Raw genomic sequence first — 141,752 nt, forward strand, 5'->3', positions numbered from 1 at the left:
AGGTTGGGCGCGACGACTTCGCATTTGTCGAGAACATTCTCGATAATGGGGTGCACTTGACCACAACCCACTCGAGTGCTCAATTGTTCCTGAAAAATATTTCCTAGAAGGCAAGACATATAGCAGAAAATATCGAGTATGTACTCAAAAAACTGCATGGATCTTCTAGTATTATCAGGATATAACGAGCAGATGTAAATATCAGGCATTATGTAAACCGTAAACAAGCATGATTTATACATAAGGAAATAGAGCGAGCCCCCAACGTTAAACCGTAGTCGATTTAACATCGGGGACACTTGCACAATAGATATTGTATAAAAGACATGCTCTAGGTAAACATAATAAATTTTAGATCTGACAATGTTGTATGATCTAAAAATAGACACGACAAATTGTATATAAAATATTGAGTACCTTTGTAGATACATGCCGGATGTATCTACGAAATTAGTAGATTAATTTAAAAAATCAATCTACTAAATACCTTGATTTGCATGCCCGACATACTGTCAATAGAAGATATATGTATGCATGCAATAGACCTGGACGTCAATATCTTGTTGTCTTGGAAGAGCAATGCCACCTGTCGCATGCATACATGTGTCTAGGCATGTGTATGTGACATGGTTAGGCAAGCACGCTTGGTTGACCAATTCCGGCTAGCACACGGCAAGTTGGCGACGCAGCGGCGCCTGTTCTCGGAGAATTTCATGTGGCATGCATCGAGGTATATTGGTTGGTGGGAATCGGCGTCGTGTCCGGCCTGTGCGCAGCCAGCCAATACCTCACACCAATTGATGTCGTGCACAAGGAGGAATTGATATTGGATCGGTTTCGGAAGCTGCCGATACTGAAGATTCTCCACGGCGGCGATGACTTGATGAAGCTTGGTCGATCTCGCCGGATCAAATATTTGACGATGATGGTTCCGATCTTGTTGGACGACATACTCCGGTCGGGTTAGATCTCCCCATAACCGAAGTTATCGAGTAGCTTGTTGTTGGAGAATCCATCTCTTAAACCCATCTCGTCGAAATCCTGAAGCACCAAAGTCCCCTACCTGGCGCGCCACTGCCAACGTTTGATGTCACGATTCCGGTATTTGCATAGTATGGGGATCGTTGGTACTAGGATATACGCGAGACTGAGGTAAAAGAGACGGAGACAGGGATTTTTATACAGGTCCGGGCCCCTGAATTGTCAGGTAATAACCCTACATCCTGTTGGCCGAAGCCGGTATTGCTCTTATTCACCATAAACACACCAGTATAATATTTGGGGTAGCCTATCTAACTGTTGTCGACATGGCGGTCTGAAGGTCTGATTCAAAGTCGACAACAAGGTAGTCTTCCTCCTCGAGTTCGTGCCCGGCGAGATCAAAGATAGCGCTTTCGTCTCTCCTGACAATATCCGGAGACACCATAGGGGACTAGCCGTGCTTATCCCTGAAGTCGATATCCGGCGTTTTGTCTTGGCGTATGTTGGCTTGTATGTTGATCTTGTGTATTAATCTATTGTTCCATGTCCCCTCTCCTCCTAGGGGGTCTTGTATTTATACCCATAGGTGTCCCCTTGTCCAAGTAAAACTAGGGAAACCAATATGGATACAATCCGAGTAGTCCTTGTCGTTTCCATGTAAAACTCTGGTTGTCTTTTCTTATCCGGAACTCCTCCTATATTCACAGGTTGTTTCCGTATAGGACATGGTATGTGGTGGATCCTGCCGAGATTTAGTCAACTACTATTAGGTATGTGGTATCCATAACCCTGACACCGATAAAACTCTCCTTTTATGGGAGTACGTCCCGTGATTCAAAATGTATTGTGTAGAGCAAAATACAATAGATCATACACTTTTTCGCTAACAACTTTTCTCTTGATTACATGCTTGTCTCTTTTATATTTGGATGTTTGTAAAGTTTTATCCTTGTTTCTCTTTATTTCCTGCTTCTCAGTTTGTTTAATTGGGAAGAAATCCTATTACTCTAATAACCACTTAAAAGAAATCGATCCACGTAAAATTGTGAAATCTGTAAATACCATAATTATTGTTCATTAAGAATTAGTTTCATTAGTTTAGCTATGTACACGTGGTTTAGATGTAGAGACAAGTTTTATTACATTTTCTTTTTTCCATTATATTCCATTAATTGATTATGGGACATGGCAACATCGCAAGAGACATCTAAACAGTGTCACAGGAGGTGTAAAAAAAACACCATTGCAGGCAAGGTGCTGCAACTTTTATTTTTGTAAAAAGTAATAGCAACAAATATATGCAATGTCCAACAAATATATAAATTCTATCACAGTGAGTGGCAATCATCTACCGGAGCCATCGTTTTGCTTATTCGCGGAATAAGCGAAACAACATATTTTCAAACGAAAAGTAATTTGTGAATAAAACTTTTATATACGCGTTTTTAGCGATGTACTCCCTCCGTACTCGTAAAAGGAAGTCGTCTAGAACAATGTTTAAGTCAAACCTTGAGAATATAAATCATGAACAACTCTCAAGTTGTTGATTTTGAAAATGTAAAAAATTATATGAATAGATTTGTCTTGAAAGATACTTTCGTAAAAGTATACATATATCACTTTTCAATAAATATTTTTATAGAAATAAGACGTAAAAGTTGTGTTTTAGAGACCGTGTCTCAATCCTAAATGACTTCCTTTATGAGTAGGGAGGGAATAAAAGCAAATTTTGGATGATAAGCATAAACATAAGCGAAAAGATGAGGCCCTACAACTTTGAGATTAAAAGATATGCCTTTTTTTGGCATTTCATCGAGGATTGTCAATGCATGGTTTGCACTAAAGAAAATCAGCAACTACACACATCGAGGGAGGGCGACAACGGCGTCATGAGCACAACAACATAATTTAGGCAGGTCAGTGGGTGACGGCTCCCAATTGACGATCGATTGGGTTGAGTGTGATGTGTTAAGCAACCCAAAAAACAGTTTTAGGATATTAATTTGGATGAACTGTTAATGCTATGGGTTTCACGGATCGGACATGGTTGGTATGGCTTGTCGCCTTGTCCTAATTGTTGAGTCTCGCTGATTGCGGGCGTTGGTGGAAATAAAATCCAATCTTATCGACAACATACAGAGAAAAATAGGATGACGAATACGATGACAGATATGCCAAATATACGCATGCCGAGTTCGGTAAGGAGTCGCATGACGTACGAAAATCTTTGACAAAAACGTCTTCAATTTTTATAATAGTAGAGATTGGTTATATTTTGGTTGTGTATTGTATATAACCCAAAACTATGTATTGTATTATGAACTTCATTTTAGAAATAATTTTAGGGGTTACCTGTCTTTTTTTTCTTTTTTTAAAAAGGCTAAGAAGGCAAGTGTAAAAGTCACCTAAAATCATTTCCGAAATCAAACTTTTAAATTGTAAAATTACTTAACCCTAGGAACAACCAAGTATATAGAAAATTCCTTTGCAAAATTTAAAAGGTAAACTTTAAACTCCATTAGAAGGGTTTTTTTTTTCTTTTTGCAAAAAAGGAAAAAAAGAGAGAGAGAAACGACTGGCATATGTGTATGCCAGAAGAGAGAAGTAGAAGTAACCACCGTCCTTTCTATACACGTCTCCATTTCTTTCCTCTCCTTTTCCTTCCCCTCCAAATGCCAACCCAAACTCCACCCAAGCTGCAGCTAATCAAATCATCCATCAACTACTACTATCTCCCGATTAGAAAAAAAAGAAAGAAATCAGGAAGAAATCGCCCATGGCGAAAGAAAAAAGAATTCTTGTAGAGAAAAAAGGGGGACAAAACCCAGAGGTATCTGACCATCTGAGACCTCCCTCCCCCTCTGTTCTGGATCTGTCTTTGCAGTACAGTATTCATTTTTTTTCCTCCAGCGATTTCTTGGTTGCCAGAGACCTGCAGACACGCGGCACGGAACATCCGCCGCACGTTTTTGTCGCAGATTCGTGTTCTTGATGCTTCCCGGCTGCTGTTCTTGATGGGATGGATGCGGTTCTTGGCGTCTCTGCTGAGTGCTGAGATGTTTTGCAGCTCTTAAGATGATTTTTTTTATCCGATTTGGTTATTTGATTCTCTTATCTTGGTATGGTTTTCAACTTTGAATGTATTCGCCTATTTAGCATAGAACTTCGAATGTATTTGCCTATTTTAGAAGAGAACTGACAGGATTTCTTGATAGATTTTCCTCCACCTGATTGAGGAGTGTAATTTGGACAGTGATGGATCCTTCTGACGGGGAACTCCTAATCTCCTTTTGTCAAGAGGCAATCCTCTGGCAGATGCTGTTCTGATTGATTGTTTGGTCACTCAACAACGCAAATCATGGGCATCTTGTGGCTATCTAGGGTTGGATTTGGGGCTACACCATTTCTTCTTCATAGATCTTTGTTTTCGCAAATCTTGCAATCTCTTTTAGCCTTTTCTGGAGGATGACTATGGTAGAGATTGTTCTAAATTCTTGGTTTGATTTTTCTTGGATTTATTAGTTGATCTTGTGAATTGCATTTCCCCTTCATTCAAGCTTCCCAAAGTTCTACTGGTTGGTTAGTTATTCAGATTTGATTTGATTCTTTTTACTTATCAGCAACTTGGGTTGATTTCAGATGAGAACTACATGGTGGATTGGCTCATGATAGTGCAAATCATTGGCTGAGATGAGGAAAGGCATGTTCATCGACTCCAAGATTGTTCACACCAAATGTCAGGCATCTGAACAAGACAGTCACCCTTAAGAACGAAGTATGAAATCCGAGCCTGTTCTATCCCTTTGTAGTTCCACTTACATTGTTTGATTGGACCCTTGGTATAAAACAAAAGAGCTCATGATTTATTTTGATCTCTGTCATTGGATCTTTTCTTCTATGAATTGCTAATGTTCGATCCTCTATTAACTTTGTGCTGATGAACACTTTCGATATATTTGCACTAAATTCTTGCGTGGGGAAGGAAGTATTTTGAGAAAGCTTGACTTTTCTAAGTTGGTTTTTCTTATTCAGACAGCTTCTTGCTCAACTCAAACGGGATAGTTCTGGTGGAGAAGGTTCAACCTTAATTATGCAGTATTGCTTCAGGTACCCTTTTATTTTTCGTACAAGTTGATCCTTGCTTTTGTTATCACTGCATGAACCATCGGATACTTGTTTCAACTTGTATGAAATGCGTGCATTATGTGAGATAGAAGATCACTATCATCGGTTTTCATAGGAGGGTGGACCTTTTTATATCTTTAATACTTGGAAAGAAGCTTCTTGCTCAAATTACTTAGTATTGTCTTATGCGAAGAAGGTTGCTGAATTGTTCTTTTATTGTCTATTGTATGCCTTATTAGGCTCATGATAACTATTATGATGAGGCAGTCATTCAGTTTTAAGCATGTTAAAGAACATAATGGTGTTTGCGTTACACTCTATTCTTTCTTCTGGTCAGGCTGTGGCACCATGATGTATACTATCAATTCGGATGCTTTAGAATGGGGTTGTTGCTTTGTTAGACCTTGACACTTAACTGCTATCTTTCACCAAGCATTAATTGTTTCTACCAAAAATTAGTTTATTTGGGAGATTCATGACTAGTATTTCCTTTCCGCTTTGTTAGTTGCACTCGTAGGTAAATCCATAAATGTTACATTCCATGTGTCCTATACTCTGTAGTTGTACTTTCTGTAGTTAAGATTGTAGCATTTTTTATGTCTTAAAATTAGGTTTGATTGCATATTTCTTTGTTGTTCCTTAATATTTCCTTATATAGCACAGTATTAACTGAAGGATCACAAATTTGACACCAATAACATATACTCCCTCCGTCCCAAAAAGACTCAATTCTTGGGTTTCCGTGTCCAACGTTTGACCGACCGTCTTATATGAAATTTTTTTATGATTAATATTTTCATTATTGTTAGATGATAAAACATGAATAATACTTTATGCATGACTTATCTTTTTAAATTTTTTTCAAATAAGACGGACGGTCAAACATTAAACACAGAAACTCAGGAATTGAGTTTTTTTAGGACAGAGGAAGTAGTCAGTAGAGTACAGAATAAGCATTTCTATATTGTTTAGCAAAGATAAGGTTGAGGGAAAAAAGGAGTCACATCATTGGTCAAATTTTGAATTTTGAATTGCTTAGGTTCCCTTGATTGGTTGAAAATGCTTTGGATTTCCATGCATTGGAATCAATGTCCTAGAAATGCTTGTATTTTTGGAATGGAGAGAGTAGTTGACATATAATCTTTGTGGTGTCCCTGTCAAAATGTCCTGCTCCAGTTTATTGTTTACTGTTTAGAAAAATGACTTCTTAATAATCTCAGTTTATAGACATTTAATGGTAATTCCATATTTATTTTAAACCTGTTGGATTTCCTTTGCATCTGGAAAAATCCAAGACAAGTTTTGTAGAATTTCATCCAAAATGAGTTTTAAAAAAAATCATGTGCATCGAACTTCAAAAGGCCAACAGCAGTTCTCTGAAATGCTCAAGCCTATTATTGCTTTACGCCTTTACTTGCATCTTGTAGTAGCAATCTATAAGTTCAGCTGGGGTCAGCCTGCAGGTTGAAGACGATATATGAACTAACTGAGGACAAATTTTTGCTGTAGAAATCAGAGACTATAGTCTTCACATTGTTTGCTTGTTCATCATTGTAAGGTATTATGTGCTCAGAGACTACAGTCTTCACATTGTTTGCTAGTTCAGCATCAGCATTGTAACGTATTATGCCTTCTCTCTCCCTCCTATACTGTTATTTTGGGCGAGAATTCTCTACTATTTTCTACATTAGTTATTTTCTATTAGCAGCATTGAACAATAGCCGATGGATTTCATGTCCATTCATGCAAGAGCTCTGATTGTTTCTGTAGAGTAACAACTTGAATACGAATTCAAGTAGTAAATGCACAAGCCAAAGGCATAATATACCCTATATATAATCCCTTATATTATGGGATGGAGGGAGTATGTTAAAATGAAGTCACACGTCTATAGGGAATTGAGTTATTTTTAGTATTTTGTTTGGATTATTTTGTAGATAAAAAATTATTGTTTTCAAGTAAGTGCACCATAAACTTCCAAAGGTTCGCATGACCATGAGAGGGTACCTCGTATTACCAAATATTGTAAATGTTAGTACAATGCACAAATCCTGGAGCAAATTTCTTTTTTGTTGACCAACACGCATGCAAAACATGAGATTATCCATTAACTTAGCAACATAAAAAAGCAGCATCACGAAAGTTAGCTCCACTTCTGGATATTTTACATGGTCAGGATGCTAAGTTTTTCTACAAAACAGCACTTCCATTCTCCAAAATAAAGATACTAGACCTAGAGCTAATTTCAGAATAAATTTCAGTGGTAAGATTTTACAACATGCAGGCTTCTGATGGAATTCTGTCTTCATGTTCCAGCAATTGTTTTACACGGCATCAGCGCCTCCAAGCATGTGGCCACCATCAACAGCCATAGCGTCTGCATAGTTTGCTTGATGCTGGCTCCCAGCATATGGTGCATTCCTTCGCACACGATTGTGCTCATCTGATTTCAACAAAACAGGAAAAGGCTTGTCACATATACATGGCAGAATGTTCATTTGTAATGTTGATATCTCAGTTATCAAGACATTTTTTGCCCTACTAATGCTTATTGCACATGTACGGGATACCATAATTTGTAACCATTTGGCCATAGATGTAAAATGCGGACTGCAAAAAAAACATTGGTGTTGTGGCCGACGATATTTCCGACGAAACGTTCATTGAGTTACAAGGATCCCACCTCCCAGGAAGAAATAAATACAACAAAATATACAAGAAAAGAAGCAATTGGTGTACAACCATGGCAGTTGAAGCTGCTACACCTATTAGGGACTTGGGGGGCAAACTTCCTAAACTAGAAACAGAAATAATTTTTTTCTGCAACATCAGAACGTCCATATCCTTATGTTCAAGGAACAAATAGATTAGTATTTACCACTTTCACCATCAGATGCCTCAGCAAGCCTTGCGATGGCATCAATCAACGATTGCTCTTGCTCCTGCAAACATTGCGTGTTACTTGAAAATGAAAGGCTTAAATAATATGCACAAAAGTTGTGTTTTACCTTCAGCACTTTCTTTGCCTTCTCTACCTCCAGGGGATCTGGATTATTAATACTAAAAACCCTCTCCACCTATGTCAAAAGATAAATCACAATAATGCACACGATGTTTGTGGTTATTAATAACAAAAATATGTTACCAGACTAACCTCTTTTATGAGGCTCTCGGTATGAAGTATATCAATGTCATCAGAACTTCTCTTGCCAACTCCATTTTGTGAGGGTGGAAAATCCTTCCGGGATACATGCTTTGGTAATCCCCTCCCCCTTCCTGTACCTGGTGTTGGACCACCTCGGCTAGATGACTTCTTGCCTCCACTACCTGGAGCACCTCGGACTCCCTGATATATCCCAGGGTCATCACCTTGCCATCTTATATCTTCAGGTCCCATCTGTAATTTAGCAACCCAAGCAATAAGAAAAAGTCCACACAGATGATTTTGATGTACATTACTAATTAGTGCCCTTAAGAACAAAAAGGTGAGATTCATGCTATGAACAAAAAGTGCTCTGAGACAATATTAATCTCACTATGGCGCTTACTACATTCACCAGCAAGAATGATGAAACATGTGCTTAGGCAAGTGATTCAACAGGAAAATATCTAGTCCATCCCATCTTCGGGGAGTACCTTGTGTTCACATACAATGTTAACTGGACGCAGACATGCACTGGAATCCTCAGATTCGCGTGTCTAATTCAGCTTACAAAATTGGAAATGCAAAATACTACATGGTATCCGTGGTTGGAATGTATAATTCCGCAAAAAAAAATGGACACATATGTCCTTGTAACACTGCTCTCATGCATCCTCTTCGAAGAACAATACTACATGCTATCCGTGGTTGGAATGTACTTCCGCAAAAATAAAATGGACACAGATGTCCTTGTAACACTGCTCTCATGCATCCTCTTCGAAGAACAATACAAGTTACCATGAAAATTTTCAAAAAAGAAAAAAAAACTCGATAACATTGACACAAAATCAATCATCACAAAAATTCTAACCTAAATTCATTCTACACAAAGAGAAAAAAAGGTACTCCATTCCAAAATATAAACATTTCTAGTTTGTTTAGCAAAGATTTAGCGAAAATTACTTAAATGCCCTTGCTTGGATTCCCACCCAACCATCTTTCAACTTGTTTAATGGTAGCTGTAATTTGTACTATTCCCTATGTTTACCCCTACACGAGGGGCTTGTTTGGCAGAGAACCAGCTCCAGCTCTCCTGAAGCTGAAGCCCAACCAAATAGTTTCAGCTGCACCCAAAAATGGAGCAGATCAGGCTGAGTGCTCTCACAAAATGAACTAGGGGGGTAGAGAGGGGTTTAGGCTGCTCTGCAACTCCACTCCAGATGCAGTTCTTGGAGTTAAATTTAGGAATTGAAGCCCTGCCAAACAGGCCCGAGGTATTTGCCCAGCTTGGCTAGCTTATCCTCACATCACAGGGCTAAGCAAAGGGCATAAAAGGTCCAAATGCACCCCCAAGTACCCAGTTTCTCATTCGTACAGAATCCTGAGGCTTCCTCACAAATCCAGAATTTTTGCAAGATTTTCACTGGAATTAGTTCGATTCCTGCTGGAATCCTCAAAACTTTCCATTTTGCAAAGGAAGCATGAATAAATCTGGCAGATTCTACTTTTTTTCCCCAAATCCTCAGTACCGAATGTTTGTGACATAACTTTCAAAAGAAATTGATGGACTACAATTTGGCTAGAAAATGAAGTGAAACATTGATGTATATGTAATAATGGGTGAAAGAATTTACTAAGAGAAAAATGTAGTTGTCAATGTTTGCTACAGACAACAAAATATACCCAAAACAAACTGGTACTAGAAACACATGGGCAGAGTATGGATTGGTCTGGAAGATTAGTTGACAATAATATTTTACTTTCACGAGCATGTCAGACAATAATAAGTATAAAAGCTTAACCATTAACCAATAGGCCAGTCCCTTTTGATTATGTTAGTTTTCACGGAGCATGGATGTTGATTCAAGAGTGCTATAGATGTGCATGGTATGATCAAGTTCCTAATTTCTTCTAAACAACAAAAAATGTCTGGTTCAAATCAAAAGGTAAAACAAAATCACGATTTCCTTGCCCCTGACAACTGTTTCAAAATCACGATTTCCAGCAGTACTGACAACCATGAAATCCTAATCTACATCATGCTCATCTCCAAGCATCCCAATAATTCAATAGATTTTTAAATGCAATGTTCCCCTAGAAAACAATGAAAACCTAAAGTGAAGAATTTTCAAATGTTCACAGGAAAAAGGTTGCAAACCTGTTTAAGATCAACCCACTCCCATGATTCATTAGCTGTATTTATGTCATAAGCCAATGCATACAGATCCTGCAATGGAATCCCTTAGAAAAGCCCAAAGGCCTGAATCAACAGAACTGTAGCTATAATGAAGTAAGAACAAACCGTTTCTGGATTATAATCAGTAATAGTTGCTTCGTAAAAACTGTTATCTTCAGGCCACCGGCTCATGACTTTACGATTAATTAATGGATTAATATGCAGTGCTTCGGAAGGTTCAAAAGAAACAAGGCCAACAGGAAAGTTTCTATTCATATGTGGTCCCCTTCCGCTAGGACCAGCTGAAGATGTCATGGCCTTGACTGAAGGGCCCCCTGGCACCTTCTGACCCTGGAAGCACATGAAACTTCATCAAAGAAACCCGATTTCTTTTTTTAAGAAAGAGACATCAGAATTATGTGCTTACTGGTTTGGTCTTTTTGCCTTTAGCTCCTGATGAAGCTCCCTTTTTAGCTGTTGAAGATGATGGTGGTCCTTGTAAAGCCAACTGCTGTGAATGCATAACAGGAGGCGGTGCAGGCAGGGCAGGAAATGATTGCGATGTCTTTTGCCTCTTACGGCCCGAGGTGGTAGGGCTAGGCGCTAGATCATGCATAGGCTGAGCATTATTGGGTAACATTGCTTGAGGCCCTCCTGCTGATCTCCATTCCCTTGATTACAAGGAAGAAAGAAATTCAGAATGTTGAAAACAGAACACACATGAACACTTCTTTATATATTCTACCTTATGCTACGGATAATATCATCACTGTTGACCCGATTTAGTAGTTCCCTGTGGTCTACATCAGATACCCTTAGCTCTTTCCGAAGTTCTGTTATGAGACCTTCTTTCTCCTGGAAATGAGAAACAGCTTTGAGATATAATGTTCAAGATGAATCAGCACAGACCCAAAGATAATAAAACCATAGTTTAATGGTTAACAACCCATGTAATGGCGTCAGACTGGGCTTTAAATGCACGAAGAACCGAGCAATATGCTTCTTGTTCAAGATGATGGATTTGTGTTGCCATATCAGTATGGGCTCTAGTGTATGAACCAGCAGGAACAATAGCTCTTCCATTACCACTGACACGTCCACTGCCTCTAATACCCCTATTGCTTGGATATGGTGGAGGAAGATCATCAGCAGTTCCTGCAGCCAACACGTTTTTGAAAACCCAGCATTTAGGAAAAGTACCATAGCAGCTTTGCAATAGAATTTCCTACATTGCTAGCTGACTAAAGAAAACAGCTCATACTGCTCTTGAAATTAAGAGAAACAGAGAAAATATGTACCAAGAAATAACACAATATACAACTCCAAATGAAAAGCAGCATATTCATCAAAATCCTATAGGTTGATAGACATACTAACTACTATTGTAGGAGAAATATGAGGCATTGATTCCAAAAGGTGAAAACATGTGTTATCTGTGTAACAAATCATACTTTGATACAATTTAAGAATAAATACTATCACAATTCCCACTATCAAGGAACACATGTATTGAAATACATCAGAACTTAAATACTCCTGGATTCGTACAACATCAAAACACTGAAATCAATTCACGACATGTCCAACTAATGGAGAAGTAGAAATTTCCCAAGTCCTCAACAGGAACACTATTTTTTGCAAATGCCAGGACCTACCAAAAGAAGTTTAAAAACAATGTTTTTTTAGCGTGACAGTTGAGCTCATTGCCACAGATGAGTCAGTCAACACGAAAGATCCTTTTGTTCACCAAGAACAGCGAGGTTATTTAAGATGCATAAGAAAATCTCTTACCACTTAAAAACAAAAAACATATTAAGCCAAAAGCAGAAATTGTTTCATATCAAAAGCTCCAAAACAAAACAAAACATGAAATTACACTTCACCAGCATACAGCTAAAGAAACAAAATGAAAAACTTCCAAGCTCAGTAACAGGAGGGTACTCTAGGTATGACATATCCCCTGAACCACAGAAAGTACCACCTTCTAAATTAACTCCCACAGTGAGCTGCCACAAGGCTATGAAAGAAGCTCCAACAAAACAGGTGCCCAACTAAATAATTATTATGCCAACCCAAGGGTAACCAATTGACAATATGCCAATCAAATTCACACCAGAAGGACTCACATTACCAGGCAATTTAAGAAAACCTAACTCCCATGCGAGAAACGGCGCAAATACCCTAAATCCAATCGAATTTACCTGCACAAGCTACACCACAGGTTCTCACTATTCACCTGCACGAACAAACACATCCCAGGGAAACAAATTCAGCTGGAATTCGCCGGAAACCCACTCCCCCCACAACGCCTCAAATCTTTCCACGAAGCTAATTTCACGAGACCCTTTAACCCAAAACCCCCCTACAAGGCAAGCTCAAACCCTAGCTCCCTCCACCCTCGTCGACGCTCGCAGTAAAATGGCGCCCAAGAAAAACCCTAGCAACCACGCGGAACGCACCGCAGCCGCGCGCGAGAACGGACGAGGAAACCCTAGAAAATCCCCCAAACGGGGAGGCCGTAGCCCTTCTCTCTCTCGCTCCCCCCACCCAAATTACTCACCGCTGCTGTCGGATGCCTGGCCGCCGCCGTAGTCCACCGACTGCGGCGGCCCCCCGCCGGGGAGGCGCGCGCGTGCCCCGGCCAGAGCTGCACCTGAAATCAAAACCAAACCACCCCCCTAACCCGGGGGGGGGGGGGGAGGAGAGCACGGGGGATCAGCATAGGCGAAGGCATGGCGCGGCGGAGGGGAGATCCGCGGGAGGGCTAACCTCGGGAGGAAGCGGGCGCGGCAGCGGCGGCGGAATCCGGCGAGATTTGGGGGGGAAGCGAGCTGATCGACGAGGAGAGAGAAGGAGAGAGAAGGGAGGAGGCGCCACGGAGGCGAAGGGTCAAAGGGTGATTGGACCACGGGCGGGTAACCTCACCGCCAATCGGAACGCCTCCCAGCAAAATTCGTTTTCTTTTTTTTTTTAACTAGAAAAAAAAGCCCGTGCGTTGCAACGGGTGCAACAGGTTAAAAGATGTTTTTATCATTGTACATTATACTTCTTCATTGGTTTTGGGCCAAAAATCCATCCCTTTCTTCCTTTTCAGTTCTTGCTCAGGCCGCTATATTTTACCGCTTGGCTGGCCTCTCTTTGGCCTAGCTTATAAGTGCAGCTGTAAACCCAACTTGCACAATCAAATGCAATCTTCAACCTCCGAAAGTCTGTATCGTGCCTGTAGATGCCGAAGGCATCCTACTCATCAAATACAACCGAGTCTTTATCGATCTCTCAGAATTGGCTCGCACGATCAAATGTGATCTTCAACCTTCGGAAGATGGCCTGTAGATTCTAGAGCCATCAGAATTGGTTGAGGGTTTTAAAACGGCTTGGAAAACTCGTTGGCCAGCCATCATCAGCAATTGTTAAATAGAGATTAAATATGACGAAAGTAAATATGACGAATTAAAGCCGACTTGGAACTAAAAATCATGGCAAAAATGATAAGGGAGAAAGGGAGAATCGATTTTTGTAATTAATTGGAGGAGGAAAAAGGCAAATTGATGTGGTGGGGTAGATTGATGTGAGACTATGCTAGGGTTCTGCCCAGTGACAAGAAAAAATAAACCGGGTGGATAAAAAAATCCAGAATCCTTAGCACATGCACAATAGAAAAACCACAGAAAAGATATCGGATTGAAAAAAAAGACGATGAAAAATGAAAAAAAAACGAATTGAAAAAAAATGCAACGATATAAAAAAAAGGGGGGAAAACGGATATAAGATATTTGGATTGAAAAAAAAAGAAAGAAAAAAAAGCGTGTGCAACAGGCAAACGGAAAAAACGGATCTAAAAGTCACGACCAAAAAAGATCGGACGGAAAAAAAACTGGAGAAAAAAACCACGTGTGAAAAAGAAAAACAATCGGACGGAACGCGCGCGAGGGAGAAAAACCAGGCCAGCGACGTACCAAATTTTCTTGAAAAAAACATCTTAAACTTTTATAATAGGTAAAGATAAACTAAGGGCCTTTGATTTGCATGAAAAACGTATGAATTTCGAAGAATTTCAATTTTATATGAAAATATTATATAAAGGTATTTGAAAAATCAAAGTATTTTTAGATCGTACCATATCTTTTAAAATTTCTATTAAATGGATAATCCTATAAAGATTTTAAGCAAACTTAACCAGAGCTCTAACCTCTTGAAAAATTTTCTTGAGTCTATCCATCTCATTCGATTTCTGTGTTTTTTCTAAAATCCAATCAAACGGTTATTCTTGTGTGTTTTCTTGTCTTTTACAATAATCTATTTTGCACTTGTATTATCATGTGTTTTTCTATTCATTCATTCATACGATTTAAATGGGCCCTAATGGTACAATAGAATTTAATGCAGGAAGTTGTTCACAATTTTAGAGGAATCCAGTTTGGATTTAGCAAAATCCTGATTTTTGGACCGGGTAAAAAACACAAATCACTCGGTTTTTCGTTAAATTTTTTTAAAAAAAGCGAACTGAATTTTAAATTTTTAACACCGGATTCATCGGTTTTGGTTGTTTATCAACAGATTCGTGGTTCTTAAATTTTTTTTTCTATTTTTTAAAAAATTCACGTGCATCACACTCACTTTTACTTTATAATGTACAGAAGACACAAACACATGTGTGTGCGCTTGAGAGCTGCATGTAAGAAGTTATTATGTGATATTACTGTAACATAGCGAATGTGTATCATCGTGTGCATACTTTTAGATAATATATTTTTTATTTCTTATGGATGAAGATAAAAAATTTCGAGGCACGCTTTTTCAAACTGCTAAACTGTGTGTTTCGTGCGAAAACTTTTTATATGAAAGTTGCTCTAAAATATCATATTAATCTATTTTTCAAGTTTGTAATAATTAAAATTCAATCAATCATACGTTAATACCACCTCGTTTTGTGTAAAAAACTTAACTTTATTTTCAGGAGAAAAGAACACCACTGAAGGTTGCAACCTGCAACTCGGTTGAGCTGGCTAGGGGCTGCACACCTTGTGCAATTGTAGTTTTGGTTGTGTAGTTACGGTAGAGGTGGTATGCAACTGTAACCGTAAGTTATATATCTCTCACAACTCCATCATTGGGACTTTTAAAGTTTTATTTGAATTTCGTAAGATGCAGACTAACCGAGAAGAAAATTATGTGTTCTTAAGGATATCGAATTCATTAATACCAATTGCATATGGTACAATCAAAAAAAATTATACATATTTTTACAATTATATGAAAGACGTATAATTACGCATGCTCAAAGAGCTTGAGAGCTCCATCGTTTACTCATCTTCCCACGGCTTATTAGTGAATCAAATGAATTTATTGGTAAAACTTTTATATATATGTTCTTGATGGTTTAAAAGCCTATGTAAAAAAATACGTTAAAAATATCTTAAAATTAAGTTTAAAAATTTAAATTTTAACTTTTTCTTTGGTTGATTAGGGCATCCAATAGGAGCCGGAGACTAACAACTCCATATAGCCTCACTGAAATTTGTTAAAAGTGCACTTACATGTGAGTAATAGTCATAGAAACCATCGCAACAGGATTTGAACAAGTCGAGCCATGCACTCACAACTTCATCACTATATAATCAGTGTGTTCTTAAATTATATAGTTTTTAATATTGTTTGTTACAAATAAACATAGATCTCTTTCCATTGAGCATGTCTTTCAATTTTAAGTAGCATTTGATAATGCTTGCAAGCTACATTTTACATATACACACACATTGATCGTCTTGGCCCTTTTACTTAAATTGCGATATTAGAGGCTGAATAATTAAAACTTCACATCAAACGTTGGTAGTGCAATATTAAAGAATTGCAAGGAGAATTTCCTTAAAAAAGGAAGAAGCATTGGATAAAGGCCATATCAGTGGGACAATAGTCACGCCATCATCTTTTTTTTATTATAAAGAGTATGAATTCAGATGATGTGCAGCTATCAAACAAACAAGCTGTTTGCCGGAGCCCCTCTGTTTCATATTACAAGTCGTTTTAATTTTTTTTCTAGTCATGTATTAAGTTTATAAAAAAAATTAGCAACATCTAAAATATCAAATTACTTTCATTAAATCTAACATTGAATATATTTGATAATATGTTTGTTTTGTATTAAAAATACTACTATATTTTCTATAAATTTGGTCAACCTTAAATAAGTTTGACTAGTAAAAAAATCAAACGAGTTAGTATAATGTTAGCTAGAGGAGTATCAACCAAACGCCCTCCATTTTGCCGGTGCTAACAACTGCATCAGCATAATTAAATAGCACTAACCAAATTGCCGGCCTCCGGCCCCGTGGGATCCTAAGCTGATGAACAAGTTGTTCTGCCTTGTCATGGCTGCTTGCCAAAAAATTCGCCAATTTGGACATAGTACAATTTATATGTTGAAGAACCCCAACATAAAATAGGAGCTTTATGAATTATGATCTCAAAGGTTTCAAAGATGTTTAACTTCAACATTGAACTTCAAACAAAGCTAGCATGCATAACATGAACTAAGATCTAGCACCTTTATTTTGCTCAAAAATGGCAATGGATTTCTGAAAGATAGTATGTGTAGAAGTACAAGAAGCACTTGACTACAAGGGGAAAAAAACTGACTTTGTATTTCTGATATCTGGCAAGTATTGTTCAACTTGACTCATGTTTCAGTAAATATTTGCAAGTTACAACTTACATGTGCCCTAAGTTACAGATCGATGCTTTTGCGATGCAAATTCAGCACCAAAACAATTAATTATACAGAAGCATCACCGAACATACCTACATAGTTACATCAGTTCTGGCATACCTGGGTTGGGCACTTCATCATGCTTCGTCAATACCACCATATATGTACCGACTCATCTTGATCCTAGTCCTCACTAATATATATGATTATGATACATTCGACCATCTTCCCCAACTTTTCTGGCATACAATATCACTGTATCTTCATTGGCAGCAGCACATTAAAACCCGGTCCATCCAGCTGGTTGGTAGGATGAATCTTGCTTTGCTTCTGCCTTCAGAGCATTGAGAGACTGAGAACCATTACCCAAATTTGACATCTTGGAAGACTGGGAACCATTCCCTAAATTTGACATCTTGGAAGGTAGTGCTCGAGAAGGAGCAGCCTTAAAGCTATCTTGACCGAAGGCAAATGGATCAGCACTAGAGCTTGTGTTTGACTGTCCAAGGGAGCTGGCTTTGTTGCTGTTTGATGCCCGCAGAGTGCGAACTGACCTTGGGTGGGCACCTTTCACAGTCACAGCTGCTTGAGCTTTTGGCTCTTCAGGAAAAGCTGACCATGGCTTCGGATCAGGGCTCGGTGTCCCTGGGCTTGATGTAAATAGACCTTGACGGAGTTCTGGAGGAGTACCTTCAATCTTCTCTCTTGGCTGTGACAATACAGTTCTATATTAGTATAACAGCTTCCTGATATAAATAGATCTGATAATACTAATGTGCTATAAGGAGTATATATGATTCTAGCAGTGATGAGTTAAGCAATGTCAAATGAGAAAACTGGTATATCTGAGGACTTCTCATGTTTTAGTCAGTTAACCAGGAGAAATCAAAAGTAGAGCCATTGATGCGGACTACAGTGAAAAGCATAGTTTACACATGTAGGAGTAAAACCATACCGGAGTATCAAGGCTTGTACTTGGTGGGGAGAGTTCAGCCTTCGAATTTTCTTTGAACTCCTTCACTGACTGCGTAGCAGAAGCTGTAGCTAGGGCTTGTTTAAGTTCTTGAATCTCTCTCCTCTGAGAAGAGCAAATACCAGACAGTTTATCAAATTTCAATGCAATTTCTTCCTTCTCTAAGTTTGCTATCTTCAGTTGTTCCTTGAGTAAAGTTACCTCAGCTTCCAGCTGCTGCTCTTTCAGTCTACGAGTTGCATTTAAACTACTTACATTGTTTTGAAAATTCACTTTGAGATTATCGAAGTCTGCCACAAAGGAGTTAAAATTGGTAGCATGTACATTGGTTTTATTTTCTGATTTTGTTTCTTTGGTCTTCTCTAGCCCATATTCTGAGCCATTAGGAGAAAACCTGATTTCAAAATCCCCAGGAGAACTATCAACTGAGGCAGAGAGAGACTGTCGATATGTATTATGCGTTGGAGTGTTATGGTTCTTCGATTGTAATTGCATTAAGCTGACTTGGTGTACGGTCTCTTGATCAAAAGCTGGCCCCTTGTCATCCACAAAAGCCAGTTCTTGGGCATGCTGAGTTGACCAAAACGCACCCATAGAACCCTTACTCTCAGCAGCCTTTGAAAGACCTTGCGACCTCAAATTGGAAGGATCCTCAGAAGAAGTGCTCCTCGTGTTGTCCGTTGATGGTGAAATAGTTGCTCTGCTTGGTGCTGAAAACATGATTTTTTATTATTAAACAAACATAGAAGATGAAATATTCTTTTTCTTGGCAACAAATGAAATGTTCTCAGTGCAAAGTTGTGACCTAGAGATGAAAGAGCTAAGCAACTACTAGAATCCTTCTGCATTTCACTTTATCTAAGTAGATTAAGTTTCACAACACAACATTTCCTACATATCCTAACCCCTCTATATATGCCTAACAGGGACACAGGAAACCAAGTATAGCAAAATTGTTCCGATAGTTTGATAAAACGAAAATAAAAAAATTATGGAAATAACCTTCATCCTCAGTAATATGCGACTCAAAAGCTGATCCAGATGGAGATCCATCAGGTAAGTCCTTTTGAAGTTCCAACGGAAGTAATTCATTGACACGGAACCACACCTACAATGGTAAATGAAATACAATTAGAGAAACAGAAGACCTTTTACATTTCACTTTTACGGAGCATGAACTAATTAAGACTAACCTAAATTCATGGAAGTGAATGGCCAATCAAGCAAAGCCCTTGCCTGTGTAATGTCTGGTCTGACATCTGGAGAAGATTGAAGCATGTCTTTGATCAGACTTGTAATGGGGGAACTGTACTTTGGTAACTCTGGGATACGATAGTTTCCATTGAGTATCTGGAGCTTTGATTCTCCATCAAATGCTGATTTTAAGTAGCAGATTCTATACAGGAGACATCCAAGAGCCTGCAAAGAATAGCAAGTTAAAAAATCATTAATTAGTAATAAGATACAACTACGTATAATATAATTTGTACCATTCAATCAACTTTCAATTAAAAACATAATATTGATGTACAATTAGTACAGAGAGGATTTACCCATATGTCTACTTTCTCACTGATAACCTCTCTCCGATACAAGTCCCACATCTACAATCAGTAAACATGTTAACAAAAGGTAGATAAGAAGAAATTTCTGAAAAAGAGCTCAAAACAGGTATGTCCAATCTGAACCTCGGGAGCTCTATATGCAGGAGTTGTGTGCTTTCGAATATTATCCTCTTCAATACCCATCTCCTCAGGTTTATCAAAGCACTTATGGTTGGTCGATACACTACCAAAGTCACATAGTTTCCAGGCCCCACCACCACCAAGAAGAATATTTTCAGCCTTTAGGTCCCTGCGAAGAGATTATCTTTGCCATGATGTCTCCAAAACGAAAATCGATTTGCAATCTACTACTAGTAACTAGAGCCATGATTTTTCAGTAGTTTCATGATTTGTCAGTGAACTAGATTTGAATCTAACAGAGCAAGCGTAAACCATAATAAACACCAAAAATGTATCGAGGCATAGAATTGTTTAATGGAAACTATCTGCACAGGGAGGTTGGAACATGTCGGGCGCACCTGTGAGCAATAGGTGGTGTTTGGCAGTGCATTGCAAAGACGGCATTGCAAACATCCCGGAAGATGAGAGCCACCTGCTGTTCATCAAAATGGGCGGCGCCTCTACTCTCCAAGGCCGCGACCAGCGATTTCTCGCAGAACTCCATCACCAGCAGCGCCTCCCTTGCACGGCCACCCGTATCGAGCACGGCGTGCGCGACGAGCGCCACCACATTGGGGTGTCCCTTGAGTGACCTCATCACCATGATCTCCTTCCTGACGAGGTCGAGCGACTCCTCATCCTGGATCACCACATGCTTGAGCGCGTACTGCTTCGCCGGGTTTGCGGCGTCCCTGGCGAGGTAGACGCAGGAGAACCCGCCCTCGGCGACGGGTTCCCGGACGTGCACCCGGACATTGCCGACATCTACGGTCCGGCCCTCGAGCCCGGACGGCTGCTCCCTGGGCATGAACTGCTTCAACCTCCACATGATGGTTTGGTTGACTGAATCCCCACCGACAAAACCCGGCCGCCGCCGTTGACGGACAGCCGCCGCAGCAGACTACGGTCCACGGTTGCGAAGCGATCGAATAGCTTGAACTACTACTAAATCACTATTAGCATAAGAAACTAAACTAAGTATAGGATCGAACAAGAAGCAGTAGAGCATCAACCAGGAGGGAGGCGCCTTGGTCGCGCGGTCAAGCTGGACCGAAGCTCGAGACAAGAAAACGTCTCCTCCTCTTCTTCACCCAGATCTGCCCTAGGAAGCTTAGCTCGGCGCCTCCGTTGCCGAGGAGGCAACGAGACGATCGGGGGATTCAAGAGAATGGATGGATCTTGGTCGGGCAAGAAAGCAAGAACCAATCAGCAATCCGTTGGGAGCTACTGTCCCCCGTGGGATCGGGGATCCAGGTAGCCTTACCGCGGGATCTGGGAGGCCGCGGAGGGTGAGGCAGGCAGCAGGCTGCTGCGGCGGCCGGGAGGAGGGGAAAGGTTTTGGTTGCGGCAGCGGCAGGGGCACGGCGGCGGGGAGGTGAGTGGGGTGGTGGGGGAGGGGGGTTGCTTGTCCAGCTCGGCCTCCGCGTGGCTTGGGGAGAGGGAGACTGGACTGTTTCCCATGTTTGTTTCGGTCGGTTTGGTTGCCATCCCATTCCCACGCGACGAGTCGTGAAATGCGTCAGCCAACGGATTGAGACGGGGATGTGAGTGGCCGAGTGGTTTGCCTACCCTTTTTGCACCTACTCAGCGTTGGCTCTTTGAGATATTAGCCAAATAAATACCCGTGGTTGCAGGTTCAAAATAGCAACAAAAAAAAGATATTGTCTCAGTTGAATACTAGTTGAAACAAGATTTTATTATGTAGTTAGTCTACCGAAGCACATAAGTATAACAAAAAGTAAAAGTACTCCGACATCTCGATCCACATATCGGTGGCGGCAGCAGACTCATCACCATTACTATACAGTAGTATAGATTTATACAGTAGTATAGATTTCAGTATATGGTGAAGTACGATAAAACTTGGAATACAAGAGAGAAGGGGTGGTGATAAAGTGAAGAATGTTGGTGGGGTGATGAACAAAATATTTATGTGTGTTCTAGAGCTCTAGGGCCCCTTTGAATCACAGGAATGGAAAAACGGAGGAATAGGAAAAACATAGGATTCTGATAGGAATGTAAAACAGAGGATTGCAAAACACAAGAAAAACGTAGGAATGATCGTTTGATTGGACCACAGGAAAAACACAGGAATTTGAGGAGAGATAAAGACTCAAAGGATTTTTTCCATGAGGTTCTACTTCTTGTTAAAATTTCTCTAAAACTTGTATAGGAAGAGGCATTCCATAGGAATTTCATAGGATTCCATGGGGTTCATTCCTTTGATTCAAAGGGCTTTGTAGGAAAATTTTCTATAGGAATGAAATCCTCTAAAATTCCTATGAATTTTCTTTGAATCAAAGGGGGCCTTAGTCCTTCTGTGAAGGCATTCAAGCAAGCCAGTCCTTGCTATCAATGCAACCTTCTTAACTGAGAAATACAATGGCGCCTTGATGACTGCACTATCGACTGATGCAGAGAGCCGACTTTTACCATTAGCTTTTGCCTTGGTGGAGAAGGAGAACTCGTGAGCTAGTGCTTGTTTATTGAGCTTGTCATACGGGTTGTGATTGGGTGATACACATAAGTTTGTATTATCTTTGATCGTCACCCTGGTACAATGAACGCCATGAGAACACTGATTCTAGGATTGCTAGTTGGTCACCACCGATGGTGCATGAGACATCAAGGTTGTTAGTATTCCGATTCGTATTTTAGTATCTTCCGATGCTATGATCATATCAAACCGAAACGATACCAATCCCACATAATATCCTAATTTTCATAGTATCTCGATCTTACAATTTAGTTTTACATGATCCTACTAAATCTTATGTTGTATTCCGATTCTATGATCCCTATGATCCTATAAAATATTATTTAAAGGAACTTGCTATGCATATGATCTAACTGTCGAACTCACGTCCAACTGAATTTGATCAACGATTGCAATGTGTATGAGCATGCTCTCCTTTGATTGATCTATGGTTGCATGTCTCTAGTTGTATATGAGTTGTACAACTAGGTTGTACGTATAGCAGTACTCTCAAAATAAGGTGGATTGAAAATAATATGAATAAATATGCTCAAATTTACATAAAAACAATTAAATTTATCAAAATCAATATTATGTGTTTAATTTATACAATATATTATATATTTTATATAAAAATATGTAATTTTAAAATCTAATAGTATCTCGATTCTATGATACTACAAATCAAAAAATGATCCTACCTAGTATCGAAATGCTGATAACCTTGTTAGAACAATGCTAATTTTCATAAGGCCAACGCCGATCAGGGTCAAACGAAAGAACTGCAAAGGATATGTCAGATTGATGAGAAGTAGATATTTGAGAGGGATGTCAAGAAACTTAGACTGACGGTAACCGAAATGTCTTGTACATGGCTTGAAGACTTGTTGCCGGACAAAGACAAAGTCTTGTGCATATGATACAAATGGACGCCGATGGGGTTATATGACAACCAACATGGCCGAGTAGTTCAACAGTGTGCTAGTCAGTGTTCGGAAGCTACCAGCGACTGCCGTAGTAGCCTTTATCTTCCTCAAGTGTAATGAGTTCTTTGTGAACAGATATAATAAAGCAATAAAACGCCTTGAGTTAGGGGAAAGATAGTCTGAGAAGGTCGCTAGTGAGATCAAGACGCAAAACACCAAGGCAAATAGGCACACTTCAAATTGCTTTGATGAGCATACTAAGATATGCGAGGTTATTGAGAGGGGTGGTATAACACATGGCGGTGTTAGGTATGGTGCAAGATTGTTTGAAAGTAGAAGGTGAGAGGAACACATGTACTTTCCAAATGTCGTTATTGTACCATATGTCGTGTTCACATCTTCGTTTGTCGAGTCCATGCAGTCGACTCAGAAGCTCCTAATCATAAATTGCACGAGTTCTTATCCCGAGAGGTTGTAAACACATGGGCTAGTCACTTTGAGCCATATAGACTCCACACAGTGGGCACTATATGATGGTTTGCGGATTCAGAATTGGAGGTTAAACTAGGGGGAAGAGAAGATTGAAGCGCTTCAAAAAGGAAATGGACTCGGGCTAGGTAGTTCAAGAAGGACACCTCCTTCTTAAGTTCTCCAAGTAGATGCCGTACTAGTGAAAAATAGGTGCTTGCTATGCTTATTTTGCTATAAAAATTGCACAATATATATACTTCTATAAAAAGATCTAGTTTGCTCACTAGGGGAAGAGGAATAAAAATAACTAGGGGTTGGGGAATAAAAATAAATCAGCATTGTATGATCTTTTCTCTTTCCTAACTAGCTAGATCTACAAATTTGACATGGGAAAAATACATATTTTTCTCTCTCTTCTATCTAGATCTACAAATTTAAAGTAGACAAAATACCAATTTTACATATAAAAGCACCACATTTAACCACTAAGTGATGAGTAGACAACATAGATCAATCATATTTAAAGCATAGAAAAGCATGAGAAGTAAAAAGAAAGATGTATCAACATACGTAGATTAGATCCATCACGACTAAGGGGTAGAATAACTTGTTCTATTGGTAATAGAAGTCATAAATCAACACAACGGTTAATATCACTTCTACTGGTACCATATGCTGAGAGCAAGTTTAATAGTATAGCCAACTATTAGCTTCAAATCATCTATAGTCAATTTAATAGCTAATTCATACAATAGTTACCTATAAGCATATAGTACAATATTAATACCTGGTCCCACCTGTCATACATACATTGTATCTTAGAGTTCGTGTTGCAGCTGGCTACAAATCTGCAGCCCGCTGCCCATCTCTCGTCATTTATCTCCTCGAAATATGTTTATAGCTGTAGCAGGTACAATAGTAGACTATAAGCCAGCTATAAACATATTTTGATGAGATAAAAGAAGAAAGGGAATAGCGACTATAAGACACAATGTATATATGGCATGTGGGACCATGTAATAATAATGCAGTATATGTTTATAGATAATTATCATATGCGTTGGCTATTAAGTTGACTATAAATGATTTGGAGTTAGTAGTTGGGCAACATATCCTAGGCACACAGGCCCTCACGTGTACACACGTGCACACCAACTAAAAAATATCACCAAAAAATCTAGAAAAAATCATACACATACTTTCAATTGTATTACACCTAGGGTTAAAATCTTAACGTCAAATTCATTATATTTTAGCCGTAACAAAAAAAACAAAAAATCTGACAGTTTTAAGATTGCAATTTTGTCGGAATTTTATCTTTTTTGTTATTCTCTATGTAGAATGAATTTGAAGATGCGACTTTGCACGTAGATGTAATACTATTGAAAGTACATGTATGAATTTTCCTAAAATTTTTTGTGATAATTTTTAGTTGATGTATACGGTGTGTACATGCGAGGGCCTGTGTGCATAGGATACACTCCCTAGTAGTTGGCTATACTATTAAACTTGCTCATGGTGCCATTTCGCCCCGCTTTGGGTGAAGTAATGACCTGCCTAGATTGGCAGCTAATAACTGCTTGACCAACTTTTTGCTCAGGATCTTGCTGATTTCTAGGTTGCTGTGTTATATGTACATCTTTATGGTGAAACTGACAGGGAATAATAATACAATGATTTGTGAACTTCCAAAGCTCTGTTCCAAGATTTGCCTCAAAAGATGCAAAAAGCAAAGTCGCCGAATGTCTAGGAAGGGGATCAAGATGGTGCAAGAAAAGTTGCGTAGTAAAATCTGACATATCAGAACAGTTAAGCAGAAGCATATATAGAACATTGCAGGAATGAACAAATTGACAGCAATAGAAAATGTCTCAATTTCAGAAATGTAAATTGATCTGGAAAGATGATTGAGTAACCTGATGGTTCATTAGCTAATTCCTGGGAGAGAAAAAAAAAGTTACATGAACATTCATGGACTAAGAAGAACCCTTAATCCTGAACTTAAAAACCAAGAAAGTGAACAAAAACAAGGACTCTTCAGGGGAGGAAATTAAATTAAAATCCTAGTGATCAGTGATCGATCTCCACCAGCAACCACTGAATTCATGAGCTCTTACAAGTTAAACCATGACTAATTAGCTACTCCCACATGAACAAAATGTGAACAAAAGAATTAATCACTAATCAAAATCAAATTAAACCACCAAAAGAATTAATCTGATCGAGCTGTGCCTACAAGCTCCTGGCTAGCATCTCATGGAACCTCCTGTAGGACTCCTGCTTTTCCAGAATAAACCTCTCATGGCACCTTTCTATGAACTTGTCTGCGAGCCTGTCGATCTCGTTCTTCTCATCCTCCTCCTCCTCACCCTGATCGTCGTCTTCCTCGGCCTCCTGCTCAGGCCAGCTGAGGTAGCCGGTGATCGGCCGCAGCAGCTGCTCCTCCGCGGGGATCATGGTGTTCCACGACGAGTCGTAGTAGGCCAGCTCGGCGTCGAACGGCTCAACGCCGCCGCCGGCGATCTCTGACGGCGGCGGCACGGCGACGGCGGCCGGAAGCAGTAGCTTGAGCTGCATTGTCATCATGGCATCGCCGCCGCTGCCGCGGCACCGTGGTTTCTTGGTGTTCCTCCCCCTCCTCCTCCTGATCTTGTTCCTCAGCCCGGCAATGCTGCCCCGGGCGGCAATGGTGAGGAGCAGCGCCTTTGCGCCGCCGAGAGCGGCGGCGAGGCGGCCGCCGTGCTTGAGGACGAAGGCGTGGAGGAGGTGCTTGATCTTGACGAGCTTGAGCTCACCGGAGTGAGGAGGAGGAAGTAGGTGACCCATGGAGACATGCACCTACTAGCATTGGTGAATTGAGTTTGCTTGTCTAGTGGTTTAGCTTAGCTATAGCTCCTCATATGTATACGTGGCTCTAGCTGGGAAGTGGGCCCCACCGACAAAGGCTCAACTCATTGGTTTAGCAGAAAAGTTTGTTGTCAGTTTCATCAATTCTTGAAGGGGGTAGAGGTAAGTAACTAGTAAGTGCAAGATTTATACTTTTGTTTGAATTTGACAGGGTTTTTGGGACATTTAGAGCTGTTGATTATTGATATCCTTCTGAATTTGTGCTTTTCATTGTTTGATATGGTAATAGGTGATGATCCAATGAGAACATGCAAAATCAACTTACTAGTAATAAGGGATGTGTGATTTGTGTGTCATGCCATCCAGGTGCTGAAACTACCCTGTTCATGAGTTCTCTGATGGTTGTTTCACTTGTTTCTTTTATATTTGAATTAATTTGTAATATAAATCATCAGGTGATAAAAAAAAAGAGAAGATATGCCACTGTATCATTTCCCCCTTGTGAATCTTTTAATTTTCTTTTCCTTGTGTTCCTCACTTCTCAACTGCTTTCACTTTCTACAAAATCTGAAGATTCCGTTCTTCTGAATGAACCAAAGAGTTTACTCACTGCCTTTAACATAAAAAAAAGGAACAAAAGAAGATCACAGGGACAATGGGGTCCCTAATGGATCAACTCACAGCCAATTCCTCTTGACCAACAAACCAGGATTAGATTTGATTGCAAAAAGAAGCAGCCAAATAGTTTCGCTCGTGCAGTGGATTTTGTTATAGACGCGCAGTATGGTTGTATTTTCTTTTTCTGGTCTGTGGTCTTCCAGGACTATAGATTGTATTTTTCTCCTGCTTTATCAATATATGAAACTCGCACTGTATTGTGCAGTTCGTTTAAAAAAAAAGAAGCAGCCAAATGTTAACCTGTTCATGTGTAGATGCTTTGCCATTGTGTTCAACCTGAAACTTCAGGCGTTGCAAGTGTTCTAGTGCAGTCATGCTTGTCTCTTCTGCACAAAAGAAATGAAATCTCCTGTGCGAATTCTGCCAAGGCTACGGGCATGAAGATGATCGTTTCTTTAGAAATTTGTCAAGTTAGGTGTTGCTTGTGAATCTTTGTTTTCCTTGTAGAGGTGCAAGGGGTTGACAAGTGAACCTACTTATAGGCTAATTAAGTGGATTAACCCACATGTTGTCCAATTATATGATCTATAAATGAATTGAGGTTTCGTTCAAAAAAAAATAAATGAATTGAGGTTAACCCACTTACACCATTATCTCCCTGACACTAGCTGCCAGCACACTTCAGGAGTGATGGACAAGGTAATTAAGGATCTGTTTACGAGAGCTTCTAGCAATTGCAGAGAAATTCAGAAAATAAATTAGAAAGTCAGATGTTGGGTTTAACAACTTCTTTAGATTCTCAGAAGCAGACTACTAACCAATAGATTCTCAGTTAAACTCTCTTGAACAGGGCTTTAATCGGCACTATAATAAGAGCTAGATCTACGACCTAACTTTATTGGTAGTTTGGTACCAACCACTAGTGCATAGTAGTGACCACTTCCATACGCATTCTTCATTATTTTTTAGCTTTTCTGAAGGATGTAATACATACATCATAAGAGCTTTATTCCTCTGCAATGTACTGGCCTGGTTTCTTCCTTTTGCAGTCAACAATATTGCACCAAAAGTGGCCAGGCATAGGCTGTGTTTAGATCCTTGGATGAAAAGTTTGAGCGTGTCACATCAGATATACGGACACACATTTAAAGTATTAAATATAGACTAATAACAAAACAAATTACAGATTTTGCCTGTAAACTGCGAGACGAATTTATTAAACCTAATTAATCTGTCATTAGCAAATGTTTACTGTAGCACCACATTATCAAATCATGGAGTAAATAAGGTTAAAAGATTCGTCTCGCAATTTACACGCAATCTGTGCAATTAGTTTTTTGTTTTTTCTATATTTAATACTCCATACATATGTTCAAACATTCGATGTGACAGGATAAAAAGTTTTTGCATGGCCATAGTATATAGAGCAGAAATTGTACTCCCTCCGTTTTAAGTTATAAGACTTTATAGTATTACCCACATTTATATAGATGTTAATGAATCCAGGTACACATGTATGTCTAGATTTATTTACTCTCTCCATTCCAAAATATAAGGCATAACTACCCTTGACCCAAAGAACAAGAAACAATTATTATCACCTCTTTGTTTGAATCAATCCAACTAATACAATACATGCTCCCAATAGAATTAAACATCTTGTGAGTGAATGATTTAAAAAAATAATAATTTAGAAGAGAAGAGATGCTAATTAATTACCATGCATGCATGCACGCCTTATATTATGAAACACCTTTAAAAAGTAGTTGTGCCCTATATTTTGGAATGGAGAGAGTATATAAATGTAGACAATACTATAAAGTCTTATAATATAAAACGGAGGAAGTATCTCATTATGAATTCTTTCTTTCAGAAAAATAATAAGGTCGCCTTTGAGCTTTTCTCTCTTTTTTTCGTTGAGCAAAAACGCCGCCTTCCAGCTTACGCAAGGTAACATTAAATTGTACTAGTTGGAGAATGGAGATGCGCCCACACAGTGGAAGGGTAAAGGAAGTCCGAGGTTCAGGCGAGACGGTGGCTTAAAAAGGTGTCAGAGTATTGAATTGCGTAAAATTTTAGTAAATCATGTCAAATACTCCACAATGTAAATGAGCAATTTTATTAAAGTAAAAAAAAAAGACCATTCCACCGAAAACTTGTAGCAATTCTCTGCTATCTCTTTCTTTACTCATTTGTATGTTCGTCTAAAAATTCTCCATTGTATTCCCCAAGACTGGATTTTTCATCTTTTAGTCATTTAAAAAAAACTTATTCTACAAATAAATTCTTAAAAAAATTTATTCTATAAATAGACCCTTTTTGTAGCGCCAACGTCATTGATATTGTGGTCCAATATGACGGCACCAATAACATTGCCGCCAATCCCCTCGCCCTCAGGTGAAAACTAAGCCACTAATGTGAAAGGGATGGCGTCACATTGACACCGAGGACCTATTCCTATCTGTAATCTCCATGCCAACGATGTTGTCACTAAGGATTTATTTGAAATTTTTTATTACAACTAGGTCCTTTTTTATTACAAGTAGGTCCTTTTTTTTAAAAAATAAAAGTTGGTCCTTGATGCCAACGTCGTTCGCGCTGTCATGTTAGACCACGGCACCAATGATGTGTTGGCGTCACGAAATGATCATTTTCTGAATATGTTTTTTAGGAGTTTATTTGTATAATAAGTTTTCTAAATGAATCAAAATGTGAAAATAGAAAAAAAAAAAGCACATTCTGGAGGTCCTACATCCATGAAAATAATCATTTTCAGAATATGTTTTTTTATGTCTATTTCCGAAGGCATGGACTACCTCACCAGCGTTTTCGACTGGTGACTTAGCTATAAGGCATGATGTAGATAAAATTTACATGGATTTGGATTTGGACGGTATTCATTACAAATCCATGGATTTGGATTTATGATTACGGGCCTGTTTGGTACAGTTCCAACTTCTAAATATAACTTCAGGAGTTGAGTCTGGAGTGGAGTTGTGGAGTTGCCTAAACCCAGCTCCACAACTCTAGTACATTTTGTGAGAGAGCTCTACCCAACTCCACTCCCAGTTTTAGTGAAGCTGAAACTGTTTGGCTGAGCTCCAGCTCCAGGAGGGGTGGAGCTGGAGCTGTGCCAAACAGACCCTACGTTGATAAAATTTAGATGAACCCTTTTTTTTCCGTTTTAGTTGAAATATAAATTTTTAAACCGCTGTAGACTTCAAGATAGCTGTGCCAAACAAGGCATGAAAAGTGAGTAGCCCAATGTGCAAATCTTCGGCTCCCTCCGTCGTAAAATATAACAAATTTTAGCTCTCAGAATTTGTCCTAAAATATAACAACATCTGTACTAACATTTTCTTCCCAACCAATCACAAACCTCCACCATTCACTTTTCCCACCTACCTCCACTACTCATCCAATCACAACTCTCCACCACTCACTTATTCATAATTTCTTAATAACCGTGTCCAACTCTAAAACTTCTTATATTCTTGGACGGAGGGAATAGCTGTTAGTTCATTAAGATTATATGGCGACAAATTTTCAAAATATAGCTAATCTGTAGGATGCAAGTGGGGCGCTTGTTTATCACTAATATTCACTATTATTCTTGTTAACTTTTTTCCTAACAAGCAAAAATAGCATGTTTTTATGTAGGTAGTGAGATTACCCACTATCTGAATTGTTTGAGATAAGCAGTACTACACGTACTAAATTTTTATTAATATTCATCTCAACTGTTTGATTTAGGTATATGGAAGTTATAAAAAATCTAGATGCAATCGTATTACGACACATCAGTGTTAGTATTTTACTAAGGAATCTTATAGCCTTTTCCGTTTGAGATATTCTGAAAATGCTGGGGATCGGGCGTCCGATCCAGTGGAAAAAAAACCAGGCGCCCCTCCCCCACCCCCACGCACGCCTTCGCCTGCCTCCCACGCGTCCCCACCACTTGCGCCCCGTTACAACAAATTACCCACATATTATGGAAACGCTCTATTAAGGGAATCCGTTTCAATTTTTATTCCACCAATAATGTTTCATCAAGTGTACTCGTAATGTTTCGTTATGTATAGATCAAATGTTGCAGTGAATTGAAACATCCTTTCGCTATTTGCTGAAATATTGTTTTATATATGGTGAAATAACACACAATTTTTTTGAAACAATTTGTTTCATATGTTCTAGCAAAATGTTCCATGAAGTGATTTGGTTGTGTTTCAGTTTTTTTAAATGATTGAAACATTTTCAATATAAGAAACAATTCCGATCTACTTGTTGGAACAACACCCAATTTTCTTTTAAAAAAAGTTGAGTGCCCGATTTATAGGCGCCGGAGATTTTCTGAAAGAAAATAAGGCTGCTACAGCTGGAAAAGCACCCGAAATAGCCTTTGTTTCAGCCGGGCCGTAGTCGGATTTAGGCCGGGGATACGGGCCCGTATATAAAGCCCGTACCGCACCCACCACGCACCATCGGCCCAAGAATATTCGGCCTCGATCCGACTCGTCGATCTCCCCGTCACCCTCGGCCTCCCCGACTTCTCCCGCCGCCTCCGCCTGCGCCGATCTCCCCGCCGCCGCATCATCATCGCCGGTGAGCACCCCCCGTGCGCGCCTCCTCCCCCTCCTCCACCTTCTTCTTTCTAGATCCGGATGCCTTTCTCTTCGCCTTAACACCAATTGCGATTTGTTTCCACAATTTTTTTTGGGCCACCAACGCGCGTTAGGTTCCGCATCTGTTTCAGCAATTTCTGTGTGCAATGTGGCAATGTCTGCCCTGCCTGCCGCGCTGAAATTTGCTCGATCGGTTGCTTGTTTGTGGATCGTTTCACCGTAGGTGCTCGCACGGGGTTGATGCAATTTGCGGCCATATTTGCATGAACCATGAGCGCAGGATGCGATCACGCGATTGCGCTCTATTTGGTTTGTTCTGCGCTGTCGCGAATAGCAAGTACATATCAGGACTAGACGCGTTTGATCGGCCAATGGCATCCCATCCTTATTTGTCATGTGGAATTAGATTGTTCTTCATTGGCCCTCATGCTTGATGTTCACATGTAGTTCTCATAGATCATATGCTGTTTCTGTATATTTTTTCCCCTTTTTGTATTCAAGCATCTGAAGTACCATGCTATTCTAAAATAAGCTGGATGATCATCTGCTGGAGCCTATGACATCACTTTTTGTTAGTAGTTTTTTTTTTTAATTTCTGGAGAATTTATCTATTAGTCAATCAACTTACCTTATATGCAAAAGCGCACAAGCCTAACTTTTAATAGAATCAGGCAACATTACAACTAGTATCATTTTGTGTACTAGCTGATTTGTCCGTGCGTTGCCATGAAATCAAAGGTTAGACTGAGATTGGGGATTGAGAGCATTTGAATTAGGGAGCAAGAGTTTCACCCAACATTGTGGGGCCCACATGTCAGTGTGAGGGACCACTACAAACATTTAAAGTAGTATATAAAAGGTCTATAGTTGGTTTATGGCGTCAATCATTTAACAGTTACTTTTAAACGCGGAACTGAAAGATCATTGTACACACCAGCATTACCTGTAAACTTTAAACCATGATTACTGAATTATTGATATGTTCATGTTCTGTGTACTGGAAAGGACCATTTCTGAACAATTTGTGTTTGTGAACACATGGTATGCATGTTGTTATGTGTTTAGGTGCTAGAACTTATATTTATTTCGATGAAATATACACAGCAGTCACACGATCTGACTCAGATAACTGACACGCTGCTCTCAATCGCCTTTTGCTTACTCCCTGAGAACCTTTCATAAGCTTAGTGGTATTCTCAAACCCATAGTATCATATAAAGAAATCGTCATTTAACATATCGTTGAAGGCATTAACATATGTCATTGAATTTGTCCTTGAACCGGATGATTCCTAAAGCCACATTACTGCACAAAAAGTAATACTGAAATCATGTTCTGCAAGTTCATAGTGCTTTTGGTTGTCGTTGTAGTTTTGTAAGATTTATGCTTTGCCAACCTTTTTAATGCATTTTTGGGTGTTTATATGTTGTAATGTCTGTTCATTACTGTATATTTCTTAATTTAATGCTATTCTGACTCCTTGCACCTCTATTGGATTTTTTTGGTCACTTTCTGGTTGATAGGGAACATGGAGTTGTCCAATTTGAGAAATTCGGGACTTGATGAAGTTGTCATGAAAACGGGCCAGGCTGCAGGCATTGGTTTAGCTTCTGGCACTGTGTGGGGTGGGGTGGTTGCTATGCATTTCAATGGACCTCACGTTGGCAGTAATGTCAAGTATCCTGAACTGGTTAGAATTGGCAAGGTCTCTGGAAATTATGCAGCAAGCTTTGCACTTCTTGGAGCTACATATGTAGGCATCGAGCAGTCCCTTGAAAATTGCAGGAAGAAGGACTACATTAATGGTGCTGTAGCTGGTTTTACCGCTGGTGCAACTGTCCTGGGTTTCAGAGGTAAACATATTCAACTTAGTTGAATTTCTATACCTGACTTGAATTGAAAAAAGTTCAAAGTCAGCTGTCCAAACATCCTTATCGAAATTGTTTTATGTTGTTTGATTGAATGTTTCTACAGCCAAATCTAACATGAACAAATGCCTTCCATGTTATCCTTGTAAACTGTATTGATCTTCCCTATCTAGTAGTATGCCACATTTATATGAACTGATATTGGTGCATGTTATGCTGTTTCTACTGTGCTAGTTTCTGATTACGTATTCCTTATAATTTAATTGACACTATCACAACTGGAGCACACATATTTCGTGTGCCCCAGCAGTAGAAATAAGCACACAGCCAAAACTATAGCTTAGAGGAATTTATTTGTACACCCAGTTATTTAGTAATCAGCTCAGAACCTTTATGTATCATGCTGAATTATATCTGTGGTTGTTTTGCACATGCCCAAAACCTAAGATTAAACACAGCAAGAGAAGCGCAATGTCAAAATGCATGATAGAAATGTTGTGAGGTCAGAACTCAGAAGTTACCCATATGATGTAAATTAAACCCAACAAAATTTCATCATGAATCATTAAAGCAATTTTCCTGTTAATACCGATGTAGTTACCGGGCCTTAAGCGTCATAGAACATCATCATCTCTTTCTTTTACCTGTTACTATTCCTTTATTATGATTCTAATTTATGGTCATTGGATCATTTTTGTTCGTGAATGACTATCTTGTGCAATGAATTGGATATATTATTGCCAAATTAACAATTATCAACCTTGTGTGCACAGCGAGGAGTCTCCCAACAGCTGTCCTCTCAGGCTGTGCGATCGCTTTGACTTCTGTACTGCTGGATGTGACTGGGATGAAAACTACTGATGAGGAAGCAAAAACAGGAAAAGCGCATCACTAGTCATGCAATTAAGTAAAAGAGCTGTATCTGCAAGTTTACAAACGCTGTTCAGAGAATTACCTTGCTAATTCCAGAGATGCTAATAGCCGCTTGCATGACAAGAGTAGTTTCTTTTCTATCCTATAATCACACTAAACTAGTTTGTTCATATTACAGACAGTAGGGTATATATACACAATGTAGTGGTCTGTTCTAACCACACTCTTGCAAAGGCACTTTTGGCATTTTTCCGTCTGCATCCGGAAAATTGTGAAGTTCAAAGTGTAAATGGAACTGGTACTCAGTTGCTCAAATAGACAAATACAATCATGCACGAAATGTGCCTCATCATTTTGCACAAGTGGTGGATGTTTACTTTTACCGGTGTTACCCGGAGGATTATGTTGATTGTTGACTGTTGGATCTTGCCCTTTGTGTGGGCTTTTCCAGTTTGTGTTTACTATCTATTAATGGGGATTGGGGATGGATTGTGTTGAGCTGGAAACTGCTAGCTGGTTAATACATTTTGCATGTTCTATTGCATCCTTGAAAGCTATGTGCTTTTTTGCCCGAAACAACTGGAGATTGATCTTGATTCCACAGAGCTCCAATTGACTGTTCCTTGATGCTCATACCATCTTTGTTTTCTTGTATTTTAACCCCCGAAAAAATGATTATGCCATGTTGGCAACCAAGCCAGTGCTGTTCTTCAGTTTTTATGTGAAATTTGAACCAAACAAATCCTGCATGCTGAATTGGGTGCCTCCTTCAGCACAAATGTCCAAGATTTTGTTGACTGTTGTTGGCTCTTGCCTTTTGTGTGAGCTATATTCCAGTTTGTGTAATTGTGTTGCCATCTATTAATGGGGATGTGTTGTGGTGAGCTGGAAAGTGCAAACTGGTTAATACATTTCGCATGTTCTATTGCATCCTTTGAAGGCGATGTGCTTTTTTGTTTTACAGAAACAACTGGAGATTGTTCCTGATTCCAGCCAATTGACTGTGTTCCTTGATGATTATACCACTTCACCTTTGTTTTTTTTTAATTGTAACAAAAAGGAAAATGATTGTCATGTTGACAAGCTATTGCTGTTCTTCAGTTTGAAGTGAAATTTTGGTTCATTCAACCAAACAAACTCTACATGCTGAATTTGGTGGCCCTCCATCAGAAATGGTCAATAGAATCAGCATAAAACAAAAGGCATAGAAAAAGCCATATTCTCTGCCTCCTGGGCCCCACACTCTGCCTCCCTCTCTTCCTTCTCCACCATGGATCCGACGTGGCACAACCACATTGGTCCCTCGGATTTCCCTCCTCTCTTCTTGCAGCAAATCCATTGCTGTGCTGTGCAGCCCTGCTGCTCTCTTCTCCCCCTACTCCAAAAACTTCACAAAATCACCCCAAAAAAGATCCATTCTCGGAGCACAAAAGAATCTTTTGCAAATTTGTATCAAACAAAAATGGCAGTTCTTGGTCTATCCACTGCCTTCTCTCCTCCCAGGTCAGCAAAAAATTCCTCTGCCTTCACTTGTTCTGATTTCTGAACAAGAATTTATCCATCCATGCATCATATAATCTATGAAAAATTCTCATGATTCGTTTGTTCTGAACACGAATTTATCCATCCATTGCATCATATCTAACTATCTGTTTTGTCTTTTTCAGAGGTTCTTGTATAGCTGTGAGGATCAGGCATGGCGCTAGGTCAGCAAGGAGCAACCTGTCCCTGAGGAGGAGGAGCGCCGGCGGCGGCGCCATTGGCGTCCGTGCCGAGGTGAGCTTCGTCGACGGCGACGAGGCGAAGCGGCTGGTGGCGGAGGAGGGGTACACGGTGCTGGACATCCGGGACCGGACGCAGCGCGAGAGGGCGCACATCAAGAACTCAGCGCATGTGCCCCTCTTCGTCGAGAACGACGACGGCGACATTGGTAATACTAATACACCACTGCTCTCTCTCTCTCTCAGTTCAGTTCTAGTTTTTTATTTTTTTTTATTTTAAAAGGCCGAACTATGTAGATTCTGACAAATAAAGCAGTCAGATTAAAGGTTAAATTTACTGTATGATTATTGCACCCAATAGACCAGTACTTCAAAAATATTTCACAAAATGGTTTTATCGCTATTAAGAAGATGTTTATGAAAACTGATGGTCAAAGTTTAATATCATTATGATTGTCACATAAATAAAATGATTGGCACAGTGATAAGAGCCTTTTTTATCGCTATTAAGATGTGACTTCTCTAAAATAAAATACTTCCTTGTTTTCAAATAAAAGCATTTCAAGAATTCAGCCAATCGGATGCTTAGAAGCTCCTGGACATCCTAGAAACTTATTATATTTCAGAACGAAAGTACGTTATAGAACCAACGAAGGTAGTATTATATATGCACTAGAAATTATTATTACAATTTTCTCTTAAAAAATAAATACTTTATGTCGGAATCAATCACAATATATTGATCCATTTTTATTTAGATGACGTTGAGTAAATTTCATAAAAGCCCAAGTATTAGGAAGACACACATAACATAAAACTCTAACCCTAGTTATTGTGGTTTGTTTCAAGGAGTCCCATGTTTTGGGGCAAAAAGTTTCAAAAAAAACCCTATACTTATGTAAAATACATATATTTCATTATTACGTATGATTATTTTTTTTCATAAATTCACATTAGTTAACTCAAATACACATTCCTCTCACCTAGTTTATTTTTTCTTAATTTTTCACTGCAAAAAAACTCAACATAACCCTAATTGATGATGACATAATAATTGGCTAAATATACACATAAATGATCATACCAAGATGATAAGCGATTGTTGAAAAGCAGTTAACGCGTATATGTACTAAGAAATATCTCATATTATTTTATAGTTATTATAGATAAATATATTAGTCAAATAGATGATATAAGCTTATAGTTGGGGTTTTATGAAATATTTTGCCCCAAAACCCGAGGTTTCACGAAACATTACAAAAACTAGGGTTTTGTGTTGCGAATGCTCAAAAACATGGGGTTTTATGAAATTTGCTAAGAAAAAAAAGGGAGTTAGTAGATCCTTAAACTTGCTGGCCATTTTGGTTTTTCTTCTAGGAACTATTATAAAGCGCACGGTACACAGCAACTTCGCCGGCCTGTTCTTCGGGCTACCATTCACCAAACGGAACCTAGAGTTCACCAAGATGGTCAAGGATAAGTTCTCGCCGGAGAGCAAGCTGCTGGTGGTCTGTCAAGAAGGGCTCAGGTTGGTGAACAGTGCAGTAGTCGACTTTTGTCATGCCTTTTCTGTATTAGCAGTTTCTTCAGAACAAACTTTAGGTGTGTTTACTTAAATTCAGTTAGTCTTCATATGGCAACAACAATGCAAATATTTATATTACTATTATAAGACAATAGTGGTGATGATGAATCTGCCACCAGCTCCATCACTAACATGTGCGCCATGAATGTCATGTTTACTCTTTGCATTATACTCTCTAGGCTGCAACTTTTTAAAATTTCTAAACATGGTATTTTTCTTTTTTTAAGATAAAAGATCTTGTTTCAATCAAATAAAAATATTTTTTCCAACTAGTACTTATTTTTGTTATTTTCAATAACCCGTTACAACACACTGGCATTTGGCTTGGAACTTAGGAAAAACATAATGTCACACACCAGTTTCAGCAGTTTATTGGCCTTACCCTTCTTTTAACTATATGTTGAAGGTCCACGGGAGCTGCTGATGTATTGGAGAGAGAAGGCTTCCAAAATCTGGCATGCATCAAATCAGGGCTTCAGACACTGAAGCCAGGTACAACCAATTTAAAATTCTTTATGTAATTAATAGAGTATTAATTGTTCATGCAAAGTGTTCCATATTATGACATAATGGCCGTGTTTAGTTGTTTGGCCAAATTTTTTTTGGCATATACATACACACATTTAAAGTATTAAACGTAGACTAATAATAAAACAAATTACAGATTTTGCCTGTAAACTGCGAGACGGATTTATTATGCATAATTAATCCGTTATTAGTAAATATTTATTGTAGCACCACATTATCAAATTATGGCGTAATTAGGCTCAAAAGATTCGTTTCGCAAACTGTGCAATTGGTTTTTTTCGTCCACATTTAATGCTCCATGCATGTGTCCAAATATTTGATGTGACGGAATTTTTAAAAGTTTGAAGGGAACTAAACACAGCAAATGTTTTGCGTGTCGTAGGAACATTTGAATCTGTTGGCAAAAGTGAGCTGCAAAACGCAGGGAAAGCAGGACTTGTGACGGTGCAAGGGAAGATTTCCGCTGTTCTTGGAACTGTGTTGATAAGTAAGATGACTGGAACTATTTTTATCTGAGATAAGTACGTCATGATCATAAACTTGTCTTATGCGAGTTTCATCTACAGGTGCCTACCTTTTCATCACATTGTTCCCTGACCAGGCTGAAAAGCTTTTTGACTTGGCTGGAATCAAATTGTGATCAGAATTGTATCTCTTTTCATGCATTTTGGTTCTCCTCTTGGGGATTCATGTTCCCATTGCAAGGTATGGGATTCTTCATGATTTCAAGCTCAATGTGTGCGTGCGATTTTTACTATTCTGCATATCTAGGGATTAGGGATGCCTTTGTGCCCAGATCAAAGATGTTATAATGACTACTGATGAATCGGTTTGCAGCTTTCTCTCTTTATAATCAAAGAGGTTATAAAATTACTTTCTTTTTGAGAAAAAAAAACATGTTACTATTTGATACATTTATGACATTTTCTGCTCTAATTCAACTACTGAACCGAACAGTACATGGTTATAGCATTTCGTTTGACAGCAACAATGAAAATGCCTTATAACATATTGCAATTGCGAATCATAAAATTTCAGATTTTTTTTCGCTGATCTTTATCTTCACTGATAAATTTAAGATCAACTATGCATATCCATCGATATGAAACATAATAAGATAAATGAATTGATATTGAATGAACTTAATATTTCAACTAGCAAGCCAGAGGACATGTTCATGTTTTGATTTCAACCCATAGAAATCCATTCTCCTATGATCATTTAAAACCTTAAGTAGCTGAATGCAAACTAATTTCCTGTTTTATTGTTTTGCTGCAGGTTAACTTAGGCGGACTTGGGGAGATCTTTTCATGATGAAAAGAAAGTTAGGCTCAGTGTGTAATATGTAGGGAATTGTTGGCATATCCAAATGTATTTCCTCTTGAATACATTATTTTGCTCGCATGCATCCTCTCCTTTTCCAATTGTATGTTTGGTTTATCGAATTTTTGTTGTTCCGACAAAAAAATTAGGCCCTTGCAGAGTAATGGTTCAGGATTTCAAGCTGAGCACAGAATAGAAAGTTTAACAAAAAAAAGAAAGTGTAGTCTGTAGATTGTAATACCAATAACATCTGAAAACCACAAGCTATGTAATTGTACCTTTATGCGTGTGATGTTTTTAACTACAATCAAACAATAGTCAGTGAAACCAAGTCTAAGAGGATTGATCATTGATGCCAGTTGATGTTGCCTTTTCAGATTATTCCTGGAATCTAAATGAACCATGGGATGCAACAACAAGAGTAACCCTTTTAAAACCTTTTTTTATATATACAAAAAGAAAATGATATTAGCTCAGGAAGAAAGGAGGAACACAAACATCATCTGAAGCCATCAAGCCAATACTATTAAATGAATGGGTAATATCTAACATTCTATGACCAAAAGAATTGTGTAATAGTGAAACCCATACTGTTTGCTGAATGTATTTGGAACTGGAAGCATCACATCTGGAAAAAAGGAAAAACAGAGAACCAAACCAGAAAACAATGTCACTGAGATGACTGCCAAGTATACATTCCAATCCAACTGAACAAATATGTTACACAACTAATTAAACAAAAAAACATGCTGGTACGGTGGTAAATAATATATGCTTCATATGAACACCAATAAAATTTCTTCACATATGCTGTTATCGTACAAAATTTGTTTAGTTGCAAAGTGAAATTGCATTGGAAGGTCTTTCCACTTTGTTGCAAATATCTAGCCTTAAAGTTTCCCTCAGTCTACAGGTGTTCACAAAGTTACTTCAGCCTCAGAGGTACCCACTTTGCCATCAACCAGTCTGGAAATATCTGCTAGATGCCTATGCTTTATTCACACGGATGGGTTGTCCTTCCAATTCCTGAAATCACATTCAGTTGCAAATAAACCGCAAGCATGCAACAATATGAGGTTTTAGACTGAGTCATACAAATATCATTTTAAGGTATATTGGAGGATTTCAAGCTGGGTAATCAAAGAGAATGCATGTGTACTCATTAGCTCAGGAGCTAGTCATCACAATTCAGCCTGGAAACTGCAGCAGATTTCCTTTCTCTTTGATATGGTATGCAGAAGACATTTTTCGAACAATTTTGTGATAATCCATGCAATGAAATACCAAATTATAGAAATGGACTAAAATGCATAGGACATCATAAATAAGATTTGGTTTTGTACTTTTGTATGATACACTTCAAACATTATGGCAATATGGCATTAGTGAATGCATATAAGGTCATTTGATGCTAGTATCTGAACATGTCACACTGACCAAGTTACTTTTGATTATCCTAAGAAAGAGATGGCATAGGTCTCAAGTTACCACACCACATTATGCTTTTGATTAGCAAGTGCGATGTACTATAGGCAAAAAGAAACTGGCCACCTGCAGACATGGTAATGGTTACATAAAAGAAGCTTACCGCATTGTTGAAAGTAGAAACTGCAGCCTGAACTTCTTCCTCTGAAGAAAAGGTGACAAAACCATATCCCTTGGACTTTGCAGTTCCTGGAATCCGGGACACGGTGGCACTGAGAACCTCTCCCTTTTCAGAGAAGAAGTTTTTAAGCATCTCTGTGGTCACGCTCTTTGCAAGATTACCAACGTAAACCTTGTACTGACTGTCCACAAATACAGGCTCTGGTTCTGGTGCAGACCGATCAATGTTAGGCAAGAAGCTCTCCGTCACATTAACCTTAATTTTTCTACCACCGACCTCCTGATAAAGAAGAAATAAATCAGTACGCATGTCCTGGAACAATAATTGCAAATGACAACAGTATCAATGCAAATGATTGAATCTTACAGTTTCATTCAGGCTCTCAATTGCAGCATTAGCCTCCTCCGGTGTGCTCATCGTGACAAACCCGAAGCGCCTACTCCGGCCAGTGTATTTGTCAAACATAACCTGCGCAAAACAATCGGTGCAAACCCCCAATTACATCGGAGAGCAACATAACCCGGCACATTTCAGCAATCAATTCAGCACACCATAGCCAGTTGATTTGAGTAATTTATAGCTTCTACTATAATACAGCAGCAGCAGCAAATTATGACAGTGTAGTTCTGTTTCTCTTTTTTGTGCCAACATCTTTCTTGAGAGATTTTGTGCCAACATTTTGATAAGTTGTACTCATCCATTTCGACATCAATCAATACAGTAAGCTAATAAAGGCACGCATTAAACTTCCATGAACCAGAGTAATGCTTAGAATACTCATCAAAGAGAAAGAACTAAACTAGAGTAAATTTCATAAAGAAAAAAAATTTTAAAAAAAACAAAAAACGGGAGCCCGAGAAGCAATTGAGCGGGGGTCAGGTGACTACCTCGGCGCGCTCGACGGTGCCGTGGTCGGCGAACATGGCGGCGAGCTCGTCGTTGGTGACGGTCCTGGGGATGTTCCCGACGTAGAGCTTCCGCGCCGCCACCTCCTCGGGCGCCTCGAGCACCGACGAGGAGGCGACCACCCGCACCACCACCGCCGGCTGCCGGCGCCTCGCCCACCACCGCGCGGCCCCGACGGTGAGGCGGGAGGGGCACCGGCAGGAGCTGCTGCGGTGGTGGAGGGCCGCGGCCGGAGGGGTTATGAGGGAGGAGGAGATGGTGGTGGTGGTGGTGGTCGCCATTGGTGGAGAGGTAGGTAGTGAGCGAGGTGGCGAGGCGAGGGGAGGAGGAGGACGTTATCCGGACCGGCGTTTGGTGATAAAACCCTCTCCTGCAGTTCTGCATCGCTGGATGCTATGCAGGCCGATATTTTGGCATTTGGACTATGAAACTTTAGGTTTCTAGCAAAAAAAAAAGACATTGGAGAAAATTAGTAAATTGTATAAAACCACATGTTTTGTGGTTAAATTGGTAGAAAATCATACACAACTTGACACTTGTCAATTGTCACCTAACTATTATGGTATTAATTAATGTTTCACAAAACAATACTATTAAAAAAATATAATTCTTACCCATAGGATCCACCTACAGATGACGTAGGACATAAAGATGGCCATGGCCACTTCATTTGGTAGCTGGTCTACAGCGTAAGAATTCATACATAGTGCAGTTTTGTAAAACGCTAATAACATAATGCCTGTAGTTAAGTTGTAAATGTCAAAGTATGTGTACTTTTCTGCAACCGTGACAAAAAAACATATGGTTTTATGTAATTTTCTCAAAATTTTAAAAATATAATGTGGGCCAATATAAAGTGCTCCCTCAATTTAAAAATATAAACACTTCTTTCAATTTCAAAATATAAGCCTTTTAGATTCTTTACAAAAATTATGACAAACAAAAACCCATGTTCTTAGTCACTTTAGTTGTCAAATTTTAAATTGCTTCAAATCCCTCCTCAAGCATCTAATCGATTGAAAATGCATATATTTTTTTATTAACATGTGTGTCTCAAAATGTTTATATTTCATATAATTTTTTAAGTCCTATAGTATTTATATTCTGAAATAAAAGAAAGAAAATTTATGTAAAAATATTATTAATTCTAACATTATTCAGGGTATCATCATCACATCCCATATGAGTGCCATGGAGATTATAAGAACTTAAGAAGCATAGTATATAAGATTGTGTTGGCCAAGAGGTGGGCAACAAAATAAGTGGTGTTACAAACTTTGGAGTTTGGTCGCTAGACGTGTGTTTTATTTTATTTTCCTTCAAACAATTAATGCACAATAATCTTTCTCTGAGTTTAAAAGTTGTTATTCTTCACTATTAGTTTTTTTTATACTAATCTAATAAAACTCTAAACCTTATTCCGCAAACAATTCGTGTTGATATGGGCATATAACAAACTAGTATTCCTCTCGGTCATGTTCTGATTTACAACTTATTTCTATTTTTTTAAACGTAGAGACTTACAACACGTGCACAGTCACTCCCATAAAAACACACACGCTCACTCTACCCCCTACGAGCACCTCCAAAATACCACTTATTTCTTTCAAATAAAGATGTTTTATGTGTACGAAATTCACTCCAAACCATTTATAGTTCTTAAAAAAATTATTGAAACATTATTTTAAAAATTACATTAATTTACTTTTAAAATTTTAAGTTGATACTACTTAATTAATTATACATTAATAAGCTGTCTTGTTTCCGTGCATGAATGAGTCACCACTCACTACTACTCCCCCTCAAAAAAACTCAACTTCTAGAGTTTGAATTTCGTCCCATAAAAAATCAACTTCTACCATCATACTTATCCTCAGCACGTAAAACGAGAAACTTTATTTCTTTAATATCCTTTACCTACCCATCACTCTTACTTTTTTTTCAATTATTAAGGGTATTTTAGTTATTCTCACTCTGCACTATTGCTATCTTGGGATGTTAGGAATGAGTTTTTTTTTAAGGACTGAGGGAGTAAGGTTTAACTTGTCAAACGAATTGTCTGGACCGTCCATCCGTGGATGGACCGTCCTGATCTCCCCACCGAGAGGCCATGAGCAGTACACTTGTTCAACGTCTTCGTCCTCCCGCCGCTGAGAGCTCACTCACCTCTCCAATACGCCCAACCCCCACAAAACCCTAGCCCTCGAATCCCAAATCCCCGACCCCGCGCCATGGACGACGACGCTGGCGACGGCGCCGCTAGCGGCGGGACAAAGAGGAAGGTCACTGCGGCGTCGTCGTCGGCGGCGGCGAAGGGGAAGGCGGCGGGGAAAGGGAAGGCCGCCTCTAAGGCGTCGGCGTTGGCCACGGCCAAGGAGAGCAGCCTCCTCAAGCAGAGTTAGCCCTGGCCTCGCGCGCAACCTCCCTACCCTTTGCTTCTTTCGAGGAATTGGTTCATGTTTTTCGGCTCTTTGGTTTGACGATTCTTGTGGGGGGGGGGGGGGGTTTCCCCCCTTTTTCTCGGTGCTGTGCTGCAGAGTCGCCTGCTGAATTCTTCGCGGAGAACAAGAACATCGCGGGGTTTGACAATGTGAGCTATATATCCTGTTGATTGCTGGTTTACTGGGGTGAAACGGTTAATACTGATGCATTAGTCTACTCTCAAGTTAAATGGTTAAAAATGTTAAATACATAAATGATGTCCATTTTTTATCCTAGCTTCGGCATAATATTACTTGATAGCTAACATGGAATGCACTGGTGTTCAGTTGGCGAGAACAGAAAATATCAGTTCCTTGATTTAATCGCTAGGCAGCATGAACCATAAGAAATTAAGAATAGTTGTAGGAGGAAATCTAGTATATATCATACTTGAAGGTTTTGATTGACACAAAAAATGCTGGACAGCCTGGAAAGTCACTGTACACAACGATGCGGGAGTTAGTTGAGAATGCCCTTGATTCAGCCGAGTCCATCTCTGAGCTCCCTGACATAGAAATTATAATGTAAGTGATAATCAAGTTCAGTGTTTTGGGTATTTTCCTCTGCAATGTGGGTTATCACCCTAACAGCCTTTATATTATACTTCGATAGAGAAGAGATCACGAAGAGCAAGTTCAACACAATGATAGGGCTAGTTGATCGACAGCGTATTGATGAAGAGCTCTATGATGACTTTGAATCGGCTAAGGCTCGTGAGGTATTATTACGACCTACAATTTATTACTTGAAACAATGTTAGCTGAATTAACTTCTTATTTTCTTGATGACCTTTCTAATGAAGATTGCCTACTTGTCTTTCTGGATCATCCATCTTTTCACTTTTCTATTCTGACAGTACCTTATAATTTTCACAACATGTAGAAACGCCTTGCCAAAGAAGCACGCTTCCAAGAAACACAAGCCAAAAATGCTGCTCTTGGGAAGAAGGTTAAGGAGGCTCCAGCTGCTCGAGGGAAAGGTCGGGGTGAGGCTGCATTTTTTAGGGTGACTTGCAAGGTATTCCATGATGACTAAGTTTTTATGATGAAAATCTATATTACTAGCTTATAATCTCGAATGCTTTCGTGGACTTAGGATAATGGTCGAGGTATGCCACATGATGATATCCCAAATATGCTTGGTAGAGGTATGTTTTGAATGTTGATATTGATAAAAAATAATGGAACAGATAAGCGTGACAATTTTACTAAACTAAGGATAGCAAAATGCTCTACGATATCACTAAATCTGTTTAAATTTGGTGCAGTGTTATCGGGCACAAAGTATGGTTTGAGGCAAACACGTGGAAAATTTGGTCTTGGTGCTAAAATGGTAAATTTTCTGCACACATACTATTAAGTTTTCTATACCCTAGTTTTCTGGCAACTGTCCTTTTTATCAATAACATGTAGCATCCGTGCTTTCTAGGGAAAAAAATGCAGTTTATTATCAGATTTTGCCCTTCTTTTCATAAAATTTTTTTGACATGCTTTCATTATTTTGGTTCATAGCTGAATGCTTTATTATTTGGGTTGTGTACTTGTGTACTGCATGAAAACATCGATCGTCGTGTGCTTTTCTTCATTATCCTTTTTTTTCTATCCTAAGTCCTAAGTATTAATGTAGAGAGAAAACAGTAAGAAACTAAAAGTTTTGACTTGCAGTCAAGGTTATCACTGGCATTGCCATGTTGTCCTGGTCACCAGGGCCTTTCGCATAGGCTAGTCAATGATGGGGAGGAGAGGGGAGGACAGGAGGAAGGGATAGCATTTGGGGATTGGAGGGCTTCATGGATACAGACTCTCCAGTCATTGCCGTTCCTCCTTTCTACCAGTGCTGTTGCCTGTCACCCCTCTATTCCACTATCGTGTCCCTATGTATACAGCTGGTAGTTATCTGGAGAAGGGATGTGACAAGGGGAGGGCGACAGGAAGATGAACGGCGGGGATATAAAATTCACTCAACTTCAGGGTTCCATGGAGCAGTAGCAGCAGCAGAGGTGCTACCATGAAGGGGAGAGGGAGAGGGAGAGGGAGATAGATGGCGGCTAGGAGTTGAGGCATGGGGGAACAGGCTAGCAGGTCACAAGATGATTATAGAGGGTTTTGCTTAAATGGAATTTCGGGCTTAAGTTGAATAGGCAGTGAGCTTTGGGAGTCTGGCCTAACTATCATATATCCTCATTTTCTCTTCATTATATGTGGACATATGTTCTGATTAGTTTAATTTAAGTCATCTCTAAGGCTACGTTCTTTCCCTTAGGTTTAAAACGAGAAAGCTCATTAGCACATAATTGCTGCGTTCTTTCCCTTAGGTTTAAAACGAGAAAGCTCATTAGCACATGATTAATTAAGTATTAATAATTATAAACTTGAAAAATGGATTTATTTGAATTTTTTAAACAACTTCTATATAGAAAATTTTGCAGAACACATACCATTTGATAGTTTGAAATACGTGCTAACGGAAAATGAGGAAGTTGAAATTGGAGTTGAAGAAAAGAACTAAGCCTAACTCTCGTTATGGCGTGGGTCATGGGGCTTGCTTGTGTGAGCGCCATGATAACCTTGGTCACAATCACGAATAAACAAACAACTATTTACGATAAGCTCAACCATGTATCTATGATGCGTAGGCCTTAGGAAATTTTGCCTGTAATGTAGGTAGCTGCCAGTAGCAGATTGTGAAGGCAAGATGTGCAAGACTAATACTGTGATGGATTTTTTCTTTTGTTCTGTTACTCGGTAGTTGTAGACATATTGCAGCTGTGGTTCTTTATTGGCTATTCGTTCTATCTACTTTAATTTTATTGCAGTTTGTTGGTGAATTTCAGTGGATTTAATGTGAATCAGTTAATTAATTAAACAGGCACTTATATGGTCAAAGATGAGCACAGGCCTTCCTATTGAGATTAAGTCATCAATGAAAGGCCAGAATTTTATTTCATTTTGTCTTCTTGATATCGATATTCATAAGTAAGTACATTTTGTTGGGTCATCGGCTCAACACAGGAGCTGATTTGTTGGTCACTACCTTTTACCTTATTGTAAACATAAACAGTTCTTTTTTGGAGGTAAACATATAGAGTTTATCATGACTAACATTGATCCCCACAATTTAGGAATGTCCCTCATGTTCATTTACATGAGAAAAGGGAGAATAAAGATCGCTGGCATGGGGCGGAGCTTCAAGTTATAATTGAGGGGAATTGGACAACTCATCGTGTGAGAATCATATTTTCTTTCTTTCTCTTTTCTGAAATTGAATCATGGAACTGCACAGTGGAGAAAATCACAAGTTATCTTTTGCAGTCAAAGATACTACATTACATGCGTCAGATGGCTGTCATCACACCATACGCTCAATTCCTTTTTAGATTTCTCTCAGACTCACCCGAGTATGAATCTTCTCCTCTGTTCTTTTGAGTTCTACTAAATTGGTGATCTTCTAATTCCTTTTGTTATGGCTATGGTTTTGTAGCAAAAATTTGACAATACAGTTTGCACGGAGGACAGATGTTATGCCTCCTATTCCTCTTCAAACTAAGCATCATCCTTCTGCTGTTGATTTACTGCTGATAAAGCGCTTAATATCAGAGACTACAAAGCAAAACCTTTTGCAGTTCCTCCAACATGAGTTTGTGAATATTAGCAAATCTCATGCTGAACGTTTGATCGGTGAGATGCATGATATGCAGTGTGGGTTTTTGGGGTAGTCTATGAAAATAAACAATAAAGCAATATAGCTTCTTTGGTAACAATCAGCATTATTTAGCGATTGTGATGTAAATTACCTCTGGCAAATTCATGCTGTCTTTCTTTATAAACATATTAGCTTATTAAGTTTGACTTATGTTTCATTTTTTTTGCTGTTTGCAATATACATGACTGTATACTGAAACAGTACATCCTATTTGGAACCTAGTTAGTGGCTGAAAATCCTTTGCATAATTTTGTTCTACCTAAACCTGTTGTTCTTGTTATTAGTTCTATATTTTTTTTTTCGTATTTCATATTTTCAAATAAACAGGGGAGATGGGGCCTGATTTCAGTGCAAAAACGACAGTTAAGAGTCTTACATCACAGCAATTAGTTCGGATACATCAGTTATTTCGGCAGGCAAAATTTGATGATCCCAGTGGCAATGTATGTACCCTGTCCACCTTGATCTGTGTATTTTCTCTTTATTTCCTACTTCTTTCACAAATATGCAGTTAGTGATTACAAAATATAGAAACCAACCAATTCTGTAGTGTCTTAGTCCTGCAGGTGAATACAATTTACGTCTAGGTATCATAAAAGAGCTGCACCCTGATCTAGTTGCTACGCATGCAAGCAGGTATACCATTGAACTATACAGTGTCGATGACTACATGTTGAATGCCCCTATGACACAACGCTATTCTCTAGCCCACAGGTTTTTGAAGGTCATCCATTCATCGTTGAAGCTGGAATAAGTATTGGTGGAAAAGATGTTAAACATGTAAGAGAATCATTCTGCTTTTACAAATAACCCATTTACCCACTTTAACTATTGTTAAAATTTGGTTTTCGAATTGCAAAACCCAGTGTTTGATATTCCTCAACTCCGATGGCAGTAAATCCACCTCAGTTGACATAGCATCTACTTGGACAAGTTTACTCACACGCTAGCGCTTAATCATCTACTTGTTAGCTATACATGCATCTTAATGAATTGGAATAGTTATTCTCCTCCATCCCTTGCTCTGTCTCTCCTCTTGTCCGATTCGCTGACATGGCATATTGGCATAAACTTGGAAATGTTTACTCACACGCAAGCACTTGATCATCTCCTTGTTAGCTACTACATGTCATGCATTTACAAAAAATGAAGTAATTATCCATCCCAGGTAGCTAAGACTATGAAGCTGTTGGCATATATGTTTATATGGCTTCTCAGTTCTTCTTAGAGCACTTGGAACAATCCTTTTCTGTTTATCTCTTATGTTGTACTTAAATTTTGATATAAACTAGCTAAAGGCCCATGCATTGCAAAGGATATTTTAAGAGATAAATACAAAAGAAAAAAAATTACAAGTTTATAGCATAGTTAGTTGATTAGGCATATAATGCCATCTCCAAAGGCAGCCATTTTAAAATATGCTGCTAAATCACATCTTTTTATCCTCTTCATCTATTTCCATAAGGCATATGGTCAGATAACAATGCCAGGATCAATCATGTGTGGAGACCTTATAGCCGAAAATGTCAGCTTGTGGTGTTCGAGGCAGACTCAGACACCACCACTAACATCATTTAAAGTAGTATAGATATAGATATCTGGATTAGCCTCATTACCTGATTTTATTTTTATATTGAATCAAACTCCTAGAAGGGTCTGGTTTTTCATTAAATAATGACTCACTTTGGAATGAAAAAAATTATGGCATTATGAAGTTGCAGTGAGCAATTTTTTTTTTTTGGGGTGGGGGTGTGTGGGGGGGGGGTTTGGAAGGGATTACCAAATTCAATTGCCTTGAAAATATAAGAAGAATAGTCAATCTTGGCTATTATCTGAGATTTTGTTGGCTCAGATTAGATTTTTAAAGTTACCTGCATATCCAATATCCCCAGAGTTGTTCCATTTTACTGATTCAGTTAATGAATATTAGTCCACATGAGTAAACATGTTACTTTTTTTACTAATATCATGCACTAAGTCCCAATTATGAGGGATCGCATCTATGTCCTGCATTTTCCTTGCTGACAAGCATACCGACGATTGGAATTCTCATATCTGTTGTATTCAGGGTCTAAACATTTTTAGATATGCGAACCGAATCCCACTTCTCTTTGAACAAGGTGCTGATGTCATCACAAGAACTGCTTTAAAAAGAATCAAGTAAGATTTCTTTTGTATTCGCAGATTCACTTCAACTGTAGTTCTAGATGTTGGCTCACATTTATAACTCTTGCCTTTCCTTGTCTTCTAGTTGGAGCAGCTACAAAATAAATCAACAGCAGGACAAGATTGGTGTCTTTGTTAGCATTGTAAGTACAAAGATACCTTTTAAAGGAACTGGAAAAGAGTACATTGGGGATGACATAACCGAAATAGCATCTGCTGTTCAGGTAGATCCACACATACCATATTTATTCTCTGTGAGGTCATGTAATAATGATCCTTTTCCCCCTTCAGTCAGCCCTTAAGCAGTGTTGTCTTCAACTGAAGTCAAAGATAGTAAAGAAACTACAGGCTCGTGAACGGCAGGACAGGAAAAGGAACCTAAACAGGTGATTTCTCCACCCGTATATCTATGCTGAAATATTTGGCATATGGTAATGTCTATTATTATTATTAGCATGGGTTCAAACTGTTGTTATTTTGAATTTTTTTATGTTATTCTGAAATCTGAATCTGTAATTTTGCTTAAGGACATATCCGTGATGCTTGTTGAATGTTGGGTAAGGTTTTGGTGGCATCATTGATATCAGGTTCACAATGGATAGTATGGACAAATAATAGCTTCGCACAACCTTGGCAGTATTCATTTGTCAGGCTAGATTTTTTTGGCACGTGCATGTGCGTTTCTGCAGTGGCAGCACTCATGATTTATTCATAGATCTAGTTAGGGACAAATATTAATTCGGAGTGCTTTATCACATGACAGGAAGCACTTTGCAAGTACGTATATGATATATTTACGTGCTCTCTTTTCCATTTGCAGATACATTCCTGATGTTGCGAGGGCAATTATGGAGACTCTGGGAGAAATTGCAGATGAGTCTCCCCCAAAGAGGCCACGTTATGATAAGGAAGATGAGGAACTCCTTGAGAAAGTAAACTCTGAGGAGGTGACAGAGATGACCTTTAGGGATTGCTTAACACAACATGTTGAACAGGTAAGAAAAATGCTCAAATGCTTGCTCTGTTTTAATTTAGTGTCAGTAGCAACGCATGTCTTGTTCTGGTCAATAGCAAAGCATGACTAGAGTCTTTCACCTTTCTTTTACGAACTAGCAGCAGCATTTGCTCTAATAGACATCTGGTTCAAAATGACTATTATTTCTGAAATGCATTTTGGCATCTCAATGGTTAAAATCCTAGAACCCTGATGACATTTCAATGGTTAATTCTGTTTCAAATTGCTAACGGGGTTAGGCCATGAATCCTGATGGAAACTAGGTCCCAAATGTCCTGCTACTATCTACCGTTTTGAGTTTTTTTTACACTGATTTTTGATGGTTTTAACATGAAACAACAACCAGGTTGATTATGAAATGGCATTGGAGTACGCCATGCAGAGTGGAGTAAGCGAGGAACCTCGTGAAGCATTATATTTAAACTCCCTTGAAGGATCTTACAAGTTTATCGATTTCCAGAGCCCTGTTTTTGTGTTCAGATTTATTCCTTGAGAGTGCAACTTGCATGTCCATCTGTTGCTAGGTTGATTAATATTTACTTCCCATAATCCCATTGTACTGCGGATGTTTTATGAACCTTTTGCCGATTCAGCAGTCATGACCGCAAGTTTGTAACTTACACATTATAGATTTTTAGAGTAGTTTAGGTCCATGATATGTTTGTTGCATTCATGGAGATTTTTATTTTTCAATTTTTCTTTAACATATGGGAGTTCACTTCTACCCATTCAATTTTAGGAATAGGAAACATTAGAGAGTGTGTTTGCTGGTATGATTATAAGTTATACTACATAATTATGTGTTAAATTGATTTAGATCCAAGATATGCTTGCATACTGCGTTATTCGAGAACAGCCTTGTAAACAGACTATGGACGTCACGGACTGGAGGGTGGCTGTGAACGGCGATGTCCCCTTCGGCCGAGACCTGTGGTTCGAGCCAAGCGAGGAGTCGATATATCACCTTGAGGGAAGACACATATTTGTTATCGGATATTGTACTTGTTAAAATATATATTTTTCGTTGAATAAGAGAGAAATAGGGTGAGAGGTTAGAAATACCCCTAGCGGCCTAGCTTCATATATCAGTCCGCCATTTCTCTTCCCTCTCTCCGTATTACCTCCAATCCCCACCGCAGCGCCAGCCCCGCCTATCTTCCATCGTGGCCGTGGCGGCATGACCCCGACTTTCACTGCGCCCGGCCTTGCCGCGCAGTGTCGCACGCGATCATGCCGGCTTGGCCTTCCGCCCGATCCTGTCAGGGCATTCACAGTGCGTCACGAAAGTTTTTATGTTTCTCACATGCCACCTAGACCAAGAACAATACTAGCTACATGTTCCACGAAGTTTTGGTATTCCTCACATGCCACCTAGACCAAGAACAATACTAGCTAGATGTTCTATAATGCAAACTCCGCAAGACCACAATACAAGAAGCTTAGTGGGTCCCACCAATACCACTTTTCTCTTTTCACTTTCCCCTCTCCTCTCCTCTCTCTCTCCCTCTCTTCCTTTTCCAACCACAGAGAGCCGAGCGGCAGCTCGACGGCGCCGGCGCCAAGCGGAGCGGTGGCGGGGTGGCGACGGCGACGGCGCCGGTCGGAGGATTCGAGCGGCGGCGGTCGAGCGGAGCAGCGCCGGCGTCCTCTCCTCCACCCCCAACGACGCGGCGGTGACGTGGCCCAAGCGGCGGCGCGGATCGACCTCGAGCTCCCCTCTCCGGTGTCGGCCCGGTCCTCCTCCAAGGTGGCTGCGTTGTCATCATCGTTTTCTCTCTCTCTCCTCTCCCCCATGCGGCGCCCCTCTCACCAAAAGACACATTGGATGGCGGCGGCGGACGACTTGGAGGGGGGGACGGCAACGGCATGTCGGCGGCGGGCGTACGACTTGGAGCGGGGGACGGCGACGAGCGGCGACGGCGTCGGGCGGCTGCGCGGTGGCGGGCGTCAATCGGCGCCCTCCTCCCGTGGCGTTCGGTTGCCTTGCCCCCTCTCCCCTCTCTGCTCTAGTGGTGGTGTGGGTCCCGCTGAGACGAAGAACGTGAAGCCAACTTTGGCTACGCGAAGTTGAGGAGCGCGCGCGGTTTGATGACGAGGCAAAGGAATATTCGCCTTTTTGGTTGAGGCTGAATGCCACCTAGTCCCATTGTGAATGGCCTCACACGGCACTACCCGTGCTTGCGTCGGCCTAACTTGTGCGCGAACCTGTTGCACGGAGCCCCCCGGATCAGCGTCTGCCAGCGCGGCCACGGTGTCCAGCCGGGCCCGTCGAGCGATACTACTTATGCTTGCATCGGTCACCACGCGGTTTGGCTGTACTCGTGGCACTGTTAACGTCAAATTGATCCTCCCTTTATTTCAGGTTATAAAATGTTTTGACTTTGGTCAAAGTTAAATAGCAGCTTTAGTTTAACTAAGTTTATAGAAAAAAGTAGTAATATTTTCAACCCAAGACAAATTTATTATAAAAATATATTTAATTATTGATTTGATGAAATTAATTTAGTATTATAAATATTACTATATTTGTCTATAAATTTAGTTAAACTTGAAACAGTTCGACTTTCATCAAAGTCAAAACGTCTTGTAACCTGAAACGGAGGGAAATAATATTTTTTAATGGTTTCAGTTAAGGAAAGAACGCAATCAGCCGATGGAAACTTATCCAGAAGAGACTGAGGTCAAGAAGAAACTATGGCATGGTAGCTTAATTCTATATATTAACTAGGCAGAATTCAGTCATTTCCTTCTATCTTTAGGAAATGTTTTTAGGAAATGTTTATTTAGTGTCCGATCATGACTTATATCTTTCCTTTTATCTTTAGAAAATATGTGTCGTGTTCGATATGGACTAGTATCTACCCATATGTATAAATATGTACACCCGGAGTCTCTGTAATCTATCTCAACGATCAATGCAACTACTCTCGGCGCATCGCCACCCTCTTTTCCGGGGTTTTAGTTATCAACGAGTGGAACTTGGCACCTGATGCGGGGCTGCATCGGCTTTCTTTCTCCGGTGAAGGGGTAAGTCCTATATTCGGCCAGCTCTGACAATTCTATGGCTACATTGGTGTTGTTCACGGCTGCATCTCTTCGACCTCTTGGATTGCTCTGGTTCGGTTGATATATTTGCCTATCTATTTATCATATATCTTACTTAATTTAAGTTGATTACTTGTATCTTCAGATCTTTTTTAGGGTTTTGCCAGTATTGGCTAAATTATTTTATCGATCTAGATTAGTTAAGGTATCTACCACCCTGAAAATCAGTCAAATGTTTGATTATTTAGATATTATTTTTTTCATACTTTGCGATGTATCAACCCTAGTCATGCTTAGAACCATAATCTCTAGTTCGCCTTTTGATGCCAATAAGGTTTTCATCGGGGTTTCAGCCGATGAGTTATCTGGACGTTGCATCAGTTTATAAGGATTTTGTACAAGTTAGTTTTAGCCATTCGCAACAAAGGTTTCACTTATTATTTAATCATTTTAATTTTATGACATCGGACCTCCAGCCGATGTATGCTTTAACCTTCAGATCAACGTTTATTCTATCATATCATTATTAGCCGATTGGTTTCCATTGGATTATATTGTTGTTTTATTACATTATCATCAGTCGATTGTCTTTATATCATTATTTACTCAAGTGTCAAAATCTACATTGGACGTATAGCCGATTGCTCAAAACCCTGTTGGCATCGGCTGGTATTGACATCGGCTAGTATCGCTCTATCGGCTCATCAGCCGATCGGCTCTTTGATCTACTGTTCTTGTCAGTTGGAAGATCAAACTGACTGACACACCCGTATCTCATCAATTGCTTTAGCTGATTTCCTTGCCGAGTGGACCGAGTGCCAAGAAGACATGCCAGAGGAAAAGATGGAATATTGGACTATGTATTTTGATGGGTCGAAGAGGCTTATAGGCACTGGACCTGGGGTCGTCTTAATTTCCCCGACTGGAGAAAGATTGAGCTACGTATTATGGATACATTTTTCTGCATCCCATAACGTGGCGGAATATGAGGCGCTACTCCATGGATTAAGGATTGCAATCTCTTTAAGCATTCGCCGATTAATCGTCCGTGGAGACTCTCAGTTGGTTGTTAATCAAGTCATGAAAGAGTGGTCTTGTCTAGATGATAATATGACTGCTTATCGACAAGAGGTACGCAAGTTGGAAGACAAATTCGATGGACTCGAGCTCACCCATGTCCTCCGACATAACAATGAGGCAGCCGACAGACTGGCCAATTTTGGTTCAAAACGGGAAGCAACTCCTTCAAATGTATTCGTCGAACATCTTTACGAACCGACCGTGCCCAGAAAAGAGACAACTGAAGCCATGGATACTCATGGCGTAAGCATGATTGAAGCCGACTGGAGAGAACCTCTCATAGAATTTTTGACCAAACAACAACTCCCTCAAGACAAAAATGAAGCCGAGCGGATTTCCAGGCGCAGCAGACTTTACATTATTCACGAAGCTGAACTATACAAGAAAAGTCCATCAAGAATACTGCAGCGCTGTGTATCTTTGGAGGAAGGGAGACAATTGTTGAAGGATATACATTCTGTCATTTGTGGTAATCATGCTGCTGCATGGACCATCGTCGGCAAAGCTTACCGGCAAGGTTTTTTCTGACCTACAGCTGTGTCCGATGCGGACAAGATTATGTCAATTTTTTGCCAGACAAACTTATTTGCCAGCCCAAGAGTTGCAAACCATCCCGTTGTCCTGGCCGTTTGCGGTCTAGGGGCTTGACATGGTCGGCCCATTTAAAAGGGCAGTTGGTGGTTACACGCATCTCTTTGTGGCTATCGACAAATTCTCCAAGTGGATTGAGGCTAAACCGGTCATCACGATTACAGCAGATAAAGCTAGAGATTTTTTCATCAGCATTGTGCATCGGTTTGGGGTACCTAATCGGATCATCACTCATAATGGCACTCAATTCACTGGTGGAGCATTTAAAGACTTTTGTGAAGACTTCGGCATTAAAATTTGTTATGCCTCCGTGGCACACCCCATGAGTAACGGACGAGTTGAGTGCGCTAACGGCATGATACTGCAAGGGATCAAAGCACGAGTTTTCGACCGACTACGCCCCTATGCTGGCAAGTGGGTAGATCAGCTGCCGTCCGTACTTTGGTCTTTACGTACTACTCCTAGTCGGGCTACCGGCCAGTCCCCGTTCTTTTTGGTTTATGGCGCAGAAGCAATGTTGCCGAGTGAAGTGGAATTTGAATCACTACGATTTCGGAACTTCAACGAGGAGGGCTATGAAGAGGGCCGAGTAGACCACATCAACCGATTAGAAGAAGCCCGAGAAGCAGCTTTAATTCAATCGACTCGATATTTGCAAGGGTTGCGTCGTTATCATAATCGGAATGTCCGATCGCGAGCCTTTTTAGTCGGTGACTTGGTTCTGAGGAAAATTCAAACAACACAGGATCGGCATAAATTATCTCCTTTATGGGAACGACCGTTCATAATTGCTGAAGTTACTCGGCCTGGTTCTTATCGACTCAAGCGCGAAGATGGTACTATCATTAACAATTCTTGGAATATTGAACACCTTTGTCGATTTTACGCTTAGGCATTTCGTTTGTATCTTTCCTCTTTGACTACTAACTTCAAGTTTTTCCTCGAAGTTTTCAGTCAGGGGGCTACTATAATAATAATGGAGTGTGATTTTTATCAATTCAATTTGCTTACTTGATGTATCATTGCCCTGTTTGATTTCTTGGCTTAGTCAATGAGGACAGAAAGTTTTTTTAACAACTTTTGCGGGTTTTAGGCTTAACAAGGTTTGACAAAAACTTTTAAGAAATCAGGAGCTAAGCTAAGATATCAAGCACAACATAAATTCATCAGTATTGTACAAATTGTGCCTCCATCATCGTTAATCATCAAAGTTATCGGTACATTAATCAGTATCAGTCTTTTCATCATCAGAATTTTCAGGACCAGCCGGTCGAAGATCGTTGTCCTGAAATCTCTCAACTACATCAGCAGCAATTTTGTCAGCCGCTTTTTTCGCATCACTGATGAGGTCAAGAGCAGCTTCTTCGCTCGTCCCGTCTGCAAAGCCATCAATGGCGTCAATATCAACTCTCGGATAAAGGGATTTAGTCATCACGAACGCCATACTTGCTCCCATACTTCCAGCTTCTTTGATGTTCTTGAAATATATATCCGGAGCAACTCTCAGCTTGTCAAAAATTTCAGAAGCATCAAGTGCACTCGGGCCGTTGTTATTGAGGAACATCGCTTGAACAATTGGGGCAGCAGCGTTAGCAACCTCATCCCGGGCTCCTTCAAGTTTTTTGATCTTGCCAGCCAGGACGTCGAATTGAGCTTGAGATTTGATCTTGCGGTCTGCATCGACAGATTCACATTAATAAGTCAGCATATGGAGGATAATGGCTTTTGAGGTATTGATTGTTGATACCTTCAACTTCCTTTGAAGCTAGGTCTCTTTGTCTTGCCAGTTCTGCCTTGTCATTTTCCAGAATTTGGGTCTGCTTCTCTAGTTGAGATATCTTGGCAGCTTGCACTACATTAACTTCGGTTAATCAGGATTACAGAGATAACAGCACAAATCAGTTGGGCAGAGTTTGCGCAAACCTTTTGATGAGCCACTCAGTTCAAAATTGGATTCCTAGAGCTCAGCAATTCGATTCCTCAGATCATGCTCATTTTTCCTGGCAAGCTCTTTTATCTCGTGCAGCAGACTCCTGGTGGCTTTGAGGGTCCCGAGATGAGGGACTAGCTTCTCTAAGGTTGCCGTTTTAGCTTCATTCCTAAGATGAATCCTCTGCAAGACAGTTTAATTAGCGCATGAATTAAATGGCAAACAAGATGGTTGAGATCAGGTACTAGAGGGCTTACATTTACAATGCGGGTTGCCTGACCAAGTGCCTTCTTCAGTAGGCATAACTCTTCGTCCTCTTTTTGCTTATTTATCACGATCCCTTGCGCCCACGCTAGTCGGGTCAGAGTCTTTCCCAGACGGATCTATATCAGATGGTTTCCTGCAAATTTGATTATCAGTATTATTGCCGCAATAGATGCGCATCAATGCAAGAGAGATCGTTATACGAGTTGTACCTGGAAGACTTCCTGATCTTTGGCGCAGGGCGACTGGATGTTTTCTTCCTTGGAGTAGCCTGTTTTGGTAGTTTCTTGGTTGTCCCTCGGTCTCCAGGCCTCCTGGTAGTATCATCGGCTTCGTCGTCACTCAGAACCAGCTTCCTCTTTCGAGAGTCTGACTGGCCGACTGGATCAGAAGCACTTGGTCGAGTTTCAGACCGAATTCTTGGTCCTCCGCTCCCTTGCCCAGTTTGGTGGCGGGGAGATCGACGTTGAGCGATTGGGGGATCCGACTTCATCAAAGCAAATTCCTGGGTGCAATATCTTTCATTGTTAATTGATTCAACAGGAAGACAAGATCATATCTTGAGGAAGGTTGAAATGTTTGAGTGCATACCAGTGGAGGAGGGTTGAATGCGTTGAATGGCACAACGGGCAGCAGATGTGAATAGCTGACAACAATAGCGTTTGAGAAGATCTTGTACATTCTTTCTTTCATGACCCTAAAGTCAAGAGAATCTGGATCTTCCCGATTTGGATCATGCTTGCCATCAAACTCAAAAGCTGTGCAGGATCTTTCTTTGATCGGAGCTAACCGACACTTGATAAAGTGCCGGGTGATCTGCTCTCCTTGGAGACCCTGTTCTTTCAGCTTTATCATCCTCTCCATCAGTTCTACTGCCTGAGCAGCTTCATCTCCTATAGGCAATGAGTTCCATGTGTCCTGGTAAACCGGAGGAAGACAGCAGTACTCGGGGAGTGCGGGCTCAGGATTCTGAATATAGAACCAGTTCGCATGCCAGCCTTTGTTCAAGGTCTTGAAGGGCATGGAGAAATATTTTTGGCTCAAGGTTCCTCTGAGTTGGAAACTAGCTCCCCCAACAACGCACGGCTTGCTTTTGTTTGGCTGGGGCTTGAGGAAGAAGATGCGGCGGAACAAGGCGAAATGAGGCCTAATGCCTAGAAAAGCTTCGCAGGCGTGGATAAAATTGGCAATATGTACTATGGAGTTTGGATTCAAGTGATGCAAGCTAATCCCGTAGAAGTTCAGAATACCCCGGAAAAATCTCGAGGTTGGAAGAGAAAATCCGTCATAGAAGAAATGAGCGAATACCACGATTTCGTGTGTATCGGGGGTCGGGAATGCCTCACCAAATGCCGGTCGCCACCCGATGATCTCTTTTGCTGGAAGAACGCCGTGTGCCACCATCTCCTTCAGATTGTCTTCCGTCACATCGGAGGGTGCCCACTGACTCTCGAAGCTTTCTCTTTCTTCCGACATGAATGTGAACTGGACGGATTGATTTAGTTCGAGATATGGCTGGAAAGGGATGAGGAATCGGAGCGGTGGATGCGGGGAGAAATCTTGTGAAGTTTTTGAGGGTGGATTGGAGCGGATTGATGAACCCTAGTTTGTCCGGCGCAGTTCTGCACTGTAGCAGGAAATGGGGAAAATGGCGAGAGTCTCGGCGGGGAAGACGAAGAGACGTTTTTTCATTTCGGTATTATTAGGGTATCGGGAGTACTAATGGGCCTGGGCCTGTACAGTACTTCAGCCCAATTATGTTTTCAGCGTGGCCCGTTGTGATCCCTAGGGACTTAGGCGCTTTTTGCTTTGGCAATATGTGCTCACAATGATGTGGCCCGATGCTGTTAAAATCCTTTTTAATGCAATTCAATAATTCTTTGGAATTATTATGATGCACATGAAAAGGTGCTCGACAGAAAGGTGTTATACCATTCTTGTAAGCTTTTTTCGGCTACGGGAGCTGTTGGGTTAATTTGAGATGACTGGTTTATTAGTAGTCATTCTCCTAGCATGTTATATGCTTATTTTGGTTATGGTAAGGGTCACAGCCTAGGCTGTTAGACTCATTAATTACCATGATTTTCTGTCATGTTTGGTGGATCATTTTAAGAGTTTCTTGCTCGGATTCCTACCAAATATATCTATTTTTGGGCCTTTTGAGTGTTTGTCACTCGGCCCTTCTTGTATTTTTTTTGTCCTTGATATATTCAAATTGAGAAGCAGTCGGCTGGGTATGTTACTAAGTACCATGCGTGCTTCGCTATAAAACCACTCGGTTCTTGACTATATATTTAGTTTTTGAACTAATCACATAGTCAGGGGCTACACCTAATTAGGTGCATCTACTCGATGCACCATGTTTTATTTTCGCCCTTCACAGTTTTTGATTTTTAGTACTCGGCAAGCTTGAGCAAGTTGAATTGAAGCACTCGGACTACTGGTTTTTGTTTCGAGAAGGTTGTTTCGTCAACTGCGAAGGTCTCGGGGGCTACTGTGGAGATTATGGATACCCCATATCTACATGACAGTTATACTTTAGTCGGATATATGGTACCAAATATAGATAGAATATCTTTATGAGGACTCGGGTAAGATTCTAAACTTGTATGTCAAGAAAATACCCGGGATCCTAGTCGGCTACGATTGTATTTTATCTGTAATCCGTTAGGATATGGACTGTACCTTGTATTACGGATCCCTCCCCCTATATAAGGAGGGTCCGTGTGCCTCTTGGGATACGATTCTTTTCTCCCAATCATACAATCAATAACACACTCGGCGGAATCATCCTCGGACAGGAGTAGGGTATTATTTCTTGAATAAGAAGGCCTGAACCTGTATAAAATCCCTTGTCTCCAAACCCATCCACCTTCCTAGCTTGATAGCCACCCCTTTTATTATTGCCGAAATCTTGTTTCGACAATAAGACGCAGAAATGTGTATTAAACTTTGTCTTTTCTTTTTTATGCCGCATCCTGCACGGAAAATTAGTGCATATTTTATCTGATATTCTGGTTTCATGAATTTTCAGGTGTGTGATTGCCTTTTTTAGATTGACAGAAATTCAATTGGGTTGTCGTTGAAACTTAGGCACAATATGGAGTTGTTTAATGAAATAAGTCCACTTCAACTCCTTTAAATATAAGTCCAATCTGATCTGTATCCTCTAACCACAATAGCAGCGGATATCCTGATCCACCAACTTTTAACCTATGCAAAATGACTCCCCTAGCAGTGTTGAAGGTGGTTTTCGCTGATGTGACGTCTACGTTTTAAATTGACTTAATCTTCATCATATGTGGCATTACAATAACAAAAGTAATTGCTCTGAAGTAATAATAAAATGCGTGGGACCTCGGGTTGGTGACTGCTTCTTTTCCTGGGACATTTAACTTTAGGCCACTTTTAAGATGTGGCAATTAATTATTTGTCACTTGTTGTCTATGACATGTGGACCCTCATATATCTAATGTGGGTCCAGTGACAAATCATTTATCACCATCCATAAGAGTGGCAAATAATTAATTAATCCTCTTTTCCTCAGTTTCTCTCCACCACTCCCATCTCTTCGAACCGATCCCCAATCCTGCTCCCACCCCTATCGATGATGGCGGCGTCGGCGGCTCACATCCAGGGCGGGGACCGGAGGACGTGGAGCTCCAGGCTGGCACGACGGGGCAGCGGCGAGTGGTGCGAAGCTCAGGACATGACGCGACTCGCTTCAACCTGCTCGGCGTTTGCTCCTTGTCGGCGTCTTGATGGAGCTCCCACAGATGTAGGGCGGCGCCGTTGTCCGAGGGCGGAAGGCCACACCCGTGGCCGTGGCTGGCGACGGCGCATCCTCCAGCTGAGCGGCAACAGGACGGCCTTGAGGTGGAATGGCGGCCCCGACGCGTAGCGACAGCGAGGTGGCCTCGACGCGTAGCGAGCCCAAGACGAAGCGACGTACGGTCACACGGATTCGAGCTAGAGCGAACACAACGCGACCCCAAGGCAGAGACCGGCGACTACGGTGAGACCGTGTTTGAGTTGATTTCAAAAGAGTGATCTAGCTAAGCTATGCTGTGTTGATTTCATCTGCGGTGTATGAGTTAGCAATGACAATCATAACCATGGTGCTGAGCATTTGAGCAGCTCCTTCGCTGCTACTGCCGGTGCGACATGGCGTGTCGTTCAGCCGTTGGCACTGGCCACGCCGCGGTAGGCTTCCCCGCTGCCGAGGTCGCACATCACCGGCATGCTGCACAAAATCGTTCCTGCTTATTTAATGGTTGCAATTAGAGTTTTAATTGGGCCTTGTTTGTCGGGATTCCTGTCCACCTTGTTAAACTTTGTGCTTGGCCTACGAAGGACCAGACCAAATACAGTTAGGGCCCTTTAAATCGCAGGATTGAGAAAACGTAGGAATAGGAAAAACGTAGGATTTTAATAGGAATGTAAGTCTAAAACATAGGATTGTAAAACACAGGAAAAACACATGAATGACCGTTTGATTGAACCGCAGGAAAAACACAAGAATTGGATGAGAGAGATAAACTCAAAGAAAAGTTACCAAGATGTTATACCTATGTTAAATTTCCTCCAAAACTTACATGGGAAGAGGCATTCCATAGGAATTTTATAGGATTTCATAGGATTTATAGGATTTTATAGGATCCATTCCTTTGATTCAAATGGCTATATAGGAAAAATTTTCATAGGAATAAAATCCTCTAAAATTCCTATGAATTTCCTTTGAACCAAAGGGGGCCTTATTGGGTCTATCATCAAACCTTTCATATTTAGGATTGCACTATATAAAAAGAGGAGGGGGCTATTCATTTATACACTTGGAAAGAGGATTGGAATAAGAAAAGAATCTCACCTCTAAAACTTTATGTCTCCACTTTGTTTATAGATTATACAATTTCATTGGACTGCTACTGTAGCAAGGGGATGCATAATATGTCATCAGCACGAAACTCTATCGGAGACCAAGGTAGAAGAAGGGTAAGAAACCCGAAAATCCACTTTGCATCTTGTAGATTGAATTGCAAAAACGAATTCGTTGCATCTTCCTCGTTTCATTTTTTTTTCGATCGATTACATCACCACTGACTGGGAGTCGCCGGCGAATGCCGACGGACGGTGCCTCACCACCGGCCGTGCCATGCACGGTGCCGGCTGCACACCGCACCGGCCGCCTGCACCCTGCATGGCCGCAGCGTACAGCGCCGGGCCGCGCCGACCTCGCCGCGAATGATCACCACCGCCAGCACGGGCGTCGCATCATCTCTGCGCCCCGCATGGCCGCCACACGCCACCGCCCGCGCCCCGCCTGGCCGCCGCCGCCGCCACGCCGTGCAAATCGCGCCGTCCCGACGGCAGCACTTGCAGCTGCACTGCAACGCACGGCATCACGCGTTGAACCACCACCGACCGCGTCCCTCACGGCGTTGCTCCGCGAGCCACCGCTGGCTGCACCCGCGCCACCTCGCCCGTGAGCCGCCGCGCCTCTCTGAGCCGCGCACATGGCCGCCACCCTGCTCGCACGGCCGCCGCGTCCTCACCGCACCTACGGCGAACCGCCGTGCACCGCCGCGCCTCACAGCACCGCGCGCATTGCCCCAGCGCTGCCCGCACGGCAGCTACGCCGGCGCCGGGCCTCCGCATGCCGGTGTGTCTCGCCGAGCCGCCCGCCGTGCCGTGCCGCCACGCCACGCTGGGCCGCCCGCTCCGTCGCGCCGCACACAGGCCGCCACGCCGCCGCACCTCGGTGAACCGCCACGCCGCCGCGCGTAGCAAGCTCTCCGTCGGCAGCCACCCGCGCGCAATCAACGGGGAAAGGAAAGAAAGAGGAAGAAGAAAGAAGGAAAGAAAAAAAAGGGGAAAGTAATTGGCGATTTTGCAGAAAGCCCATAGATTTTCTGAAAATTGTGTGCGCATATCTCTCAGCGTGCAGAGAATTTCAGAAATTTCCATTTTTATCCGTCCACCAGTCCACCTCATGGAACTCTAGTAAAGGGCCTCTGTAGTAGCATATTTCACCTATATTTTATATTTAAGCATTTTTATGTCTTATATTTGAATTTGAATTTCATGAGGCATTAATACTGTTAATTGATATTTTGTTTTTTTTTATTTTCAGTATTTATATAAATATATGCAACCTTTTGCCCCCTTTATATGAATATATGTATACATTTATATGAACTCTAGTATTTCTTTTTTGAAAAATTTGCATTTCCTATTGAACAATTTGCATTTCGTAAGAATATAAATATTGGAAATTCATGAAATATTTGCATTCATATTTGCAACATAAATATTTTGTCGCTTTGCAACAGAATGTTAAGAATCACGAACAAGGAGTTCGCTGAACTGGCCCAGCATGGCCAGAACTACCTGTGGGCATCCGACATCCAGAGCGTCTTGGGGCCAAGAAGCTTCGCTAGACGATCGGGATAGGCACCTCGCAGGACCGTGCGCCTACCCCTGACGAGAACGATCAGGTGCTGCACTTCCTGTGACACCACCTTTGCACTACTATCAAGAATGCGTACATGGGATTGCGAAGCCCACTCACTCTTTGGACTGCACTTAAGAAGTGGTTCAAAAAGTTGAAGTACACCATCCTGTCCAAGCAGAGCAGGACTAGGCTTGCCTGAGGTTCGCCGACTTCAAAAGCATCTCCGAGTACAAATCAGTATTGCACCGGATTTGTACCAACCTCTCCCTCTGTGGTAAGGTCGTCACGAACGCGGAGAAGACCGAGAAGACGCTCGTAACTATAGGGAGGCGTCAAACAAGGAGTATGACAAGATGATCGACATCAAGCAGGTGTCCAAGTTACGAGCATCTCATAATACTCCTTGTATGACGCCTGCCTGTAGTTACGAGCGTTCTCACGGCGCTAGGGTGGAAGGTGGAGAGCGTCTTCTCGATCTTCTATGCGTCCATGACAACCTTACCACAGAGGAAGAGGTTGGTACATATCCGGTGCAGTGCGGAGTTGTACTCTGAGACACTCTTGAAGTCGGCGAACCTCAGGCGAGCCCAGTCCTGCTCTGCTTGGGCAGGATGGTGTACTTCAACTTCTCGAACCGCTTCTTGAGGGCGGTCCAAAGAGTGATTGGGCTCTGCAATCCCATGTACTCATTCTTGAGCGTGGCGCAGAAGTGGTGTCGCGGGAAGTGCTACACATGATCGATCTTGTCAGGGGTAGGCGCACGGTCCTGCGGGGTGCCCATCCCTATCGTTTAGCGAAGCTTCTTGGCCCCAAGGACGATGTGGATGTCGGATGCCCAGGTCAGGTAGTTCTGGCCATGCAGGGCCAGTTTTGCGAACTCCTTGTTCGTGATTCCTGACATTCTGTTGCAAAGTGACAAAATATTCATAAGTTAATGCTAGTAACATGGTTGCAAATATGAATGCAAATATTTCATGATTTTCCAATATTTATATTCTTACGAAATGCAAATTGTTCAATAAAGAAATACTAGAGCTCATATAAATGCATACAAATATTCATATAAAGGGGAAAAAGGTTGCATATATTTATATAAATACTGAAAATAAAAAAATTCAAAATATCAATTAATAATAATTAATGGTTCATTAAATTCAAATTCAAATTTTATAATACATAAAAATGCTTAAATATGAAATATAGGCGAAATATGCAAGTACAGGGGCCCTTTACTAAGTTTCCATGCGGTGAAGGGATAAAAATGGAAGTTTCCGAAATTCTAGGGTCCTAGGCGCAAGGAATCTCCATGCTTATAGATATGCGCACATTTTCAGAAAATCTAAGGGCTTTCTGCAAAATCGCCAATTACTTTCCCCTTTTTTTTTTCTTTCCTCTTTTATTCTTCCACTTTCCTTCCTTTCCCCGTTGATTACGCGTGGTTGGCTGCCGACGATGAGCTCGCTGCGCGCGGCGGCCTACATGCGGCACGGCGGCGTGGCGGCACAGCAGCGTTTGCACTGCGTGTCGAGGCAGCGCGAGGAAGTGCGGTGGAGGCGCGATGGCCATGCTGGCGGCTCAGCGGATCGGTGCCACTGCCGTGCAAAGCGGCGCGGCCCGGTGAGACGCGGCGGCCGTGCGGCCGGCGCAGCAGCGGCGCGGTGGCCGTGCGAGCGACGTGGCAGCCATGGGCGCGCCTCGCCGGCGGCGTGCGGAGGCCATGAGGGGCGCGGCGCGTGTTAAATATGTTATCAATCAGTTTCGACCATCAATATTACTAAAATAGAGAAGAACTAGTGATGCTAGCAATGCATAAATATGTTAAAATAATAATATTTCACTAGTATTAGGTCTACTAACATTTTGCAGAGAATAACAATAAAGTGGAGGAGAATCGGCATCAACTCAAACGATAAGTGAATCGAACGATGTCGAGAATCAGACTTATGTATGAATGGGCCAAGAACTCAGAGTTGACACGTCAAACTAGGCCAAAATTCGCAAGTCTACATAAAGGAGCAACAGAGGAGGCCGCCAGCTGAAAGATGGGCTGGTTGGGCAAGCCCCTTGAACCTCCCTCGCCTCCGTTGGATTCAGGTTTTGGTTGGACGGTGGAGATGAAGCCCAAACGATAGTTGGAGGGTATTACCAACCATTCCAACCGTCACAACCGTCATAGTTCAGCTATAAAATGAGCTCCTCTTCTCACTTCACACACACCTCTAGCAAGAGTTTTCTCATTTCTCTCAAGTTTAGTTTAGTAGTATCTAGCTGGTGGAATAGGAATAGAGTAGAAATCAGGAGTCCAGAAGCCTTCGGAAGAGTTCGGGTATGGCTCTAGTAGCTTTCCTTTTCTCTTTTGTAAGCTTTGTACTTTTATTAGAATACTCTTCTATATACATTTATGGTATTGAAATACTTTCTGAGTATATGAGTACCTACTTTACTTTACATTATGTTCATGTTATACTGAATATATGGCTAGCTTATCTGGGAGATGCTTTGGTGCGGGTATAATGTTTGCTTATGTAATTACTCTATGTTATGACGATGATATTAGAGTAGTATCTTATAGTTTAGACGTGGTGTCTAGATTACGGGATATCATTATTTGGGGTTATATGTTGCGGATGAGAGGTGGGCCGCTGATGGTGACAGCTCAGTATGGGTATTCCTCCATGTCTGTATATAATCCTAAGTTAATTCCCTAGGGAGGGTATTCCTCCGTATTTAGCCCCGGTTGTATGGTCATGACGGGTTGTCGTAAGGAACTCGGTAGTCAGGGGTGGCTTCTCGAAGTATCAGGAGGGCATCAGATAGAGGGTATTAGCTAGTATATCGGTTAACTAGAATGAATGTATACTATGTATATTAGAAGTATAGGAATAGATTATCTTTCTCTTTTCTGTACACTTAGCTTAATAATATATTATGAGAATGAGTAAGCTAATGCTTGTGTGTCACTCTACCTTGGATTATCTTAACCCCTGCTTAGAATATGATTATCACAAGTAACATATAATCTATTAGTCAAATTCTCTCTACATGATCTTTCCACAGGATAAAATAAATACGATACCCTTGGAATACTCTCGGGTGAAATGCTATAATGATATATCCGTGCGCTTGCGGATGTACTCTGTAACCATAATATACCAGAAGTATTTCTGCGCCATTGCTGGGAATTATATTTCTAGTAATGACGTTAAGAAATACCAACAACGCGCATGGGCGGTGTGTGAACGCGGCTCGGCTAGGGGCGTGCGGTGGTTGTGCAGGTGGTGTGGCTTGGCGACATTGCCGTCGCGGTGCAAGTGGCGCAACCGGCGTCGCGTGCGGGCGAGGCGGCTTGGCCGGTGGCCGGCGCTTTCTAGCGGCCGATGCAGCCATGTAGGTGAGGCCGTCGCCTAGCAGGTGCAGCTGATACCAAGTGCAGTCGGCGCGTGATGTGACCATGGCTACTACGGATACAACCGTTGCTCACATCATGGATGAACAAGAAGATATGAATATAAGATATGAACATCAAGTCCTCCAAGTGCTGAAATTCGAATCGGTCACCTACTACACTGCTGACTTCAAACGGCTGCCGAATCTGTATACGACCTCCGTTTTCGGTCCGTGAGTACTTCATGAAAAGCTCTCGAAGTTCTCTTTCCAAAGGATCTAGCCCTATTGCCAAATTCCACCTCAATTGGCCACAATCAAAGAAAAAAGTGTTGTGTCACCAATAGTAGGTCTATGGGCATGTAACTTCATCTGTGACCCCGGGCCAAGTGGAGCCCATGTGGGGTGCACCCCAATCTGGTGGAGCACGACCCTAGGGCCTCCTTGGTCGTCCTCCCATCTCTATAAATAGCTAGGTACCCCTTCAGGGTTTCTCGGGTTTGTTAGATTAAAGTTTAGCCATTGTTACTTGCGCGCGTGTCGGCTAGACCGTCTGTCTACTTGTTCTTCGGAACCCCAACTTATCATTTGTATTCAATTCCTATCTGTAATTCAGATTGTTTTTATCTTGTTCTTGCTTGTTTCTTCGATTTGCTTGCAGGAATAAGGTTGATCTGCATCGGCAAGATCAACAACCCACGGAGAGGTGTATCGATCGCTAAGACGCAACACAAGAACATCTAGTATGGTTGTAGTCGGGTTGTTAACGTTTCTCCCAAATCGTAGTTATCTACAACTCACCGAAAGATCGGGCCAACAACAACCTTAAGTGTCTCGCGTGGAGCTTAGGGTTCATCAGCGTAGGCGTGTGTCATGTCGTAGCGAACGACGCGTTTGGTCGGTGCGCGGCACGACGGTCGTTCAAGCCGTGGTCAGCGCGGCACGATGCCGTGCTGTGGTCATGCAGGGCGTTGGTAGCCGACGCGATGCACAACATGGCGCAACCGGTGGCCGGTGGTGGAACTCCGACAATTGGCATTAGCCGGCAACTCCCAGTCGGCGGTGACGGAATCTATTGAGAACCACAAAAACGGAACGAGTAGGATGCAATGAATTCGTTTTTGTAATTCAATCTACAAAATGCAAAGTGGATTTTTGAGTTTCTTACCCTTCCTCTACCTTGTTAGAATTATACAACCGCTGCTACAGAGTAGTTCAATGGGGTTGTATAATTCTAAGAAAAAGTGGAGACACAAAGTTTAGGGGTGAGACTCATTTTCTTATTCCAATCCTTTCATCAGGTGTAGAAATAAGTAGACCCCTCCTCTCTTTACATAGTGCAATCCCAAATATAAAAGGTTTGCTGATGGTCAAAATAAGTAGTATATTTGGGCTAGGCCTTCATGGGTCAATCCCAAAGTTTCTCAACATATTTTAATTAAAAAGAGAATCTCACCTTTAAATTTTGTAGATCCAGTTTATTCTATACATTATGCAACCCTGTTAGACTACTCTACAATAGGGGTGGCATAATACACCTCTCCTGACGCCATTGCTATTGCGAATGTGAGGAAAAATTTAGTATTCCATTAAAAAGTTTTTTTCATATTAAAAAAGAAAAAGGAAATCCTAAAATCACAGAGCATCGGCTGAGGACTTGTGTGTGTGAGATTTGACGAGCCGCGCCCACGCAAGCAAAACAAGGAAGCCTCGTCTCATCAGATCTAAAAGCTGTGTCAGCTGCAGTTTGTTCGGTTCGGGCTGTGCAAGGAAGCCAAGAACCAACTATGGCGGGCGACGGGCTTCCCCGGATCGCGGTGGTCGGCGCCGGCATCTTCGCGCGCACCCAGTACATCCCAAGGCTCCGCGAGATCGCCCACCTCGTCCTCCTCAAGACCATCTGGAGCCGCACCAAGGTCAGCCACACACAGATCATCCACCGAACTCCGCTCTCCTGTCGGTCGCTGGACCTCACCATTCCGTTGCAGGAATCCGCGGAGGCCGCCGCGGAGCTCGCCCGGGACTTCGCGCCCGAGATCCAGCCCAGATGGGGCGACGCGGGCCTGGAGGAGATTATGGGAGACGCTTCCATCTCCGCCGTCGCCGTCGTTCTTGCTGGCCAAGTGCAGGTCCGGGGTCCTCCAACAATTCATTCCCCATGGATTCACATTCACTTTGCTTGCTGCCTTCATTTCATAGCTACATTACGAGTTAGCTATGCATAGTTTGATCCTACATATGGACTAGCTTTTCTTTCATGGGTGATTTCAGATGAAACCGTATTGCTTTTGGTTCTGAATGCAAGCTGTTAAGCAAGGTCAATTGATCATACATTGAGATTGAGTTATCACTTATTAGCATGCCAAGGAAGAAAAGAGAATGTGCACAAGCTTTGCTATGTTTCCAGCTACTGTACTATATCCCTTTTCAGCAGTTTACCAATTACTTCAGAAGAGCTCGGACTGAAAAGAAAGAAACATGATCTACTAGTATATATCACTAATTTGACTGAAGAAAGAAGTATAATATATTTATAACACAAATGTACCTAAAAAGAAGAGACTGTCTTTATAAGAGTTCCAAGTCTTCAGGTTCAATCGAATAATTGAACCTTGTAGCCTTTGAGTTACTAGCCGTTGTGTCAAACTGTTGTTGAGTTTATGTCTTTGCCATTTACTCCAGATCACCATTATAAGACAAGAGTTGCCATGCATTATGTTCATGACCCTCACATAGTCACTTGTACATGCACTTCAATTTTATTTTCGCTGATTGTTTTCCTTTTAACAACCCATAGTTCAGTGTTTCACCAAATGTTAGGTTGTCTTAACTATTTTGACATCTATGATTATGCTTCTAGAAAATTACATTTACTCTATGCACAGGAATTTCTCACAAGTTGTTTGAAATATGCAGGTTGACCTCTCCTTAAAAATGCTCAAGGCAGGAAAGCATGTGATACAAGGTAAAACAAAATATATCTTGACATTCTGATTTGGGCTAGAGGACTTGTACACAAAATAAATAGGAGTTCCTTCTCTTAGACAAGTTTTTGTTTCTTTAAATTTTCTAATTCGCTGTCGCATGTTTGCATAATATGTTCGTCTTGTGGCTCGAAGAGAAACCTGCTTCTGGATGTAAGTACTTCAATTTGTTTGTTTCCGAATCTTGTACAAGAATAGTAAAAATTCACTCAATATATATGTGACCATCTTTCTCGTAAAACTTCAGCAACAATGGAAGCAGAAACAGCATTGTCAGTTTACAATTCATTTCCAAACCAATTCCCATACAAACCAATTTGGGCTCTGGCAGAAAACTACAGATTTGAACCTGCATTTGTGGAGGTACACATTTTCAATCTTATAATTTGTTTTTTTTTTCTTGCTAGATTACATTGGTAATCTCAAGACTCTTATCTTCAGTCAAGGAAGTTGATGAGTGATATTGGTGATATGATGAACATCCAAGTTATTGTTGAAGGGTCAATGAATAGTTCAAATCCATACTTTAATAGCTCCTGGAGAAGAAATTTTGTGGTAAGAATCAAGTAGTGAGCTACTGTTTTCCTGTCTCTTACGTGCTTTATCTGCATGTTTTCATACTATGCCCATCACTTCGCTTCAAAACTTGATGCTACAGCTCAGTTCTATTACTAAATACTAATAGTTACAAATGGTTTAAGTTTAAACTTACCAAATAGCACATATGGGTAATGTATAGTTCTTTGGGTACTAATTAGCTACTAGGTTTACTAAATATTAATCTTTTGGATTTCCATACCAAAACTCTAGTTCTTATGCGCATCTTGTCAATAATGTTTTTTTTATCCTAAGGAAATTAATTCAATATTTTAATCAGTTGGTTGGTGCTTTATCATTGTCAATTGACCAATTTATATTTCTTGTCAACAATTTTTTTAAAATATTCTGTACCTTCCCAAAAGTTTGCCTTGTTTTTTTTTTTAGATAGATAATTCAAACACATGAGGTATTGCTCTAGCATACATTTGTTATATCAACTTTTGGATATTTAATTTCACTTCAAACTGCAATTTCATGTCCAATGATTGCAATAAGGTCATTCAGCTTTTGCAGTTGTGAAGTATTCAAATTTCAAGCATTTACAGTTGTCCTTGGCAACTACGTTTCGGTCAACTTCTTTTTATTTATTTATGCAAATGAGTAGTCACTGCAAAGTGCAAATTAATGACTTGGCCTTTTTTATTATTATTTTACAAAGATTAGAATGTAACGGACTTGAGATGTGTGCTGTTTCTCCTTATTCTGATAACTTGGCATTGCAGGGTGGCTTTATACTGGATATGGGTGTGCATTTCATAGCAGGACTAAGAATGGTATGTTAATCATGTTATATTGGGATTAATGGACCAGCTTATGGCTTATATTAATGTCTGCAACACTGTGGAGTTAATAAGTATTATTATATTTTGAGGATTTGACACTCTACAATCTACACCAACATAGGATTAGAGGAAATATAATGTTAGAAATACACAACTGTTTCTACGAATATAGGTTAAATTAGCTCAAATTTTGCTAGTAAAGTGCACCATCTAGACATGTGAAGACTAGTAATTCATGCATACAAGTGTCTTGCCAAGCCATCTACTTATGAAGTTGACATTTTAGTTTACTTACAGCCAAAAGATTTAAAATCTAGGATCCTGGCTGTGCTAGCTATCAATTGTAATGTTTTTCGAACAGATGGTTTTAGGCTTAAAACAGGGATATCTGGACTGCACTGAGTTTCTCAGTTTTCTGTGACTTTATTTGATTTTTTTTTAAAAAAAACAATGCATGAATGATTACTAGGTGAAACAGTTGAAAGATAGCACAGAAACAAGATATGAATAGTTAGAACTAAAGTGCTACAGCCATTTAATGCTGTTTTTTTTAGTAAATCGCTGGTTAAGATCATGAATGTGCCCATCTGTTTTTCGTTCCATACTTTTTTAAGATGATGAGCCCTTCTGTAACAGATGGTTGGTTCAGAAATAGCAACTGTATCGTCTATCTCCCGTCATGTGGATAAGGCTTTACCACCACCTGATAACATATGTTCTCTTTTGTAAGTTTCTTAATACTAAGTGGATTTTGTATTGGAAAGTTTTCAGATCTTACAGAATTTTGATGTGTTGATGCAGCCAGCTAGAAAATGGATGCGCTGGGGTCTTTGTGTTTGCAGTCAACTCGAGAACACCCAAGGTTAACTTAAATATTGTTTGAAAAGTTCTATTGCAAACATATAATGCTATTATCTTCAATTTCTACGGCATGAAGTTAACAAAATAATATTTTTCTCCTCTCAGTTTTTGGTCTTGTTTTGATGTTTATAGATATTATGGCGGGTGGATGGAACTAGAGGAACAGTGCAAATAGAACGTGGAATTGCTAGTGGGAAGCATGGGTACCAGGTAAAACCTCCTTTTCTAAAGTCAACAATTTATTATTGCTTATAAGCAATATTAATGCATTGGTTTTTTTTTAAAATAATTATATCTGTTCAAGCAAAGGTGTTCCTGAAGCACAAATGAACATCTTAAGTATGAACCATTTATGCGTTTCAGGTTTTATTCACCAATGAAAATGGGCAGTGCCAGACGACATTTTATCCATTCTGTGGCGTGAATGAAGAACTGAAGGCTTTTGTTCATGACATTGTGCAGGCAAACAAAGTATTATTATTAATTCTGATAAATTTCAATTTTTATTTCTTCTTCGATGCATCATGGAACAATGATTTAGATATCTTGGGATTTCCTTTGAGAACATATTATGATACCATATAGTCAACTTGCTCATGGGATGTTCTTCCATTTAGATCCGTAGTCCAGGCTTCAGAGAGTTGCCATTGTGTGACTTGCTTCTTAAAACATATAATAGTCCTGAATAATTTTACAGTACATCCGTCGAACATCTATAACATTTTCTCAGATGCAATTTATATTAAAACCACCAAAATGTTAAATAATCAGCGCATCTTCTTTGAATCCCATCCGATTATTAAAATATGATAGGATTTTGGTGCACTCCTGCTGACTCGCTGTTACTGCTTGGTCGTGCAGGATGGGGATCACAAGGCTGAACCCCGCAGTTCTTATGTTGAAGGCGCACGGGATGTCGCCGTTCTAGAAGCCATGCTTGAATCTAGTGCGAAGCAAGGAACCATGGTCCAAGTGAAGAAATTCTAACATCCATAAAATTGTTCAAAAAAAGAGAGGGAAATATATTCTTCAGCAAGTTGGTACGCCAATTATGTAGCTTTACTAATAAGGAACATTTTTTCCAAGTTCATACATACCATTGAGAGTACAGCGTGCAAATAGCAGTGTTTCCAGAGAACCAACTTTCTTTGACTCCATACATATTTGTTGGCTTGTTGCCATTGATAAATTGATTATTACACACCGAAACAATGCACTTCGGCTTGTTCTGCACAGTCAAGTTGCCATCCCATGCGAAAATCAGTCTTTCAGGTTATAAGCCACATTGAAATTTTGAAATAAAACTTAATTTTGAAGTTGAATTTGATTTATTTTTTCAACATAGTTTATTTTCCAACATTCGCTTTTAAACTGCTAATATCACCTACATGAAAGTGTTATTGATAAATTATTTTTTAGTTGCTAATAAGCCATCATATAATTAGCGCATAAGCGAAACGATGACTTTGAGCTACCAGCTTGATGGCCCCCGGTCGTAATAATAATCTCCTGGTTTAGCAAAAGGCAATATCGGTAAGCTTTGTTTTGTACACATGGGCCGGAGGGAGGTCAGTGAAGGTTAGTAAGCCCGGAAGTTGATGAGCCCAATCCACGAGATGGATAAACTTGCGTGGCTCTGTTCGTCGCAGTCGTACATAGTGGTTTATTATTAATTATTGTTATATATCTCCGTTCAAAAATATAAGAGACTTTACTTATAGAATTAAAACATGTTTGATAGAACTCTAGCTCTAGTGAAAAGGCATGTAGCCTAGTGGTTGCAGTGACCTGAGTAGCACCTCAAGGTTTTGAGTTCAAATTTCTATAGGAGCGAATTTCAGATTAGGTTATTTGAAGGCTAAGTTCCCTATTTGATAGACTAAGTTCCTAAATTAAAATGGCTGTATATATCCGATTGGATATAGAGACCGACCGGGTAAAAAATACCCTTATCTAAAAAAAGATCCTAGCTTCTCTAAAAAAAGATCCTTGCTCCAAACTTTAGTTTCAATGGGAGCTATCTCTTTTAGGAGCTGAGGTGCTTTTCAAAGTGTTTGATGCTTTAAAAATCCTGAAAGAGAGGATAGGAGAGAGAGGTGGACAATACTACCCTGGTCGTTTTTATGTTTATTTGATGTAGAATTAATAGTCGTTATTTTTCCTTAATGATTTGAACATTATACGTATGGAAGGTTAAAATTAAGTTAAAATAATTGGTAATTAAAAGATTGATAAAGTTTAAGTTGTCTCATGACATATATGAATAATACAAATGTTTAGGAATAATAACTAGTAGCATTGCCATAAATGTATTATACTATGGTATAGGTGTAATACGACCGGCTGGTCATCATGAAATGCATCTATAGATATATCACTTTGACTCTCGGTGGATGTATCTGATGCATCTTGAGAAAGGACATGCCTCCTAAATCTAGATGGAATGATAGACACATAATCTGGATTCCTTTCAAACACATGAAAATATCTATCTGGCACATTATAAATGAAATTATGCAATACCAATGTTGCTGCCACAACCATTTTTTGTTTCCACATTTGAAAGCTATGCATTTTGTGGAGAACTTGTCACTTTATCTTTCATACACCAAAGCATTTCTCAATGATAGTGCGCAAACTCAAGTGTAAGAAATTGAATTTTTCCTTCTCCCCACTTGGTGCTAAATCTCTTCGAAATTCCGAGACATGGTATCTTTGTCCCTTGTATGATACGAAATACCCAGGACGATTTGGATAGTCAACATCGATAGGATTATTGGTAGCTGTTGATATGGTTCCATGCCCTAAAGATCAATGATTAGCATCGGTATTGTGAATGTCTTCAAACATCTTCTCAAGTAACTCCTCATTTTGCAAGCCGACCTTCATAAATTTGGTACAACCTGCTATGTCCTACATGACATAACATTATAAAATAAGTTAGAACACTTCTTTTGGTTTGCATTTGTTTAATTTAACACCATATGAATAAAAACTTACTGATTTTAGTTGTTTCCAACGTGCAGCAATAGTTGTGACTGCTTTCCTTGCATCATCCAATCCCAAACCTGTTTGAGATTTCAATTTTTTTCAACAATTGTACTCGATCCTAAATTTATCCTATTTGTCCTTAATTTGAAGCCTAGTGTATCTCAGCCCTATCCTTGAGGCAAATCGCTCAATGACTTCATCATAACCCAGAATTGGATAAATGAGTATTTGGACGATTACCTGTAGCTACTTGATCAGCAAAAATGTCACACACAACTCTAGTGTTGTAGTCATTCCAATAAGAAGAATCAATGGGTATTTTAACACCCTTCGATGGCACATTTTGAGCCATGCCTGCCATCCACTCACACCATAGTTTACAAAATTCAGATAAAGGTTCAGAGTGCACTAATGTAATTTCACATGGTCTATTAAAGGCAACTTAGAGTAGACTTGATTAGTCAGGCTGACTTATACGTATACCCAATAGACCCATACAGATGCATACTACATATAAATATATACCTATATAATTTTTGGCCAAATTATATACGAAAGAACACTGAAATGACCGTCTTTTTCTCTGAATACAAGTATATGCATGAATCAATCAGAAATAATCCATGGTGCATACAAATCCTAAAGAAACATGCTTTTACATTGTGTGCAGATACATTGGTATTAGTACTTCGCATGGTACATCACAGATCTAGTAATTTCACTCTTGTTCATTGCATAATACCAAAGTAATCAACTCTAAAAAAATAATTCATCCCACAGGGATCATGCACATTTCAAGCCAAGAGTTGGGGGGGACTTATAGAGTTTGAGGAGGGGATATCGTATGGGACTGGGGGGTGGTGGGGCCTAAATTCCTCGCGCCTCCACTGCCGTGCACCTCCCCCCGCGTCTGCAGCAAGGGTCACTTCCATCAAGAAGGATAGGAGAGAGAAGAGACAGGAGGGGGAACCTGCTCGCCACCTCCACCGATGCGCTGTCACCGCCGGTGCACCGCCGTCTCCAGTGCGCCGCCTCCCCTCGTGCTTTTTAACTGGAACCACGCACTCCTCTTCACTTACGCATGAGACAGTGACGAGGCGAAGGGATACAGGGAGTGGGGAGGCGGAGGGATGGAGGGGGTAGTTGGATGGCATTTGCGAGCAATTTTGGTTCAAGTGTGGGGCTATTTCTGAAATCCTATTGGAGTTAGAGTTGTGGAGCGATCGGAATGCCGCTCCACACCGCTAGTTCATTTTTGTGCAGCATCTGGCTTGCTCCGCTCCATTTTTTTTTTTGGAGCTGGACCGTTTGGTTAGGCTCCAGCTTGATTTGAGGTGAATCTAGAAGTTAGAGCTACATCAAATAGGCCCTTATATGGACAAAATCCTTTAGAGATACCTGCGTGGCTGCATGGCTCGGTTCCATGGTAGCAGCTCTGGGTCTTAGGATGTACCACCTAGAATATTTGCTTTACTCCACTGTAGGTCCTAAAATTCGGGTTCTGTGTGTGCTAGTTGGTTTCATCCTACAACCAACAAGATAATCAAGGCAAATGTAGATGACGATGGCCAAACGACTAAAAAGCCGATTAAAAATCGTACCGTTCAGCCGATGCCTAAAGAATTGGCTATACCCAAAAAGAGTATAATGTATACTATGCATTGACAAGATTTATATTGAATATAATTGTAAATAAACTTCCTTTAGTAAAATCAATCGTCGAACCAAATCGATGTAGCATAAACTTCCTTTAATAAAATCAATCTTGATAGGTCGAACCAAATCGATGCAGCATAGGATTGATAATAATAAAGTCAATGATTGTACAATTATACGATCTAAATGACTAGTTGATGTACAAGATAATATGAACAAAACCAAGATAACAATGATCGGCTGAAAGGTAAAATATCATGCATTTGTTAACTCAATCTATCTCTAGTACAAGCGACCACAATAGATCGGACCTAACCGAGACAATATCAGCTGTTGGTAACAAAGATCAGATAAATTAATAATTATATGATTTAAACAATAGCCGATAAAGTTACTTAAGTTGATTGGTTACAAAGCTTGTAATTTTGTATTGAGTTCTTGTTTTTTCCTTTGTAAATAACTCTCTATTCTTTATAAAAATTACACTACTGGGCTTAACCTGGTGATATTCCCTTTCAAAAAAGTTACTTAAGTTATAGGTAAATAATGTATCGGCTATAGCTCCGTTACAACCCTATTTAAAAATATCAAATTTAATCAAATCTATTAAACAAATCATGTTCTTAGCAGATCAGACCCAACCGAGGCAGTGCAAAACCGATAACAAGCTTAATAGATTTAAATGTATAATACAATTAAATAAGTTAATAGATATAATGGAACAAGTAAAGACAAACATGCAATCTTACACTAAGAATTGTTATATTAGGTAAGATCTGCTGAAACTCCAATGCAATCTTAAACTAAGAACAGTTATATAAGGTACCCAACCCCTATCGGCAATTATAGAGCAAGTTAGTTCTTACAATTTTAACTTAGTAGATCAAACCTAACTAATGTAGACCAAGTTAAAATTAAATTTGATAGATCTAATCGAGTCGATAATTGTTATTTAGGGTAGTGGATACACCAATCAATCTAAGATAACAAACTTGTTTAACCAGTATCGGCCTAATCAAAGTGCATCGGTTGATAAGAATAAACAATGCTGTTAACTTATATTAAATAATATATATGATAAATAACGCTTGCACTGGCTAGGATAAAGTATCGGGCCCAACCGAGGAAGCCTTAACCCCATTGGTGCAAGTGATAAAGACAGAACTCACCTCATCGTCGGAGAACGAACACAATCGACGCAGCCTAACTCGAAAATAAGAACTCGCCGAGATAAACTAGGGTGGCGATATGTTGAAAATTGTATTATTGAACTCTTATTTGTTTTACAAACACCATGGGTGTACATATTTATATCCATAGGTAAAACTAAGTCTGACTCTATTATGATCAGATCAAACTAAAACTCTATCTATAATTTAAGGAAACTATTATAGACTCGGACTTTTATACAACTTGTATCAACAAAACATTACCAAAATATATCTGAGTCTGATTCTAACACGACTCCATCGGCCCAGGACTTTATTATTATGACACACTTTCCTTATCCCACAAACTTAGCCAAATCTTGAACAAAATCCATCAATCAATCCCCTAATATCATGGCGTGAAGATCTTCTTTGACCCGGTTTTGACTAACGAAATTGCCAAATTTCATCGTTAATAATATCTTAATATACAGCCTTGGTTTGGTGGCATCTATCGTGTTAAATCCCACCAAGTTTTATATATTTTTTTGGCCTTGTTAGTTTTGCCATCAAGTTTAGTGATGATTTGATGATCATGTGTCCTATTTTGCACTTTTACCCCACTAAATGACAATCATACCCCCTTTCCTCCTCTCCTCAAGCTTCCGCTCTGTGCACACTTGGCCATACACCCATACCCCCAAGCTATGGTTCCCACAACAATTGCACCGTTGCCATCATACGTCCCTATATATGCCTGTTGTATTAAAATCTATCGGCCATGACTGTGGTGAGCACAAGTACTAAAGTATAGTGAGCATTGTTCGTGAAATTCATAAAATAGAGTTAGAAACAATGTTTATGATGGTTATCATTAATTGTTAGACAATGAATTACATAGTTGCTTTTAATTAATCAGAGTTTCCTTATGTTTTAATTTGTATGCACTCTACATTTGGAAAATTTCGCATAATTGTAAGAAAGGTGTTCAAACCATTTGTTGTGTTTGGAAAATATTTGAATAGATCATGCTTTCTTGAGGACCTTGCTTGTACTCGTTCCATCTCTACTACCTTGTCAAAACTGAAAAGTACTGCTGAGCAAATATGTACGTTAAACCTTTAATTTAATATACCATGATGGTAGGAGATCTCCCACTATATATTTCCCCATATAAAAATTATATATGCAAAACTAGTATTCATATGCTGTGTTGTATAAAGAGCCTAGTGAGGTAAATTTCCTTATCACTGTTGCTTTTCTTTTAGTTTGAATATAGCTAGTTGGCAAGTTGGCAAGGTGTTTGTAGTAACAGTAAAATGTTAGTTACAGTCTGACCCTGAATAGCAAGCTGCCCTTGCCATGTCTTGGACTAAGTTTTGTGAAGATATTGACTTCCCTAATTTCTTATGGAGAGCAGTTGTAATTATGTCAGCAAAGGTTGGGCTTGGGCTTTTCAGTGTGCAAGGGAACATATATAAATAGGAGTTTTAGAGAAGCAAGTCTATGCCTTTCCCTTAAGCATATATAGTACAATGCAGTATGGTCTTAATTCTCTCTTTAACTTTGAATGCTTCCTTATATTTTATTGCTGATCTTGAGCGAGTTCATGTATGGTTGTTTAACTTTGAACAGCAAGCTGACTTTCTACTTAATTTTTTGTTTCATTACCGGTAAATTTGTGTTCTCTTGTATGTTCCACCATGCTTAAACTTAAAACTTTGTGTGCTACTCCCTCTGTCCAAGAACATACGCATATTTTGATCGGTTGAGATGGGAAAGTATGTAGGGAAATTAAATGAGAGATGGTGGTTATTGGTTGTGATGATCAAAACAGTTGGAGAAGTACGCTTGTATATTTCGTCGTAGGAAGTAATTGGTTGTGAATTTACTGTCGTGTAGACACTAGCTATGACGTCTTGTTGTGAGCTAGAAAGTTACAGATACAATAGTCATGGCTCCAAGGGGTCTACTACTTGAAGGCTAGGAGAGACAATGCCTCAATGATTAATATTGCAATTTCGGTAATTTTGGACCCAAACGGCAAATCAATATATCAACCAAAATTTTTGGTTTTTCTAAAATTTTTGTTGAAGTTGGTCAAAGTTTATTCAAATTCAATCAAAATATGTCAAAATTTCAGACAATTTTGGTCCGAAAAGTGCTAAAAATTCGTAAATTTTGGTCCTACCGAAATCACCAAAATTTTTGCTGAAATCGAAAGTGTAAACTCTGCAATGCCTTTTGGTGGCAGCTAATGATATACTCAAAAGTACATTTTGATCTTATGGAGTACATTCAATATTTCTATATGCGTGCAGGGACCTCCTTGCAAAAGAAATTACTGGGAGGTGTGACCCATATGTTTTGGCAATTAGAGCACCACTCCACACTTCGAAAAGAGTACTAACCCAAAGTGGAACGATGTCTTTGCCTTCTCCAAGGAACAAATCCAATTCTCCTATGTTGAGGCCATTTTCAACGACAAAGACTTTGCTAAGGATGTTTTCACTGGGCGAGTTGTGCTTAACCTTAATGAAGTTGCAAAGAGGGTTGCATATCATAGCCCCTTGGTGCCACGCTGGTGCCATCTAGATGGTGACGAGAATGGGGAAACTAAAAGGAGACTTATGTTAGTTTTTTTAGGTGGGTACGCAAGATAATTTCCCAGAAGCATTGCAATCTAATGAGTAATGCCGAAATTGTACCTAGAGATGGTCAAGCAAGCATGGGGCCTAAGGTGTATCAGACTCCTAAGCTTTGGTACATCATGTTGATGCGAAAAACACACACTGGCCTGGGAGATCTGCTTAGCTCTAGTGCAGGTCCAAGACGTTTATGAGATGCGGGCGTGCCAGTCAGTTTGATCCTGCAACTAACAAGATATACAAACAACATATCAATGAGCCAATCGGCGACAAGCCGATGGAGTAGTTTCAGTCGATGCCGATTCCAGTTGATAGCGATAGGGTTTTGAACTATCGGCTATATGTCCAATGTAGATAATGATGCAAAGACAATCGGCTGATGATATTAAAATATAACAATAATATAATCCAATAGAAACCAATCGGCTAACAATGACATGATAGAATAAGCACTGATCCGATGGTTAAAGCATACATCGGCTGGAGGTCCGATGTCATAAAATCCACAAGATTAGATTAAACGATAAAATCTTTGTTGCGATCGGCTAAATCCAATATGTATACAATTCTTATAAGCCGATGCAAACGTCCAGATAACTCATCGGCTGAAACCCCGATGAAACCCTTATTGGCAGTCAAGAAGCAGGCTAGAGATTATGGTTCTAAGCACGACTTAGTAGATCAAACTTAACTGATGCAGCACTAAGTATGAAAAGGAACATAATATCTACACAATCAAGCCGTTGACTGAGTTTTCAGAGTGGTAGATGCCTAAGCTAATCTAATCTAGCAACACGATTTAGTCGATACCGGCAGAAACCCTAAAACGAGAAGCAACCGATAGAACTAAATTGATATGCTAAGACTAGATTAACAGAGACATATGATAAATAGGTAGGCAAATATATCATCCAAACCAGAGAAATCCAAGAGGTCGAATGTACTGATGCGCCGACGTAAACGATACAATTGCCTGGGCCGGCAGAACATTGGACTTACCCCTTCGCCGGAGATCGAACACTGATGCAGCCCCACGTTAGGCGCCAAGTCCCGCCGGACGATAAAATAAAGTAGAAAAGGTAAAAGGCGGCGATGCGTCGAATTGTATTGATCGTCGAGATAGATTACAATGACACCGGGTGTACATATTTATACCCATGGGTAGATACTAGTCCTTGTAGGACAAGAAATAAACTTTCCTAAAGATAAAAAGAAAACACAAAGTCCTTATCGGACACTAAACATATTTTCTTAAAGATAAAAGGAAACTAACAAACTATTCCTAATTAATAGATACACTTGACATGCCGCATTCTCTTTGAACTCAGTCTCCTCTGGATAAGCTTCCTTTAGTAGATCAATTTCCTTAACCGAATATAGCAAGAATCCGACAATTGACGACTTGGTAACTCTGATCGGCTAATCTCAGGACTTCGAAGCCGATGCTGACTTTAAGCCGATGATTACTCCGGGCTTACCAAATTTCACTGTTAACACATCAAAATTGATGTTATCAAGTCACAAGATCTGATTAGGATTTACTATTTTATAGTTTTTTTAAAAAAATAGAGATTTGAAATGAAAATTTTCACAATGGAAAACCTAGAAAATAAACTAGAATTTGGAATAGAATCCAGAAAATAAAATAAAAACCACAAGCTGGAAACACACGTTTTCCATATTCTCATTAGCTACCATTCAAAATCCTAGAAGAGGGTGTTTGTGAGTGTGTTTTTGTCTTTTTCCCATTATATTTTCCTTGTAATACCTTCTCCTTTATTTCTTGATTAATGAATGATACACATATCTCCTCAGTGTTTAGAAAAAGAAAATCTTGAGCTCCGCCAATAAAATATACATGGGCCGAGGCATCCTAGCTAGATTCTGCCAAAGGCTTATGTTTGTTATTCTCAACTTCTTTCAGAAGGCTTGAGATATTGTGCTAAAAGATCTTAATTAGATTCTTGTTGCATAGTCTATTGTATGCGATTTGATGCTAGATTATTTTGGATTAGTGAATAGTATTGTGCATTATTGCAAACTTTGAATGCAGGGTTAATCTTCTTTCGTATTTATTGTCTGTGATTTAATGTTGATGCTTCCTTTGTTTTGGAGTTATATATTGAGAAGTGGATCTATTATTTGTTGCATGATCTTAGTTCTATCTGCCTGTGGTGGAAATAGTGTCTATTCCTGTGAATGGATTTTTTTCCTTTCATCATCAATGTAACTAGGAAAGTAGTGTTTGCATTGTCTAGTCAAATAGATCCATAGTTTCATCCATTACCCAAAAAATCCATGTTTGCAGTGTTATACTTAGTGCCATGTACTATTATATTTGCATATTTGGTATTTAAGGAATAGTTGCAGAGTACCTATTACCCAACATGCATCCTAGCAATGAATGGTGAGATCTTATTGTACACATCTTGGTATTTGAGATTCTTTTTCTCCTACGTAACATTTTTCCAAATTATGTAGACCGCAAGAAAGTTAAGGAACTGCGTGGTATATGGATTGGGTTATGACCTTTGTGGAACTTCTTTTTAGATTTTTTAGTGTACATACTAATATCATGTAAGTAACATCATGATAAGAATTACTAGTAGGAGTAACAAATTTATTATTCTTTAATTAATATATGATGTGCAAGATGCACAACTAGTGCAAGTAGAAGCTCTGAGTGACATTGACACCAAAGGCCAATTTAAGAAAAATGAGAACAACTATTTGACTTTTAGCCTAATTTACTTGATAATTTGTGCTGGAAAGGGACATCAAGTTTTATTCCTTTGCTATTGTATCTGAGGAGTCAATGTCTAAGATTATTTTATTCTTGGGCACCCCTTTTGCTGTCATAATGTCAAAGGGTGAAAAAAAAATTGAGTGAACTGCTTTGGAAGGACAAAAGATTGCTTTTATTTAAATGATAAATCAGCTGTAGAGAACTAGAGATATCTCTAGGACACATTTGGACTTGTAATTTAAATCTAATTCTTTATAGTTCTATAATTTACTTGCATCAGGTAATTCTATGAACTTCTTAATTGTGCAAGTCTAGTGTTTGTGTCAGTTTTAGTGAACCGTTTTTACGGAGTAGTGACTTTTCTAACTTCAATTCCCCAATATCATTTTCGTTAGTTTTAGTTGAAATATATTTTATCTTTTACTTATATCCTAAAATGTCTATACACTTTTAAAGATCAGTATATGATTTATTAGAAGACTTATTTACATGAATTTACAGTAAAAGGTTGTACACGCTTGATGCTCTCAAACGCCCTTGCATGTAAAGCTATTACGGAATAATTGCAAAAGTAATTTATACTCGATGAATTGTTCGGGCTAACTAGTTCCCAGCAGAACACTCTCTCAAGTGATAAAATTTAATAGTTAGTTACCATGAAACTTAAAGCTGAACTCATTAATTAGATTCATGGCATATTGCCCCTTTCCTTATTTTTCGTTAGCACACTTTTCAAACTATTAAAATGTACGTTTCACATTTTCATGTGAAAGCTTTATATAGAAGTTACTTTTAAAAAATAAATCTATTTTCTAAGTTTTTAATAATTAATATTCAATTAATCATATGTTAATCATGTTTATCGTTTTGCGTACGGTTAGTCTAATGTTTCCAAACGACACTTTAGTTGCCAGTTTTCAATAGAAGTGCTCTTTCAGGGAAAACTAGTGCTAAACGGCAAAATAACGGATGGAAGGCCTTGTCATTACAAGGAAATCATCCTCTGTTTTGTTTGCGATTGAATTAGGAAAGAATATGTGATCTAAAAATCTCCCCTTATGTTTTACAGTTATGCAATGCACATACATTACCTTAACGCTCATGAGCTTCCTTGATCTTCATCTCTAATATTGCCTAGCATTATGACAAAGAGGTAAAGTAATTAACTAACCAAGGTACTCTACAGCTGTTCCTTAAACAAAATTTACCTTGCAAATGCTCTCAATTTAATGGATCCAATGCACAAATACATACATACTAAATCAGCTACAACATTGATTATAGAAATTTGACATATACTAAATCGGCTACAACTTTGATTATAGAAATTTGACATATACTAAATCAGCTACAAATTTGATTATAGAAATTTGACATATACTAAATCAGCTACATCTTTGCATATACAAATCTGAGATACAAAAAAGGAAAAACTTTTGGTCTGTTGAATTTTTCTAGAGACACTTTAAAAATCAGCTGCATTGACCGGATTCTTGCTGAAATTAATGCTACCATCTCTTCAACACCAGTTACATATACATACAAACACAGCATAAATGGCATGCAAGTTGACTGATTTTTACAACAGGACAATTCAGCTGATTTATAGCTCTCTCCGACCCTTGTAAGACTTCTGCAAGAGTCAAAGAGTCTCATGCTTTTCCTGCATCAACACAAAGGATGCTTTCTCATGCATCCACACCATATATTCATCAAAAGTTGTACAAAACCTTGTACACATATCTAACAGAAAAATAGCTGATAAATCGATTGGAGTACTGTAAGAAGGCAATATCTAGTTTGGAAACCCTTAGATCAAAGTGTGCTTGGTATCAATTTTACTAATAATCTTACATTGCTATAAGTCTCATATGTCTTGCATATTAGCAGCATCCTCTGTTGTATCGATCTGTTTAATTTCTACAGAGAACTTTTCAAGTTGATTTTATCTTTTGTACATGTTGGTAAATTGAGGAATTATATATGGGATGCATGAACCATGCATGTATTTAGATTATATTATATAATTCTTTTATAATTTGACACTAGTGGGTATTTGGATAGGCACATGAACAAGAATACTTTATGGCTCAAGTGTACCTCTATCAACATATATAACTAATTGCACCAAATTAAAGTTCGTCTACCTTTTACAATCAAATTACCATTTTAGCAAACATTATCATAGCTTGTCATATATATGTCATTAATAATCATATGTAACCATGCTCATTTTCAAATCTTTTGTTCATGGCAATGCACACGTAGGACATACAGGTAACAAAGAAATATTGATGCATATAAATAATTGTATATTTTAAGACACTATTCAGATTCACATAATTACATACGTAAGTATGTCGTAAATGATCCTACCTACATGGATATCTCGATATATATGCAGTTATTACAACTCGATCAGGTGTTCGAGATACAAGTCATAATTAGTGAAACGCGAGCTGCGAGCTATATTTGATCACATTTAACACGACCCCGTAACAACAAAATAGCCTCCCAACTTCGTAGGAACGGAGCCACTGACATTCGAGCCCACTTTTAGTGAGAGATATATATGGCCAGGTGAGTAAGCTTACCTCCCCACAAGCTTCCAAATGACACATAGACCTGGTATTTTTCACACCTCTCTTTATCTCTCTCTACCATCTTCTCTTAAAAGTCTCCTTTCAAGTTCTTGGTCAAAAGGTGAGGGGAGAAGGGGAGGAGATTTTAGGTGACATCCAAACGAAAAGCTTCAGCCCCCTTCTTTATAGCCTTTTGTTACAAGTATAAAAACAAGGGTGCAAACAGAAGTCAGTTTTGCCATTAATGTCTGATTTTGTATCTTTTGCTAGCAAGAGGGGATGTGCATAGTGTGAGGAGAGAGAGGTACAACAAGAAGAGAGAAATTAAGAGAGCAGTAGTAGAGGTGTGCTGCAGGAGGATGGTCAGGGCCTTCATAAGGGCTTCATGGGGGGCTCCAGAGAGGAAGATCGTCAGCACCACAATCACCTCCCTTCTGAGCTCCCCCTCGGCTTCCGGAGCTCCTCACCGACGACGATGATCGCCTCTTCCTCCATGTAAGACAAGATGTTTGTTTGTTTGTTGCTGAATTATGCTACTAGCCATGAAGCTAATTCAGAGTGTTCCTCGTTTAATTTGCACCTTCTTCAGAGCCCTGCTGGTGTTTTATCCATCTTCAGTTGGTTTCTTGTTTCTTTAGAATAGGAATTTGAAAATTCCAAGCTGATTTATGGTTTTCTTCTTACCCTTTTGGTTTCTTGACATGCATCTTTGCTGATTTTCTCTGCTACTTCAAAGAGATTGAATCATTCTTCTGCTATTGGGGTTTAATTTTCCATTGATTCTTCTTCTGCCGTAGAGGTTTTCTCATCATGTATCTTGCATCTCGCGTCAAGTTTGAATTTTTAATTAATTGTTTTCCAAAATTCAACCATGGACATATGGGGATAATTAGAGAAAGACACGCACAAGCCCCATCAGGGATCACCATATAAGATAGTTTATTGGTTAGTTAGGGATCATGGAAATTGTTTAGCCATGGGCTAAGATAAGGAGAGAAGCTAGACAACAAATCACCAAATACTAGGATATATTTCTTTTCTTTGTATCTTTCAACAAGCAACAAGTAGCTAGATCAGAGATGGTTTTTAATGGTCTTCACATACCGACTCTTCTATCTGCTCCATTAAACAAAAAGTTGTACTCCTCCTACTTGCTTTCTAATGTGTATGCAATATACCTACTGATTCTTGCTTGTTTCACCTTCTAATTTCCTTTCTAGGAGCAAGGAATCGAGCAACTACGACATGGCCGATTTCGATCAAGCTTCGCTTTTTCTCTACCTAGACAGTCATGATCAACAATCCATCCAAGAACAACGACGTACGTTACCGCGAAAAACCTGATACTTACCCAGCTTCTTTTTCCTCCCAAAATACACTGATGATGATGTGTATATATGTGTTAGTAATTCCCTTTTCCTTTTTCCATTTCGTACACCATAATGTTTTGTCCCCTGCCTTTTCCTAGGATATACGTGCGTGTGTGTACATATATATGTATGGATGTATCTCTGATTCTTTTTCTTCTGATTCATGTGTTTTTCTTGTGTTAATTTTTGTTCTCTTTTTCTTCGGATTTGGTATTTCTTTCCGGTGTGAGGAGTGTGACATGTAACAGACTCTCTGACGATGACCCTCTCTCTCTCTGCAAAGAACTTGATCTTAAAGAAGCTATAAATATTCCTTCTTTCCATTTCTCCCCCATTCCTTTCCATTTCCAAGCTTCTCATGTACTCTACTGAATCATAGCCCCAGAAGCATCCCTTCCAACTGTTGTTATACCACCAGTACTACCTGTTGTGTCCTTTCTCTCACCGTGCATATATGCCAGACATGGAGTGAGAAACATATCTAGAGAGAGAGATTTTGTAAACATGTACTCCCTCCATTTCGAAATATTTGACACCATTAACTTTTTAGCATATGTTTGACCGTTCGTCTTATTTAAAAACTTTTGTGAAATATGTAAAATTATATATTTAACAATGAATCAAATGATAGGAAAAAATTAATAATTACTTAAATTTTTTGAATAAGACGAACGATCAAACATGTGCTAAAAAGTCAACGGCGTCAAACATTTTGAAACGGAGGGAGTAATTAATAAGCAGTTTTACTGAAGCAAGAGTAGCTTAGCCTGAACTACTTTCCAGAAGCTTCCTAAAAGTACTGAACCAAATAGCCTTTCTGAATGCTTACATATGCACATTAGTTGCTTGCTAATTGCATGGTTTAATTTGCAGAAACTCTGAACATCTTCCCTTCCCAGCCGATGCATGTAGCCGACCCAGCTCATGAAGCAAAGGTACGTGTGTGTGCATGCATGCATGCAGATCGATTAATTCTTGGACCACATGTGGAGTACTAGTTTTTAGTACTAGTTACTGTCTTCTGAATTTTGACATGTATATATATGTTCAGAGTGCTGGGGTAGCCATGGCCATGCTTCCCAATGGCAACCAGCTGCAGGTTCTTCCTTCTCATCCCAGCAAGAAGCCTGATCAGCAAGGTGGTCAAAAGATTAATTCCAGTGTCCCTACTAATCCACCTGGCCCTAATCTTCCCTTGCCTAACTCTGCCAAGGATAACAAGAATAGTAGCCTCATTAAGGTATTCATCTCTCTCTCTCTCTCTCTCTCTCTCTCTCTCATATCATATTTTTTAGACAATGGATAGAAATATGGCTATATATATGCTGCATATATATATGTATATCCTTTTTTTTTCTCTGTGTGTCTTCTGAAGGGGCCAAAAAAATGTGGCTTGCAGAAGGAAGGAAGCAGCAGTGGGAAGGGTGCAACAACATCCAATGATCCAGAAAGAGAAGGAAGGAGGACACTAGACCCTAAGGTTAGTGAGTCAATCATTCATCCATCCATCCTTTGATACATTTCATGATCTCTCTCTCTCTGCAGGACTTCAACAGCACACAAAAGTGCATAAGAAAGTAATTAGGAGGTTGAACAGTCACTGTCTGCAGGAAATAACCTGCATATTTTATGACTTTTTTTGAGCCTGACAACTTAATTGTGTGAATATGTGTGTATGTATATGCACATGCTGCAGACACTGAGGAGGCTTGCACAGAATAGAGAGGCAGCAAGGAAAAGTAGGCTTAGGAAGAAGGTGAGTGGGTCAACCAAGAAACTCAACAGCTTATTAATTCAAGCTAGAAAGGAATCTCTCCTACATGTACTGTTTGTGTGTGTTTTTGTATATATTTGTGTTTGCAGAAACGTACAATACTCTAGGAAAAGTACAAACATATCTCTTAACAATAATGTTAATATAGATGACATGTATATGTTGTTCACGCAAGTGTTCCCAATATGTATTTTTGTTATCAACTTTATTTTGTTTGCTACATGCATGCATGGAGTGCTAGCTCGCGATTAAATGTACTGACCGACTTTGTGATGTAGTTGTTTTTGGCTCTTTCTTTGGGACTTATGTGCTGAAGGATATACTTATTTTTACTAGCTTTAATGTGAATTTGACCGCCCAACCAATGCAAGAAACATTATCACTTTTCATATGTACATTTCCAATTTCTTTATGGTCTCAGGTGTGAATTATTATGATGGTACTGGCTATTTGAAACATGCATGAGTCTTATATTAAGAATAATGCCCATGATTTTTTTATGTACCATCCTTTAATAATTAGTTATCATCTAAAAAAATCCATTAATTGGCCAGAAAAAAAACCATCAATTAACGTGTCAGTAGAATTTAAGTTAGTAGCAGTTTCTTTTAAAAAAATCGTCTCCGATATTTCATATATTCGTTTTATGGGCACGTACAATAACAAATCCATGGTTTCTGCTAAAATTGGATGTGGATTTATGCTATTTATATTGATGAGTATATATATATACATTGCTTTATTCTTCAGGCTTACATTCAGCAGTTGGAGTCAAGTAGGATTAGGCTAAGCCAGCTTGAACAACAAGTTCACGTGGCAAGAGTACAGGTAAAAAGCTAGGCTTGAAAATGTCTAATTATTAACGAATTAATTATATCTCCCAGTATATTTTTTGGAAACTTACTTCTTTATTTTCTTCTGAAAAATATTTAATTTCTGGCCTCTACATATATTATGCAAGTCCTGACAAATAACTACTATATATGATATTTCAGGGTGCTATGCTGGGTGCTGGAGATCAGCACCAGGGCCTTCCTTCTGGCCCTTCAGCTGGTAATGAGACACTCCAACCTATCTCTCTCTCTTTTTTTTTATCAGTTACTTCCTCCATTCCAAAAGATTGCAACTTTTAGATACCTGAACAAGTATTTTTATAATTAAAAGTTACTATATTTTGGAACAGATAGAGTACTCAATTTTATTACAATTAAGGATATGCCTCTATAATTTAATTAAACAGCATTAATTTTAGTAACAACACAAATCCCGTATTCGATTGTTTTCCTTCGTAAAGTTTTTCTCCTGCTTTATTAATATAATTGGCAGTTTTTCGGCTGGTTCGTTTCGAAAAAGAACACAAATAATTAATAACTATCTCATTGTGATGAGCATATATGCAGCATCGTTGTTTGACCTGGAGTATGGGAGATGGGTGGAGGAGCACAGCAAGCTGATATTCCAGCTGAGGGCAGCCCTGAACGAGCAGATGGCGGACAGCCAGCTGCAGGTGTTCGTCAACGGCGCGATGGCGCAGCACGACGAGCTGCTGAGCCTCAAGGGCGCCATTGCCAGGGCTGACATCTTCCATCTCCTCTGTGGCGTCTGGGCTACCCCCGCCGAACGCTGCTTCCTTTGGCTCGGTGGATTTAGACCCTCTGAGGCCATCAAGGTATATATATATATATATGGTTGTCAAACATTAAATTATTATATTGCTGCTGAACCAATTAAAACGTATTCCCTTCGTTTTTTAATACAGTACATATTTGATAATTCATCGTATCTAAAATATTTTTGTGCAAATGCATAATATATATAAATCAGGCTTAACGTACTTTTACTGGTTAAACAACTAACAAAAAAATAAATGATAATTACGTAATGTTTTGAATAAGACAAATGGTCAAAAGTTAATGCCATCATCTATTAAAAGATTGAGGTAGTATAAGTCGTACGTAATTATATGCATGTAGGATCCTAAACAGATAAGAGTAGAGATTTGGGTCCAGTTTGCGTTGCTACTGATAAATCAGCTTTTTATATAAAAAGACAATTCAATTTGGCTGAATCAACTTTCTGATCAATATGTATTCCCAATATATACCATGATATATACGCAACAGTTCATAATGTGCACCGTACTCTCCAGTTTATAAACAAGTTCACAAACATTTGTATTTAATTTTTTTGAGAAAAAAAAACATTTCTATTTCTTCTGCACCTTTAATTTGTGTATATGCACAGATCTTCTGTTAGATAAGATTTTGCATACGTATATATATGTTGGTGATGTTTTAAAATGTGGAATTATACGAGAGATCGAACAAAAAAAAAGGAGTATCGAGTAGTAAACCATATATAGTTGCACCATTGGCATGCATAGAAACTATGAAATATATATGGTTGGTCCCTCATAGTATCTATCCACGAAAAACATCTTACTTTTGCATGAAAAACTAATATATCGACCTTTCGAGATATAAGAGGCCAAAAGATTAATTCTAGCTTTCACGCTAGTCATTGTTTAATGAAAACTTAAACAACCAAGTACACAGCCATTCTTTTACTTATTCAAGAGCTCAACTAATCCTATCAATATACAGTCTATACAAGCTAACCAGGCCGCGGATATACATTCATATTATCCTTTAATTTTTAATCTGGGGTTAAGTTATTACCAATTTCCTTTCATTACGTACTCGACGAACATACTGGTCCAAATTATAAAGTCAGAAGTTAGTAGTATACGTCCAGCTCTGGGTGGACTTTCCATTATTTCCCTTATTTTATACAAAGTATTTGCTTTCACGAAGTTCTTTGTTTTATATAAAATCTATTTATCTACTACTTCCGTCCATAAATATAAGGGATTATGGATATTTATAAAGGTGTATAGTGAGAATCTCTTATATTTGTGGGTGGGGGAGTAAATTTAATAAATAAAAGGTTCTAATATATTCATGGACTCTCCCTTGAATAATAGAGGCCACCCTTGCTTTTCTAGGATACATAATTAATTGCATATGTATATAAATGGTAGGTTAAGTGTCTTAGTAAACCTAATGCCAAGTGTCAGATTAAGTAACTGCAAACTCGTTTCCATCTGAATGAACTTTCAATGCCTTCCCCTTGTCTTGGTTTGCTGTTGTAGTCTCCACCAACTATACAAGCTTTGAAAACTTTGAATGCTAGCTTGCCCAACTCAACATTTCCCCATTTTACTTGATCAAACAATTAGATAGGTCCCTTAATTGATTCCATAATCGATAGAGATTTGAAAAAGGTTGGCTGATGTGGTAGGAGGTCCAGTTAAGTACTATATAGATGGGAATAGTTATATTTGGATCCATATGAATTTGCTGGGACAGAAGGTATATTGATTGGGGAGTAGGTAATTGGACAGAAACAGGTATGGGAGAGGTTAGATGTGTGATGGGGATGGTTTCCAAATAATAAGATGATGATCCCTGGGTGTTTGGCCCTTCTTCCATTCGTTATTTCTAGCCAATAATTCATTAAATTACCTTGGCCTTCTAGAAGAGATATGATATATCTCATGCATATATGTATGCTCACACTATATAGATGAGGTGAATGGAGTCCATATATTGAACACCTTTATAGTTGGATAATTAGAACACAAACCTCCTGTAAATGTTCCAAAAATAATTAGTAATATAACAGAGATCCTTGCTCTGCTTGGAAATTTTCTTCATTAATTGTAAAGCATTCACATTTCTTTAAAAAAACAGTCTACTTTTGGTCCCCACGATTCTTGTTTGGTTTATTCCCAAAAAGAAAATACCGTTCAGTTTTAATTTACATTATTAAACTTCAAGAATACTACTCCCTCCTTCCCTAAAAGTTTGACACCGTTGAATTTTCTAGACATGTTTGACCGTTCGTCTTATTAAAAACTTTTGTGAAATATGTAAAACTATATGTATATATAAAAGTATATTTAACAATGAATCAAATGATAGGAAAAGAATTAATAATTACTTAAATTTTTTGAATAAGACGAACGGTCAAACATGTTTAAAAAAGTCAATGGCGTCAAACATTTAGGGATGTAGGGAGTACAAACCATCCTGCACGGTACATTTTTTAGGGTTGGTGAAGTGGCATATCCTACATAGTGCATGGTGTGATGATTATGCAAAGAAATTTGTGGGGTTTCCGAAACGATGTTAATTACGTGAATACCACATAACCAAAACTTGTTGTAGTAACTACATAATTTGCACTAGTGATTTTAACAATTGATTGATGAAAAGTAAATGACATTTATTGAAGTAAAGGGTGTAGATTTTGAAACTTGATTGAGCAGATTTTTCTTAGTATATGCATCTGTCCTACATTTTTTCTTCAAACAACCTGAAATTTAATTTTACAAATCTTCAACTGATCATGCATTCATATACGATGTTGTCGCATATATAATTGGGTGATTGGAAGGACTTTTATTCCTCTTTTATCTTTACCACTTATATTCTGCGACTAATCAATTGCTTTGACCTTCTAGAAGGCATCCCTTGATCTGCTCATAATTTGATGCGAGAAGATCACCTGCAACAATATTCTTCTCATAAATAAAACATCCACAAAATTTATGTGTCTTTTCATGTGGACTTTCCATCACATTTATGTTTTGAACTTCTCTAGTACACATTTCAGATGGAATGTACAAATCACTGATTAAATACTGTTCCCCGCACACACTTTCTCTTAGACTTGTCTATATATGGTGTATTGACAATTTTACGTAGTAAATGTACCAAATTTCCGGTAAACAACAAGCTAAGCTAGAACGATATATATGTAATCCAAAATACTCCTTTAATTGGTCTCTAAGTCAGTCCTACCATTAATAACTAATTAATTATATAGGACCATTTTTTCCCTCTATTTTGCTTTGCTTTTCTTTTTTTTTCCAAAAGTTTGCATCTTTCACCGTAGTCCTAGCTTGTACCCTCCCTCTAGGTTAAAAATAATTATCGTATTGGACAAGATCGATGTTAAACTTTAAATTTTTTTACTATAAATAACTTCTAAAATATATACTTGTCTTGAAAACATGGGACTATGTATTGGTTAATCTTAATCATATCCATTTAGAAAATGGCAAATCACAGTCATACTCCAATAAAATCATAGATTTGTTGATACGTCGTGTACGTATATTGTAATAGAAAATAGTAATTAAAATTTATCTTTTGAAGACCATGTTCTGCAGGGTGTATATATATATATATATATATATATTTCCGATCAATTAATAATCTCTCAAAAATAATGTGTGGAAATAATTTGAGATGGATTAATTAATTGAAGTGAATTATATTCTTGGCATGCAGGTGATGCTTAAGCAGGTGGAGCCGTTGTCGGAGGGGCAGCTGATGAGCATCTACGAGCTCCAGCAAGCGGCGAAGGGGACGGAGGACGCCCTCAGCCACGCCATGGACGGCCTCCAGCAGTCGCTCTCCGACACCGTCGCCGCCCCTGACGTCGCCGCCGCCGGCGGCTTCATGGGGCACATGTCCCTCGCCATGAACAAGATCTCCGCTATGGAGGACATCGTCAGGCAGGTATGTTTTGTACAATTAATTCAACTAATATAGTAGTAGTGTCTTATAAAATGTATTTTATTTTATTAGGATAAGCTTTAACTAACGATTAATTTGTTATGCATAAAGTATAATTATTCATAAGTGCTTTTGGTAGATATATCTAATAACATAAGTTTTGCTTCAAAAATTTATAGTATTATAACAAAATAATTGTTGGTCAAAATCGTGTCCTAACAAAACGAAATATGTCATATATTTTAAAAACAAAATTTTTTATTTGCCACTCAAAATTTACGAGTTTCCTTATATGCCATCGAAAATGTGCTATTCCTTTATGTCACTAATTGAACTTTTTCTTCCCATATACGCCATCCGCATCATCATCTTGTGTTATAAGGATGTAAAAGTACAATATTGCCCTTTTAATCTCTTGAGGGGGATGTGTCCACTTGTTTTTTCTCATGTCATCCAAATAATTATAAAAAAATAATCTTTTAATAAGATATAATAATATGTGATATATCGCTTCACAAATATGCAAGTTTAAATTTCACTTTTATAATTTTTTTTGAAAAAGTCAAATTTTGTTGTGAGCACACATATACTGGTTTCCATTAAAATTTATTGTTTTTATTACAACTTGTGAATATCAAATTTGAATTTGAATTTTTTAGACTGATATATCAAATATTAATCTATTTTATCATTAATTTTTAAAAAGTTCATAAATATTTTAATGACTGCAATAATAAGGGGATATCCCCTGAATGGACTAGCAAAAATAATTAATCAACTGTAAGATGAAACAATCATGATCAATATGTATATTGATGATAGCTGAACAGAAGCAGTCGGAAGAACACACGAGTGTGTTTTGTCATTTTGTTGAAAAACTAACAAGGTCAAAGCAGTTTGACCTCGATAGTGGCATATAAAGGATGAAAAATTTCATTGATGCAATATAAGGAAATAGTAATTTTCAATGGCATATAAGGAAATTTGTAAACTTTGAGTGTCAGAATTTTCTCTATTTTAAAATAGAGGGAGCACACAATTACACAAGTGTCACACATGTTTTAATTGGCTAAAAAATATATTCCTGTACAAGTCTATATATATGTTACTGTGATTGGGCGTGGTTGATTGCAATTTGAGTCCGATTAATAATAAGAGAACGTTTTCTGTAAGATCCAACAATTACATGAACATGAGTAAAACTCATCATAGATCATCACAAGGTCATCATCTCGTCATCATATGGTTGTTGAGTGTGTATGCAATAGTCAATTCACCTCCTATATATTAGACGTACACAACCTCGCAGCTGTCAAGTCAAACGTTTACACATAAAATGCATGCACACGGTATAAAATATTTGTATACTCAAACGTTTACCCTGCAGAACATATCTTCAGTCTGTCAAATTAACAAATATGTGTCTTGTATTCTGGGGCACCAATTATCAGAGGAGCTAGCTGGAATAGTATATTTGTGCATGATTGTTGGTTACACATGCACGGTTAAATTATTTAATTAGGAGTGTCAACGGATCGAAATTGAATATTGGTATTCTTTCATGGATATAAATACAAAATAATAGTGCAACATATATAAGGGAATATGTTTAGAATTTTGTAAGGACTAAGAACAAGCTTAAAAGCATATAACACTTGGAAATGTAACACTTCTCCATTAGAAAAACATGCGTATGCATGGATACATCATTCGGTAGATATGTTAACTTAAATTTGCAATGGAAAATAATATCGAAAATATTTTAACCATTTAAATAAACATATACCCATTTTATGTAGGGAACACAATTAACTGATCAATTTACTTGAATTGAAGAAAAACACACACAAAAAATATACCCAACCTCAATCTGCTAATTAAGAAAATGATCATATGAGACTAGATCTCTGTATAAACTCTTCTCAAATCATTAACTTATCCCAAAATTAATTAGAATGATATATGCCAGAATGATACTGATTTTTAATTCAAATGAAAGCTCATCTAATCCCTCTTTTACTTTCTTTTTCATTTGGTAAGGAAATTAAATGTGTTCTTTTTGGGAGAACCTAAAAATTAAAAATGTACTCCTCTGTTCCAACATATAGCATTTCTAGGTTGTTTAGTAGATTTAATTAAGATTAAAGACAAAAGTGGTACCCCTCGTTAAATGAGGGGTGACTGGGGATAAGATCAGAAGAAATTTAAATCGAAGATGATTGATGGAATAAGTAGTACTCTGAATAGTGATAGAAGTGTTTAATATTTTTTTTACATATTTAAAATGCTAAAAGTTCTGATATTTTAAACGGAGGGAGTATATATGTAGTAGTTATTAATGAATAGAAGTCAATAAGTTCCCTCTATATTGATTATTGAGAGCAGGTGCAACTGCTCCTTTCTCCCTTTGGTTGAAACATTACTTTCATCTCAATAGAATCAGCTTGTGAACCTGAGTTATTTCTCAAAATATTTTGTCAACAAGTACTCACCTTTTGTGCAATTGTCTCTTATTTGTACTGCAGGCAGATGGCCTGAGGCAGCAGACCCTGCACAAGCTGCAGCATATGCTGACCATCCGGCAAGCCGCCCGGTGCTTCGTGGCAATCTCCGACTACTTCCACCGCCTACGCGCACTCAGCACACTATGGGTTGCGAGGCCAAGGCCGGAGGAGGGGCCGGCAATGTAGAATAAGTGTCTCAGAGAAGATCAGAACATCAACAACAATGCTTGCAAAATTTAACCTGGTTAAGAATTAGGTAGTTAGCTGCATGCAGTGAATTGAACTAGGGAGCACATTTGAAGAGAGGTGTATGTGAGAGTAATGCTCTCTCAGATGTGTAACTTGCAACTTTGTAAGGTGTATATAGCTTCTTAGGTGTTAGAGAAGAAAAGAAGTAGGGAATAGTGGAAACTTAATTTGAACTTTCTTTTGTTTCTTTTTATCCCTGACTTTTTCTACTTCTTTGCCAGCTATATGTAAGTTCACCTGGAACTACATCATTGATTTGGATAGTGTTTCTAATACTTGCTGGTAACAAAATCATGAGATAAATGCTCTAAGGGGAAAAAAAAACTTCCAGAGTCTCATATCCCCTCTGAAATTTGTTCGCTGATGTTGCGTGTTTGTTCAGTCCTTCCATTCAACCTAATGTATTATTCAAAAGTTTTTCATCAGAGCTCAATTCAAGTTTAACAAAAATTGGAAATAGACCATCAGTGACCTTGTACTAGGAGATGTTCAACAAATGACATCCATCCCAGCTAATTATATTAGGTTCAATTCTGCCCTAGAGGGAGGTTGGGGGTCCGACGCCGCGGTAGCCGAATCCGTTGCTCTCATGGCAAGATCCAGCCGGCATGGGTGGTGATGGCGACGGCAGCGCCATGGCATGGGCATTGTCAGTAGTAGGCTGGTGTCGGTGATGACAGCAGGTGGCCGCTAGAGGGCGTGGCGTGAGGTGGCAAAAGCAAGCGTGGAGGCCGGTGCATATAGTGGGGTCTAGCCGGTGAGGATGATGGCGAACACTGGTCACCCACACCGACAGTAGGGGCTGACGGCAGATGGCAACACAATGGTTAGCATGGGAGCTACCAGACTCAAATCGTCCAAACTAGCCAACCGTACCCCTTTTGATTCTCTAGGGAGCTTCTCCCTTGCTTTTGTTGATTCCTTACGGTCATGGAAAGCACTTTTGGTGAGATGGTGTTGGTGGCAGTTAGGGAAGAGGATGTTCCAGCAATGAGGCTTCGTGAGAGTTGTATCATGGTGGGCTGTAGGAGGTAGCGATGATGTTGTGTTGGAGACCGGCGGGTCTGGGCTGGCCAGTGGTGGGGCGCCGATGCGGCAGAACCTCAGGCTAGCAGAGGTTGTTCAATTGCTGGAGCACTAGGGTGGCGACAACTGGTGCAAGTGTGGGTGCTACAAGCGACAATGACAATGTCTCCAAGAGGCATGGTCCCACCTTGGGGTGTTGTTGGGCTACCATCCTCCCATTCCCTGACAGGATTCTCCAAGTAAAAACCCAGTTCGGATGGATGGGCGACGATGGCACCTAAGGCGTCATTGGAAGCATTGCTTTGGAGGACTTTGTTCCTCGCCTTTGCCATCTCCTCTTAGTTTGGTCTCTGGCAGATTCTTGGTTGTCGTCATCTAATTGGCACGAGGAATGAGCAGATCTTCTTCTCTCGTACCCTCTCCCTCCTCAACCACTCTACGTCAAAGATGGCCAGGAACTCACATTGATGATTTTCTATGCACAGTTGGTGTTTGGCGGGGAATTTGTGACCTCCTTGCAGGTCTAACAGCAATTGGCCACGCTTAGCAATGGCCGGCTTGGTACTAGTGCCTTCTCCTGAGTTGTGTGAGGAACCGCTAGCACGCGGTGGTGGCATGTTTTAGTTTTTTCCTGGTTACAATCTTCAAGGCTTCGTATTTTTTCTGTAGTACGGGTCTTTTTTTTTTTTAAAAAAAAAAGAAAGCCTGGCATGTGTCCATAGACATGAGCCGTGTTAGGGATAACAGGTTAAAAGTCATGCCCGACAACGTTTACCTTAGACTAAGATCACAATGTACTTATATACTACTACTTCTGTTCTTAAGTAGGTGTCCTTAAATGTGTGTAATATAACCTTCAAAAATTAATTAATTAACTAATACAAAAAACATTAGAATTTGACATAAGAAAATGATAGAATTGCCATGAAATGTAATTTCATATGGTTATATTTTTAATTAACAGTTAGAAAAAGTTAATGATGAAACATGTGCATTGGAGATTGTGTCGATGTCCAAAACGGTAGATAAAAAAGAACGGAGGTAGTATGTGATACATGTACACTTGCCACAAACAGTGCATCTCACCATTCAGGTCAAGATACCAGGTCTAAAATCCCTGCACCAAATGAAATTTATAGTCAAAGCCATTTTCTCTCTAGTTAATTTCCTTACTACAACATTCTCAATAATTAATGTTGCATATTTCAACAAATACTAACACTGAAAATACTTAATTATCTGTAGAAGGTCCATGAGTAACCATAGGTATAACTTAATCACCCACATATACATTATGCAAATACAATTTCACACTGTGTTTTTATCTTCTTTACTTTCCATCTATATACTATCGATCTCTTGCAAGTTTTATAAAATTTATTTATTTTTCCATTCTCTTATTTATGTAAACGTACACAAGCCCATCTCTCATTTCCAATCACTCCCTGGTCCCTATGCTTTTATGTTCTCCCAGCCATTGCATTTCAATTGCTCTCCTCCCTTTCACTATCAGAATAAACTTGCTAGAGATCGATTCAAGATGAAAAGGTATGTCATATATTCTTCTGAGATAGCGACGAGTATAGTGATTTCCAATCTTTTTCACTGGTGTCTATTTTGGAAAACTTTGGACCTTATATATCTGTGACCGGGAGTTCAGGAAATAAAAATAACTACTAAACAAAGCTTGTCTTTACACGTTATTCAGATTAGTTAAAACACGTTTGCAATTAAAATGTCATCTGCTACTGTTGCTTCTGCTACTAATACTAGCAATGATAATGATAACATTAATATTAATATAAGTGGATGGTTTCATGAAGTTCAGACATCAAGTATATTATGACGCATTTCTCCAAGGTGAAAATTTCAATCTGGTTTCATTAGCTAAATATAGCAACATCGGTAATTTTGACCGATTCCTTGTTGGAGCTATGGCTCTAGGGCGAGAAATAAGGTATGGCCTTAAATGGTTGCATTGGAGAACATTGACAGAAAAAACTTTGGAAATGGTAGTACGATATAGCGTTCATTAGTTCGAGTAGCCTATACTTTCGAGGCAATTTCAATGTGTTTTGAATTTTCACAGTTTTTAGACATCATGTCTTGTCCCTTAGTTCTTGGAAAGAAGCTATTGCACACTAGCATAAGTTTTCCTAGTCGATCGCTAGTCTAAACATGAAATGTTGATTTGTCATGCTGATTTTTTACTGGTGGAGAAACCATCTTTGATCGGTCGACCCAAATCTACAATAGTCCCGGTTCCATTTAAAACCGGGACTAAAAACGATTTTTAGTCCCGGTTTATAAGAACAACAGGACTAGATGATCTTTATTCCCGGTTTGTATGACCAACTGGGACTAAAAATCATCTTTAGTCCCGGTTGGTAATACCAACCGGGACTAAAGATGATTTTTAGTCCCGGTTGGTTCCATGTCAGACCGTGTCAGGCGTTTAGGATCTTTAGTCCCGGTTTGTAACACCAACCGGAACTAAAGATAGAATTTTTAGTCCCGGTTGGTGTTACAAACCGGGAATAAAAATCAACACGTACTATATAATCCCTATTACTTATCCTCTTTTCTCGTCCACACAACAAACTCTCTCTTTCTTTCTTCCTCTCTAACTCCTGCCTTATCTCTTTCTTCCTTCCCTGCTCTTTCTTCCTTCCTCTCTTCTTTTTGGATCGGGCGGGCCGGGCGGCGGGCGGCGCGGCCGACGTGGCGGCAGCCGGCGCGGCGGCGTGCGGGGCCGCGCGGCGGCGGTGGCGCGCGGGGCCGCACGGCGGGGCGGCGGCCGGCGCGACGCGCGGCGTGGAGGGCCGCGGGGAGGCGCGGCGGCGGGCGGCGGCGCGGAGGGCGGAGGGCGGCGCGGCGGCGTGCGGCGGCGCGGCGGTGGCCGGCTGGCGCGGAGAGGAGGCGGCAGCAGCCGGCCGAGCGGCGCCTCTGTGGTTTTTTTTTAAGAATTTGTGATTTATTGCATGATCCTGTGATGTATTTGATTTGTGTGTGATGTGAACTTGTGATGTATTTGCGATGAATTTTGTAGAACTTGTGATGTAATTTGATTTGTGTAATTTTTTTTAGGATTTATGATGTATTTGATTTATGTGTATAAGTAACTTAAAGATTTGTGATGTGGATTTGGGATGTTACTTTGATTTGGGATTTGGGGATATGCATCCCACTTGATTCGGGAGAAAATAAAAAAGAAAAAAGAGGACCATTTGTACTGCTGTTATTCCCTCTTTAGTCCCGGTTGGTAGATATATCTTTAGTCCCGGTTGGTGTTACCAACCGGGACTAGAGATCGATTTTTACTCCCGGTTATTTCACCCGGGACTAAAGATAGCGATCTTTAGTCCCGGATTCGTAGTCCCGGTTGAAAAACCGGGACTAAAGGGGGGTTACGAACCGGGAGTAAAAACCACTTCTCCACCAGTGTTTATTTTTACCTTTCGTTCTATTTTTCCTCCAATTTTGGTAATCTAAAGGCTACGCGCATTCCTGGTTTGTGCAAAAGTTATTGTCTCATCGATCTCTGATGTGCACTTATTTGTTCCTTTGTACTGAATGCCTGAACAGATGAATGGATTTGTGATAATTATTTGAGGTTACAAACGAGTGAATTAATTATTGTAAGGTTGAAAATTAGATTAAAGAAGTGTTCTAATTCATACTTTTGCAAAATCATACCGTTCATAAGCATGCCCCTTAGTCCATTCATCCATTCCTTGTAAAGGAACAGGGCAACGTGGTGACCATTTCCACTTAAACACCCGATGTCATAAAAGCATATAGTCAATTCCTTGTTACTGAAAGTGTCAAGTTTTACAGGTTAACCACCTCTGCAAGAAAGTTATCTTTCCACTCGACAATTTAATAGGACAAATTATATGTTTCAAAAATCCTGGTGGCCATTTTTCGTATGTCTGAACTCTTGAAAGTTCAAGCCTCTGAATGTTCAGATGTAGCATTCTGACACGGTCTTGGAGACGTGCTTCAAAACTATCGCGGAATAATTGCGTGATACGCGCTGCCCATTGATCGTTAATGTTAGCTGCTTCTGATAACAGTTTTATAATTAAGCAGGTTATAGCTTTGTGCTTAATCAATTATCAAGTTGCATCATATCTGAAAACAAGACGAAAGGGAGATGATGCCATCGCAGAAGACAAATTTGAGACACTTTTGAATTGATTGATGTGAAAGCACATCTTAGGAGAAAGCCTGTTTCTACTTCCCAACATAAATTCAAGAGGAGACACTGGGCCAGGGCAACAACTCTTGCTATCCACATCCTTAATTATTAGCTACGTGTCATTCTTTAGGCATTGCAAATAATGCAATGATTAAATTAAGATAACATGTTGATAATCTTCCTGATTAACGTCTTATCGGATGGATGTAGTGCATGCATTGTCGAGCATAATTTTTGAAGAAAAATACAAGCAGTAGTAATCTAGTGAAAAATGTGACAGGTCACAATTTATTCTCATAAAGTAAAGTCAAATTTAAGAATGAAATTGATAGGTGGTACATGAAAAGCGGGCATCTGCTCCGATGGTCAGGAAATTTGATTTCTGTTGCAATTTTTTTTTCAGTCATGCATCTACCAGATTAAAATGGGTTATCAATATCTGGCATGCATCTACCAAATTCATCCGATATCTCATCTGTTAGTGTTCTGTCATCATAGAGAACTGTTTTTCTGACAGCATTCCATAGGTACCTTACTTACAAAGCAGAAAATATGGAGCATATTGGGATCATTTACTGTAAGATTGCTAACATGGGTATGAATAAACTTCTACAGATTCCAGGTGAACTACTCTAGATTTGCTGAGTTGGGTTACATACGGTTTTGTAACAGGGCAACCAGGATGTTATGCATTACTGCAGATATTCGAAATCTTCAGTTATCCCCACCTGAAATTTCACAAGAGTAAATCAGAACATGAGAACAGAGGAAACTATGAGAAGTGAAAACGCCTTGTTACACAAACAGAGGGTACTAGCGTGAAGGAAAAGCATTGGGGATGCTCAAAAAACCAGCAGCACAACATATGTGAAACTTTAGTTGTGGTGATGTGGAGTGGACAAAGGCCGTGTTTAGTTGTTTTGGCAAAAAAAATTTGACGTATACGGATACACATTTGAAGTATTAAACGTAAACTAATAACAAAACAAATTACAGATTCCGGCTGTAAACTGCGAGACGAATCTATTAAGCCTAATTAATCCGTCATTAGCAAATGTTTACTGTAGCACCACATTGTCAACTCATGGCGTAATAAGGCTCAAAAGATTCGTCTCGCAATTTACATGCAAACTGTGCAATTGGTTTTTTTTACGTCCACATTTAATGCTCCATGCATGTGTCCAAACATTTGATGTGATCGGAAAAGTTGGAAGTTTGAAGGGAACTAATCACAGCAAAAGCTAAACTATTGGATCATCACTCACAAAGATATCAATATTTCTAGAACACTTCTATCAACCCGAGAGAATGACAAGCTTTTGAGTCCTGATATGGAAAGTGACTGGGTTGGGCCGTTGGGGTATGATCACTCAAGCCAGACACATGAAGTGTAGAAGTGTTCTACTGGGCAATGGCTTTGCTCCCTTGCAATTTAGTGACCATTCAAGCCAAGGAAGTTTGAGGGATATCCTTATTGAGGGCGCTTAGCATAACTTACAACATGAAGAAATATTGTACTCATGTGGATATTATAATCAATCCCAGAAGTAACTAGAATAACAAGTTTGGTATGATAGCTAAGAGAAGACAAATAGCACCAAGAACTAATCAAAACAGATGGACATGATTTAGGCTTATCAGTATAGAGTCCAAACAGCAAACAAGTGCAAGCTTTTTAAATAACATCATCAGCATGGCCTCAAAATGCTCATACCCTTAAAACAACATTATTACAAAAAATGCATCCAATACCAATATGTAAGATCTTAGACAAGGAAAAGATATATAGTGCTTGACTAACTGAAACAGGACCTAACAGAACTACAGAAAAGAATATAGTACAGCATGCATACATGATAAAATGCTTGCTGCATTTAATGAGGCTGTTTGAAGGTTCATAGACCCTTTGAATATTTTTTTTCTTACGCCATTTGAGGACCAATACAAACTAATTAATGATCACATCCATGCAGCAATTATTACTAACAACTGATTCACCAAAGCTTAGATCTCTGGATCTTTAGTTCTACAATGGGAACCCAAAAGTTAAGTTGCGAAATGCTATCACTGTTTTCTCTCTAATTTCAATATCCTCAGTTAAGTATGACAGAATTTAAGTTATTTTTTATATATGATCTAGTCTAAAGATACGCAACAAGTACTCAGATGGCCAGGTTGTGGGTCAGTAATGCTAATAAACTATAATAATCGTAAAATAGTTGACCGATCAGTACATGATTGGTGACCAGATACTAACAAATGTCCAGAATTGATTTGTCATTCATGGCTTGATGCCTGATATGGATGGCCTACTGTCAGGTTTGAACAGGACAGACTGTTGCAGACTTCATCAATCTGAATTTTTATGTACAGAACATAATTTTTTTGTTATTACCACCTAGGTTCTTCTTTAAATATGCAGGTTATAACTGAATATATCACTCAGTAATATAGGAAAACATCTCTTGCAAATGACCAGTCTGTCAGATATTCATTGGAAAAAACATGCTAAGATTTTATCATTTGGATATGTATTATTGAAGCGATGGATGATATTATAAGAAAGAAAATGGATGGGTAAGAGGACAGAACCTACCTCCCTGTACATGTGTTCGAGTTGTTCTTTTGCTTGTGGGAAAGTGGTCGAACACCACTGTTGCAGAGTGAAGATATTGTCTGTAGTTACATTCAGAATTCCGTTAGCCTGTTCTGATGATAAACAAGCTGCAGACATATAAATATATAGGGAATGTGACTAGCAAGACCACCGATACCTGTCCATCTGTTAGCTGCCGCATGAGCAACCTCAATAGCATCATCTGTAATTACCATTTTACAGTAGTTAAATTGTGGAACAATTTTGTGCAGGGAATGTCCTAAGCAATGTTAAGTTGCTGCTAAACTTGGATGAAAAAGAGATGCTACATGGAAAGTAATTGACAATTTCACATTGATTGTATCATCAGATAACAGACATGCAAAGGCGTAAATAGAAACAAAAAAGGGATGCGGTATGCCATACTCATTGCCTCTAGTGCTGCTGGATCACTATCAGCATAAGCAGCCAGTTCCTCCTGAAAAACAATGCGAAACAATTGAGTTGTAGATACCTAAATGGAAAAGATAAATTAAATAAAAGACAAGACTGTGAATACACCTTTAACTTCTTGTGGTGTTGCTCTACAGCCTTCAGCTCCTCCAAAGCAGCTTCTCTCTCATCCTAGATCAGTGTATATGAATTGGATTTACATTTTTGTCATAAGGTTGTAGGAAAATGCACAATTACTTACAGAGTCCTCTCTGCCTCTTTTCAAATTCTCTCTCTGCTCAACAAGCTCTATGAAGCGCTTTTTAGAGCTTGAAAGATCAGATTCCAGTTTGCTGTAAGTAGTCCTCAGCTACAAACAGATCCATAGATGGATTAGCTTAAACTATGACAAGTAATGACAAATGAAGGTATTAATGTGCACTAAAAGTTGCAATAAGAAATATATTACTAGTTGCTGCATTTATCCAAGTGATCAACAAAATGACGAAAATCCCTCTTTGCTTGCCTCTATCTTGATGAGTAAACAAAAGCTCTTCTTACCTGTATATTATCCTGATTCTCAAACCACTAGGGTATGCTGCACTAATAGGAATGATTCATGGCAGTTAATACTCTCTTCTGCAAAGCTTCAAAAGCTAGTTGTGATACTAATACATGGAGCCAGCACCACACTATATACTCAGAAAATTAACATAAAAAGTATTTTGTTCTTCGCAAACCTGTAAGAAGAATTTAAAGGACAGAGTGTGCCGTCTAGCTTGCTTACTTTTACTCGTGTTACCAATTGTCATTAGGAAAAAAAAAATATGGTCAGGGGATCTAACTCTTGGTACCGAATTTGTGCCATGTTATCACCGAATAAATAAAATCAGACATGAGAATTGACACATGCAAGGTTAAAGGGGGTAGTAATGGTATAAAAAAATACCTGATTTCCAGCACAGCTGGGAAGACTCCAAAAGTACACCTGTAAGGAAACTATTTAGTTTGAGAAACCAAACGCAAAAGGCACATCGGTGAGGATATGTAAACAAAAAATTAACTAAGAACTGGCCCTTTGCAAAACATGCAGAATGTAGCTACATGAAACTCAGTGCACTAGCTCTTGAAGAATACACAAAAGAAACCTTTCTTGAGTTACAGATGCATCAACTTTGATGAAAAACATTATATGACAAGGCTCCATTACTGAGAAAGCAGTTTGACAAATCTAGGTCCATGGCACAATTTAGATAAGCAGCTACACTTACTGAAGTCCCTATTTTATCTTTCAAGACAAGATCATCATCCACCAGGCTTTGCACAACATCCTTCACTGACTGACTGATGACACCCTTTTTGGGACCCAACTTCTCAAGCTCTTTAAGCTGAAAGCAGAAGTATGGATTGGGACTTAGGACATATGAAAATATAGTCTACTCAGAAACCTAGCAGAACAGCGCTTAGAATAGCAATGTATGGCATGGGCAAACAACAGAAATACATAATAATGACCAGTATGAGCATCTGACCCTAAATTTGTAGTAACAGAAATACAAATGCATCAAAACCTCAACCTGCTGGCACTAATATATGGGTGTATGCTTGCACTAGCATTAATAGTTGCATAATTGTATATCCGAGGATTAGTTCTGAAAATTGATGATTAGTTAGTTTTACTACAAATTGGAACAGATAATGACTTTTCCTGCATACATATAACGAAGCATTGCCATGTCAACTTTACAAACCCAAACCAAAAAAGAAGAAACTGGAAACAAATCACAGTATTAGATTGGCACTTGGGCGCTGATTGGTTTCATTTATTCGCCTACATTATAAAGCATAATAATGCAGCAGCAGAAAGGAATGAAAAGAGCTACTGGGACATCTGCAAACCAGTGCCTCCACATTAGCAGAAGAAACAACATAACCCTTGAATTTGTTACAGATAACTTGCAAACAGCTAATACGGCAATCCTAGGGCAGATATCATGAAATCTTGACAGAAGAACTTACCAGATAGAAGTCTTGACTGTCATAAAATATTTGTAGCATCTGCTCCCTCTTCTCCTCCAAAGAAAGACCCCTCTTCTTCGACTAAGCACCATATGGAGAGCAACAGTTAGAAATTAAACTAAACAAAGGTGGTTGCTAAATACTAAATAGAAGAAAATTTCTGTGCTCATGGACCAAAATAACTTAATGGAACTATCAGTTAGCAAGAGTAGCATTGTAGGCTTTAAACATCTTAAGATCAGTTATATTTCTTATGGCTGTTTCTTCATTCAGACATTTTTAGTGGATGGCAATATGGCATGATGTAAAACATATTCGAATGACAAGACAAATTAAGTCGCGTAGAATACAATTCCATCACATTTCAGCAGCACTGTAAAGATCCACCTACCAGCATTTCAATAAACATCTGACATGCATCAAGACCGTGGTATAGAAACCCTGGTTCCCCCCGCAACAGATACCTCACTATCATTTACAACATGAACATATATATCTATCTGTCAGGGGCGGATCCAACTTGGGAAACTTTTCGGGGAACAAACAAACTGTTACTACGTGTATTAAGAGAGGTTTAAGGCTCTCAAATTAAGGAGGAGAAGAGCTTCTTCCAGATCTAGAAGAGAAGCTAGGGTTAACGAATGAACGCAAGCAAATTCCAGACAAAAGTAGTCCCGATGGGAAAGAGAGAGAGAGAGATGAATCAGAGAAAGAGGATGTGGATGCTCACCATGATCCTCTCCCCTGCTCTGCTCGCCAGATAGAGATCGCCGCCCCTCCCCTGTTCAGCCGCCACTCGTCTTGGCGTTGGCGGCGCAAGGAGCGGGAGATTTTCTTTCTTTTGGGAAGGGGAAGACACTCGGAGACTCTTGCTACTCGGAATTAAGAAGACAAGATTGGTTATATAGCTTCGAAAGTTCACGTTCTCTGGTACTATATACTATCATGTACACGTAAGGCCCGCTGTTATATACTGTGAGTCGTGAGTAGTAACTTCTTAATTACTATATTTTAAAATTTAAAAGTGACAAAAAGTTAAAAGCCCCACACGAGTACCCTCACCTTTATCTCAATATTTTACTACTTTAAGACTAGCTATTTCTTTAAAATGACTAGTGGCCCACATTCTAAAAATTAACAAACTCGGTTAGCGATTTGTGTTGACAACAAACTTCTCGTACTACCATCAACCACTAACTGTTACTCCATACACCGCCACCATCGCTCTTTCTTCATGAGCCACCATCATTCTTCCTCTCCGTTTTTGCATGTGCAACCGCACCCTCTAGTTACCCTCCATAAGCCACTTTTTTCCCTCTCCCTCTCATCATGCACACTATTGCAGGGACTCACGGAGGTAGGAGTCGACCCGATGAAAAGCGGAGACGCTAGATCCAAGCTCCTTCTTCCTGGATCTAGCGGTTCCCCAACCGTCGGAGGGAAAAAGAAAATGGAGAGAGAGAGTTAGTGTGTGGTTGCTAAGTCACTGGACTTGGAGATGGATGAAATATGATGGTCCAAATTGAAATGTAAAGTTAGTTGTTTTGTAAATGAAAAGAATAATATGAAAACTTTTAAGAATAATTTACTTTTTTTTCTTTAACACAATTAAAGATGAGTTGTCTATTACTCTGTAAGTCTGGTGGTGGCATTGTGCGGCACGAGCTGGCGGCAGCGATGGTTTGGGCCGGATTTGAGTCTGTGGTGTAGGCCGAGAGCGGGCGTGGAGGAGATGGCTAGTCTCGGGGCTTCGGCTCTCCCTGGCCGGGCTGGAGAGGGAGAGCTGAGGCTTCGGCCTCCCATGGCCAAAGGTTGAAGACGAAGAGGAAACAAGGAAAAAGAAGAAAGATGAAGGGGCAAAGTGGAAAAAATAGAAATGAGAGAAACGGAAGGAAAGAGAATAAGTGAAAAGGCTGAGAACTTGTAACATACCAAGAATTTCACCTAGAAAAATTTTTGAGCAAAATTTAAAACTTTTTGAAAGCTAATGCATTTGAGAAAATATTAGCTGATTTTAAAGTTAAAATCCTATAAATAAAATAAAACACAAAGTTTTGTTGGGACAAGATTAGAGCTAATCTAAAATTTGATTTTATAAAATCTTGAGTTAATAAACTTCAATTCAAATAAGTTGGTTTAATCTTAAAATGGAAATTTAACCCTTTTGTTTTGCATTTTAACCTAACCAAAATATTTGAACTAAAAGCAAATAGATGGGACTATAAGTTTTAAAATAAGCAAAACCTAAACGGAAATAAATACACTTGGTTGTATGTGCATTTTATTATTTTAGTTTTGTTTTTGGATATTCTTGGTGCATCTCATAATAGGTTTCATATGCATGTCATGTAGAAAGAAAATTCCTAAAAATAAATTAAGCAACAATAAATTGCGCAAAAATTCTCATAAATACTACACAACACCCTTATCTCCCAGTAATTTTACTTTGAATTTATCACAACAGTTGTACCACAAATAAATTCTTCAACACAGCTATAAATCTAAAAACAGCATACCAATTAGCCTACTTTGCACCATCACCAAAATTTAACCATAACTCATCTATCAATGCCCCTTGGTCAGAATGTTAAACACACGTTACTCTACCACCTGGTGCAATGGACTAATTAAATTTGGAAAGAAACCACATGAAATGAAAGACACAAGTTAGATAAACAGTATTTTGATTCCAGTCAATAGATTAACTAGTCAACTTTACTAAATTACCATGGTAACTCAAAAAGTAATTAAATCTTGAAACTTGACACATTGAACCATCAAATCTTTGTCCAACTTGCAGCAACCTTGTCTCCTCTTAATTCTAAAATTAAATGGATGAGAGGATGAGAGTAATCTAGTAAAATAAAATAGTGCCAACACTTAAAAAATAGTCTACTCCTTCCACACCTCTCTCTTGCATGTGGGACCCTGTTCATGTGGGACCCATGTGTCATACACCCACAGCCGACGCATCATCTACTCATCACACATTTAATTTTTCCCTTATTTATTAAAAGGTGAGAGAGAGATTAAAATACAATTCCTACCTAAAGTACTACTCTACCTCTGAAGCCTACCTAGAAAGTATCTACTTGGGCCCATTTGTCATCCATATGCCAGCCTTCTACCCATGTGATCACTCATTTTAATCTATGTATACTTCATCAAAGAGAGAAAGAGAGAGTTAAAGTCCAATTTTCACCCAAGACATCACCATACCTCTTCAATCTTCTAGGAAACATCCACAAGGGACCACTTGACAGGAACTAGAGCTATTTTTGGTGAAGTAGAAGAGATTACACCGCCCTAGATTGAGCCAACCTTTTAAAATCGTGTTAGAGCCAAATGTTGACACCTAGCTCTCACCATGCCACCTCAACTTTCACCATTAAACAAGAAAACTCGCCACTGTAATCTCCATCTCTCCCTCACCGTGTTCCCCTAGGAAAATCCACAAGAACTTCCTCGGAGGAGCCGAGAACTTCGCCCTTTTCTCTCGAACCGAAGATGTTTGATTCGTAGAAATTTTTTTCTGGTGAGCTTCGCCGCATTCCATTCATGTCAACGTGATCTTCTTCCTCTGCCTGATCGATCCATTAATCTGGTCTCCATTTTGGCACAGATCGAGCACCTTGTGCCAAGCTCGACGTCGCTCTCGGTGTCCAGAGCGCCCGCTGACCGAGCCCTCGCGCCACGAGCGTCGCCAAGGTACTAGTAGGCTACCCACCAAGGGAATCAAGCTGGGGAGCTCCCAATCGCGAGATCGAACCTTTCTTCCTCAAGTCCGGCCGCCGGCTATCGTCGTCAATTCATCGTTCTCGGGTGAGCTTCGGTGCAATTCCTCGCTCGAGTAGTATCTCTAGGGCATCTCTAATCCATTCCCCTTCTCTCCCTGGCAGCCGGAAGACCGGAGGAAGCCGACGTCGTCGCACTGCTGTTTTCCGCCGCCGCCGGAGCGTTCCTCGGTTCTCCATCGCTGTCCAAGCTTCGCCGGAGCACACACGACCTCAAGTGAGTCTCCAGGAGTCCCGTAGAGGCACATGCATGCTCTAAATGGCACCTCACCCCGAAGCACACCGCCGCTCGCGCTGCCGCCGTCGTTGACACCGACCACCGCAGCCCGCGAAAACACTACCACTAGCTTCGCCATAATCTGCTGCATGTTTTTGATTTTGGTCGCCCGAAGAGATTGGCCGCCGTTCGCCGCCGGCGACGGCGAAAAGTTTGCCGACCGCCGCCGCTCCGCATCTCCCTGCCACTTTCTCACTGACAAGCGGGACCCACTTCATTAGGTGCTAAGGATTTGATTAGTACGAGTTTAAATCTTGTAGGATCTTATTTGTAAATGTTCTCTGCATGACTTGTGGACCCTCGGAGCTAAATGCAATTCATTTAAAGCTCAGGAACCTTTCTGTATATTGGTCTCAGTCAATGACTCGTGGACCCATCCTTTTAGAATCTGAAAATACTAAAGAAAATGCCTTAGTGAATATCTAATCAACAGAAAAATAGGTTAAATTATAAACTGCATATAAAATACATCTTAGCTCCAATCTGGATGAACTAAATTTCTGTAGATTCACCAAGTTATGAACTTTAATATGGAACTATAAAACTTGGCACTTACAGTAGAAGAAATAGCTCTAATAATTCACATAAGAAATAATGAACATAGGGCAATCTCCAACTTAGAAAATTCATATAAAATTTATCTTAACTCAATTTGGAGTGAGACAAGTTCCAGTGTGCTCACAAAACCATACTCTTAATTTTCATGAACTAAAACTTAATACCTTCTGTAGTACAAATATTACCAAATATCTATCTATTAAAATAACTAGTGTAGTGAAAACTAGAAACTATAAAATCCATAAGTAATTCATTTTAACTCTAAATGGGCAAAACTAAATTTTTTTTAGTTTCGCAGAAGTATGCACTTTAGATATATAGACTAATCTCTAGGTGGAACCATATCCAAAACAAAACTAAAATTCGAAATAACTAATAAAAACTATAGCAAATGATCTAGCTTGTATAGTTTATAATAAAATCATGCTAACTCTAAAAATGGTGAAACGAATTTTGTTGAACTCCTAAGAACATCCCCTTTACTGCAGTAACCCAGCACTTCACAAAACATGACCCTAAAATGTACCTAAGGTCTAATAGAATTTAATAATCTAGTGCTAGTATTAAAACTTTGAAAATTAATAACTCACAAATGCAAAGCAATAAAATAAAAATTCTTTCACCACAAATCCTATCCACACAGTATCTGTGCATGGTAGAAAACTCATGCATTTTAGAGCATTTTGTATTTTTAGTATATTTTGGTACTTATTTGCATACCGTGTTATTTGTATAGATTATTGCATTGACAGTGAAGGAGTGAATTAAAATGCTATCTAATTTCTCAAGATTAAGGCAAGTTCTCCTCCCATCCTTTGATCACATTGAATCCCATGATTTGAGGAATGAAAATATTTGTTTGCAAAGTTGCATATGAACTTAGACTATATCGGTATTTTAAAACTTGGTTATGGTAGTTATGTCCTATTTGCTGCATATTCCTCCTTGAATAATTGTGATCCTTATTGTTTGTACCCCTAGAAATGGTTAGAGTACACTCATTGTGCTCAAATGGGTGTATATATGCTCTATATGCAACTACTTACTTAGCCATGCTTAGAATTATGCAAAGTACTTATTTCATCTATTATTAAAATGTGATTTTGATATATGAACACTTGTTGGAATAAAATGAATATGTTGGATATTTGCGAACTAAAATGTGTAAAATGTGTAAAATGTGGTTTTAGATCCGGGCGGCAAGAGGTATGCATATGGTATTAATTGCATACCGATAGGGGGAGTGTTTGCCCAAGTCCATAAGGACCGAAGTTGTGTCACCAACTTAAAATTAACCGTACATCCACATGTGCTAGTATGGGATGGCCTTAGCTCATTAAGTTGTTTATTATTTATCCTTGCATTAGGGAGGCCGTTGTAGTAGCGATCGTACCTACTAGTGAACTGTAGGGCTATTTGTGTTTATGTAAATTGCAAAGGGGACGATTGTACCGATCCGCCTTTTATGTGTATGATGTTTATGAGGGGATGACTGTAACGTTCCGCCTCACTTTTATTTATGGTTTGATAGGGAACGACTGTGTTGTTCCGCGTGAGGGGACGACTGAAATGTTCCGCCTCACGTACAACGTTGAGTGCCACATAGGAAGCGATTGTACCGGCTTGTCTATGGTGTTATATTGGTAAAGATCTCCCCACTATAATAACATTAAGATTCTAGACTTAGTGTGGAACAACACTCATCGTGCTCATGCAAGGATTAGATAATAAATAATGTAAAGGCTTCGTTATGATCTCTAGACCACATTCACCATGAAGAGTGTGCTAGTGCGTCGCGAGCACGAAACAAACTAGAGTGTTCATATCATGTGGGTAAAGCTGTACAAACTCTGTAGAGTCTAAAAACTAATCGATTAGCCGTGCTCATGGTCATGAGCGCTTGGTGAAGTGTCATGAGTATAGACTTATGTTTTAAAATGTGTTATGAAACTTGGGTTTGGAATGGGTGAAAAGTGTTGAGTTGTGTAAGTGTGATGATAATTATATGACTTGTCGTCAAGGAAGACAACAAGAGTATGCTTATGATGATATAATGATATTTATGATGAACTTAAAAAATGTTTTGTTAACTGAATCATCAACTTCTTTACAAAAGTATTGTGAAACAAAACTTGCTTTATGCTGAAATTGAACTACATATTGCCCTCCTTTGAATATATGCCTTACATGTAGTATGTTATGATTGTCTTGTGCTTGCTGCTTGCCAGTATATTAATTTGATTAATGTACTGATTCTTGCTGTTGAGTTAACCTTTTGCTTGCAGGTTTTAGAGTTAGTCTTTGAGTGATGCGGGTTTCGATTGCTTCTTCTAGGATGAGAACTTAATGGATGAACCCTTAGTCGATGTGCTTGTGTTTGGTAGTCAAGCTTCCGTTGTTCCCTAATATGTCTACTTGGCCGGTCGGCCTATGTATCTATTAAGTAGTTGTAACCTGAATTTTATTTGCTTTAGATGTGTTTGCTATGTATGTCGATGCTTAAGATGAAAGTGTGAATCTAGTGCACATCCTCGGAATTAAATTCACATGAGTATGAGTTAAGAATATTTGAGATGTTGTAGATCTTTAGCTATTTTTGTCAAGTCTCATGAATGTATAACACATCTGATCGCCACCTTCGAGTGGTTTGATGGGCACATCTCAGGCTGAAGTTGACTGGCAGGCTAAAGGTCTAGCAATGTTTCCAATATTTTTCTCTCGAGGCGTCGGATATTTCATTATGCTTGTTTGATGACTTGAATTATTCACTTCATCTCTCAAATATAGTGTTAATCTCTCAAATATAGTGGAAGGTCCGGAGAGCCTATGATTGGACTTTTTCGGAAAATTTCAAATTTAGAATATTTGGAATTTTAAGAGGATTTAGGCAAATAAGAATTGAATAGGAACATTTTGGATTTGTGTGGAATTTGATTAGCAGTTTGAGCTCCACATCCAAAATACAAATCAAATCCAAATAACTTTAATTAAGAAGAGACAACACCAACGATGTAATTAATTAATTGATTAATCACATTACATCATTTTGGTTAACGATATTTTCATAAAGCTAAATCTAGGCAAACAAACCAAAGGTGAATTTTCGCAATTGTGCGAAAATAACAGAAGATGAAAAAGTGATGGTGTAACATGGCATGACCAAATTGCCCCCTCTTTCTCTTTCTCTTCATCTTCCTCCCTATTCCTCGTGAGTAGATCGACCGTTGCTCAAAGATGCTCTCTCTTCACTATTTGTCTGTTGATATGTATTTTAGATAAGTGAATCTTTCGATGCTCAAAATCTCAATACGCCCTACTTTATCTAATTATTGTCACGGCCGGAGCTTTCCCTTGCCTTAGGTTCCAAATCACTAATAAATGACTTCAACAAATTGCTTTGGTTAACCAGGAGAAAACCCTGGTTAACAATGCATTTAATAATCGGAATTGCTAGGGAGAATATTTTTTGAATTCTCTTTGCTCTGAAAATCACTAACAAGACTTAAAGAGTAAATATCAGATCACCGGAGGCAAAGTTGCTAAGTTAAAAATGTCAAGATAATAAGTTTCTTCCTTTGCCTTTGGTCGTGAATCGTGCCCAATTCACTCCCCTCTCAGTCCGCGGTTTCGTTTTGCCTGACGAACTGTATCCGTGTGCGTTCGCAGGACTATTTCCTTTCTTTTCCTAAAACGACACCGCTTTGTTTTTCCTTTTTGGGAAAGTCCTAGCCTCTTTGTTTCCTCTCCCCTTTCCCTCCCCCAGCCGTCCGTGCCCTCCCCCTCTCCCCCTTGAGTCGGACTCCCTCCCCTCCTCCCAGTCCTACTCCCTCTAGGACTCCTCCTTTCCTAATCTAGTCCTCCCCTATTTAAATGTATCCCCCGTTTTTCTTTCTTTTTCCTCCCGTTAGCTGCCGCCACCCTATCTAGCCCCCGCCGTCGCCGTCTCCACCGTCGTCGCCCTCGCATCCCTCTCAATTGAATTGGTTAAACCAAATGTCAATTGTTTCCCCGTCTAACCTAGCCTGTCGTGTCCTCTCTAGCGCCGCTGCCGCCGTCGATCTTGTGCTTGCCGCCGGACCGCCACCGCCGTCGTCGTGCTCCCTCACCGGTTTGCTCCCCGGTGAGAACCTTCCTCCTGTTTTAGGGTTTTGTTTCCGTGAGTCGTAGTTGGCCGAGTCGTCGTCGCTGCCACCCTAGCCGCCCTAGCCACCGCTGCCACGTGCTGCCCTAGCCGCTGTCGCGCCACCCGCCGATGCCGCGTGCCGCGCCGAGCCATCGAGCTGCTGCCGCCTAGCCACTGCCGCTGCCGAGCCACTATCGAACTGCCGCCGTTGCGCCGCGTGCCTCCGCCGTGCGTCTTTGCCTAGCAGCCGCTTTAGCCCATAGCTCGGTAGTTGAGTTGTCTAGCCATAGGTGAAACCCTAGGTTCCTACCGGCCTATCGTTTGCCGTACCAGGACTTTACCGTGAATCGTGTCTAGCCCGCCGGTTTAGCCACAGTCGTTGTTGAGTCATCCACTCATTCGCTCGAACGAGGTGTTCCCCTGTAGTTCGTTCGTTCGTCCGTCCTGAGTCATCCTTTAGTTAGAGCCGTTCGGAGCCGTCGGTTCCGTTTGCCGGTTTTGGTTGATCATTTGGGTGAAATTCATAACTAAATAATCTGAGCTCCGTTTTAACCCATTCAAATTGTAGTGAACATGTTACAATGTCAAGAATCCATTAAAATTGGTTTCTTTTGCTTTTCAGTAGCTTCTTAGCTTGTATTTATTGTGTGACTTGTTTGTCGTTTAGACTCTGGCAGTTCCGACACTCCAATTTATTTTGAAGTGGTCACCGAGGTCCCGTCAGCTCAAGAGTAAGGCAAGTCATACCGATATCATTGATCATATTGAGCATATTTGCAAAACCCCTGCTTTTCTCTTAAAACAGCATTATTGTTATAATGTCATGTGGGATGGTTTTTACCCGTACTCAGCCTTTTGAATACCTTGATTCGTTGATAGCCCAGGATAATAATTTGACTAGATGATTGGTCTAGGATTGCTTAGCCATGCTTAGATCAACTAGCTCACAATGGGATTCACTATAATTTAGTACTTAATTTTATGATGATGTTATGCCATCTTGGCATATGGTTAATTAATTAAAATATGCTTTACTTGGTGGGTCGTGGGTACAGGCATGATTTATTTGGTGGTCGTGCTCATGACAATTAAGGACTGGTTATCGGGAATCCCTGGAAGATATATCCGTACTAACCACAAGCCAGATGGGCTCCAGGCTGAATCATGAGTATAACTTAACCTAGGTGACGTACCATGGCAAGGGTGGGCGTGATGGAGTATGGATGGACATGGATTTTGGTCTATGCAGCTTCCGGATTTACCTAGGCACGAGAGGGGACTGCCCGACTTGGAATAAGGAGGGGGTGAAACCTGAGGTGGGTATGTTCGGTTAGGAGAGTAATATGATGGGTTTTGTCACAATCACTTGACATGGTAACATGTTCATGATGGGTGCATGATGACATGGTGACATATCGGTGGGTTGTGTCTTGTGGGTAAAGTTGTACACCTCTAATCAAAGTAAAACTATTCGAATAGCCGTGCTCGCGGTTATTGTGCGGTCAACCAGCTCACTGTGATTAGTCTCGCCTTAATAATTTGACTTAATGAACTGGTGTAGTTCATGTGGTTTTGGTTGGGGCCTGTCGCAACGTGGTTTAGCATTAGACAGTGATGATATTAATATTGCTTAATTATCTACTGTTTTACTTCTTTCAATTATGATTTATAAATGTTGTTTTTACTGCAAAATAACCCTATGAGCCAATCCTTTGTTTACCCTTGCATCATACCTTCCCCTTGGTATGACTTGTTGAGTACGGTGGTTGTACTTAGTCTTGCTTTATTTTTCCCAATCCCCAGAAGCTGAGAATCTGTCAGATGGTGAGTTCTATGAAGATTAGGCTTGTGCCCGCCGTCAAGAGTTTGTCTGTGGAGTATGGAGGAAGCTGCGCTTTACTGAGAAGATTAAGTCAAGTTCTCTAGTTTTTTCACCACGTATGGGTTTTATTTTGTTATTTTTGTAAGATGTGAAATTGTATCAAATTGTCATATGTGTACTCTGGTTGATGCCTGGAGCCCTAGACATGGGTTAAATGCACAGATAGCCGGTGATTCGGGTTGTCGAATCCCTAGACGCGACAATTATATGTCCCACCTAGTATCTCGGAGACATTGCAACAAGTTGTCATCCATTTTTAGTAATACCAATAAAATCTAGATAATGATGATATCCACTAAATTTGTTATCATTAAGTTATTATAAAAATAGCAAGACAATATGCCACTAGCTCTAGATGTCTCTTTAAGACCTAGGATGACATTGTGATACATTGTAATCCATTATTAGCATTGGCCGTAAAATAGAAATGATAAGATTATCCACCATTTTGTTGCCATTGATTTATTACAAAGATGACATTAGGATAAGTCTGAATTTGGATGATATTAATGCTGCCAATATTAAATTCAGCTATCTATTGCAATTGTGCAATATAAATATATATATATATATATATATATATATATATATATATATATATATATATATATATATATATATATATATATATATATATATATATATATATATATATATATATATATATATATATATATATATATATATATATATCACCAAGCAGAAATAACAAGATACACAAGCTCATACAGATTAAGCAAATGGGCAAGCAAATGAAGCATTGTAGCCAAGGATTCTTGGTTTTGTCCTTGATTCTTCTGGGATGTTTTACCATTCCTGTTATTCGTTCTCAAGGTGAAATTTAGTGTTTATTTTGAGTTATTTCATCATCTCAAGTAGTCAGTGTATAGTAAGAAAACAAATCTTCCCCCATTCTATTTTTTTTTCAAATTCCATGCAGGCCTTCTTCAAACATCCATGCATTTTGTATTTTTATGTTTTCATTATAAAATTGTTTGCTTTGATCTTTAACATAAAAATATGGATTACACAGGGAATGGAATAAGGAACGGGGAAAGCTACGGGATCGACATCAATAATGTGACAGCTTGCATCAGAAAACCTTTCTCATCGCAATTCTGTTGTCAGAACAAAAACAGCCCGAATCTCGGCAGGTGCTACGGCAGTGTGTCAGATTGCCAATCCAATTGCCCTAATGATCTTGATCCTCATGTGTGATCAACTGCTCCTACTTATAATCTCAAAGTCATTATAACAAGATAATAATATTGTCCAATATTCATCTATCCATAGATTAAACTGTGTTTACCGATAAACGGGGTCTACATTTTTGCAACAATCGGACAAAAATGTAGACCCCGTACATCTATTTGATGAGTTGCATAAACGTAGTTACAACCTTTTGGCCTTGATTTTTGAGTTATGGTTTAGCAAAATAATCTATCTTGCACTCTGAAAACAAAAGTTGTTCATAGATTTTAAAAGTGGATTATGTTTCGCTATTTCTTTAACATAAGTATAAGACTTATTTTGGTGCCGTTGATCAACCTAAGGAAAATTGATCTAACATGGTGCCCGTTGATGACATGGCATCTTAACGTACGACCATACATGTTTTGAACATCATATTTGGAATCCTAAGAAAATATAAATTAGCTATGAAACTGTCATTTTTCATGTATTTGAAAATATTATCATGTACATATCTCGTTCAATGTTGTTCGATGTTCATTTTTATGTTTGCGACCAAGACAATTTATGTTAGGCAAATTGTTTTGCAGGACATCGTGACTTCGTGGTTTTAGTTGTAGGATACAACACGAAGTCACTTTTGGAGGAATGCCCTATGTAAATGTGGTTAAATTAATGTCGTCATGCTAACGAGGCTGGAGTGGCCCACTTCTTTACATGGCATGACCAAATTGCCCCTCCTTTATCTCCCTCTGTTCTTCCTTCTGAGTGCATCAAGCGGTGCTCAAACACGCTCTCTCATCTCTATTTGTTTGTTGATATTGTCGATTCTAGAAGTTGGCAATAAGAAAAGGGGTAGTGCACGAGATCTAAAGTGGATATGATGAGAACATCCCAGCTACACTTGACGTAAACAAGGGTAATGGTTTACATCATACATCACATGAAGAAAATGAAGATGACGTAAACCAAGTTGATGGATTACATCTCAGCAAGAACGATCAAACAAATCATGGTCTAATTGCATGCAGTTGCGCTAAGAGAATACAACTAGAGGTGAAATCACTCTTTGCTCAACTTAACCGAAATTTTAGTGAGAAATTTATACTACCAAAATGTTCTACCTTTGTATTGCTAAGGTTTACACCCATAGACATCATCACTACTCCAAGAAGGATGGGTTAAATTGAGGATGAGAAGGGTTACGCCGAGCAGGAATCAACCCATGCACTACCAGCAGCTATCTACGCCAAAGATGGTGTACACTACAAAGGCTCAACTTCTAAGGCTTGTACGACCCAGCCAATCAAGAGACGGGTTGCATGGCATACATGGTTGGAAAGAGGGACAAGTCTAGTTTCCAATGCTCCAAACCCCACCTCAATATCATTTTCCAATAAAAAGTTAGAGCATTTTTACTGAAGGCTGCACAGTAGCTGAAGGGCTGTACGTGAACCCGAGAAAACTCTTTGCATTCTCATTTATGTTAGCCTTGACCAACAGAACGTGGCTTCTTTTGTTCACACCTAAGCTAGGAGGGACATTCTTTTTTTTTACCGGGATAGGAGGGAAATTCTTAGTAAAAATACCCCTCTACTTCATCTAGTAGATAACTTTTGTTCAATTGAAAGCCTTATGTATGAGAGATTATTTAAGACTGCATAAGTGTCTTACCCCCTTTGTTTTTCTGAGTTCTTTAAGACTTGTGAGAAGGCTCCTCTTGTGCCCCCTAGTTCATGTTTTTGGCTCTCGGGCCTCTTGTGTGGATTAGTCCCGGATGGTGGTTCTGTGATTGCTCGGTTTGACGGATCGGAGTCCAAGAGGTTTCAGATCGCTCTCACCCTTACCATTTGGTCGCATCCAACCTTGGCAGGTATAAAGCTAGTTATCCTCTTACTGCTCACAGCTAATTACCCTCTTGTGCACGGTTTACGCCGGTACTCTTTGCTTCAAACCTACTGCCGTGAAGATCGGGCCACCCCTCGCGAGTGTGTTCGCATCATATGATATCAAAGTTTTGTTGGCACGGTAGTAGGTTCATCATCCACATATTAGCCTTATCTTCATTAGAAGTTCATGTGTTCTTGTTGATCTTGTTTTTTTCCCTATAGTCCATAAAATCCCTACAAAAAAAATACCAAGCCTTTGGAAGCACTGATATTTTGTGCCGTTCTTTTCCATCACGTTGCTAGTTCCTCTTGTTATGTTGCATCATCATTTTTTTCCCACCCACCCACCCTTTTGTTTCTTGTTTGCTGGCTTGTGTTAATAAAATAGAAAAAAAAAGAGAAAAATTCATAAAAAAAGAGTCGAGAAGAAGTGAAAAAAATATATCAAAAAAAAGAGAAAGAGAGGAATATTTTGACACAAGAAAGTTGTATGTTTTGGAAGGTGCTGCGGTAATCGCTTTTCTATCTTTTGGTGCTTTGGACAGTAGCGCTCATGTCATTCTTTGTATGGTTTATGCCATCTTGTATCAGTAATACAACATTCCTTTGATCATTCCACCTAGCTCAACATAAACTGAAGTTGGTCTTTCAATTCGCATCCTTTCAATCACAAAATCACACTAAGGTACTACCACATTTTGCACACTCTTGCAGTCCTTGAGATCGCATAAGAACATTTGTGAGTAAGTGGTGAGATTGTGTTATTTCATAAATTTACCTATTCCACTATATTTGTTAGAGCTAACATGGCAGGTTCTCAATCGAGTGTCCATGGTGAAAATCGTGACGAACCCGATGCCCCTGTCACATGGGCTAAGGTGCAGCAAATGGGGAAAAATCTTCTTCAAGCGATGGAATGGTTGCTGAATGCACGACTTCCGATTACCGGAGGTGGAGTGGTTCAACCACTGCTTGTTGATCCCGTGGATGAGATTTTGGATGCACATTCGGCGGATGATGCTGATGACGAACTCCATGGCCCGCTTAATGGTGGAGGTTGTCATTTTGTAGCTGCTAGAGCATGAGGAGGAGGTGCTCGCAAACGAGGCTTTTGCCCCCGTGCACACTTTGGTGGTCATTTTGAACCCCATGGTCCTCACCATGAGTAGGAATATAGTGATAATGATGCTCTTTTTGCAAAAAATAATTTTGAGCAACGGCACGCCCATCCTCGCCAAGGTGCTGTCCTTGACAATGGAGGCCACCATCGTGGTTGCCAAGATCATGATGACCCGGATAATGTTGCTTGGGTAAAGTTGAGTGTTCCCAAGTTTATTGGAAAGGAAGACTCGGATGCTTATCTTAATTGGGACGAACAGTGTGATCAAATTTTTAGAGTGCATAATCTTTTATCTCAGAGGAGAGTAAACCTTGCTTCCGTGGATTTTTCTAGTTATGCTCTCTCTTGGAGGAATCAAATGCAAGAAAATCAGTATGTGTTGGGTCATGACCCTATTGAAACATGGGATGTCATGTTATGAGAATGTTTTGAGTCTTCAAGTTATAGGCGTGACCTTCACAGTCAGCTGCAAGTGTTGAGACAAGGGACTCATACAGTGGATGCGTGTTATAGGGAAATGGAGTTGCTCCTGATCCATGCTCAAATTAGAGAAGATGATGAGTCAAAAATGGCAAGATTTTCGCATGGTCTCAATGATGAAATTTCTGACTTTGTGGAGATGTTTCCTTACAACACTTTGCAAGATCTTTTTGATCAAGCTTGGCACACGGAAATGTCCATTCGGCAAGAATGACATAATCGGTCCTCTAATGGCCGCTCCAATGCAGCCCCATGGCGTCGCACGCAGCAAACTACCACTTTTGTCGGCGCTCGTTCTCAGGGAGCCTCTACACGAGCATCTCCACCTGCTGCTACAGCCAAGCCACAACCATCTTCGGCATCATCTCCAGCTGCATGCATAGATTCTCGTCAGCCTGCTACACCCACAACAACATCTTTGTCCCGTAGTCACGATATTGTGTGTCATAAATGCCATGGTCGTGGCCACATTGCTGCTGAGTCTCCTAGTAGGAGGACCATGATTGTGAATGAGACGGGTGAATTGGACTCAGCAAGTGACACCGAGGATGATGGTTTACGTGACCAAGAGTTGGTTAACGAGCAGCGAATAGTGTTGCTATTCGCGCAGATAATGGAGACAATACTTGTTTCATCTCTCGTCGAGTGCTTAGTGTGCAAGTTGCACAGGAAGAACATGGTCAGCGACACAATATTTCTCACACTCGAGGTACCATAAATAATATTGTTTGTCATATTATTGTTGATAATGGCAGCTGCAACAACATTGTTAGTTTGAAGTTGGTGAAAATATTAGGCTTGAGACAACGACATCATCCAGCCCCATACAAATTGCAGTGGTTGAATGACTATGGTGCACTCCGGGTGAAAACTATTGTGACGGTTCATTTCTCCATTAGTAAGTATGAAGACCAAGTTGAGTGCGATGTTGTACCAAAGCAAGCATGTCAGTTGCTGCTCGGAAGACCTTGGTTATATGATCATGATGTTCAAATTAGTGGCCGCAACAACAAGCATGTTTTAATTTACAAAGACGAGCATATCTCATTACTACCGTTAACACCACAGGAAATAAAACCTGATGATCTCAAAAGACAATAGCGAGAAAGTGAGTAACACTTGAGTGAGAACACTAAACATAGTGAGCAAGGGATGCCAAAGCCAAATAAAACCCCACAGCTGCAAATGACCAAACTAAGGGGAAAAGAGGGTTTGGTGATGATGGCTAGGAATGGGAATATAAAAGAAATGAGTGAACCCAATGCCATATTCTTTGTACTCCTGTAGAAAGAAAGTTTATTATCAACTAACGACTTACCCTCTACCTTGCCTAGTATTGTTCTTTATCTTTTGCAGACATATGAGAATGTATTTTCAGATACAGTGCCACCTGGGCTGCCACCGAAAAGAGGGATTGAACATAAAATTTAACTTATTCCTGGAGCTCAACTTCCAATCGCCCACCGTACCGCACCAACCCCAAAAGAAACAAAAGAAATTCAGCACCAAGTACGAGAATTGCTCAACAAAGGGTTTGTAAAAGAAAGTCGTTATCCTTGTGTTGTCCTTGTTCTTTTAGTTCCCAAGAAATATGGTTCATGGCGCATGTGTGTCGATTGTCGAGCTATCAATAACATCACCATGCACTATAGGCATCCCATACCTAGACTTGATGATATGCTTGATGAACTTAGTGGTTCTACTATTTTCTCCAAAATTGATTTGCGAAGTGGCTATCATCAAATCCGCATGAAAGAAGGTGATGAGTGGAAAACAGCTTTCAAAAACAAAATTTAGTTTGTATGAGTGGTTGGTTATGACATTTGATTTGACAAATGCTCCATGTATACTTTCATGAGACTAATGAATCATGTTCTTAGACCCTTCATTGTCAAGTTTGTTGTGATTTACTTTGATGACATCTTGATTTACAGCAAATCTATTCATGAACATGTCGAGCATATCAAATGTGTGCTTGCTGTTTTGAGGGAAGAAAAGTTGTATGCTAACCTTGGTCCTTGCCAAGTGCACCTTTTGCACCGTCAAGGTAGTCTTTCTTGGCTTTGTTGTTTCAGGACAGGGTGTGGAGGTGGATGAAGAAAAGATCAAAGCTGTTCGTGAATGATTACCCCCACAAAATGTGAGCCAAGTAAGAAGCTTTCTAGGTCTTACCGGTTTCTACCATCAGTTTGTCAAAGATTTCAACACCAATCAATGAATTGACAAATAAAGATGTTCCATTTCAATGGGGTGAAGCACAACACAAGACTTTTGAGTTGCTAAAAGATAAGTTAACATCAGCACCACTACTTGCACTACCAGACTTTGGTAAGACTTTTGAAATTGAATGTGATTCCACTAGTGTTGGCATTGGAGGTGTACTTATGGAAGAAGGAAAGCACATTGCATATTTTAGTGAGAAACTCAGTGGTCCAACTCTCAATTATTCTGTTTATGATAAAGAGTTGTATGCTTTAGTGCAATCTCTGGAAATGTGGCAACATTATCTATGGTCTAAAGAATTTGTCATACATTCTGTCCATGAATCTTTAAAGCATCTTAAGGGACAATTAAAGCTGAACCGTAGGCATGCTAAATGGAGTGAATTCATATAATCTTTCCCTTATGTTGTCAAGTACAAGAAGGCCAAGGATAATATTGTTGCTGATGCTTTGTCGAGGCGTCATGTATTACTTTCTCAACTTGATGCTAAAATTCTTGGCCTTGAAAGTATCAAAGAATTATATGCTCATGACATATATTTTTCTAACCCCTATGCTAAAAGCAGTGATGGCAAGGGTTGGGATAAGCATGATTTGCATGATGGATTTTTATTTTGAGCTAACAAATTGTACATTCCAGATTGCTCTGTTCGGTTACTCCTTTTGCAGGAAGCTTATATCGGTGGACTTATGGGTCATTTTTTTGCCAAGAAAATTGAACATGTGTTGACCGATCATTTCTTTCGGCCAAAGATGCGGCATGATGTTGAACGATATGTGCTACACTGCGCGACATGCCACAAAGCTAAGTCCTTTTTAACCCTCATAGTTTATACACTCCTCTACCTATTCCTAGCATTACTTGTGAAGATATTTCAATGGACTTTGTTCTTGGTTTACCTCAAACAAAGAGGGGGAGGGACTCCATTTTTATTGTTGTTGATTGATTTAACAAGATGACACATTTTATTCCCTGTCACAAAAGTAACAATGCTTCACATATTGCTGCATTGTTTTTTCAAGGAAATTGTACATCTACATGGAGTGCCACGCACCATTGTTTCAGATCGAGACACCAAGTTTTTGAGCTACTTTTGGAAAACATTGTGGGGAAAGCTTGGCACAAAGCTATTGTTCTCTACCACATGTCACCCCCAAACTAATGGACAAATAGAAGTTGTCAACCGCACACTCGGTATGTTGTTACAGGCTGTCCACAAGAAGAATTTGAAACTATGGTAAGAATGTCTACCTCACGTGGAGTTTGCGTACAACAACGCAATACACTCCACTACTCATCTTTGTCCATTCGAGATTGTTTATGGTTTCAAACCCAACGCTCCCATCGATCTTTTGCCATTGCCTTTACAAAGGCATTTGAACTTTGATGCAAGTAAACAAGCTGATTATGTCAAGAAAATTCATGAGAAGACTCGCACAAATTTTGAAAAGATGACCAGGCTATATGAGAAGCGTGCAAACAAAGGACGAAAAAATATGTTGCTTGAATCAGGTGATTTTGTATGGGTACATCTACTAAACGATCGATTTCCTAATCAACACAATTACAAGCTACAGCCCCGGGGTGATGGACCTTTCAAAGTTCTAAAACGCATCAATGATAATGCCATCAATGATAATGCATACAAGATTGATCTTCCAAGCATCTATAGCGTCAGTGACACCTTCAACGTCTCTTCTCTATTTGTATGTTGATATGTATTTCAGATAAGTGAATCTTCTGATGCTCAAAATTCCAACATGCCCTACTTTATCTGATTATATATCCCATCTAGCATCTCGGAGACATTGCGATAAGTTGTCATCCATTTTTAGTAGTGCCAATAAAATCTAGATAATGATAACATCCCCCAAATTTATTATCATTAAGTTATTATAAAAATAGCAAGACAATATGTCACTGGTTCTAGATGACATTGTCATACATTGTCATCCATTTTTAGCATTGGCCATAAAATATAAATGATAAGATTATCCACCAATTTTTTTTGCCATTGATTTATTATAAAAATGACATTAGGATAAGTCTGAAATTTGGATGATATTAATGCTGCCAATATTAAATTCAGCTATCTACTGTAATTGTGCACAATATATATATATATATATATATATATACACTTCTGGGATGTTTTACCATTCCCGTTGTTCGTTCTCAAGGTGAAATTTAGTGTTTTTTTTGAGTTATTTCATCATCTCAAGTAGTCACTGTATAGTAAGAAAACAAAAAATTCCCCATTCCATTTTTTCAACTTCCATGCAGGCCTTCTTCAAACATCCGTGCATTTTGTATTTTTTATGTTTTCATTATAAAATTGTTTGCTTTGATATTTAACATAAAAATATGGATTACACAGGGAATGGAATAAGGAATGGGGAAAGCTACGGGATCGACATCAATAATGTGACAGCTTGCATCAGAAAACCTTTCTCATCGCAATTTTGTTGTCAGAACAAAAACAGCCCGAATCTTGGCAGGTGCTATGGTAGCGTGTCAGATTGCCAATCCAATTGCCCTAATGTTCTTGACCCTCATATGTGATCGACTGCTCCTGCTTGTAATCTCAAAGGCATTATAACAAGATAATAATATTGTCCAATATTCATCTATTCAGAGATTAAACTGTGTTTACCTATAAACTTTTATTTCTTGCAACAATCGGGCAAAAATGTAGACCCCGTACATCTATTTGATGAGTTGCATAAACGTAGTTACAACCTTTTGGCCTATATTTTTGAGTTATGGTTTAGCAAAATAATCTATCTTGTACTCTGAAAACAAAAGTTGTTCATGGATTTTCAAAGTGGACTATGTATCGCTATTTCTTTAACATGAGTACAAGACTTATTCTGGTGCCGTTAATCAACATAAGGAAAATTGGTCCTTTTGCCGGCCCAGCAGAGGGGCGTGAGAGAGGGAAAGTGGCCGAAGGCGGCCCATGGCCGAAAAGAGAAGAAGAAAGGATTTGAGAATTAATTTAATTTCGATAATTCGATTTGAATTATTAAAATTACTTCCATTGCTCTGAAAATTTCGCTAAAAATCTTGTTATGCATTAGAGCACATCGAACTCAAGAAAAATCCCACCATGCCATTTCCAATTATTAATTGTATTTTATTACTTAGGGTTTAGCTCTAGCTTGAACAACAATTTCACAGGGTGATTTATTAATTGCATTAAGGCTTAGGAAGAAGGGGAAACTTCAGGGCATGACGATGCCAACACGATGTTGTAAATGGTGACACGTAGGTCGAGGCGGCGGCCGGCACAGGGAACCTTGTCGCTGTTGGCTACTATGACCTTGATGTCTAGCAGGGGTGTGTGCTGGACCCCTAGGCGTCGCGCCACATCGTCGGAGAGGAAGGTGTGCCTGGAACCCGTGTCAACGAGGGCCACCATTGTCTCTCCATTGACGACCACAGGGAGCAGCATCATCTGAGTGACACAAATGCCAACAAGTGCGACCAAGGAAATCTGCACTTCTTCGTCATCAGTTGGTGTCGACGGACACCCACCGTCATCGACCTCAATCCAGTATGCTCCCTTGGTCCCTTGGCCGCACAACTATGGTTGGGGTGATCTTTCTCTAGGAAATTGAAGCAAACCCCTTGGCACGATGCTAGCTCATTCATCTCTTATGACGAGAGGTGGCGAAACCGTGGCGTGATGGCTTGGTTGTGTCAGTGCTCGTGGACGGCGGAGCCAGTAGGGCCTTGAGGCCTAGTTCGTTTCGGGCGGGATTGGGCAGGTCTGTGACCAAAACCCTATCAGCCTGGCATGGAAAAATCACAGCCTGCATGAAAATGTGTTCGGTTAAGCCCAATCAGGATCCTAACCCAGCCAATCCCGGCCTTTTCCCCTCACCCCAGCCCAAAAAAAAGGAATAAGTTCATCTAAGGTCCTTTGACTTGTCAAGGAATCCAATTTTCGTCCTTCAACCGAAAAACTAGATATAACACATTCTTCAACTCTCGAAACCGTGCAAACTTTGTCCCAAGGCAGTTTGGATGGCGGTTTCTGCTGACGTGGTTGGTTTGACTGGGTCCTCGTCCCATGTAGTGTTGACTGGGGTCCGTGCCCTGCTCGGTGGCTCACACGACGACCTCCGCCTTCGCGCAGACCAGCTCTCGTGGTCGCTCAGCGTTGTCTTCTTCACTGGCGGCAGTGCGGGGCTTGGGCCCGATGGGAGCGTGCTCGTCTGTGCCGACGTCCCGCCAATTGGGGCAGCGCTGCGGGGCAAGCAGTGGACAGCGGTACGGGTCGCGGTCAATGAAGCGGACCATGGCGCGTGTGGCTGTTCCAACGACATCTTCCGCGACGTCATGTGGTTGTTTGTCGGTGACGTCGTGTTTTTCAGGTCATCTTTCTCGTCCCACTGGGTGTTCTTCTCCAACGTCGAGTTCTATCCCGCTTCCGCGGCTACAAGCTGGTCCCTACTTTGGCTGCTGGGTCCATCATGGGGCTGCGATGTCTGTCGCCCATGCCTTGCTCTTCGCATCCCACGAAGACCTCCGTGTTCACCACTTGTCGCACTCGCTGAGCAGCGCGTTCTTCGCCGATGGTGCCGTGGCAGCGCCCTTTAGGCGAAGAAGCTGTGGCGGCGGACTCGCAGGAGGTGCCTCCTAGCCAGCGGCGGTGGCGGAGGCGAGTGGCGCCTCTCCCTCCCCCGGGAATCTGACGGCGAGAGGTCACACTGTCGGCGAGGGAGCAAGGACCAGTGATGGTGGCCCAGAGCACCAGCAGATGGGGTCGGGGACGAGCGCGGCGGCATCCGAGGAGAAGGAGGCGTCGTTCCCCTCGCGTGGCCAGGGCTTGACGATGAGCCTACTGCGAGGGGCGCGAGCGGGCGGGGGGGGGGGGGGCAGCGGTGGCTGCTGTAGCGCAGCGTCGGCGTCGGTCTAGGACTCCAGCTCCGGCTCCAGCACGCTTGGATGGGACGAGTAGTCTACCTCCTCCTCCTCATCAATGTCATCTCCTCTGCCACGAGGCCGCATCTTCTCTGGTTGGGTGGCCGCTCCTTTGAGAATGGAATGCAATGGGGAGAGAGGAGGAAGAAGAGGGTTGAGAATGACATGTGGGGTCCACGTGGGCCCCACCAATTTTATTAATACTTTTTGTGTAATAGACATGTGGGGTCACAATTTTTATTATTTTCCAAGTCAAATTACGAGAAAAAGGACAGCATGCCACTCCCTATGTGTGGTTTCAACAAAATGCCACTCATTAGATTGCAAAGGATAAAATGCCACTCATTATGTTAGATTTCAGGATAGTTTGCCACTTTAGGGGATTTTACCTATTTTCTTTTCTTTTCTCCTTATTTTCTTTTATGAATTGACCAAACTGCCCTTGCCTCTAATCAGATCAGATCGGGCCGATCCAAATCGAGCGTGCGCCTGTTCCCAGCACCCTCGCCGCCTTGCGCTCGTGGACGCTGTCCTCCAGCGCCGCACGCCGCTCGTCCATCCCTCTCGCCGCAACTTTGTCCCAAGGCAGTTTGGATGGCGGTTTCTGCTGACGTGGTTGGTTTGACTGGGTCCTCGTCCCATGTAGTGTTGACTGGGGTCCGTGCCCTGCTCGGTGGCTCACACGACGACCTCCGCCTTCGCGCGGACCAGCTCTCGTGGTCGCTCAGCGTTGTCTTCTTCACTGGCGGCAGTGCGGGGCTTGGGCCCGATGGGAGCGTGCTCGTCTGTGCCGACGTCCCGCCAATTGGGGCAGCGCTGCGGGGCAAGCAGTGGACAGCGGTACGGGTCGCGGTCAATGAAGCGGACCATGGCGCGTGTGGCTGTTCCAACGACATCTTCCGCGACGTCATGTGGTTGTTTGTCGGTGACGTCGTGTTTTTCAGGTCATCTTTCTCGTCCCACTGGGTGTTCTTCTCCAACGTCGAGTTCTATCCCGCTTCCGCGGCTACAAGCTGGTCCCTACTTTGGCTGCTGGGTCCATCATGGGGCTGCGATGTCTGTCGCCCATGCCTTGCTCTTCGCATCCCACGAAGACCTCCGTGTTCACCACTTGTCGCACTCGCTGAGCAGCGCGTTCTTCGCCGATGGTGCCGTGGCAGCGCCCTTTAGGCGAAGAAGCTGTGGCGGCGGACTCGCAGGAGGTGCCTCCTAGCCAGCGGCGGTGGCGGAGGCGAGTGGCGCCTCTCCCTCCCCCGGGAATCTGACGGCGAGAGGTCACACTGTCGGCGAGGGAGCAAGGACCAGTGATGGTGGCCCAGAGCACCAGCAGATGGGGTCGGGGACGAGCGCGGCGGCATCCGAGGAGAAGGAGGCGTCGTTCCCCTCGCGTGGCCAGGGCTTGACGATGAGCCTACTGCGAGGGGCGCGAGCGGGCGGGGGGGGGGGGGGGGGGGGCAGCGGTGGCTGCTGTAGCGCAGCGTCGGCGTCGGTCTAGGACTCCAGCTCCGGCTCCAGCACGCTTGGATGGGACGAGTAGTCTACCTCCTCCTCCTCATCAATGTCATCTCCTCTGCCACGAGGCCGCATCTTCTCTGGTTGGGTGGCCGCTCCTTTGAGAATGGAATGCAATGGGGAGAGAGGAGGAAGAAGAGGGTTGAGAATGACATGTGGGGTCCACGTGGGCCCCACCAATTTTATTAATACTTTTTGTGTAATAGACATGTGGGGTCACAATTTTTATTATTTTCCAAGTCAAATTACGAGAAAAAGGACAGCATGCCACTCCCTATGTGTGGTTTCAACAAAATGCCACTCATTAGATTGCAAAGGATAAAATGCCACTCATTATGTTAGATTTCAGGATAGTTTGCCACTTTAGGGGATTTTACCTATTTTCTTTTCTTTTCTCCTTATTTTCTTTTATGAATTGACCAAACTGCCCTTGCCTCTAATCAGATCAGATCGGGCCGATCCAAATCGAGCGTGCGCCTGTTCCCAGCACCCTCGCCGCCTTGCGCTCGTGGACGCTGTCCTCCAGCGCCGCACGCCGCTCGTCCATCCCTCTCGCCGCAACTTTGTCCCAAGGCAGTTTGGATGGCGGTTTCTGCTGACGTGGTTGGTTTGACTGGGTCCTCGTCCCATGTAGTGTTGACTGGGGTCCGTGCCCTGCTCGGTGGCTCACACGACGACCTCCGCCTTCGCGCGGACCAGCTCTCGTGGTCGCTCAGCGTTGTCTTCTTCACTGGCGGCAGTGCGGGGCTTGGGCCCGATGGGAGCGTGCTCGTCTGTGCCGACGTCCCGCCAATTGGGGCAGCGCTGCGGGGCAAGCAGTGGACAGCGGTACGGGTCGCGGTCAATGAAGCGGACCATGGCGCGTGTGGCTGTTCCAACGACATCTTCCGCGACGTCATGTGGTTGTTTGTCGGTGACGTCGTGTTTTTCAGGTCATCTTTCTCGTCCCACTGGGTGTTCTTCTCCAACGTCGAGTTCTATCCCGCTTCCGCGGCTACAAGCTGGTCCCTACTTTGGCTGCTGGGTCCATCATGGGGCTGCGATGTCTGTCGCCCATGCCTTGCTCTTCGCATCCCACGAAGACCTCCGTGTTCACCACTTGTCGCACTCGCTGAGCAGCGCGTTCTTCGCCGATGGTGCCGTGGCAGCGCCCTTTAGGCGAAGAAGCTGTGGCGGCGGACTCGCAGGAGGTGCCTCCTAGCCAGCGGCGGTGGCGGAGGCGAGTGGCGCCTCTCCCTCCCCCGGGAATCTGACGGCGAGAGGTCACACTGTCGGCGAGGGAGCAAGGACCAGTGATGGTGGCCCAGAGCACCAGCAGATGGGGTCGGGGACGAGCGCGGCGGCATCCGAGGAGAAGGAGGCGTCGTTCCCCTCGCGTGGCCAGGGCTTGACGATGAGCCTACTGCGAGGGGCGCGAGCGGGCGGGGGGGGGGGGGCAGCGGTGGCTGCTGTAGCGCAGCGTCGGCGTCGGTCTAGGACTCCAGCTCCGGCTCCAGCACGCTTGGATGGGACGAGTAGTCTACCTCCTCCTCCTCATCAATGTCATCTCCTCTGCCACGAGGCCGCATCTTCTCTGGTTGGGTGGCCGCTCCTTTGAGAATGGAATGCAATGGGGAGAGAGGAGGAAGAAGAGGGTTGAGAATGACATGTGGGGTCCACGTGGGCCCCACCAATTTTATTAATACTTTTTGTGTAATAGACATGTGGGGTCACAATTTTTATTATTTTCCAAGTCAAATTACGAGAAAAAGGACAGCATGCCACTCCCTATGTGTGGTTTCAACAAAATGCCACTCATTAGATTGCAAAGGATAAAATGCCACTCATTATGTTAGATTTCAGGATAGTTTGCCACTTTAGGGGATTTTACCTATTTTCTTTTCTTTTCTCCTTATTTTCTTTTATGAATTGACCAAACTGCCCTTGCCTCTAATCAGATCAGATCGGGCCGATCCAAATCGAGCGTGCGCCTGTTCCCAGCACCCTCGCCGCCTTGCGCTCGTGGACGCTGTCCTCCAGCGCCGCACGCCGCTCGTCCATCCCTCTCGCCGCGACTTTGTCCCAAGGCAGTTTGGATGGCGGTTTCTGCTGACGTGGTTGGTTTGACTGGGTCCTCGTCCCATGTAGTGTTGACTGGGGTCTGTGCCCTGCTCGGTGGCTCACACGACGACCTCCGCCTTCGCGCGGACCAGCTCTCGTGGTCGCTCAGCGTTGTCTTCTTCACTGGCGGCAGTGCGGGGCTTGGGCCCGATGGGAGCGTGCTCGTCTGTGCCGACGTCCCGCCAATTGGGGCAGCGCTGCGGGGCAAGCAGTGGACAGCGGTACGGGTCGCGGTCAATGAAGCGGACCATGGCGCGTGTGGCTGTTCCAACGACATCTTCCGCGACGTCATGTGGTTGTTTGTCGGTGACGTCGTGTTTTTCAGGTCATCTTTCTCGTCCCACTGGGTGTTCTTCTCCAACGTCGAGTTCTATCCCGCTTCCGCGGCTACAAGCTGGTCCCTACTTTGGCTGCTGGGTCCATCATGGGGCTGCGATGTCTGTCGCCCATGCCTTGCTCTTCGCATCCCACGAAGACCTCCGTGTTCACCACTTGTCGCACTCGCTGAGCAGCGCGTTCTTCGCCGATGGTGCCGTGGCAGCGCCCTTTAGGCGAAGAAGCTGTGGCGGCGGACTCGCAGGAGGTGCCTCCTAGCCAGCGGCGGTGGCGGAGGCGAGTGGCGCCTCTCCCTCCCCCGGGAATCTGACGGCGAGAGGTCACACTGTCGGCGAGGGAGCAAGGACCAGTGATGGTGGCCCAGAGCACCAGCAGATGGGGTCGGGGACGAGCGCGGCGGCATCCGAGGAGAAGGAGGCGTCGTTCCCCTCGCGTGGCCAGGGCTTGACGATGAGCCTACTGCGAGGGGCGCGAGCGGGCGGGGGGGGGGGGGGGCAGCGGTGGCTGCTGTAGCGCAGCGTCGGCGTCGGTCTAGGACTCCAGCTCCGGCTCCAGCACGCTTGGATGGGACGAGTAGTCTACCTCCTCCTCCTCATCAATGTCATCTCCTCTGCCACGAGGCCGCATCTTCTCTGGTTGGGTGGCCGCTCCTTTGAGAATGGAATGCAATGGGGAGAGAGGAGGAAGAAGAGGGTTGAGAATGACATGTGGGGTCCACGTGGGCCCCACCAATTTTATTAATACTTTTTGTGTAATAGACATGTGGGGTCACAATTTTTATTATTTTCCAAGTCAAATTACGAGAAAAAGGACAGCATGCCACTCCCTATGTGTGGTTTCAACAAAATGCCACTCATTAGATTGCAAAGGATAAAATGCCACTCATTATGTTAGATTTCAGGATAGTTTGCCACTTTAGGGGATTTTACCTATTTTCTTTTCTTTTCTCCTTATTTTCTTTTATGAATTGACCAAACTGCCCTTGCCTCTAATCAGATCAGATCGGGCCGATCCAAATCGAGCGTGCGCCTGTTCCCAGCACCCTCGCCGCCTTGCGCTCGTGGACGCTGTCCTCCAGCGCCGCACGCCGCTCGTCCATCCCTCTCGCCGCGCGCCGCCTTCCCCCTCCCCAGCGCGACTTCTCCCTCTCCCCCTTTTGGTTTGCTGCTATGAATCTGTGCATTTTTGGTTTGCTACTATTAATCTGAAAATTTGTGCACTTTTGGTTTGCTCATATTAACCTGAAAATTTGAGTTTGATGCTCTTATGTATGGCCGCCTGTACAAGATGTCCCAGTACCTCCCCACATCCCTCTCGTACTTGCCTGCTATTTAATTTTGATGTTGTTGAAACACAGAGAGTACCGCTCTAATCTTATTAGATTAGAGCCAGGGGCAGTTTGGTCAGTTTATAAAAGAAAATAAGGAGAAAAGAAAAGAAAATAGGTAAAATCCTCTAAAGTGGCAAACTATCCTGAAATCTAACATAATAAGTGGCATTTTATCCTTTGCAGTCTAATGAGTGGCATTTTGTTGAAACCACACATAGGGAGTGGCATATTGTCCTTTTTCTCGTCAAATTACCAAAGCCACATCAGATGAAGACTGAGTCAAATTAGCTATGTAGGCGCCATTTCAGCTAAAACCGCAATCCAAACCGTCTAATGAGTGGCATTTTGTTGAAACCACACATAGGGACCGTTTTAATAGTTGAGGGATCCGTTGTGTTTGATTTTACGGTTGAAGGATGAAAATCGGATTTGTCGATAAGTTAAGTGAACTCAGGTGAACTTATTCAGAAAAAGAAAAATAGACTCCAGAGACGCAGATGAACTTATTCACTAAGCTTGAATGTGTTTAGTGACTGAAAAAGAAAAACAGGGCCATCAAGTTCATTAAAATGAAATTAAGTTCTTTGAACCACACTGAATGTTGCCCCTATCATGAGGTAGCTGACTTACTCAAGCTGATGTTGCTGTGGTAGTTTCTTTCTCATGTTTAGTTCAGATGATGCTTGGTCTGCTCTTTTTAGTTCACATATATGCAGGCATCATCAAGTGTCTTTTTTTAGGGGCTTTTAACTATTCGCCACTTTTAGATTTGGCAAATAAGGGCTTTTAACTATTCGCCACTTTTAGATTTGGTAAATAACTATTTGCCACCCCTATCTCAATGACATGTGGGTCCACATGTGTCTATAACATATGGGTCTAGTGGCAAAAAGTTAATTGCAACATCTAAATGTGGCAAATGGTTAAATATCTCCTTTTTTTTAAGGAAAATGTTTACAACTGGAAACTTCTGTAGTCACCAAGTTTAGTTCAGATGGTGTTTGCTCTGCTCTTTTTAGTTCAGATACACTGCTCTAGTTATGGAAGCAGATTCTACATCATGTCATGTCCAAGATGTTTAAGAATGCCAAAGTTGACGATGATCCTAGTTCATGTCTTGTGCATAACTTTGAGTTGTCAAGTTCTTTTCTCTAGATACCCTAAAATCACTTGTATATATCCTACACTGATTAAGGACAAGTATAATTCCTCAGCCATAGCTACCATTGTTTACTTTCCATTTGAATTTAATTACTGAAATGTGTTCTACATAAATGTTGACCTTAGCAATTTAACTACGGAAGGTCCTAATCCCTATGGTTTATTAATTTCATTGGAGCATACAGTTCTGGTGTTAGCTCTCTTGACCATACTTATCTATAGTAAATTAGTAATTAGTATAGTATACATGTTGCTATCCCTTTTTGTCCCTTTTCCTGTAGCTGCAAGATAACATAACAGTCTCCATTTCTCTGTACTGCGAAACAAAGTAAAAAAAAAAACATGTATCAATGAATCAACAATTATTCTTTTATTGTATATCCATATAAGTAGTATATATGGTCTCTGCATCTTCTGAAAATGCAGACAAGTTAAGATAAACAACTTCAAGATTAACATGATTTCTGTATCTTCTGAAAATTCAAAAATCTCAAGATTAACATCTATTATGCATGTCAATTAGTTTGAATGAACTTCTGAATGGACTTCAAGATGTTATATAGTACTATCCATTGTATTATGTCTGCTAGAAGGGAAAAAAAGTGGAATTGGTGGGTAGTAGTTTAAAAATATGGAGGTTGTGTGCAAATGCATTGACCAAAGTTTTGTTTCCTTTTATCTGTTTGTGAGATGCAAATCTGATGTTTACTCATTGCGCTTTGCAGTTTCCTTGACATTGATTGGTAGGGACATTCTAGGTAATTTATTTGATGGTAGCGATTCCTGAAGTTCCTGAATATTTATTGCTTCAGACTGCATGGTGAAAGTCAGGGCATCATTATAGTGTCTCATGCTGCTCAGCTCATTCCACTCATATTGTTTAATTTGTGATGTGTCTGAGTTCCAATGCTCGTTTGTTTGGATTTGATTAGTATTCCCTCCGTCCCATTTTAAGTGCAACCATAAGTTTATGCGCCCCGCCCAACTTTGATCGTTCAACTTATTTAAAAAAAATTATAATTAATATTTTTGTTGTTATGAGATGATAAAACATGAATAATACTTTACTTGTGACTTATGTTTTTAAATTTTTTTAAAAACTTTTCAAATAAGATGGACGGTCAAAGTTGGGTGCGGAAAATCATGGCTGCACTTATAATAGGACGGAGGGAGTAGCACCTAGACACCCAGTTTGTGTTGATGATTGTCACGGACTCGTGTTGGGCTGGACATCCATGACGGACTACGGAAAAACTAATTCACGCAGATGCGCTAGTTGGTTATCTCACGCACGTTGCCTGCGCAGGCCCACATGCAACTTTTATGGGTTTTTTTACGATTTTTTCCATATGCACATGATTTCCTCTTTTTATGATATTTTTTTGGTGTTTTCTTTCGTGAACTTTTTTAATCTAGGCGCATGATTCAACTTAAATTTGGAGTCAAAAGTTTTTAAAATTGTAGTTAGAAGTTTTAAATTTTTAGTTTGAATGTTCTTTAAATGTAATATAAATGTTTTGAATTTTGAGATGAAAGTTTTCAAATTCGAGTTGAAAATTTCAAATCCTAAGTTGAAAGTTTTCAAATCCGAAATAAAAGTTTTTAAATCTAAGTTGAATGATTTTAAATCTTGACTTAAAAATTTTCAAATCTCGAGTTGAAAAGTTTTAAAATCTAAGTTGAAAGTTTTCAAATCTCGAGTTAAAAGTTTTCAAATCTGCATTGAAAGTTTTCAAATCTGTGTTGAAATTTTTCAAAGTTGAGTTGAAAGTTTTTCAAATTTGAGATGAAAAGTTGAAACTTTTTGAAAATTTGAGTTAAATCTGGATTTAAATTTTTGAAAATTTAACTTTAGATATAGATTTATTTTCAATTTGTTAGTTAAAAAATCTCATGGAAAAAAAATCCTAACTACTACTGTCATTATCTCAAACTATAATTATCTAAAACTAATTGATTAGTTAACATACCTTGCAGTCCTAGAAAACATGCGCCGGGGGCTGCGCCACCGATGAACTGTGGCATGTTAGGCCTAATATGTTGTATCAAGTAGCTACTACAAAAAGAAACCAGGCACCATTGGAAGAGGGATCGATGAATTGATGGACTAGCCACGGCTCTTCTTCCTCCTCCATCTTCTCCCCAACCTAATGCTTCAATTGTAAAATCAAAGTGTTTTTGATTGTTATTCTGTGATGAACAATTGGTATATGAGATTATTGGTTTTGATATTTGGAATTTATTTTCGAAGTGGTTTTGGAGATGATTGGAATTTGCAGGTGAATAGGAACTGCTGCTTGTGTGACCGGCCGACTCTGTGTCGGTTTCGGTTTCGGGTTGTTTGTTTGGATATCCATGATTGTTTCATGATTATGGCTTCTAATTGGATACTATTCGTATGTAATACTGTTGTTTGCTACTAATGAGTCAAGTTGGAGATAGCTTAGTCTCGGAATATGGTTTCTTTGTTTGATTCATGTTTAGGTGACTTCATGCCTCGGGAGAGTATTGCCGGTGATGGATCAGGAGTCGGCTTGGGGATAAGACAACGTCCGTGACGGTTAGATAACATGCGGGATACTTAGGCTAGAGTTTAATGCACGTGATTGGTGAAGATTCCATATGGCATACGATGGAGGTATTGTGTACGTATGGGATGAGGAGTCGAATTAGGAAGGAGTCCAAATTTGGTATGATTGGAGTTTGTAAAGTTTGTTTCTTGTACGAGAAGGTTTCCTAGGTGGATTAGGACTTCTAGTATGAGTTTGGTTCATGGCTTTAGGCTGCCTACCTCATGTATAAATAGAGAGGGAGCGTGAGGCTTCCCTGTATCGCTTTTGAGAGCAATTGAGTTGATAGTTTAGTTTGGGTTTCGAGTTTAGTCGAAATTTTTGTAAGGAGTACTGTTGTTGCACTTTATAAACACAGAGAGAATCAATAAAGTTGTCATATACTTTGAGAATTCTTCGATTTGTGTTTCATCGGGTTCGGCGGTCTAACTGACGACATACCGGCGGTCGGACCAGCGGCATTGTGGCGGTCGGACCGGCGGCATACCTACTCTTAGACAGGCATCGTCTTGAGGAGGCTGAGGTGACTTCGGAGCGGTTGGACCGAGCAATTCACATCAGTCAAACTGGCGGTGCAGGCACGGCTAGACCGGCGGATCACCTTCGGTCAGACCGGTTCACCCCCCCACCCCCCCTCTAGTTGGCTTAGTTCTTGTGTTTCGATCCTACAAGTAATATCAAAGCCTTGTTTTCTTCTTTGGATTTTAACCGATCTAGAGTTTTTTAAACTGAGTTTGAACAAAATTGCAAAGCTCGCAATATTCTATTGAGCGAGATTTCTCGTTCGGATTATGATCGTGTTTCTCATCTTCAAACCGCCAATGAGATTTGGATTGCTTTGAGTAATTTTCATCAAGGAACTACCAGTATTAAAGAACTTCGTCAGTATCTTTTCAAAAAGGAGTACATTAAATTTGAGATGAAATCTGGAGAAGCTTTGGATGACTATCTTTCTAGGTTTAACAAAATTTTGAGTGATCTTAGATATGTTGGTTCTTCTTATCGTGTTAATTACACACAATTTGAGGTTTCTCGCCACTTTTTGAATGGTCTTGACATGTCTATTTGGGAGATGAAAGTTACATCTATTCAGGAGTCTGTTGATATGTCTACTTTGACTTTAGATTCGCTTTACACGAAACTTAAAACACATGAGATGAATATTCTTTCTCGAAAAGTTGATTCTAAGTCTAGTGCTTTGGTTTCTTCCTTGACTT

General features: G+C 40.2%; 10 protein-coding genes and 3 long non-coding RNA genes across 25 annotated transcripts; 8 read left to right on the forward strand and 5 right to left on the reverse strand.

Annotated features, from left to right (window-relative positions):
* The first annotated feature begins 3,593 nt into the window (after window positions 1-3,593).
* LOC9266370 (uncharacterized) lies at window positions 3,594-7,515 on the forward strand. 3 transcript variants are annotated; one of them, XR_001539954.3, is made up of 5 exons: window positions 3,594-3,811; window positions 4,621-4,756; window positions 5,014-5,088; window positions 6,563-6,664; window positions 7,423-7,515. It is a non-coding gene; the product is annotated as an uncharacterized lncRNA (long non-coding RNA). The 3 variants fall into 3 exon arrangements; XR_001539953.3 differs by having other exon boundaries at window positions 6,616-6,664; XR_001539952.3 differs by lacking the exon at window positions 6,563-6,664.
* Window positions 7,193-13,315, reverse strand: LOC4346600 (protein EMSY-LIKE 3). Of its 2 annotated transcripts, none has more exons than XM_015756405.3 (11): window positions 13,194-13,315; window positions 12,985-13,077; window positions 11,371-11,579; window positions 11,170-11,279; window positions 10,852-11,095; window positions 10,551-10,775; window positions 10,407-10,475; window positions 8,261-8,503; window positions 8,115-8,183; window positions 7,985-8,048; window positions 7,193-7,549 (listed from the first exon to the last, which is right to left on the reverse strand). In XM_015756405.3, the coding sequence occupies exons 3-11, from the start codon at window positions 11,455-11,457 to the stop codon at window positions 7,431-7,433; spliced, it is 1,230 nt and encodes a 409-aa protein (XP_015611891.1). In that variant the 5' UTR covers window positions 11,458-11,579; window positions 12,985-13,077; window positions 13,194-13,315; the 3' UTR covers window positions 7,193-7,430. The 2 variants fall into 2 exon arrangements, with proteins under 2 accessions (XP_015611891.1, XP_015611890.1); XM_015756404.2 differs by having other exon boundaries at window positions 12,985-13,102.
* Window positions 13,316-17,039: 3,724 nt separating this feature from the next.
* On the reverse strand, window positions 17,040-21,310 carry LOC4346601 (uncharacterized). 4 transcript variants are annotated; one of them, XM_026020315.2, is made up of 8 exons: window positions 20,841-21,310; window positions 20,187-20,769; window positions 19,792-19,957; window positions 19,657-19,707; window positions 19,340-19,522; window positions 19,106-19,211; window positions 18,086-18,813; window positions 17,040-17,839 (listed from the first exon to the last, which is right to left on the reverse strand). In XM_026020315.2, exons 2-8 carry the CDS (start codon window positions 20,654-20,656, stop codon window positions 17,411-17,413), a joined length of 2,133 nt encoding a protein of 710 aa, XP_025876100.1. In that variant the 5' UTR covers window positions 20,657-20,769; window positions 20,841-21,310; the 3' UTR covers window positions 17,040-17,410. The 4 variants fall into 4 exon arrangements, with proteins under 4 accessions (XP_025876100.1, XP_015612326.1, XP_025876101.1 ...); XM_015756840.3 differs by having other exon boundaries at window positions 18,086-18,208; window positions 18,305-18,813; window positions 20,187-21,310; XM_026020316.2 differs by having other exon boundaries at window positions 20,187-20,766; window positions 20,841-20,983.
* A 4,240-nt stretch (window positions 21,311-25,550) lies between these two features.
* LOC4346602 (uncharacterized) lies at window positions 25,551-26,571 on the reverse strand. The gene has a single exon (XM_015755605.3). It carries the CDS (start codon window positions 26,524-26,526, stop codon window positions 25,933-25,935), a length of 594 nt encoding a protein of 197 aa, XP_015611091.1. The 5' UTR covers window positions 26,527-26,571; the 3' UTR covers window positions 25,551-25,932.
* Window positions 26,572-31,645: 5,074 nt separating this feature from the next.
* On the forward strand, window positions 31,646-34,890 carry LOC4346603 (outer envelope pore protein 16-3, chloroplastic/mitochondrial). The gene is made up of 3 exons (XM_015755986.3): window positions 31,646-31,767; window positions 33,311-33,640; window positions 34,429-34,890. Exons 2-3 carry the CDS (start codon window positions 33,316-33,318, stop codon window positions 34,548-34,550), a joined length of 447 nt encoding a protein of 148 aa, XP_015611472.1. The 5' UTR covers window positions 31,646-31,767; window positions 33,311-33,315; the 3' UTR covers window positions 34,551-34,890.
* An 883-nt stretch (window positions 34,891-35,773) lies between these two features.
* LOC4346604 (rhodanese-like domain-containing protein 9, chloroplastic) lies at window positions 35,774-39,849 on the forward strand. Its single transcript, XM_015755214.3, has 7 exons — window positions 35,774-36,031; window positions 36,196-36,458; window positions 37,627-37,777; window positions 38,241-38,326; window positions 38,745-38,849; window positions 38,929-39,067; window positions 39,641-39,849. Exons 1-6 carry the CDS (start codon window positions 35,799-35,801, stop codon window positions 39,000-39,002), a joined length of 912 nt encoding a protein of 303 aa, XP_015610700.2. The 5' UTR covers window positions 35,774-35,798; the 3' UTR covers window positions 39,003-39,067; window positions 39,641-39,849.
* Window positions 39,850-40,467: 618 nt separating this feature from the next.
* LOC4346605 (30S ribosomal protein 2, chloroplastic) lies at window positions 40,468-42,563 on the reverse strand. The gene is made up of 4 exons (NM_001422713.1): window positions 42,179-42,563; window positions 41,658-41,759; window positions 41,274-41,570; window positions 40,468-40,711 (listed from the first exon to the last, which is right to left on the reverse strand). Exons 1-4 carry the CDS (start codon window positions 42,476-42,478, stop codon window positions 40,673-40,675), a joined length of 738 nt encoding a protein of 245 aa, NP_001409642.1. The 5' UTR covers window positions 42,479-42,563; the 3' UTR covers window positions 40,468-40,672.
* Window positions 42,564-44,346: 1,783 nt separating this feature from the next.
* TOP6B (DNA topoisomerase 6 subunit B-like) lies at window positions 44,347-52,395 on the forward strand. 2 transcript variants are annotated; one of them, XR_010734807.1, is made up of 19 exons: window positions 44,347-44,594; window positions 44,735-44,787; window positions 45,105-45,202; window positions 45,291-45,396; window positions 45,561-45,695; window positions 45,774-45,825; window positions 45,946-46,010; window positions 47,547-47,653; window positions 47,800-47,902; window positions 47,990-48,075; window positions 48,159-48,355; window positions 48,708-48,823; window positions 48,931-49,016; window positions 49,088-49,160; window positions 50,449-50,540; window positions 50,632-50,770; window positions 50,842-50,932; window positions 51,367-51,541; window positions 51,908-52,384. XR_010734807.1 is itself a non-coding variant. In NM_001422712.1 (19 exons), exons 1-19 carry the CDS (start codon window positions 44,429-44,431, stop codon window positions 52,052-52,054), a joined length of 2,091 nt encoding a protein of 696 aa, NP_001409641.1. In that variant the 5' UTR covers window positions 44,347-44,428; the 3' UTR covers window positions 52,055-52,395. The 2 variants fall into 2 exon arrangements, 1 of the variants encoding a protein (NP_001409641.1); NM_001422712.1 differs by having other exon boundaries at window positions 50,838-50,932; window positions 51,908-52,395.
* Window positions 52,396-62,016: 9,621 nt separating this feature from the next.
* Window positions 62,017-64,646, forward strand: LOC136351658 (uncharacterized). Its single transcript, XR_010734839.1, has 3 exons — window positions 62,017-62,486; window positions 62,609-62,674; window positions 63,372-64,646. It is a non-coding gene; the product is annotated as an uncharacterized lncRNA (long non-coding RNA).
* Window positions 64,647-70,064: 5,418 nt separating this feature from the next.
* LOC4346609 (dehydrogenase FPY6) lies at window positions 70,065-74,768 on the forward strand. The gene is made up of 12 exons (XM_015755159.3): window positions 70,065-70,222; window positions 70,295-70,435; window positions 71,223-71,271; window positions 71,426-71,443; window positions 71,538-71,653; window positions 71,732-71,845; window positions 72,613-72,663; window positions 73,309-73,397; window positions 73,474-73,534; window positions 73,666-73,743; window positions 73,897-74,004; window positions 74,395-74,768. The coding sequence occupies exons 1-12, from the start codon at window positions 70,094-70,096 to the stop codon at window positions 74,518-74,520; spliced, it is 1,080 nt and encodes a 359-aa protein (XP_015610645.1). The 5' UTR covers window positions 70,065-70,093; the 3' UTR covers window positions 74,521-74,768.
* A 12,645-nt stretch (window positions 74,769-87,413) lies between these two features.
* On the forward strand, window positions 87,414-99,148 carry LOC4346610 (transcription factor TGAL7-like). Of its 5 annotated transcripts, none has more exons than XM_015795716.3 (11): window positions 87,414-87,799; window positions 88,525-88,625; window positions 89,548-89,609; window positions 89,726-89,914; window positions 90,050-90,154; window positions 90,371-90,430; window positions 91,199-91,276; window positions 91,444-91,501; window positions 91,849-92,117; window positions 95,806-96,036; window positions 98,559-99,061. In XM_015795716.3, the coding sequence occupies exons 1-11, from the start codon at window positions 87,690-87,692 to the stop codon at window positions 98,721-98,723; spliced, it is 1,428 nt and encodes a 475-aa protein (XP_015651202.1). In that variant the 5' UTR covers window positions 87,414-87,689; the 3' UTR covers window positions 98,724-99,061. The 5 variants fall into 5 exon arrangements, with proteins under 5 accessions (XP_015651202.1, XP_066159966.1, XP_066159967.1 ...); XM_066303869.1 differs by having other exon boundaries at window positions 98,563-99,061; XM_066303870.1 differs by having other exon boundaries at window positions 90,074-90,154; window positions 98,563-99,061.
* Window positions 99,149-104,438: 5,290 nt separating this feature from the next.
* Window positions 104,439-109,934, reverse strand: LOC4346611 (meiotic nuclear division protein 1 homolog). The gene is made up of 10 exons (XM_015755148.3): window positions 109,791-109,934; window positions 109,061-109,141; window positions 108,313-108,429; window positions 107,991-108,029; window positions 107,304-107,411; window positions 107,171-107,233; window positions 107,036-107,087; window positions 106,788-106,832; window positions 106,610-106,689; window positions 104,439-104,741 (listed from the first exon to the last, which is right to left on the reverse strand). The coding sequence occupies exons 1-10, from the start codon at window positions 109,791-109,793 to the stop codon at window positions 104,706-104,708; spliced, it is 624 nt and encodes a 207-aa protein (XP_015610634.1). The 5' UTR covers window positions 109,794-109,934; the 3' UTR covers window positions 104,439-104,705.
* A 2,344-nt stretch (window positions 109,935-112,278) lies between these two features.
* On the forward strand, window positions 112,279-116,282 carry LOC9267094 (uncharacterized). Of its 2 annotated transcripts, XR_010734873.1 has the most exons (5): window positions 112,279-112,595; window positions 112,683-112,882; window positions 112,960-113,071; window positions 114,426-114,484; window positions 115,975-116,282. It is a non-coding gene; the product is annotated as an uncharacterized lncRNA (long non-coding RNA). The 2 variants fall into 2 exon arrangements; XR_010734874.1 differs by lacking the exon at window positions 114,426-114,484 and having other exon boundaries at window positions 112,308-112,595.
* The last annotated feature ends 25,470 nt before the right edge of the window (window positions 116,283-141,752 follow it).

Source organism: Oryza sativa, chromosome 9 (assembly GCF_034140825.1).
Source record: "Oryza sativa Japonica Group chromosome 9, ASM3414082v1".
NCBI lineage: Eukaryota > Viridiplantae > Streptophyta > Magnoliopsida > Poales > Poaceae > Oryza > Oryza sativa.

Coding starts and splice junctions, on each gene's coding strand:
- LOC4346602 (XM_015755605.3), bottom strand. CDS start 26,526: ATGGGTCACCTACTTCCTCCTCCTCACTCCGGTGAGCTCAAGCTCGTC.
- LOC4346603 (XM_015755986.3), top strand. CDS start 33,316: ATGGAGTTGTCCAATTTGAGAAATTCGGGACTTGATGAAGTTGTCATG. Junction 33,641..34,428: donor AACTGTCCTGGGTTTCAGAG/GTAAACATATTC, acceptor TTGTGTGCACAG/CGAGGAGTCTCCCAACAGCT.
- TOP6B (NM_001422712.1), top strand. CDS start 44,429: ATGGACGACGACGCTGGCGACGGCGCCGCTAGCGGCGGGACAAAGAGG. Junction 44,595..44,734: donor GAGCAGCCTCCTCAAGCAGA/GTTAGCCCTGGC, acceptor GCTGTGCTGCAG/AGTCGCCTGCTGAATTCTTC. Junction 48,824..48,930: donor TTGATGATCCCAGTGGCAAT/GTATGTACCCTG, acceptor CCAATTCTGTAG/TGTCTTAGTCCTGCAGGTGA.
- LOC4346611 (XM_015755148.3), bottom strand. Junction 108,030..108,312: donor AAGATAAAATAGGGACTTCA/GTAAGTGTAGCT, acceptor GTTTCCTTACAG/GTGTACTTTTGGAGTCTTCC. Junction 106,690..106,787: donor GGCAGCTAACAGATGGACAG/GTATCGGTGGTC, acceptor ATGTAACTACAG/ACAATATCTTCACTCTGCAA.
- LOC4346609 (XM_015755159.3), top strand. CDS start 70,094: ATGGCGGGCGACGGGCTTCCCCGGATCGCGGTGGTCGGCGCCGGCATC. Junction 71,846..72,612: donor CCTGGAGAAGAAATTTTGTG/GTAAGAATCAAG, acceptor TTGGCATTGCAG/GGTGGCTTTATACTGGATAT. Junction 74,005..74,394: donor ACATTGTGCAGGCAAACAAA/GTATTATTATTA, acceptor TTGGTCGTGCAG/GATGGGGATCACAAGGCTGA.
- LOC4346610 (XM_015795716.3), top strand. CDS start 87,690: ATGGGGGGCTCCAGAGAGGAAGATCGTCAGCACCACAATCACCTCCCT. Junction 87,800..88,524: donor ATGATCGCCTCTTCCTCCAT/GTAAGACAAGAT, acceptor TTTCCTTTCTAG/GAGCAAGGAATCGAGCAACT. Junction 96,037..98,558: donor TGGAGGACATCGTCAGGCAG/GTATGTTTTGTA, acceptor TTTGTACTGCAG/GCAGATGGCCTGAGGCAGCA.
- LOC4346601 (XM_026020315.2), bottom strand. CDS start 20,656: ATGTGGAGGTTGAAGCAGTTCATGCCCAGGGAGCAGCCGTCCGGGCTC. Junction 19,212..19,339: donor TCAGACCAGACATTACACAG/GCAAGGGCTTTG, acceptor TTACCATTGTAG/GTGTGGTTCCGTGTCAATGA. Junction 17,840..18,085: donor GTACAAGCCTTGATACTCCG/GTATGGTTTTAC, acceptor GTATTGTCACAG/CCAAGAGAGAAGATTGAAGG.
- LOC4346604 (XM_015755214.3), top strand. CDS start 35,799: ATGGATCCGACGTGGCACAACCACATTGGTCCCTCGGATTTCCCTCCT. Junction 36,032..36,195: donor ACTGCCTTCTCTCCTCCCAG/GTCAGCAAAAAA, acceptor TGTCTTTTTCAG/AGGTTCTTGTATAGCTGTGA. Junction 36,459..37,626: donor GAACGACGACGGCGACATTG/GTAATACTAATA, acceptor TTTTTCTTCTAG/GAACTATTATAAAGCGCACG.
- LOC4346605 (NM_001422713.1), bottom strand. CDS start 42,478: ATGGCGACCACCACCACCACCACCATCTCCTCCTCCCTCATAACCCCT. Junction 41,760..42,178: donor GCACCGTCGAGCGCGCCGAG/GTAGTCACCTGA, acceptor TGTTTTGCGCAG/GTTATGTTTGACAAATACAC. Junction 40,712..41,273: donor TTTCTACTTTCAACAATGCG/GTAAGCTTCTTT, acceptor ATGTGATTTCAG/GAATTGGAAGGACAACCCAT.
- LOC4346600 (XM_015756405.3), bottom strand. CDS start 11,457: ATGGCAACACAAATCCATCATCTTGAACAAGAAGCATATTGCTCGGTT. Junction 8,504..10,406: donor AGTGGGTTGATCTTAAACAG/GTTTGCAACCTT, acceptor GCTAAATTACAG/ATGGGACCTGAAGATATAAG. Junction 8,049..8,114: donor AGGCAAAGAAAGTGCTGAAG/GTAAAACACAAC, acceptor CAATGTTTGCAG/GAGCAAGAGCAATCGTTGAT.